The sequence below is a fragment of the Nesoenas mayeri genome (genome assembly GCF_963082525.1).
Source record: "Nesoenas mayeri genome assembly, chromosome: 20".
In the NCBI taxonomy this organism is placed as follows: Eukaryota; Metazoa; Chordata; class Aves; order Columbiformes; family Columbidae; genus Nesoenas; species Nesoenas mayeri.
The window spans coordinates 9,201,518-9,342,394 of record NC_137569.1 but is presented as its reverse complement, the minus strand read 5'-3'; the positions used below and the strand labels follow the sequence as shown (position 1 = coordinate 9,342,394).

The 140,877-nt window shown below is 47.2% G+C and overlaps 4 protein-coding genes across 6 annotated transcripts; all 4 read left to right on the top strand.

The window, feature by feature from the left end:
• Nucleotides 1-1,269: 1,269 nt before the first annotated feature.
• On the top strand, nt 1,270-43,376 carry GTF2IRD1 (GTF2I repeat domain containing 1; the record flags this gene model as incomplete). The annotated part of the gene is made up of 27 exons (XM_080357016.1): nt 1,270-1,392; nt 3,801-3,942; nt 7,221-7,367; nt 11,060-11,243; nt 12,295-12,587; nt 12,998-13,087; nt 13,938-14,021; nt 15,112-15,295; nt 16,436-16,461; nt 18,469-18,589; nt 21,165-21,202; nt 22,218-22,298; nt 24,011-24,100; nt 24,502-24,561; nt 24,997-25,062; nt 26,197-26,380; nt 27,564-27,622; nt 27,806-27,871; nt 28,666-28,749; nt 29,636-29,819; nt 30,581-30,609; nt 35,300-35,347; nt 39,038-39,115; nt 40,861-41,053; nt 41,488-41,525; nt 42,405-42,541; nt 43,302-43,376. The coding sequence occupies 27 exons, from the start codon at nt 1,270-1,272 to the stop codon at nt 43,374-43,376; spliced, it is 2,904 nt and encodes a 967-aa protein (XP_080213142.1).
• Nucleotides 43,377-52,165: 8,789 nt separating this feature from the next.
• On the top strand, nt 52,166-110,416 carry GTF2I (general transcription factor IIi; the record flags this gene model as incomplete). Its single annotated transcript, XM_080357039.1, has 32 exons — nt 52,166-52,275; nt 58,460-58,565; nt 59,819-59,957; nt 68,952-69,086; nt 69,502-69,685; nt 69,850-69,878; nt 71,040-71,088; nt 72,832-72,872; nt 74,112-74,189; nt 80,996-81,058; nt 81,674-81,778; nt 84,808-84,873; nt 87,090-87,273; nt 89,572-89,630; nt 91,578-91,649; nt 91,832-92,015; nt 92,332-92,390; nt 93,405-93,476; nt 94,983-95,166; nt 95,633-95,691; nt 96,958-97,041; nt 97,525-97,620; nt 99,524-99,589; nt 100,524-100,707; nt 101,281-101,333; nt 102,143-102,253; nt 103,034-103,117; nt 105,052-105,235; nt 105,823-105,851; nt 107,213-107,269; nt 108,326-108,364; nt 110,358-110,416. Exons 2-32 carry the CDS (start codon nt 58,467-58,469, stop codon nt 110,414-110,416), a joined length of 2,907 nt encoding a protein of 968 aa, XP_080213165.1. The 5' UTR covers nt 52,166-52,275; nt 58,460-58,466.
• Nucleotides 110,417-116,340: 5,924 nt separating this feature from the next.
• NCF1 (neutrophil cytosolic factor 1) lies at nt 116,341-124,019 on the top strand. The gene is made up of 11 exons (XM_080357330.1): nt 116,341-116,440; nt 116,907-116,987; nt 117,294-117,369; nt 118,307-118,472; nt 118,596-118,651; nt 118,918-119,040; nt 119,572-119,679; nt 120,425-120,542; nt 121,015-121,122; nt 122,707-122,849; nt 123,480-124,019. The coding sequence occupies exons 1-11, from the start codon at nt 116,369-116,371 to the stop codon at nt 123,596-123,598; spliced, it is 1,170 nt and encodes a 389-aa protein (XP_080213456.1). The 5' UTR covers nt 116,341-116,368; the 3' UTR covers nt 123,599-124,019.
• A 1,205-nt stretch (nt 124,020-125,224) lies between these two features.
• RCC1L (RCC1 like) lies at nt 125,225-140,408 on the top strand. 3 transcript variants are annotated; one of them, XM_080357303.1, is made up of 11 exons: nt 125,225-125,351; nt 126,263-126,392; nt 128,459-128,587; nt 129,459-129,525; nt 130,639-130,690; nt 132,311-132,395; nt 133,375-133,556; nt 134,983-135,067; nt 136,114-136,287; nt 137,610-137,695; nt 139,279-140,408. In XM_080357303.1, the coding sequence occupies exons 2-11, from the start codon at nt 126,338-126,340 to the stop codon at nt 139,354-139,356; spliced, it is 993 nt and encodes a 330-aa protein (XP_080213429.1). In that variant the 5' UTR covers nt 125,225-125,351; nt 126,263-126,337; the 3' UTR covers nt 139,357-140,408. The 3 variants fall into 3 exon arrangements, with proteins under 3 accessions (XP_080213429.1, XP_080213431.1, XP_080213430.1); XM_080357305.1 differs by lacking the exon at nt 125,225-125,351 and adding an exon at nt 126,968-127,147 and having other exon boundaries at nt 126,314-126,392; XM_080357304.1 differs by lacking the exons at nt 125,225-125,351; nt 126,263-126,392 and adding an exon at nt 126,440-127,147.
• Nucleotides 140,409-140,877: the final 469 nt, after the last annotated feature.

Genomic DNA, 140,877 nt, shown 5'->3' with positions numbered 1-140,877 from the left:
CAGGACCGTGCGCCTGCTTTCCTGCTTTATATTCCAAGCTGACACATGGTTTGGTTTGGTTTGTGTTTCCCCCAAGATCATCCTGGGGGAGAACATTGTGCCATCAGCTTTGTTTGGGCAGTGGGTGCTGTTAAGAAGCGTCAAGAGCCGGTCTGGAGGTCCTGATGAGAGGGATTTCTGCAATTTGGTTATTGTTGTTTAACAGGGAGTTGTCTCCACCCTTGGCTTGTTTAATGCCCAAATGACAGGGAGGTTTTGTGGAGGTGACCTGTGTGTCCTTGGGCACCTGCAGAGCTGCCAGCCTAGGGACTGGCTTGTTATTTGGGGCCAAAATCCACAATTTCCCTAATTGCATGGGGCAGCCCAGCCCCACTTTGCATGCACATTCCTTCTGCTTGGACACAGGTACAAACCGGGGCAGGTAGCTGAATTTGGGTTTTTGCTGTTGACTTTTAACCCTTGTTTTCAGCAGCTGTGGTTATCAGCTGAGCTGCAAATCAAGTTACACACAGGCGCCTTCATTCATATTCCCCGTCTCCTGCCCGTCTCGCCTTGTTAGAAATTCTTCTCCGGCCTCTTTTATCCGCTCGCGGCTTCGAGCGCATGATTTACGATCCGGTTCGAGTGGCTCCTGAGCATTGCCGGCTAATTTGCCACCCTTTATCCGTGGGATTAAAGCCGGGCGGCGCGACGCTGCCCTGCGGATGGAGGGGCAATAGCTGGGAGGGACGGTGCTGGGGACGGGAAGGTGATGCTGTGTTGGGTCTGGGTGCCCCAGCGCAGGAGCGGGACAGACAATCTGTGCAGGGTGGGCCCTGCCTCAGTTTCCCCTGCAACATCGGCCTCACTGTGGGTCATGTCTGGTGGATGGAGACACGGGCATTGGGCGCAGAGACCTGGCACAGCTGCTGCATGTGTGGCCAGAATCAGGTGGTTTTCCTCCTTTTTTCCCCGTTTTGCAGTGAGGGATGGAGCTCCCAAAGGCAGAGGTGACCTGGCCACTGCTGGGACACGCAGCATCAGACGCAGGGTTTGCTTATGGCTCAGCAGCATCCACAATTATCTGCTTTTAGCAGAGACGGGGAGTATGTGGAGTCAGGCTGGCCCTGGCCTCTCTGTGTGCCTCAGTTTCCCCATCTATCCATGCCGGCGTTGCACCGTAGTCTGTGGCACATGCTGGTGTTGTGCTGCGCTGGTGATGCTCAGCGCCAGCTCTCCATCGGTAACATCAATGCACATACCTTTTTTGTTTTCTATTTCCAGGTGAATATGGCCCTGGCAGGGAAACCTTTAGACGTGACGCTCAGCACCTCCAGAGCTGACCAGTGGAATATGGTTTTTCCCCAGAAAGATGAAATCATCACCAGCTTAGTGTCTGCCTTAGACTCCATGGTAAGAGGCCGGTGGCGTCCCCGTCCCCTCCATCGTGTCACCCCAGGAGCTGCTGGAGAAATAACCCTCTCCTGCCCTGACAGCCGTAAGGATCATAAAGTCGGCCCAAGTTAATCTCAGATGTGTATTGTTTTCCCATTAATATTTATGTTGGTATCAGTTGAATGTAGGGTAGTTGGGATTTTTTTTTGTCTTGATGTTTTACCAATGTTACCGTGAGCTTTTACACAACAGGAGAACAATGGCTTTTATCTCCGAGAACAAAGAAAATAACTTTCATATCTTTTGACGTAGAATTCCCAGTGGAAACCTTGCCTAAGTCAGCCAGGCTTACATAAACAAGATAACTGTCTGGATTAAGTCTTGTGGACCAGAGCTAATCTTATTTTTAACTATGAATGTGATCAAGAAGGGAAAGCGAGTGTGTAGTAACTAATGTGTAATGCAATGCGACGTGCTAAATAGCCCTCCCTTTTTAAAGCCAAGTTGTGTTTAATATATTTATCTTGGATACATCTTTTTCTCTGCACAGGTAGGGATTATTTTCATTAATACTGATTTCCTTCTCTTTGCCCATCACCACCCCACTAAGGAGCAGGTTCCCCGGAGCTGACGCACCCCAAGCAGCTTTGATGATTTATATACGTGCCATCCCATACAGCAAATTGCGTTATCGTAGTTTGGCTCCTTAATGAGTATACATTATTCCGCAGTGCTTGTCAGGTGCTTAAAGCAGGGCCAGGGGGCCAGGCGGTTGCTGAGATTCAGCTTTTAGCCCAGCGCTTCCCCAGTGCCAGGCTCTGCACCCACGGAAGCCTGGCTGCCTGCAGACGTGATAAATAAACCATGGGCCACATGCACATCACCGAGCATGGGTTTGGATTCAGTCTGCATCCAAATCTCGCACCCTCTAGATTTTGTATTTGTTTTTCAAGCGTCAGGCTTTTTGAGCAAAATTCTCCCATCAGTTGCTGGGTTCTTTGAGAAGAGATTTATTAAAAATGTCTATATTGGGGGATGTGATTCAATACCTTCTTCTTGAAGAAGGTGAGCGGGAGGTAAAACGACCCGATATAGAGCTGGCTTTGAGCCCACACAAATCAAGCTGGCAGGGAGCTGAAGGGAGCTCGGGGGGGTTGGTCCATGGTCCCTCCCCAGCATCCTTTGGCCCCTCCGTGGTGCTGGGGACAGGTGACATGTCTAACCAGGGCTGCCAGTGGGAAAATCCCCCTGTTCTACCCATTTAAATTGTGACCTGGGGGTAGCGTCTTCATAGCGTCGGTGCCGTAGCTATGGGAATATGACTCAGGCTGCCGGCACTGCGTAACTATTATAATACAAAAAATAATAATAAAAGCACATATACATGTGTATTATGTAGAGCAGGAAGCGCACGTTACATAAAGTGGATTAATAGAGGAAGTCTTTTCCATCTCTTTCATGTTTTGCATAACTGTACAAGAGGAATCATTCGACTAATCCAGACTTTGACCATATTAGTGTTCTGCGGCTGAAATAAGATTCCCGTGCTCCTTATTTCATTAGAGCTTGTGGAAAAATAGAAGTTGTTGTTGGTTGGGATTTTTTTGTTTGATTGGTTTTTACAGGAATGTTTTCTTTTAAAGTAATGCTATAAAATGTTTACTTTTAGGATAGGAAACATTGAAATGATAGGTAAATAGTTCTTTTTTTCCAGCAAAGCATAGCTCAGCTGGATACCTTTCCGGAGCTGTAAAGTCACCAAAGTGTTTAGGGGATATCATAAAAACAATGAAATTCTGACCCAAACCAGAACATTGCTTTTGATGGAGGGATCTTTTGATGGGAAGGAAAAAAAACACCCCACTGGAAAATCCAGTTGTGGCCCCTCAGTTCCAGCAGGACAGGGAACTGCTGGAGAGAGTCCAGCGCAGCCACCAAGATGCTGAAGGGAGTGGAGCATCTCCCGTGTGAGGAAAGGCTGAGGGAGCTGGGGCTCTGGAGCTGGACAAGAGGACACTGAGGGGGGACTCATTCCTGGGGATCAATATGGAAAGGGGCAGTGTCAGGAGGATGGAGCCAGGCTCTTCTGGTGACAACCAGTGACAGGACAAGGGGCAATGGGTGCAAACTGGAACACAGGAGGTTCCACTTAAATATGAGAAGAAACTTGTTCCTGGTGAGGGTGGCAGAGCCTGGCCCAGGCTGCCCAGGGGGGTTGTGGAGTCTCCTTCTGTGCAGACATTCCAACCCGCCTGGACACCTTCCTGTGTAACCTCATCTGGGTGTTCCCGCTCCATGGGGGGATTGCACTGGATGAGCTTTACAGGTCCCTTCCAACCCCTGACATTCTGGGATTCTGTGTGAATGGCAGGGGGTGCCAAGGGGGGCTGCTCCCGCGGCTGCCCTGACCTGCTGCCTCCCCGCAGTGCTCGGCGCTCTCCAAGCTGAACGCAGAGGTCGCCTGCATTGCCGTGCATGAGGAGAATGCCTTCGTGGTCGGCACCGAGAAGGGACGGGTCTTCCTCAGCGCCCGCAAGGAGCTGCAAGCCGACTTCCAGAAGTTCTGCAGTGAGTATGGAGCGATGGAGAAAGCAGGTGGGAACCGTGGCTGGAGGCACCGTGCACCCTGGCGCTCCACTCCGAAAGCAGCCCCAGGGTGGCACAGGGCTGGGTGGCTGCACGGGCAGTGAGGCTGGTGAGGGGCTGGAGCACAAGTGTGATGGAGCGGCTGAGGGACCTGGGGGGTTCAGCTGGAGAACAGGAGCTGAGGGGAGACCTTCTGATCTCTGAACTGCCTGAAAGGAGCTTGGAGCCAGGGGGGTCGGGCTCTGCTCCCCAGGAACAAGCGCCAGGAGCAGAGGAAACGGCCTCAAGTTGCGCCAGGGGAGGCTGAGGTTGGATGTGGGAACAATTTCTTCCCCAAAGGGCTGTGGGGCATTGGAACAGGCTGCCCAGGGCAGTGCTGGAGTCACCATCCCTGGAGGGTTGGACAGACGGACATGAGGTTCTCAGGACATGGGGCAGTGCGAGGGGTGGGTTATGGTTGACTTGATGATCTTGAGGGTCTTTTCCAACCAAAATGATTCTATGACCCCGTTGGCCGGTCCCCTGGCACTGTTGGTCTGCAGTGCTGATGTGCCGGAGTGCTTTTTGATGACTTTTAGCAAAAGCAGTTTGTTCTAATGATGCCCCAGGAGCAGAGAGGCTTTCTTGGGCCAAAGCTTTTTTCCTGGTTTTGAGAAGACAGGGATGAATTTGAGAGCTGGGAGTGTTGTTTTTGAGGGGCTAACAGTGGTGAAAGGTTGACTTGAGCAAGACCCGTGGTCCCTCCAGTCTCAGATTGGGGTCACCAGATGTTGCAGGGGTGTGTATGACTGGCACAGGGAGGCCAGCACCCAGCCTTCTTTGCCAGCTCTGTGGCCCTGCCAGCTCCCAAAAAATAGCCTGCGAGCTGAGAGGAAAGTGGGAATCGTGCTGCGAGCAGGGACCTGTGTTCCTTATTATAGAACCCTTTGGGTTGAAGGGCCCTTCCCATCTCCCCCAGTGCCCCCCTGCCATGAGCAGGGACATCTTCACCAGCTCAGGCTGCTCAGAGCCCCGTCCAGCCTGGCCTGGGATGTCTCCAGGGATGGTTCAGCCACCACCTCTCTGGCCAACCTGGGCCAGGCTCTCACCACCCTCAGTGTAAAATGAGGCACTGAATGGCATCAGCCCTGGCACGCCAACTGCTGCTTTCCCTGCTCCATGCAGGATCCAGGACGGGCTCTGGCTTTGGTGGTGCCGGGGACCCCAGAGCCAGGGGGACCCCAGAGCCTCTCACACAAGCTGCTCACAGTGGGATGTCAGTGGAGAGAAATGACTCGGCTGTGTGTGCACAAGTTGTGTTGACGGAAATCATATTGGTGCTTAATCCGCTGGAGATCTGGCTCAGGAAGGGCTCGCTGCACTGCAAACATCAGCGCTGTGAAGCTGCCAGGGTCGCTGTCTGCTCAGGCGAGTGAGCGCGCGTGTGCGTGCTGAGCCGGCACGGCTGCGCGGGAGCAGCTCCCTGCCCGGCCCCGCTCTGCCCCTCGTCCTGCCCGCCGCCTCCAGCACACCATGCGCACCCGGGAGAGCCGCTGTCACTTATCGTCTGCTTTGGTGCGTCGTGCTTTGCAGGACAGGAGGCATTTTGGGGATGTTCCTTGCGTTTGCAGGTGGCTCTGCCTCCCCTCCCACTGCCCACAAGGGGCAGGGAGGTGCCCCAGGGTGGCCAACGGGACAGAGCTGCCTCTTATCTACGAAATGCCAACTGTGTCTCCCTAGAGCTCACAATATTTAATGACCTTCTGCAAATGTCACTTTTAGAAATATATATACATATATCCTAGCTGGTGACCTACCACTGTGCTGGGGCAAGGCGTTCGGCTTTAGGTTGCGATTCCCCTCTCCTTCGGTTTCGTTTACACTTTTGCAAAATGAAATGGTCACGTCTGGTTGAAAGCACAAAACGATGGGGTTCAGGCGAAGCGGCTGATGCTGGAGACAAGGTGAAACGTGATAACTCTGTCTTGAATTATAAATGGCCCAGGCTCAACTCTGCTCCATAAAGCTCTTACAACTGGCACGCAGTGGAAAGCATCCCTGGAAGTGCCTCTGATTTATGGGCTAGCTGCCCCCTTCGAAAGGATCGGAAATAATCTAAAGCAGACATCGCTGAGAGATGTAAGAAGCCTCTTATCTCTCTGGGTGTGCAGACCTCGCTTGAACGCGCTCCTTTATCTGCACCTCTGGCTCAGCCTTCCCTGGTGCACAGGGGGAACTTGACAGTGATCAGGATTAATGTCAACGGAGCAGAGTGAGCGCCCGGCCTGGGGGGAGAGTCAGTTGGTGTGGATGTATTTCACCACCATGGTAAAACACCCAAAAAGTTCTCCAGAGCCTGTTTCCATGTGCTGTGGGGGGCATTCAGAGCTTGCCAGGGGTTGCGCAGTGTTGGGTCCCATCCCCTTCCCTGTGGCTGGTTGTGTGGGGACCCTTGGGTGGCTCTTGCCCCCATCCCAGTGATGTCCCAGCCACGGGCTGTTTCCACGGGAGGGATCCACAAGCTCCTCCTTGAGCAGCATCCAGGGCCGATCGCTGGCAGGAGCCTGTCGAGGATGCTGAAGGAATTAGTCCTTCACCACCGAAAATCCCTTGCGAATCGCTTCGGATAGAACGGCAATAATGCGCTTGTAGTGTTTAATTTTCTGTGCGTTTAGAGATGGAAGGAAGTCGTTGCCGAAGATATGCTTTATTTGAGGTTTAATGGGGGAAATTAGCAGGAAATAGCTGGTATTACCAAGCTACGTGACGCTGAAGGGTAAAAAAGCCTCCAAGAAAGGCGGATTTTCTTTTCCTGAGAGATTGGAGGCTAAGCAGATTGAAACCAGAGAAAAGAAATGCGCTGCCCAATTAATCACAACAGTTTTAGTGCAGCTGAGCGGGTAAAACTGGGGAAGGGGGGGCACACGCGGGATGACCAAACCCTGCTCACAGCGGCACTGCTGGCACCGCTGCCGGTACCTTCCCCTGCACACCGGGGCTACCGTGGGCACATCCGAACTGGGGCTGGGGTGAGTGGGAGCTGTGGGGCACCCAGCTGCCTGCCCAAAGGACTTTGCTGATGCCGTGGGGGTAGCGAGGGGCCCGGCACACACAGAACCCCATCTTGCGTGGGGCTTGGGGGGCAGAGATGACTGGCTGAAGTTGGTGTAACACATCTGGTGGGTTCGATCACTTCACAGCCACTTGAAAGTGCATGTGGCGTTGCCCATGAACCCTCTTCTCACCACGGCATCTCCCGTTTTCTCCTCTCCCCACCGCAGGAATCCAGCAGAGGAAGGAGCAGGACGTGGAGGCGCAGAAGAAGGCAAAGGAGTGCGGGCGAAGCGTGCTCAGGGTGTCCCCGGACCAGGGATCAGACGTGTACCTCCTCAGGAAGATGGTAGAGGAAGTGTTTGATGTGCTTTATAGTAAGAACCTTCACGCTTCCATTTGGGGATTTGGATTGCCACTGAGGCTTGCTGAGCTGCCCGGTGCCACCCACGGACGTGGCTTTTGTCCCCAGCGAGGTAGCAAGCGCCTGGCAGGGGCAGGACGTGCTCCTGCATAGGGTTTGTGTTCTGTTGAGATGAGATCCAGCTGCTGCTTCTTCACTTCCCAGTGTCCCAAACTGGGGAAATGATCTCCTTGTGCTGGGGGCAGCATCCTCTGTGCCCCCAGCCAGGGGAAGCCTCTGCCGTGCCCTGAGTGTGATTTTCAAGCACACCGTTGTCCTTGATGTCACGTCTACAACACCTCTTTCACAAGCGCTGTGTCAGGGCTCTGCAGAGACTCTCTCGCCCCTTTCCCTGGCAAGTCTATTTAAAAGGAAAAAAGATGATTTTTCTAGCAGGCGGCCCCGCAGCTTCGACTCCGAGAGACAAGCTGGTGCCGTTCCAGCACATGCATCATCCCCGGCAATAAAGCTTCTGCAATTAAAATGTAGATGACCATATGGCTGTTGATATGTAACCCAGTGGGTTGCAGAGCTCCCTCTGAGCCCAATCTGCAGAGGCTCGAGCCGCAGCATTGCCTGTTTCTCGCTTGGGAGCTCCCTGCTGGAGCCCCCATGGAGTGGCTGGAGGTGACGGTCGTGCTACTGGCTTGTCCCGCGGCAGCAGCTCTGGGGCTGTGTTGGCTTGGGTAGGAAAGCAAGGTCGTGTTGGGAAAACGGGGTGGTGTTTTCCCCTGCGCTGCTCAGCGGGTTGCATTAGCCCAGCATGATGCTTTGGGGGAGTTCGTGCCGTGTGGCTGGACCAGCTGCAGAACTGGGCGTTTCGCTTTCCTGGGTGCAGCTCCACGTCACCATTTGAGATTTGGGGTGAGCTACCCAGTCCTGCTGGGGCTGTGTGGGTCTCCTTGAGCCTGAAGTGCAACTGTTGCCCCTGTTTATGTGCTGGGTTTGGGAACAGGCTCTCCCACCACAGTGGGAAGGGGATAATGGGTTCCCCCACCAACTGCCCCGGGCTTGTGCGCAGTGTTTGCTGTTGCTGGCTGTGGTTCCACTCTCGCCTTGGCAGCACCTGCTTCACAGAAAGGGGAGATGGCAGCCCTTCCTCTGGGGATGCACAGTCACTGAGGTTTTCTGAAACCACATAAAGGATTTGGAGATGATATTCCCATTAGCAGGGGTAATAAAATCCTCTCGCTGCGTCCAAAAGGCTTGACCCAAGCGGGAAGAAAGGGGCAATGCAGAAGAGCCAAGGGAACAGGATGGGGAGGGTGTTTTGTTGCTGGTTGGATCCTGTCTGAGCTGTGGGTCTCATCCTGCTACTGGGAGAACGCCAGGCTCTATGAGCCTCTTAGGAATAGGGGAATTATCCATGTATGACATACCATAAATATATAATTGCATAAGAACGCTTGACCAGGGTGCATCTGCGTGAGGATGTACAGACCAGGTGGCCCACGCCGTGGGATGAGTTTGGTGATGCTCTTCACCTTCTTGTGTGTGTGGACACTCTGGCCGGGTCCCCAGCCCACGGTGGTGACATCATGGCAGTGGCAGGAGGAGGTTGGGCATCCCTGGGCGGTGGTTTTGGCCTGGCATTGGGTGTCGTTCCAGCTTTGGATGGAACTCTGGCTTTGACTTTAATTCTGCCTTTGTGGCATATTCAGTGGGACCAGCTGTTTCCATCCTTGAGCCACTGGATGGGGAAACCCACTGGGCAGATGCTCCCTCCTAGTGGGAAGAGCCTCTCCTGGAGGAAAGGGCAGAAATACCGCAGGAGATAGTGGATGTCCCAGGGTGATTCTGTTTCCAATACCAAGACAAGTATCAGAAATTAGCAGTTATCTTTCTTCTATGTTTCGTGGGTTTTTTTTATCCTTTCAGTTGCCTCCCATCAACAGGGACTGGAAACAAAAAAATCGTAGAAAATACTCAGTCAAAAAGATCGCGTATTCCCTCCAGAGCCGGGTAATCTCCACACCAACAGGATGACTGATTACCGCCAGCTTCTATTAAACAGGCATTAATGATGATTATTGTCTCTCTTTAGCTAAACCGTGAGCCTCTGCACGGCAGCACGGGGCTTGGTGAAGGTCACTTTGGCAGTAACACGTTCCCCATAAAAATACGTTCAGGGAGTTACTGAGCGTTGGGTTGATAAGGAGCCGCCGTGGGCATCGGGAGCTTCTCCTCACCATGAGGAGAGGTGATGGAGGGAGGTAAAAGCTGTGAGAATCGGTGCGTCGGGGCCAGGAAACCGTCAGTACCCTCTGGACTTGCAGAAAGTGGTGGTGCGGTGCAAAGGTTTGGTTTGAAACTTCTGTTATTGGCTTAATTAAAACGTTATCCATCCCGCCTATGAGGAACCTTGATGGTTCATGCAAGTCGCACGTTGTTAGTTATCATAGTTATCACACGTTGCTTCAAAGAACACGTTGAAGAAATCACTTTTAATAAGGACTTGCTGACAGCGCCACAAGATTTCCGGGCTTTCTGTAAGACTTTTTTTTTAAAAGAAGAGAGAAAAAAGAAAAGATTTTAAAGAAAATCAACAGTATAAAATCCCCCAGCTATTTAAAGGTCCCATAATCTGCTCTGCCTGCCCCTCAGCCTGGAGACGAAGGTGCAGACACCTTGCCACGCAGCCAGATGTTCTGCATCTGGACGCCTCTTTGCCAGACAGGTCGCATTCCTGCACGGCTGTTTCTTCTGCTTCGTGCTTTCAGCACCAGGTTTATTGGTCGCAGTGACTTGGGTTGGTTTCCAAAGTAATTTTTCCACAGAGAGCAGCTCAAGGATTTGGGCCATTCCTTGAAACCATTCAGAGTGGGCTGATTTTCCGACAGTGTCTTGTCTGGAGACCATCCCAGGTTCAGGCTTTTTAGCTGGTTTAGAAAAATCTCTGTGTAGCTGCGATTTTTGCTGGTTGTATTTTGCTGCCAGGGAAGGGAAAAGAGTTTGCTCCCAATTCCTGGGGTAGATTTTGGTCTCAGAGGTACAGTGGAGCCAGCCCCATGTGGTGGGGACACAGGGGGACTCTGTGCCCATCATCAAGGGGAGCGGGTGAGATTTCTGGGCTGCTGGAGGAGATGGTGAAGTCAAATGTGTCCATGTTCCTGCTGCCTGCGAATGGTGGGATGGAGGGAGCCTGTTGTTGGTTTGGTTTTTATTCTTGTCTTCCAAAGTGTATCGAGGCTACCTGACAGCACCAGCAATCAAAGTGCTTTACATTCTTCCAGGAGGTAAAATAAGAAAATCAGCTGAAAATAAGACTCCCAAAATATCTCACTAAACATGATAAAAATCAGCGTGAGCCCTTCAGCTCCTCCGTCAGCCCTCGGCTCCCTCCCCGCTTGCCGGTGGCCACATCCCTCGCTGGCACGTGTCTGGGCATCCTGGGGGTGGGCTTGTGCCAAGTGACCCCAACCAAGCGTTTTACTTTGCAACCCAAAAGATGAGGCATCTGCTTATTGGCTTTTGTGAGCTTTATATTAATTAGCGCTTAGAAAGAGCTTGCAAGTCCTTGCGTGCCAAGTGCCGAGGTAGAATGCAGTTATCTTCTCATAATGTCTCCAGCGGGATGTCTTGCTTTGGCGTTTGCTCCTCCAGCCTGGCTCGGCCGCGGTGGGGGTGCGGGGTGTCGGTCGGTGTGTAACTCTGCCCCCTCCCCAGGTGAAGCCGTGGGGAAGAGCAGCGTGGTCCCTTTGCCATACGAGAGGTTCCTGAAGGAGCCGGGCTCACTGGCGGTAGCCGGCTTGCCGGAGGGGATCAGCTTTAAGAAACCCATGGAGTACGATGTGAAGTCCCTGATGGCCATCTTAGAGCACAGCCACAGCATCCGCTTCAGGCTAAAAAGGTAATTCTGGGGTTCCCCGAGGGGGCAGGAGGGCAGTGAGCCCTCGAGATGGTGGCTCCTGTAACGCCAGTGAATGACAAAGATTTTGCATGGAGGAGACAGGAGGGTCTCCCCTGTGTCCCAGCTTCTCCCCTAGACCCAGAAACCTGGATCTCACCATGCCAAACCCAGCCTTGCATGGAGGTTCATTGGTGTCAGATAGCTTGAGACCATTTCAGACTCTTTCCTATAATAATTGCATGTAAACGTGCACATTAACCACATCGTGTCGCCGCCAAAATTTCCACTGCGGCTAGCTAAGTGCTTTCTGGTCTCCAGAGACATTTCCAGTGTAAATGCTGCGAGCTTCTTCCCAGGCTGAAATGGGATTTTAACAGCAAACAAGGAGGGAGGGGAGGCGGGAGACCACGGCGAGGCGACCTCCCCATCTTGGCCACATTTTGGCCAGGGGCTCTGCGGTTTTGGTGCAATTCCTTTGCGTTTGCCCGGCTGGCGGCTCCTCGGATCTGTTCAGAGAAGTGCTGAGCGCTACCAGATACCTGTTCTGAGGGCTCAGTTCTTCTGGAAAATCAGGCTGAGACAGCTAAAAGTAGGACACCCAGAACTGGAGCTGTCTGTGAGCTCATGGCCGCCTGTCTCATGAGAAGCGTGTGGGCTTCCTCGCTCTGAAGCTGATCCCTGGGCTGACGGTCCCTGCTGGACGTGCCGTGGGTCCTGGCGCTGGCACAGGCAGGGCAGTCCGGTGGTTACGGTCACACTAAACACACCGAGCTCGGTGGCTTTGCCCCAGCTAATATAAACGCTTTGAACTACTATAATACCAACCGGTTCCACTTAAAGAAGACAAAAATGGTGCAGGCGCTCGAAGAAGCTGGTGGAGGTTGGGTGATGGCTGTAATTTCTGGAACAAGAGCCTGGCAGTGCAGCGTGTCCCCCAGTCCTGGGCACGGCTGTCCTTGTCCCTCCACATCCTTGCTGGTCCTGGCTTAGCAGAGCCACGGCACCAAAGCAACCTGGTTTTTTCCTCCTTTTCTCCCTCGTTTCCCCTCAGGCCGGCGGACGAGCCCAGCCGAGAGCCGAACCCCAGCGCCGAGCTGACTTGTACCTCCCTCGCCCCCAAGGGCGGCCGGGACTCTGGTGCCAATGGCCCCATGGCCAAACCCTCTGGCCAGGACCCCCCCTCCGCCGTCACCAGCTTCTTATACGGCGTCTCACTGCCGACCCAGATGGCCGTCGACCTAAAGCAAGAGGTGTCCGGGCCGAAGGCGGCCGGCGAGGTGCTGCTGCCCCGGCCGGCGGGAGAGCTGAAGGTGCCTTCCTCACAGGAGTACAGCGACTGCTGTGGTAATAGCCTGGAGTTTGCTCTCAGACGAGGGCCTGGGCAAAGCCCACCCCCCCGGCACTGACAGGGGACAGGCCGGGGTGTTCTGGCGGTCCTTGGATGAAAATTGGTGCAAAGCTTGGCCTGTATGGAGAGGAGCGGATCCCCGGCCATTTTGTGTTGCCCTGGCCCTTCCCCTCCATTTCTGCCCTGACACACCAAGTGCTGCACCCCGAGGCTGGAGGGGCAGCTGGGGGACAGTGGGGACTTGGCCTGGCCAGGACCATGCTGGGTTGTCACAGGTTAGGGGACACAGAGGAGAGCTGATGGGGTCAGTGTCACCGGCAGAGACAGCACCCGGGGGTTGTTCGGGTGCCCAGAGCATCGGTCAGGCTCTCATCAGGCCTTTCTCCTTGTCTCCCCTCTTGTCCAGGACAGAAATCGTCAGTCTCCGGAGGTCCCCTCATCCAGAATGTGCACTCGTCCAAGCGCATCCTCTTCTCCATTGTCCACGACAAGACAGGTCCGTGTCCCATTTTGCTGTTGGAGGTGGCCAGCAGCCACCTCTTGGGGAGAGGTTTCCCCCCAGCCCCATCTCTCTGTGCTCTGCTGTGGGACTTATACCCTTTACTTGCTGCAACATCTCGGTGTCACAGCTCCATCCCCACTCGGGTGTCCCTGCCATCTCCATGATGCTCAGTCCTTAAGCAATGCCAGCCGGCTGGAAAATCCCATCCCCGCTTCGTGCCCGGGGAACCGATGCACGGCTGAGGGTGAGGCCGTTCACCTGAGCTGCAAACAGCAAATACCTGCCAAAACTTGGCGTTATTTCAAAGTAACTGAAACCCACTAACCCCGGCGTGATTCTGCAGTGGTGCCTGGGGGGATCAGCAATGGGGAGGAGACTCTGCCATTTCCCCACCTCCACCCCACCTAAGGGACGTGCAACCTGAAATTCTGACGTGTTTACATCAAAACCCGCGCCTGCCCATGTTAAAAAATATGGGTGGGAAAGCTGGGAAAGAAAAGGAGGTGAAAAAGCTCCTCTGGGAAATGGCCACGCCTTTCAAAGGTTCATTTCAGGTTGAGTTTGCTCTGTCCCGGAGGGTCTTTCATTTCAGGGTTGAGAAGTTTTATGGGGTCATTTGTTAAGAATCTGCTTTGCACATGCAGGGCTGCAGAGGAGGGTGCTTGGGCTGGGGAAGCCGGACCTTATCTGCCAGCCTGGCAAAATCCACTCGGGAAGAGGGAAATCATTATTTTTGAAGCAGCAAAGTCTTGTTCCCGCTTCCCAGTGCTTCGCACCAGAAAAGTGCATCTGCTGTGTATGAACCATATGGAAGTTCCTTATTTCTTATATTTTGTTTTGATAGATAAGTGGGACAGTTTTATAAAAGAAACTGAAGATATCAACACCCTTAGGGAGTGCGTGCAAATTCTGTTTAACAGCAGATATGGTGAGTAGGAGTTAATATCCCATTATGCATCTGCAGCGCTTGTGGTTTGCATATCATTATATAGCAATCATTTTTGTTCCCTAACACAGCAGCAGAAGCCATATGCTAGAGCTCCCTTCTCTTCCTAACACATTTAGCCCAGCAGCTCCCAGTCTCTGAGTGTCTGCTGAAGGTTATGTCAATATTTCCATTTGGAGCCCCCGCCGCCGTCGAGGAATTTATAACTGGGCTGTAAACCAGCCCCGGTTGGAAGCGTGGAACGCCGGGTCGGAGCACCCGGGCACCGCCGGCGCTGGGGGCGAGGGGGATTTAAATTAATATGGCAGGAAAAAAGAAGGTTTTCATTATTGCAGCTGCTTTTTTTTCCGCTCGCACGGCTTGCAGGTGTCGTTGCTGCTCCCCTTGCCACAGGCAGTGCTTTTTGGTTAGTTCCTGGGTGTTTGGGCAGCTGTAAGCTCAGGAAATTGCTTGGGAATGGGCAGATGGGCTGGAGGTTGTCGCCTGAACCATCCTCATCAGGCTGTGCAATCCATGAGTTATAGACGGGCTATAGATACGTGCTACATCACTCGTGAGTTATAGATGGGCTATAGATACGTGTTACATCACTCATGAGTTATAGATGGGTTATAGATATGTGTTACATCACTCATGAATGGGCTATAGATGAGCTCTGTAACTTATAGACTGTAATTCACTGTGCAACTCCTGAATTATATATGGGCTATAGGTGAGCTCTGTAACTTATAATCTATATATGTGCTCTGCTACTCACAAGTTAAATAGCGACCTGCTGTGGTCTCGGGGAGGTTGGGGATGGCACATGGGCCAGCTCGCCCCTGGTTTGAGCAATGCCGGGCATGTCTGGGGGTTTGGAGGACACTGTTAGCTGTGTTTGCGGCTGCCTTGTCTCCACGTTGTCCCATCTCCCATGAGCGAGCTGCTCCCAGGGCTCATCTTGCGGGACAAGCAAAGGAGAATTGGGCAGGAGGCACTCGTTGTCCTTGGGTTGAAGCCTTTACACCTTCATTTTGTCATCTGTAAGAGGAAAAGCCCGTGTTTGAGTGCAAACCATGCATTCACCTTTCAGCTGAAGCCTTGGGGTTAGACCACATGGTCCCTGTCCCGTACCGGAAAATTGCCTGCGACCCCGAGGCGGTGGAGATCATCGGCATCCCGGACAAAATACCCTTCAAAAGACCGTGCACCTACGGCGTCCCCAAGCTCAAGAGGATACTGGAGGAGAGGCACAACATCCATTTTGTCATCAAAAGGTGGGTGGCAAGGGCAACTGCACAGGCTCAAGGGGGCTTGAGGATTTAAGCTCTATTCCCTCCACACTTAGAAGGTTTATTTTGACACCTAACACTCATTTTACCCATTTTTATGGAAAAGAGCTATAATTCTGCGTGCACACCCCCCCACACCCTCTGTTTTCCATCTCTCTCTCCACTTTTTGCGAGGATGTGGCAGGGTTGGCCATACCATGCTCACCCCCAAGCCGCGCCACCCTGTTGTAAGTCCATGCAGGCATTACCAGTGCCATCCTAAGCATTTTGGGTGGTATCGGGACCCCCTGATCACGACACGACTATCTCTAATGGCATTTGGTGTCTGGGAGGAGGAACATCCATATTCACACTGCACGGGGATTCCCCTCCACCTCGTTTTGCAGCACGGCTTATGGGTGTCCCGTATATAGGATGATGAGGATATATCGCCTGCGGGCAGGGCGTTGTGTCTTGATGTCTGTATTTGCACTGGAGCAGGAGGAGCAGACACTTTCCTGGTTATCTCTGCACCGTGCAACCCCTCTTTGCTTCCCTGTCAGGAAAATCTGCTTTATAATATATTTATTTATTCAATCCTCGCCTCTGTAGTGCTCATGTTGTTCCCTTGCTAGAGGTGTGAAACTACAGCACAGTACCTTTGCATAGAAGCTGTGTGTGGCTCTAAAATACAATATGTGGGAGAAAGGTGACATCCCCAAGGGTATGTGTGCCACAGCAGGAGGGTGTAAATACTGCAGCTCTGTGCTGGTGGCATCTGCTTGATGATCTGTGTCGTGAAATGAAGGTCCAGCAACAGCTACTTCGGTCCCATCATCTCTTTTGGTAAAGCCAGCCTGTAGCAGCCTCATTTAATAAGTTAATTAAATGAAGAGAAAGGCTTATAAGCAGATTTAAAGGTGCTTTAGTTAAAGAGCATATGCTGTAAGATTGCTTGGTTGCACAACAGGCTAAAAGGCTTCTTTTTTTCTTTTTGGCTGAAAAATTCTTTCCCTTTTTTTAGGGAATGAATAAAATCACTGTTTTGGCTTGGTTTAATGCTGTTCATTAATAAAACCTAAAATTCAGTCATTAGACGCACCTATTTCTAATCCCCTTTTTTTTGTTGTTGTTGTTTCCTCCTAGGATGTTTGACGAGAGGATTTTTACAGGTACGTTTGATTTATTGCCCACAAAATTGAAAGATTACCCAGAGAAGCAGAATTGAAATAATGTCGCCTGTAAGCAGCAAAAGTGCAGGACACGTGCAATTGCGCTCAGCGACGAGAAGCCTCGGCTGTGCCCTGCACGCAGCTGTGCCGACACCGCCGCTGCCTGCGATCCGTGCAAGCACCGTGCGCCCTTTAAATCATGTTCTGAAGGTTTAAGTGAGAAATCCCCAGTGCGTGAGGCTGGGCTGGCTCCCTGCGCCAGGCTGAGCTGCAGCTCCAGGCAGCACATGGCATATCGCTGTGCTTTCAGGAGGAAGAAGAATCACCGCTGGGTTCCTCGCTGGTAAATTATTCCCTTTTTCTTTTTGGCTGGGAAGCGCTAGTGTCATCCAGCTGCTTTTTTTAAAAGAAAAACTTTATTTTTTTCTCAAGAAAATGATTTTTTAAGCTCTAACTCGCCCCCAAGGGATGGAGCACTGAGCTATTCCTTGGGATACTTGGATTTTGCTTGCGAATCCGCCATGGGTGTGTGGTATGTGGGGGGAGGCATCGCACACGTCAGAACATCAGCCCAAGAGCTGCCAATGGAAGCGCCGTGCTACAAACTCGGGGTTCCACGGCGGGGGTGTGCAGGTGGAAATTAGGGGATGAGGAGGCAAAGCCAGCAGCACTGGGGCTGGTGGCAACTCCCCCTCCCTGCCTGGTCCCTGCAGGGCTACCAGAAGCAAAACACATTAAACCGGGCTTTTTGTGATTCGCATCAGCACATCTGACTGTGCAAAAGCATCTGCTGAGTCAGGAGGTGCCATTTTTGCAAAGACACTATTTTCTGAGTGGAGCTGTATTTTAAGTTGGCGACTGCAAAATATCCCAAAGCTTCCCCATACAGTTTTGCTCACCCTTTAATTAAAATACCCACCACTGCTGGGAAACCTATTTTTTGCTTCTCCCCTGGGTAGCAGCTTCAGGCAGGCTCCGCTGCTGCAAGAACAAGATTTGGTCCATAGAAAGCACAAATTAAAAGGAGTCTTTTGGACTGTCGGTAGATAAATAGTGAGTTTAAGACTCCGTATTGCTGCTGGTCCCATTGCCAGAGCCCTGCCCTTCCTTGCAGGCTGGAGCAGAAAGGAAAAAGGCTTCGTGTTCCCATGGACAAGGTGTATTTTGGAAGGGTGGGGATGTCACGATGGCACTTTGAGACCAGCAAAGGGCCTTTGGCAGCAGCTATTTAGCAAGACACCGACATGGTTTCTGCAGCCTCGCGGTGTAATTTCATTCCCTCCTTCCTCCAGCACTAATTCTTCAGCTTTTCGCTCACCTTCCCTGCCCAGTTTTCATTTCCTACCCCGCCTTCAGATCATTCTTTTCATCTCCAATGCCACTGCTGAGTGTTCGTTCCAGCTCCTTTCAGGTTGCTGAGGAACAGGGAAGGGCGAGGGGAGGTTTTTCATGGTGACAAGATGCTTTTGTCCCCCTCCGTGTGGCTGCAGTGGAGATTTCTCCTGCTGCACGTGGAGCTTGGAGCTGTAGGATGGGGCTGCCTGTGTCCCCGCTGCTCTGGGCTTTGCTGAGCTCCTGTCCTTGGCAGCACATCCCCTCCCTTGGGACAGGGCTGTCCCCGCACTGGGGCTCATTCCTGCAGCACTGGGCCACGGCCCTGGCCACACCTGGATTTCCCAACACATTCCCCACCTCTTGACACCCTGTCCCGGCATCCAGCCCTTTCCAGAGATGCTCTGTCCCTGGCAGGGCTTCCCAGAACACACTTCATTACGCAGAGCTTTAAGCAAGCACCTTGCTATTATTTTAACATGTAAACCCAATTAAATCTGCACCCTTACCTTTGCAAGCAAGTGACTCTTGAAATCCTGTCACCCCACCCTGATATCAGCTCTGGGACTAGCGGGGGGCAAAAATGGAGGTGGAAAAGCTGCATTATTGGCACCTCTGGTTGCTAATTCTGCTTTTTCTCTTCCTTCCAAACCTACCCTGTGCACCTGGCACCAGGAAGCAAATTTACCAAAGATCCAACCAAGCTGGAGCCGTCCAGCCCCCCCGGGGAGATCTCCCCCGAGCCGCACCGCGGGGCCGGGCTGGACCTGGCGGGGACCTCCCAGGCCAACAGCAGGTACGTGACACTCCTGTCCCCCGGCCACCGCAAAGTGGCGTCCCTCCGAGAGTTACTTTGGGGGTGTTAATGTGCACAGCAGGTTATTGCACCAGCTGGGGAGGGTGCAGTGGGTGCAACTCAGTGGCAGCGTTGGGGAGGTGTTATAGGTAACGTGGTTGTAAGGGCGTCATTCTTCTGCCTCCCTAAAAACCCACTGCGATGGTACAGACGGGAGACTGAGCACCCCCATCCTGTTGCAAACCAAAACTGCAAAGTTTGGAATCACTGATTTTGTACAAAACTGATGAAATCGAGGCCGTGCCCAGGCAGGCTGGGATTATCTGCAGGAGCACTGTTAAAGCATGGCCTAAGGATTCGCCCTCAGCCGGCACTGTAACACGACATCCTGCTAATTAAGGATTACTTGTTTATAAAGCTTACAGGGAGACTAATAGTGGATTAACGGATGTTTTAATAAAGGTGGGGTTATAGAGTTCAGCAGGGCAGGAGGCTTTTTATGAGAGTACCTGTTTCAGATACAACCATGTCACGAGCTAGATGGGTTTGCAATTTGCTGGCAGCACCTACAGAGCACATAGCATTGCTTTCCAACCTGTGCTGGGAGATCCAGAAGGGATTTTTCTCTGTGTAGCTCCAGTTTCCTGTATTTTTTGCTTCAGCTGGTCTGAAGCAAGGTAGTTTTTAGCCACAGCATTTACCTTTAAAATCACTTTAAATAAAAGAAGCGGAGCAGCAGTTCATAGCAGTGTAACTGATGCTTGCAGGCAGGTCTGTAACTTGTTCCCATCTGCTCTGTGGCATGTGTTGGGTTCCCTCCCTCCTTGGTTCTTCACGGACATGAGCCCACCACGGATTGAGGTCTCCTGGTTCTCCCAGTGCTGTTTCAGGTTTGTCTCCAGGGATGTGGCTGCTGGGTGTCCTCAAAGCCATGCTCGCCCCAGGACCGTGAACCTGCCCCATAAGCAGCATTAGAACAGGCACCTTGAGAGGGCAGAGACCTCTCAAGCTGCCCAGTTTGAGGGGCTGGCATTTGGCACCCAGCCCTCGAGGTATCTCCAGCTTTAAAGGAGGATTTGGGGGCGGTTTGGTGGTGGAGCGCAGCTCGCTCTGCCTGCTGCAGGGGTGAACTTAAATATTGTGAAACCTCCCAATGCACTGATACCACCTATCTGCAGGGAAAAGCAGGTGGATATTCAAATCCCACTTTTGTTCTTCTGCAAATAAGGTACATCTGTTCCATGGCTGGAGCAGAGCATTTCCATAGCAGTTGGTCTACCCAGGTGAGGGTCCAGTTGAAGGGCAAGGGCAGAGCCAGACAGAAACATAGAAACATTGAATCATAGAACAGTTTGGGTTGGAGGGACCTTCCCAGCTCCCCCAGTGCCGCCCCTGCCATGAGCAGGGACATCTGCACCAGCTCAGGGTGCTCAGAGCCCCGTCCAGCCTGGCCTGGGATGTCTCCAGGGATGGTTCAGCCACCACCTCTCTGGCCAACCTGGGCCAGGCTCTCACCACCCTCAGTGTAACAAATTTCTTCCTCATGCCTGAATTTCCCTCCTTTAGTTTAAAACCATCACCCCTCGTCCTATTGCAACAGGCCCTGCTAAAAAGTCTGTCCCCATCTTTCTACTCCAGGGAGAAATACCAGATGCTGCAAGAAGTAACACACCCCCTGGAGAAGCCCTCCTTCCAAATTTCCTTAGTGAAAGGTTGATTTTGACTCAAATTGAGAGTTAAAACCCTTCCCACAGCTCCTAGCTAATACATACAGGACTTTCTAGACCAGAGATTCTTTTTACCCATACCACATTTAGGAAGAACATCTCAAGAGCACTCCTGGCTTCCTTCACATTGCCTGTAGTTTGTTCTGCTGATGTTGCTGAGTGGATTTAGGCAAGAGAAGTGCTTTTGAGCATCCCCCTTGAGGCAACAGGGATGTGGCGCTGGCTCTGAAGGGTTTTCCTTCCCCCCAAAGGACCAGTGTCGTGGAGGGATGTGTTTTGCAGTGCCTCCCTGGGCCCCTTGCTGCCAAAGAGCTGTGGTTGTTCTTGGTTAAGAAAGAGAGAGACAGAAAGCGATCACGTCCTGAGAAATGCAAAGTAATCTCATTTGGATGCCGAACGCCTTGGGTAAATTCCTGAGCATGCAAAGTTAACTGCAGGCGCGAGTTTGGGATAGCGCCCAGTTTTCAGGGAAGAAAAGCTTTGGGCAGAATAAATATTTATCAAATCAATTGACTTTTTTCCTCTCTCCCTGTTTGCTTTAGCTCCATGAGTAACCACATTGTAATGATGCTTTATGCACTGCTCGCTGCCGCAAAGGGATGGAGTCAACCAGGTCTTGAGCTTAAAACCCCTCTTGCTTTCAGGAGCTCCCCTCTGCGGGCACGTCCGTCGGTCTCTATCAGCAGAGATGACACCAGGGGAGAGGTTGGGAACAGGACCTGAGTTGCAGAAGAACCCGCAGACCGTGGGTTTCTCTTGCAGCCATGGATACCGCGGCACTGTTGAGTTTTTCAGCGTTCCCTTTGGTTGCTCCATGACCACCTCTCACGTCTGCCTTTCCCTTCCAGGTCCGAGAAGTGCAGTGTTTCTGAAAGCTGTGAACCAGGTGAGGAATAATTAATTTTCTCTTGCAAAATAGTGATATTTGTGGGGGGGCGAACGCTAAAGAAAGTTCCTGTGTAGTAACCAGTTACCCATTTGCCCCACGGGACAGTTCTCTCAGGATTTTATCCCCATTCATTAGATACAGAGATGAAGGGTCTTATCCTGTGACCTTTCAGTTGCGTCCCAAAAGTGCATAAATAGAAGTAACGAGACTTAAGCACATGCTTAAATACAACGCTAAGGGAAGTCTTCAGTCTCAGAGTTCCCCTTTCCCAAAAAGCTGCCACAATTGGATCACCCAGAAATCAGCGGTGTTAGTGCTCTGCAAATGAGAAGGAAACCCTTTTCCCCAGTTTTAGGGGCTTAAATCACCACTGAGTAGGTGACGCCATGTAGAGCCTCACTGTAGAGCCTCACTGTCCTGCCTCCCCAGCTGTGACCCAGCCCCTTGCAGTGAGTCAGTCCTGCCCTACATGAGGATATCTGGAGATAAGAGGCAGCTGGGCTGAGCAGCATCCCCCAGGGCAGCCTCTCCATGGGCTGGTGTGGGTTCCCCACCAGCTGGGGTTCAGCTGGTCCTGCCCTGCTGTGATGCAGCTGTGATCAGCCCTCCCAGAGCACAGCTCTGCAGAGGGGCTTGTCTGAAATGCGAGACTGGGAGCATTAAAAATGCCAGAAGTGCCTGTTGGAGATGGCTCCTCCTGGATCCCCAACAACACTTACAGGTAACTCAGTTTAAGTGAGGAAAGCCAGGAAACAAGCACATAACCAGAGCAAGCAACCGGTTTGAGGCCACCAACAGCTCCTGCCAGCCAAGCTGTTTTCAGAGGCTGTGTCCATGGGAGCCCTTCGGGTACCTTGATGCCATGGCCTTGATGCCGCTTGACCAAAGTCTGGTTGCTGCAGGATGCTCAGCCAGCACTGAAGTCACAGCTCCGGTTTCCCTGCCTGCGTTGGGCAGATGTGGCATGGCCCATTCCTCTTGGCAATTGCCTTTTGTTGCATCTCCCCGGTAGGTACCTCAGGAGATCTGGGTGGGATCAGGCAGATCAAAATCGAGCCGGACGAGCTGGACATCATCCAGATCACTGTGCCAGGTAGGCACCGGGGTACCGGCTGGTGCGGTGGCCTCTGTGCAGGCTGGGCTGCTGCCTGACCTCTCAGCATGTTGCTTTGAGAAGAGGATGTTTCACAGCACAGAAGGTCCCCTGTGCCCATGCACTGGTGTTTCTTCTCTGAAGGTTGTTTTAAGGGGCATATCAGGAATCAGTGGATTTCCTGGGGGCAGTACAAGGTGCTTTAGGGCTTGCTCTTGTTTCTGTCTCTCCTGCGTTGCTTTTTGTTGCTGCCTTTCCCTTGAGAAAGTGAGCCTGGTTTACTGTTTCCCCTCATGCTTGGGCTTAGAGGATCCCAGGTATCGAGTGCAGGATGTTTTGGATGAGGTCCTTAGTTTAGAAGAACAGCCTGGTTAGTTATGAGTTTGTAAGAACAGGTTTAATATTAAGTATGTGCTGAAAATGTGTTGGAATTGGTTGTACCAATGCGTTTCTCCACGTTTCTGCCCAGAGAGGTCGGTGGTGATGGAGGTGAGCGGTTGGGTGCTTGAGGGGCAGCTGGGAGAGCTGTTTTCCATTCACCTGACCTGGACAGTGCAGCAAATGGTAGGATGATCCCCAGGGTTTAATGAGTGGATAGTTAGCACTTTGCATTTTCAGTGTGCTTTACAAACATCAATTAATAATCTCATGAGAATGAGGGCAGCAACAGGACTCCCAACATGCCCAAGGGTGAGCGATGCTGCGGACAGCAGTGACACCCAGCCTCACCACACCAGTGTGATCTCTGTCACACCGAAATTATAACAACCCCTTAATACAGTGATATTTGGGGAGTCACTCAAGGATTATCGTAGAATGGACTTAATGTACAGTTAATATAGGGGAAGGAGAAGAACAAGGTATAGTGGTAGATCAAACATTTAATTTTCAACTTGGCAGCTAATGGAGGAGAAGAAAGCTAATATGTGGCGAGCTGGCGGTGTGTGGGAGGAGGAGGAGGAGGTGTTATCGCTTCTCTGGTGCCGGGTAGATCACACTTCAAGGCCAGAGTCCACCTTTTCTTACCTTATTTGAAGATCGAGTTCAATCAGAGGGAGTACAGCTGAGGGCAGGGAGGAGGATTAATAGGCAAGAGGTATTCATCTACAGGGAGAAATTGATGAAATTTGGATTATTTATCCAGTGAGGTGGTTGATTAAGCAGTGACCTGACTGAAGTATTTAAAGTAGCTGAAGGTTTATTTAAAGCTAAATTTGGGTAGTTCTTTGAGGGCACTGGAGAGCCCAGCATTAGGGGAGACAGGTTTAATCATGCATGCAGGTTACATAAGGGAAACCCAACAGGTGTGATTTTGGGGAGGAAGGCAGCATTGCTGGAACGGTTTTCCCTCGGTGGAGTAGCTAAGTCAAGCAGCATTAACTTTTTAAGCCAAAATTGAGTGTCTAGATGGAATTAAGCCAAGTAAATAGTTTTGAACTCTTTTTATTCTTTACCTTCCACGGAGGTGGGGAAGAAGCTTTTGATCTTTTCCCTTGGGCCGAGAGGTCGGGTGTGTTTCGGAGATGAGCTCCGGGTGGTCCCGGGGAGGAAGAAGGCAGCTGTGCCCCCAGAGCAGCTCCTGCTGTGGGGCTGTGTTGTGGGGGAGCCCTTCGCTCAGCCCCTGCTGATGGGCCAGGGCCTTCTGAACCCTGTTTTGGGGACGGTCCCCCCCATCATTGAAACAAAAGCTGCCCATGGGGTTTTGTCCGCAGACCGATCGCCCGGTTCGGATGAGATGCACGACCCAGCACCCACGCACGTGTCCTCGGAGGAGTCGAACTACATCCTAGAAACAGCAGCAGGTACCAGGAATGAAGCATCCAGGAGACTCTGGGGAGGCATGAGAGTTTGTGCGTGTGTCAGAAATGAGTAAATACCATTTATGAGCCGTGAGGATGGAGTTGGGACCTGCTTCCAGAGTCGTGGCCTCAGTCAGGCCAGCTGGGAGCTCTGGCAAACAAACTGGTGGCTTTTTCAGCACTGCTGCTCCTTCCCAGACCTCTTGGATGTAGGCGATGGGTTTATTTTGCCTGTGCAGCTCCTGGCGTGGTGCTGCCAGCCTGAGCCTGCACTGGGACGTGTGCTCAGAGCTTAGGGAGGGGAGGAGGAGCTGGATGACTGCAGGGGACCTGGGGACATCCTGCCCACGTCTGGTCTGGTTTTACTGGTGCTGGCCACCGCTAACCCTCCTCTTCCTCAGCAGGGACAGAGAAGGGGCCCAGCGAGGAGTCACGGCATGAAGAAAAGCAGAGAGAGGGATCAGGTGAGTGTACAATGAGCTTTGCCCATCATTGCAAGTTTTTGGATGCAGATGTATTTCGCGTTGGTTTTTGTGGGCTTCCTATATGATCAGCAAAGCATTCAGCCTCCAAAAAGCCCAGCACAGGAGGTGTTGCCGTGTTCCTGGGCTCTGTCCTCCCTACTGTTGCCTAGATTTACTTTTTCCCCCATTTTGTCCCTCCTTGCTGCCCGCAGAGCTCTGTGGCGGGTGCATGGCTGCCCTTCCTTGCTTAGGGATGAGCTTGGAAGCAGCTGCTCGTGGTTTGGCATCAGTTTGAGAGGTGTGAAGAGCGTGTGGTCGGCTCTGCCGGGGCTCAGGGGCTGCTCGCCTGTGCTGTGTGTTGCTGGCTCCAGAGGCAGCTGGTTTTTCAGAGCATTTCTCTCTTTTTCTTTTCTGTTTGTGTTTTTTTTTTTGCAGATGGCATAGGGGATGTTTTAAGTCATTTGAGAAAACAAGTTGAAATTTTGTTCAACACAAGATACGGTAAGATAGTCGTAAAATTAACACATGTTCATCATGCCAAGTGCTGGCCTCTGCCATGGGGAGCTCCTAATTGCTCACAAATGTCACCTACCATTTCCAAACCAGCAGCTGAGTAAAGGTGCAATCTAATTTGTTCATTTGCTGTCTGCTGGGCTTACAAATGCATTTGAAATCTCCCCGGGCCTTGTTACTGCAGCTCTTCCTCTTCGTTTCCTTGATGCTTTTTCATCTGGCTGCAGCCCAGGAATTGCTGCCATGACCTTCAGCCGTGTAGGCAAGGACCAAAGTGGTTTCCCCCATCACTTGTTTGAAATATCAGAGAGGATTTTCCACCTGAGGTGGTCATGGCGTGGCTCAACAAGGCTGGTGCGACCCTGTGTTGGGGGCTGGCACTCGGCATCCTCTGTTTGCCCCCTTTATAAAGGTTATTTAACCTGGAAAAAATACTAGTGAGGTCATGTGCATTTTGAGAGCTGGCAGAAGGTCTTTGCCAGTGGAAGGACCAGGAGACACAGGGAAGGAGAGCAGGGGAAGGAGAAGGGCTGGGATGCTCTGGGCAGGCTGAGGCGCTGGGGATGCAGCTGGAACGGCCGGCAGAGCGATGGCTCTGTGTGCACCCCGCGCTTTCATAAAGGACTGAGGGTCCTCGCCCACGTTCGTGGGGTTTTGTCCTGGTTTTTCACCTGGCCAAACAGCTCTGCCTGGTGCTGGCTGTTTGGTTGCTTATCAGCAATATTTAGCAAAGCAAAGGGAGCCCTCACTGCGGGTTGCACAGACTGCAGGGTGCCCCAGGCATGCTCCTCGTCCCCTCATCTGGCAGAGGAACATCTATGGAGGGCTGGGCATGGGGTCCCGTGGCTTTGTGGAGAGATGCTTGCAGCCTTTATAGGAAACCCCTTCGACGTGTGCTGCTGCAAGGCAGCCTGTGTTAGCACAGCAAATGCAAAAGCCAGCTCCGGGCAGCAGCCTGGCTCTGTCCCTTGGCTGTTGTCTGCCATCAGGACATCCCACCAGGCACAGAGTGACAACAAACTCTCCAGAAACCTCTCCAAACCCCCACTGATATATTGTGTCACTGCCACTTTGCCCTGACGTGGAGATCCAGCAAGCTAACAAGGTTCGGTCCCCATGCAGCGAAAGCCATAGGAATATCGGAGCCAGTCAAAGTTCCCTACTCCAAGTTCCTGATGTATCCCGAGGACCTGTTTGTCGTGGGCTTGCCGGAGGGCATCCTGCTGCGCCGCCCCAACTGCTTTGGGATTGCCAAGCTGAAGAAGATCCTGCAAGCGAGCAACAACATCCAGTTTGTCATTAAAAGGTAAAGCAGGTGGAGTGGCTGTACCTTGGGGAGGATGTTCCTGCTCAGACGTCTTGCTGCTGTGCAGTGTCCTGGGCAACATCCCCCTCTTGGTCACCTTCAGTACATTTGCTTGATTAGAAGCAACCAAGGGTTGTTGCCTTGTTGGAACCATCCACGAGAGGCAGCAGTGTTGTCATCTCTCCCTCGATGTCTTTTGGGGTTTTACCCCACTTTTGCAAAGACTTGGCCCAAGAGCAGGGAGCACCCAAGGGTGGGTGAGAGGGAGCCGGAGCCTTTAACCTTCAGGGTGCTCAGGCGTGGGGCAAAGAATGTGACCGAGAGGCCTGGAGGGTCTTCTTATGGGAAGCAGCTCTCAACGAGGTCCAGATGTGCACATCTGTGCCTCAGCAGGATGCTGTGGGCACCAGGGAAGGTGCTGTCGTTGCACTGGGGAGCAGGGAGTGTCACAGGGACCTGTGAGAGGCCAGGACTGCTGCGACACAACAGCATTGCCCTGAGAGAGGGAACAGATCCAACAGAGATCAATTTTAAAGTGTCTTTAGGTGTTTTGGGGGGTTTCTCACCCAAATGCTGGCTCAGCCTCCATTGCAGAGGAGAGAGCTGATGCAACCAATGTAGCAGGCAGCTGAAATGGAAAATAGACGTTGGGAGTGCAGACATTTAGTGGCATCACACCAGCACTGTGTGATGCCACTACACTGTTGGGTAGTCCCAGGCCAACCCAACTGCGTTTTGAGGGTTCTCCTGTTCCCCTCCCAGACCCTTTTATCTGTAGTGCAACTGGTAACAAGCCCTGCTATCACCTCACTGTGTGATTTTAGCATTAGACAATTTTGGGAGCCAACTGTATATTTAAAGGAGCTGCGCACAGCTTCTCCCATCCCCAAGAAACATGCAGGATCGCGTGTCCTAAAAGCCTGTAACAGCTGATTTAAGCTGCCCACCCATCACCAGCTTATTCTTATCCCGGGGAGCATCGCATCAGCTCACTAGAGTCTGTTGGCATGAAAATGACTTCCAAAGTTCCCCCGCTGCATTGCGAGAGCTTCACAGTTGCATCGGCCAGACATGGTTGGTGGGTTGTGGCCGTCGGGGCGCTGGCCCAGGGGACACCAGAGCAGCGGGGTGTTGCTGGCCGGGGAACTCACAGGTGTCCCCTCTGCTTCTCGCTGTTTTCCAGACCAGAGCTGCTGGCGGAGGGTGTAAAGGAGCCGGCGTCGGACAGCCCGGCAGCCAAAGGTAGGCTGCGAGACGCCCGGCAGCCGGGCCGTTAAGGACTAGGTAGGAGAGGAGTGAGAGCGTTTTCCTCCAGCACGTCTCTTGCCTTCCCTCCCCACCTCGTTTTTTGGCTGGAAACCCCTTTCTGTGCGTCCCCCTCGGAGGCACCACAAATCCTAACTCCTCTTATGTCCCTTGTCCCAGCCGTCGGCGAGAGGGACTCGAGCGAGGCGCTGCTGGAGGACGCTGTGAAGAGACAGGGCTTCCAAGGTGAGGGCCTGGAGGCATCTCGGAGGGGTTGAGATGGGGTCCTTGGACCATTGTGGGGCTGGTAGAGTAAATAGATGCGGGCAGGGAGCAGTCACAGGGTGTCAGGGCTTGGTAGGAGAGGAGGAGGTGGGTGAGATGACGGGAAGGACAGACATCCAGAAAACAAGATGCGCAGCTGGGGCGGGTAGTCCTGTAGGTCTAAGGAAGAGTCTTGATGCGGTTTGGATGGTGCCCTAATTAACCAGCTTTGCTTATCTTGCCGTCTGACCTTGCGAGCTGTGTAATTAAGTTTGCCTTTTCTGGAGTTTTTTGCGGCCGGGCGGGGTTTGTATAAGCACTGCTCCGCTCCAGCGTGCACGAGCACCCAACACGGTGGCTCCATCGGGGCAAGGAGCAATGGTGAGAAGCCTGTGGGCTGAGGGGCAAGTGCTGCCCTGCTTGAGCATCCTTTTCCTTGGGCCATGGGAGCCCGTGAGAGTTTGCAGAGAGGGACGGAGGCTTTTCAAAGGCTTTGGCTTTTCAGAGAGGCTTTGGAGTGCATTTTATTTTAACGCCAGTAATTATCGCAACTGAATCTTCGATTTCATGCAGCTTTTATTCTTAGCAAACAGGCGGGGAAAAAAAAAACATATTTCTGTTTAGATTATTTTTAAGGACTTTGAATGGCCCACTCCAGAGATTAGCTAATTGCAAGATAAGGACTTTCCTATAATTAGAAAATGGCATTACTTAAAAGTCACAGAGTGCCTTTTAATTTACCAGCAGAAGTCCATAATTGTTTCTTTATTTTACAGAAAATTATGATGCCAGGCTTTCTAGAATAGACATCGCTAACACGCTACGGGAACAAGTCCAGGACCTGTTCAATAAGAAATACGGTGAGAAACCAGGGTGGGAATCAGTTTTATTCCCTCCTTATCTCCTCCTCATTTTTTGCTCCCTGTCTCTCCCCTCTCCTCTGGGTTCCTCCTTGCCAGGTGCTTTCTCGCCTGCCCCCTGAATGGGCAGCACCTCATGGGGACAGGGAGTGAGGGTCTGGGAACTGCTGCTCTTTGCTGCAGGTATTTGCAGTGTAGGTGCTCCTTGGCCACCTTTTGTTTGGTCTTTTAACCCCACTCCATGAGGAAGAATGATGGTAAATTAATCAGCAGAGAATTGCAGAGCTGTGGGAGCACAGGCCGTGGCGGGAGGTTGGGAGACAAGTAGATGCTGTCCCTCCTGTCCCCAGGGCACCTACCTGGTCTCTGCAGGGTGCTCCCACAGCCTGTCTGCCCCAGCGTCTGTTCTCTATCAAGCAAGGCAGGGAAATGCTGTTATCCCCATTTTCTAGGCAGGGGTAACAGTTGTGTGGGTTCCCAGGTACACACAATAGCAATTATTATACTTGCAAGGAAATGTGTAGCCTCGGTCCTGCAGCGCGGCCTCAGAGAGGGAATGTGCCTGTGGAGTCATCTCCAAATAATGTCCTGAAGCGAAGAGCAGCAGCTTTCCATCCCTGCCACTGGGCATCATCCTACAGGACGGTGTCTCTCCTTGGCCCCGCCAGCTCTGCTGCGTGCTTGTGGCTGCCTCGGCACCGCTCCATCGTGGAGACGGCCCAAAAATGTTGGTCCTTGATCTAAAGCTTGACATGGTACCTTGAGCAGCCTCCTCATGCCTCACTGTGCTTTGTTGGGGCTGGGGAGGGAGCCAAAGCCGTGGTAGAAATGGCATCCTTGGCATCCTGCACACTTACTGCTTGCTTACCGCTCGCTTCTCTCCCAGGTGAGGCCTTGGGGATTAAATACCCCGTGCAAGTGCCATACAAGCGGATCAAGAGCAATCCAGGGTCGGTGATTATCGAGGGGCTGCCCCCCGGGATCCCCTTCAGGAAGCCGTGCACCTTTGGCTCGCAGAACCTGGAGAGGATATTGGCCGTGGCTGATAAAATCAAGTTCACCGTGACAAGGTGCGTGGTGAGAGGTGTTGGTCACCCCGCCGGGCAGGAGGGGAGAGGAGCGAGCAACATAGATGCACCCCCAGCTCTGCCAGCCCCATGGAGGCAGGGCTGTGCATACTGTAAATGCCTTCACTCCCAAGACAGCAATTAAGCTGGCAGCTAATGGTTTGCATGAAGGAGGGGACCATAAAATAGAGACTCCCGCTCTTTCCTCCTGTCCACTGCCTGGGAGGTGGTGGGGAAGGCGTCAGTGGGAGAAAATGCAGTGTTTGGTGTGATGGTTGTGTGGGCAGGGAAATCCCAGCCCCTTTTCGAGGAGGCTTGAAATAGGAGAAACATTGCTGGGCTTTTTGCTGGTGTAAGACAGCACTCAGGGTCCCACAGCGCCTGGAGAGCCACCGGGCACCGGCCGGTTGGGCAGGTCCAGTGGGTTTTGCAGCCAAATGGGATGGACACAAGTGGGAGGGGAAAAGCACTTTATCACTGTTTCATTGTAAGGTGGGACAGGGGAAAAAATGGTTTTAAGAGTGGCTTCATCAGCCTCTCGCTGGGCCACACTGTCTGTGTGCTTACTGATGGGACACGCGCTGTCCCGAGCAGGGACCTCGTCCCCACGGAGCTCCTGTGGTCTCGCACGAGTGGTGGCACAGCAAGAGGAGGACAAACTGATCCCTCATCCCCCAGAGCTACAGGGGGATGCTTGGTCCAGGTGTGTTGCCTTCCCAATGGCGTTTCATTTTAAATCTCCTTTTTTCCTTATTTTTTTACAGGCCTTTTCAAGGACTCATCCCCAAACCCGGTAAGAGATTATTTCTTTTTGCCTAAGCGATGCATTGGCCAAGTGTTAGTGGTGGTCAGGCAGTTGCAAGCTGTGGATGGCAAGCAATAATTTTACCAGCTGGAGGAAAGTTGCCCCTGAGGTCACATTTCTGGGCTTGCCGCTTTGGTTTTGTTGTTGTTTGGTGTATTTGCTGACACTCCCCTGACTGAGACATCTGGCCTCAGCGTCACCCATCAGTACTGCTGCTGGTGCCTTGAAACGGTGACACTTCTCAAGAGCTAATCTAGAGCAGGGATCTGTGTTCTGTATTGAAGAAAGAACCCGCTTTCTTAAGCATTTTATTAAGATAAATAGGAGTTGCAATGAGCTGGCAGGTTTGGTGTCGTGGGGATGGGGTGATTAAGCACAGGGCTGCAGCAGCGTGGCAGTGAAAGCCCTTGTTGGCCCATGGGCATGTGGAAACACTGGGGACATGGGAGAGGAGAAGACAGGGTGTCCGGGGCGTGCTCTGTACCCAGCTGCAGAAACAACCATCGCAGAGCCGTGTCCTTCCCCGTGCATCGCTGCGCTTGCTCTGTCCGTCGCTTCCAGGCTGCCCAGAAAAGAGAGCTGCTGTTAGAAATGTGGGTAAAGACCTGTCTTGGTTTTAAATGTCTGTAATTACAACTGTTGGAAGAGCACAGATGGGTGCGAAAACCATTGTCGTCTTTATTGATGGCTTCCCATTTCCTTGGCCAGCCTCCGTGTGGATGGCACAATTTCGGGAAGACAGATATGACAGAGAGGAAAACATTTATATGCCTTTATTGGGAACAGCAAAAAGGTGTTAGACGCCCGAGAGGGTTCTCACAAAAGGCGAGCTGAGAAATTCAGTCCAGGGCATGATCTTTGTGCTGATCTCTGCATCCCTGCATATGGCCCAGCTGAGCTGATGGGGAGTCCCCTGAGACCTCTGCGGACCTTGGATTTAGACTCGTTATCTTTTGGCCCTAAGCAGCAACGTTCCAGCTCACACCAGCTGGGCCTTAAACCAGCCTTGGATAAAATGCAAGTCTTGCAGAATTCTGCTTTTCCATGAAATTAGATGGCTATAACACCAGAGTAAGCCGAGGATGTATCCACTCCTCCAACTGCATCTTGTCTTCCCATTCCTCCGCCGTAATCGGTATAATTACGTTAAGAGACGCTGATCTGACACAAATCGCACCATTAACAAAGGCGCACATCAGAAGGCAAATACTTCAACCTGCCAGCTGGCTGGGAAACACAGCCTGATAAATAGAGATGTAGAGGAAATTGATTTTCCTTTCGATGCACGACATTTCTTTTTCTTCCTTCTCCAGCTGAATGCTCCTAGCACGGGCTGGCCTGTGCCAGCACAAACCCAAAGCCATCTTTTATTCTGTGTATTGTGGTACCCGAGCGGGCTCGGGAGGAGGTCGCAGCATCTCTTCTCCCACGGGGGTTTTAAATAAGAGCAGTCGCAGGTGAGGGGTTTTTCTTACTTGACATCTCAATTTGTTAGAGACTACTTTAGCTAAACCTTCGGAGACAATCTTAGGATTTATAATTATTTTCTGGTAGTCAGACTACCAATAGAATGTCCCCTTGAGAAAAAGCGGTTTGTATTTTGCTCCCCAAAAGTCCCTGTTGACAGCAATTAACCTCTTGTCTGCTTTTCCACCCCATTACACCAAAGTGGATGGTGGCAACATGGTGGTGCATTCACTGCTTTGGCTTTTCATCTGCCTTAAAAAAATTAATGATTTCCAACTGGCCATAGATAATGAAAAATGTAAATTGAAGAGTGTTCTTTTTACCTCAATCTTGTGTAGTAAAGTGAAGAGCAGCAGCAGAAGTGTGTGCTTGGTGTTAAAACAAAGGCAATGAATATCACTTTTATTTCGCAGAGGAGCATTAAAATGAAAGCGATAGTTGCTCCCAAGCAGGGTGGCATTTCAAAGGCATCTAAAAGCTGGAAAGCCCAGGAGATGCCTGTATAAATGTGTGGGGAGTTCTGGTTTTTGTGGATCATTTTGGCCAAAACTTAGATGAAAAGTGCGCCTTCTAAGAGAAAAGGGAAATTTAACATAAGATTTAAAAAAAATCACTTTGAGGTGGTTTTAGTTGTCCTTAGGTTAAATTATGGGGTTTAATTTGCTTTAAACAAGTTGTGCACCTCCTGCGTTGCAAAGAGCATCCTGGATAACTGCAGCATCATGGAGGACAGGCCTCCTTGTCTCTCTACTTGGGGACAACCATTTTTTTAAGTGTGACAGAAACAGCTAAAAGGATTTCAGTATAATCTGGGCACCAAACGTGCTTTTTCTCCAGATTATCGGTAGTTTCTCCGAGATGGTATCTCCCCTCTAATGGGTCGCAGTGTTGGGGGTGAGGATGCCGGCGCAGAGGCAGAGGGGGATGCGTGTGTGCAGGGATGCTGTTTGCAGAAGAAAGTGTTTTTGGTGGAAAATAAGGGTGTTTTTTTGAAAAATAAAGCTGTGGTGTTGCCCAGCACCCCGAGGAGGTTTACAGCCCTTTCCCAAGGTGGGACGATGTCCCTGGGGTCACCGGTGCCTCTGCCCATGTGTTCCCTGCCCCAGGGCTTCCCCCAGCAGCACAACCCTCCTGGCGTCCTGAGATCTTCCTTTTGATTTCCAGTTTCTTTTTTCCCCACTGCTGCTTTCTTCTCTGTGAAAAAAAGACCTTCGAACCCCTTTTTGAAAGCACAATGATCTTTTGCCATTAAAACAGAAACAAGCGAACAGGGGTGAAGCTGCAGCGCTGCAAACATGGCACTTATCCTTTCTTTGCTTCTTTCCTGAGGCACAGAAATACAAAACAGGCTTAATTTGAGCCTTTGAAAAAAAAAAAAATCAAGCATAAGTAATCTAGCACAGACACACACACACAAAATCTTTCTGTATGTTAATTTTTATGTGCTTTGATTGAAAATGTACACCAGCTCCATCTGTCCTATTCCCCAAACTCTCTACCGCCCTGATAGATTATATCCCGTACTCCAATTAATAAAGTAGGGCAGGCAGTGTTCTTTAATTAAAAAACCCACACATCCAGGCATCCTTTTCTTTATATATATATATTTTTTTTTAATCACAAGAGCTCAATCCTCCCCAAGACTTTGAGATGTGCCTTGCATTGGAAACTCCTAGCAAGGAAAAAAGAGGAAAGCGCTTGATGGGATGGTGATGGGAGCTGAGCGCGTCTCGCTCCATCTCCAGGTGGCTTTTTGAGCTCTGTGTCCCTCTCCCTTCACCCCCAGCCCCAGTGTTCAACCCCCATGGAGCAGCCAGGTTATTTTTCATTCTCATTCACTCCCCCCTGGTGGGATGGGGGAGAGAGGTGGAGGGGTAAAAGTGAGTGGAGCATCCCCTTATGAGGAAAGGCTGAGGGAGCTGGGGCTCTGGAGCTGGAGAAGAGGAGACTGAGGGGTGACATCATTAATGTTTACAGATATATAAAGGGTGAGTGTCAGGAGGATGGAGCCAGGCTCTTCTGGGTGACAACCAGTGATAGGACAAGGGGTGCAAACTGGAACACAAGAGGTTCCACTTAAATACAAGAATAAACTTGTTCATGGTGAGAGTGGCAGAGCCTGGCCCAGGCTGCCCAGGGGGGTTGTGGAGTCTCCTTCTGTGCAGACATTCCAACCCGCCTGGACACCTTCCTGTGTAACCTCATCTGGGTGTTCCTGCTCCATGGGGGGATTGCACTGGATGAGCTTTCCAGGGCCCTTCCAACCCCTGACACTCTAGGGTTCTGTGAGAAGGCTCGTGAGTTGAGATAAAGACAGTTTACTAAGCAAAGTAAAAGCCACACGTGCAGTCAAAGCAAAACAAGCGATTCATTCAGCGCTTCCCATGGGTGTTCAGCCATCCCAGGGCTCCATCATGTGCAATGGTGACTTGGGAAGGCAAATGCTATCAGTCCAAATGTCTCCCCGCTTTCTTCTTCTTCCCCCAAAATATATACTGAGCCTAACATCGTATGGTGTGGAATATCCCTTTGGCCAGTCTGGCTCAGCTGTCCCAGCTGTGCCCGCTCCCAACCTTTTGTGCACCCCCACTTTCTCACTGCCAGGCCAGTGTGAGGAGCTGAAAAGTCCTTGACTGCTCAGAAACACCAAAACGTCAGTGTGTTACCAACATCCTTCTACTAAATCCCAACCCCAGCACTATGGCAGCTACTGGGAATAAAATTAACTCTGTCCCAGCTGAAACCAGGACACTCGTAGCCGCAGAACTGACACAATTTCCCTGTTTGTTTTTCACCTGCTTTGACCTCAGGTGTTGTTTTCCTCCCCTGGAACAGCTGGGCAGCGCAACTACTGCTGTGTTGGCATGTGCTGGAAATGCTGCGATTTGTCTGCGCGTCCCTGGGCACACATGGACCTGGAGCTGCTCAGGAGTGCGGTGGAGCTCGAGGGACGCTCGTGGGCTCAAGCGCATCCCAAAACAGGTCCCTGGGCCGGGGAAAAGCCCAGCCTGCCCACCCAGCTCACCCACTGGTTATTTAGCCACTGAAAGCATCTCCGTGCCAAGGGGCCTTGGGACCAGAGGAACTCTGAGCTGCTAGAGCCGGTGTCATCCTGCGTTTTGCTTTTGTTTGTGACCGAGAACCAAGCTGCAGCACTCATGGCTCTCTTCTTCTTTCTCTCTCTTTTTTTTTGTTTTAACTTGCGCTGTAGCCCCTAGACGGATAACGTCATTGGAAAAAGCCTACGCTGCCTTGAATGGTACGTAGCTCAGTTGATGCATCGTAGATGGTAGCAGACAAGAAATGCATTTGCGTTTTAATATGGGAGTGAAAATGTCTTAAACCCCCCAAATTTCAGGTATTTTTTTTTTTCCTCTCTGCTCTGTTTCCCTGTTATACCGAGAACTGAATGATGCAAGTTGTGTTTAACAGTATTTTGTTGTTGTTATTAATCCTCTCTGCATTTCTAAGCACCATTGCTGGCGTCGGTGCCGGTTCTGCTCCAGACACGCCGACCTGCCACGTTATCCTCAGCTCATCCAAGCAATTAATTTGTTAAAAAAGCCCCTTGTTATTCACAAGGAGAGCTTGCACAGATTTGGGTTGGGGTCTTTTTTTGCTTTGCTTTAACACATACTCTGGGCCAGGGTCGGTGTGCAGTCATGTAGGCTCTGGGGGTTGCTAAATGTAATATATACTAATTCACAGGAGTAGAGGAGCTCGCCTACCTGTATCTGCGGCTGGGCATGGCTTATCTCTGACAGATCCAGCCTTAGTCCCATCAGCTGCGATTCTGGCTGTGTGTCTAGATGTTAACTGCCTGCTCCCGCAAGTTTATAGCTCCGCTTTGAGAACATGCATATGTTGAGCTAAATCAAGCTGTGCTTAAACCTGACTTACTGCGGAATGGCCTCAGTAAAGTCAGCAGGTTTATTCCAGGTTTACCCAGGGGTGTAACTGAATTGCACCCACTGAAGCTCCAAGCGGGGAAGAGGGCTGGTATTTATCCTCTTAAGATGATGGGGATTGCCTGGAGAAGGGACCTGAGCCGCTGTCCCATGGGATGTGTTGGGGGGTGGCCATTTTCCCAAGGAAATGGGCTTTAATGTGCTTCACACCGGGTGTTTGGGTAACTGGAGGTTGTGACTCCAAGCGTGATGGCCGATGGCTGGGAGGAGGATGGGCATCGCCTGGAGCACCTTCAATTTGGTTTCGTTGGGTTTTTTTAAAGAAGAATAGGCCTAAACCCCATTTTTAACAACTACTAAATATGACGTGGTGTTTCTAAAAGAAAGGTCGAGCTCTGATAAGTCCTATTGGAAAAGACCAAGTGGTGCTTTAAAAATATGACCACTTGTATGGAAGTGCCTGAGGGGCGCGGGGGTCCTCGCGACAGGCAAGTGGGATTGGGAAAAACATCAATCAATCAAACAGCTGCTTTTTTTAATTAAAAAATAAACAACACAGGCCTGAAGCCAGCAGCATATTATAAACCTGCTTGATAGGAAGGACTCGACACATTGCAGGGGTGCCAGTGGCTTCCTTGAATTGATTATTGCCCAAACCCAAATGATAAAGTCCAAGGTAGCGAGTGATCCCTCTTGCCCAGGGATGGGGGTTGGATCCAGGGAAGCGGTGTTGCTGGCCAGAGCCTCCTCTCTGGCTTCTGTGTTATGCTGCTCAGTTCCAGGTTTTTTATGGTATCTAATCATGTCCTCAGATGGGAATTTGGGATGGCAAAAGAAAACCCCTTGGGATCTTGTTTCTTGCACTGGGGGCACGAGCGAAAGGGAAAGAGCTGCTGCATTTTTCAGTCCCAGAGATTTAAACAAGTGAGAACACTGAGTTTTGGTGTTTCTTTGTCTGCTACCATCTACACATCCATATGGGTGTGTGTATACAGCCCAGAAACTGAGCATTGATGACAAGGAAGTCACAGAGGGAGCCCATAGGGTTTGCCCCCCGCGGCCTCAGGAGCAGCAGAACAAGGCGGGGTCTTGGTTCTAGAAATCAGAGCTCCTTGGCGACGTTTATTTGATTTTCTTCCATTTTATTTATTTTTTTGCTACATCCCTTTCGAGCTGCTTGGTTGCCATTTCTGGATTTGAAGCACAATGTGGCCCTGAGCTTCCTTCAAAGAAACTTTTCCCTTTTTTTTTCCTAGCTATATACAAACAAAACTGTTGTTTTCCAGGTGGAGAAGAGGCTTTTTTTTGAGGCCATACCCTGCAGTAGCAGGGTGCAGAGATTTAGGGTGTCAGGTTCTCTCTCAGCTGCAGGGTGACCCAGGCGTCTGATATCTGGGGATGCTGAGCGCTGGGCTCTGGGGTCCCGTGTAGGGAGGCAGGGATGCACATCACATTGTCAGCTCACACTTAAAACAAGCTGCAAGCCACGTGTTTGCTTAAAACCAAAATAAAATCATGCCATTGCTCAAAATAATCAAAATCATCATAATGTGATTGCTCAATAGCACATTAAACAGCTGCAGACTGAGGACAGAGGGTGCTCGGGTCCCTCATGCGAAGGTTTGCAGGGCTCACCTTGATGCTGTAAATAACCATCCTGGATTTCCACCCTGTGACGTGCCAGCCTGTGAAATGAGCCAGCGTGTGCCCAGGTGCCTAAAAAGGCCACCAGCGTCCTGGCTTGTACCAACACTAGTGTGGCCAGCAGGGCAATGACCATCCCTGTGCTGGGCACTGGGGAGGCCAGAGCTCGAATCCTGGTGTCAGTTTTGGGCCCCTCACACCAAGAAAGGCCTTGAGGTGCTGGAGCGAGTGTAGAGAAGGGAACGGAGCTGGTGAGGGGCTGGAGCACAAGTGTGATGGAGCGGCTGAGGGACCTGGGGGGTTCAGCTGGAGAACAGGAGCTGAGGGGAGACCTTCTGATCTCTGAACTGCCTGAAAGGAGCTTGGAGCCAGGGGGGTCGGGCTCTGCTCCCCAGGAACAAGCGCCAGGAGCAGAGGAAACGGCCTCAAGTTGCACCAGGGGAGGTTGAGGGTGGATGTGGCAACAATTTCTTCCCCAAAGGGCTGTGGGGCATTGGAACAGGCTGCCCAGGGCAGTGCTGGAGTCACCATCCCTGGAGGGTTGGACAGACGGACATGAGGTTCTCAGGGACATGGGTTAGAGGTGGACTTGGCAGTGCTGGGTTAACAGTTGGACTCCATTATCTTAAAGGTCTTTTCCAACCAAATTGATTCTATGATACTAAAATACCTAAACTGGGTGCAGTGAGGCTCGTGGTGACTCGTCTGCAGGGGGGGAACCCTGCACTGCACACCCCAGCTGGCTCAGGGCTGGAGGGGTGACCCTGCCAAGAGGTGGGAAAGAGTTGTTCAGGTGGTGCTTCATACCTACGGGGTGAAAAGGCATCAAACGGGACCGGTACTGACCCCAGTCGTTTTTTCCTGGAGCCCCCTGAGGGTGCTGAATAGCTGGCGGAAATATCTACCGACGTAGGCATGTTGTTTGAAATGAGAGAATGGGGGAGAAACTGTTTGGCACAATGAGGATAATTAAAAAAGCTAGTAAAGCCAAGCTGATTATATGGCATATTATAAAACAATACTGTACTTAGGAGCCCAGCTATAAAAGTGCTATCTCATTCCTTGATACCACTTGTGGGAGCATTCGTGGCACTGAGGGCCTGAGTCTCCGTTGCTTTGCATATTTTGCAGTCATTTACCGCACCACAAAGTGGATGTAAAATGCTCTCAGCCGTGGCAGCGCGTAGCAAATGCAGATTTGGCAGCATTTTATAGCTACTTTGCACGGCTCTAAAAGGCGACACAAGGTGTAAGCGCAGAGCCACCGCCTCTGAGGTGTCCCCACGCCGCGCTGGGGCGGAGGGACAGAGACACTGTCATGTGTAGTGACAGTGCGATGGCTTTTCCAGGGGCTCAGAAACGGGGTATTTTATCCCCTGTCCTTTTTTGCTTTGCAGATGAGGACGATGCCAACAGGCTCGGAGAGAAGGTGATTCTCCGAGAGCAAGTGAAAGAGCTTTTCAATGAAAAATACGGTGAGTCTCCCGTCTGCACGCATCGCCAAGCAGGTTTGTTTTTGCTGACAGCAGCCATAGTTAAAATTAATTCGACTGAAGGCCTCTATTTATAGGCCGAGCGCACGGCAGCCGGCTCAGCGCAGGTTTCATCCCACTGCTTCACGTTACAGCCTGTCCCTGGGGACGTTCCCGTGTCTCGCGCTCGGCAGGTGGGACCGTGACCTTCTTGTTGACAGCTCATCCCCAGCGAGGGGAGGGAGGGTGGAAAAATGCAGCCGAGGAGCAGGATTTTTTCAGTCTGGCATCAACCTTTGATGTGTTTTTTAAGGCGTCCGTGAGCCGTGGTGCGTGCGCTGCTGCTGGCAGCAGCCCCTGCGTGCCGGGTCGGGAGCACGGCTGGAGCCGCAGCCTGATGTGGGGCACGGCTGGGACAAGCTTGCTGGAGCTGCCATGGGAAAGGAGGTCAGGAGGTTGAAGAAGATTTGAAAATGCGGTTTGCAGGCTCCTTGTGCTGCCCAGCAAACCCCTCCTCGCCCCCGTTGCTGGGAAAAGGCACAGCAGGAGTAGCAGCCGGGTGGGGATGCACAGCCCGAGCGGTGTCACCCTCAGCCCTGCGGGTACAGGCTGTTTGGAATGACTCCTGCGAGTGCTGGGCAGTTATCTTTCAACCCGAGAGACTGCAGGGCTGCACAGCAGTGTGGTGTCTTGCCTTTCTGCCCAAAATAATTGCCTGATGGAGAAGGAAAATAGACAAAATGATAGCAAAGCAGTGGGGAATGTCATTCCCCTCCTGTCTCAAGTCTTCCCTTGTCAAGGCTGCTCACCCTTCCTGCAAACCCCATTTATTTGGGGGTGCTGCTCGCAGTGCAGGCTCTGTGCTGATCTGGGGGTGGATTTGCCCCCTTGGACGTGCCAGCGTACAGGTGCAGGTCCCCAAGGAGGCTGGCGCCTGTTCTCTGAGCATCGCCATCCGCCCCAGCTCAGCAGCGCTCACCCTACACGGGAGCTGAGCCCACAGCAGACCCCTGCATTCCCACAGCAGACCCCTGCATTCCCACAGCACATCCCTGCGTTCCCACAGCACATCCCTGCATTCCCACAGCAGACCCCTGCATTCCCACAGCACATCCCTGCGTTCCCACAGCACATCCCTGCATTCCCACAGCAGATCCCTGCATTCCCACAGCACATCCCTGCATTCCCAAGGTCCAGGCATGGTTTGTGGAGCACAAGATGCCAGGTGGGCTCCAGGGACAAACTCCCTGCTAGGAAAGCCAGAAATGTGGCTTGGGGGCCGCTCACACCTTCAGGTTTGGGGGCTGCAGAGATGCGATGTGAGAGCAGGCTCTTACGGTCGGGACCACCATGGAAGGGAGGGATGTTTGCTGCTCCCCACCGTGCAGGAACTAAAAAGGGACCCAGAGAGGTGGGCAGCACGTTTAAATCATGCAGAGGGAAGTACTTCTAATACAGCAAAGAATTAAATTGTGCTGTTTCACTGCCATAGGATATTGTGAGGTCCAAAGGGATAAAGTGATTTAAAAAATGGGCAGCAGCGATGTGATGTGATGATGAGTGATGGATGTGATCTCCACCTCAGTGACCCCCAAATCTTCCAACAGCTGGAGGCAAGAGATGGACAAACGTCTCCCATTTGCCAGAGCAGCTGTGGCTTCTCAAAGTTCTCCTGGGGCTCTTGCTCCTTCAGATCTGGAGCCCTGTGAGGTAAAGCTGGTGCATTGTCCTCTGCTCTACCGTTACAGGAGAGGCTCTGGGCTTGAACCGGCCCGTCATGGTGCCCTATAAACTCATCAGGGACAGTCCTGACGCCGTGGAGGTCACTGGGCTGCCAGATGATATCCCTTTCAGAAACCCCAATACCTACGACATCCATCGGCTGGAGAAGATCCTGAAGGCCAGGGAGAGCATCCGGATGGTGATTATAAACCAGCTCCAGTAAGTTCCCCCAGCTCTGCGACCAGGGAATGTTTCAGTTCGTTAAGTATTGCCCTTGCTTCTCCAGCTATGAGTGGGGTAAGTCACCTCGGGGCCACCAGAGCAGGACCATGTACCCACAGAGGACCCGCTCCATCCCCAACACCCACTGTCCTGCATCACTTGGCCAGGGTTGGGCTCAGGAAGCACCAGCGGGGCCAGTTTATCCCCTTTTCCTTGTGCAGGTTGAGATGCTGATGCTGATGTTGGGAGGGTGCATGGGGGCAGATAGTGGGACAGCTCAGAGACTCAGCTGAGTTATTTCGGGTTCTTTCCCCCTGGGGAGGGGTGGGGAGGCTCCATGTCCCATCCGCACGCAGAGGTGTTGGGGTCTGGGCTGTGTAGGGGAGAAACGATGGGACCTACCAGCTCTGAGCTGCGTGTCTCTTACACAGGCCGTTTGCCGAAATCTGCACTGAGGCCAAACAAACAGGTGAGCGCAGCGCTAATAGCCGTGGATTTCCCTGCCCCGTGGCACAGAGAATATGAGGGCAAAACGGATGGGGGTCGTGGGGACATGTTCAAACCTCCCGCACCCCCAGGGGAGGCTGGGGAGGAGATAGTACCTGGAAAAAGAACAGTCAGGCTCAGTGTCTGTTCAGGAGCTGTTCATCAACTCAGACAATTGCACTTCTGTGAGCTGGGCAGAGACTGGGCTGGTAGAATCAAACTTTCAGTGTTTTTCGGAGGATTTGATTATCCCTTTCCCATTAGCAATTTACTCACTGGTTAAAGCCTTTAATTTGAGCCGTTGTTTAGCAGTTGAGCGTCTAAGGAAACAAGGTTTCTGTGATCACTGGGAATGCATTTCTCTCCCTGTCCCATCATCCCCAATAACTTTCAGCCAGTGTTAATCAAATGTGTCAGAATTGGCAGCCTCAGAGGTAATTAGGATCATATTCGCTTTATGAAAATAGGTGGCTAGGTAGAGAAGGGAGAACTGGCAAGCATGAGCATGCCTGCAACATGATGTAAAAAGAGATGGAGGAACTTCATTTATGTAGGTATATATGGGCATATCATATATATGGGCATATTGTCTTCAGAGCTGGCACCTTGATGGCCCCAAAGCATCCAGCACGGACACAAGTCTGTGTGATGTTGGGCTCTGTAAGTGCTGGAGTTTGGGATTTGCTTATTTTGGGGATTTTCTTTGAGGAAAGCTGGCAGCTCTGTGCTGGGTTGTGGTTGGCCTGTGTCACCAAGGGTGCAGGGGACGCTCAGGGGGAGGCAAGGTCGGAGCGGTGGGACGGGTCCCCACATTTCGGGGCTCCCAGAGCTCAGACACCTCACACCTTCCCTCTCCCTACAGAGAAAGACACCAGCGTCCCCAAACGAAAGCGGAAGAGGATCTCCGAAGGGAACTCGGTATCTTCCTCTTCCTCATCTTCCTCTTCTTCCTCTTCCAATATGGAGTCTACATCATCAACAAATCAGATCTCCCTTGTGGTAAAGCCTTCCAGATATTAGGGGGGTTACTGCCTACCTAGCTTTCTGCTTCAGGACGCTGCTCTGCCCTCCGCGAACCGTCACCACCTCCCTCTGCCTGACAAACGCTGTAAAGTGTGACATAAAGTGGCACAAGCAGGTTTGGCGAAGGAGGGGACGCGGCTTTGGGGCTGCTTTTTCCTGCCGGGCTTGTCTGGGGGGGTTAGAGAGCAAAGCGCCCGCTGCCCCTTGGGGTGCTCCCCCATCAGCCCTCAGGGGATGCTCAGCGCTTGGTGTCAGTGGGAGCCACACGAGACCAGATGGGGCAAATCCCCCACCCCATTGGGTTAAAACGTGGGTGCTGAGGGTGTCTCAGCGCCGTAGCAGGACCTGGGCGTTCCCCCATGGTCTGAACCATTGCTTCAGCTCCATCCCGGAGCGATGCAGAGCTCCAACGTGCATCCCAGCTGTGAAAATAGGAAACAGAAATCAGGCAAGTGCATCCAGCTGCTCTCCCTCAGGGCTTGGCTTCGTTGTGGCTGATACCAAATGCTTTTAAAAAATAAAATTAAAAAAAAAATGCACAAGAGGAACATAAACTTAGAGGGAATTTTGGTCAGGTTTGCAAGCGGTGTTTTGACTTGGGGTTGGTTCTTTTATCTTATTTGGAAAGTGTGAGCAAAAGCCCATGTCAGAATGTGTCAGAGATTTGATGCATGCACAGTTTTGTGTTGTGTCCTAACAGAGACCTTTGCCTTCTTTTTCTCTCCCTCTCTTTCAGCAATGGCCCATGAACATGTACATGTTAGACTATGGTGGTCTAAACGTCCAGATCCCAGGACCTATTAACTATTAGACCTCGATACCGAACAAGAACCTCAAATGAAAGAATAAATAAATAAATGTAATTTATGTAAAAAGTGTATATTCCAATATGTATCAATGCCTTTTAGTTTTTCCAATGATTTTTACACTATATTCCTGCCATCAAGGCCTTTTTAAATAAAAATAAAAAGTGTTGCCTTGCTCTAAAAGTACTTATTTTATTACGTATATTATTGATTAATAGCGTTTATAGGTAAGTGCAGGAGCGCACCCCTGGATGGACCTTGACGTGCTTTGGCTTCTCAATAAAATCCTTAGTGCCACCAGTGCTTGGAACCAGGAGGTTTGACACATTTTAGTGCTTCATTTGCCACTGATGTGTTCAATTTAGATCAAAGGTGTAAAAACTGACTTAGGGAGATGCAGAAGCAATTTCAGTTGCGTGTGTTTAATCAGCTTCCGGATGAGGATAATATTTTCATCTGGTGAAGTTCTTCACTGTTTATGATTTTCTACAGGGCTTTGATGCCTTATGGAGGGAAGCTCTTGCAGTAAGTACAGGCTGATCCGGCTGATGCTCCAGTGGTTCCATAATGCTGGACCAAGAGCTGTGTCAGTGCTGAGAGTGTCTGCGGGAGCCCCTGGGCTCCTCTGTCTGCCCTGGATGGCTTTGCCCTGTATAAGAAGCAACCCAGCTGCAGTTTTGTTTCCTGGCTCTGGACTTGCATTTGCTGTAGAGTTAGATGCAAATGATCACATGAGATAATAAAAGCCCAAACAAACGTAGGAGACGGCACAAAGACAGCAGCTGAAAGGAGGGCAAAGATCTGTATCCGTGACCCCAATTAGAGAGACAGTTTGACATCTGAGCGGCTGGCATCAAAATCTGAAGCCTTTCATGTTTCTGCCTGATGCTCAGACCTGTGGCATCCCCAATTAGGAAACAAAGAAACATGATTCAGAGGTAAAAATACAATTTTCGCTTCCCAAATGTCTGAAAGGAGCTTATTCGCAGATCAAACCCCACTGAGTACGTGTCTCCTAAGAAGGCACACTCATTATATTTTGGCTTTTTTTGCCATTAAAATACAAAGGTCTGATGCCGTAGCACCAAAGGCAGTGGCATGGTTCGGTAATGAGTGGAGATGTTCGAGGCCGTCCCGTGTCTGCAGTCGGTCCCAGCACCTTGCAAATATACCGGGGATAGAGGGGAGGCTGGATGCAGGGCTGGAGCTGTAACTGAACGCAGGCACCGCAGTTAAATTAGGGCACAGGACCTACGCTGGGACTAATGATTTAGTTCAGAAAGCTGAACGCAGGGCTGTAAATGATGGGGGGAATGGAAGCTGAGGATGGAGGCAGCGTAGGGCTGTGACCCTGCTCAGGTCCCTGGCTTGCAAAGCTCTAGGCTCTGGTTTTCTTCCCTAAGCTTCTCAGTCCATGAATCGCAGCCCCGTGTGCCCCCAGCCCCGCTCACCAACAGGCGCCTCCTGCCCTGGCCTGTCTGCTCGGCCGAGGAGCTCCAGCTGTCCGGCACCTCCAGTATCCCCAGGTTTTGAGGCTGCTGGCTTCTGGTAACATGTATTTTGGGGAGGGAACAGCTGTAATTCCTGCTGTAATCTTGGGGAATCCCAGGGCCACAACATCTACTTTTCATTTTCCGTGGCTGAGTGGGAAACAGCTGCCCTCAGTGCCTGCGTTTGCTTGCGACCCAGGAGCACCGACCTTCCCGCTGTGGAAAACAGGCACTTTGTCACCGTTTTCCCTCAACTGTAATTCCCGCAGCTTCCCTAATCTCAATCCTGCAGTCGCAGGGTATTTTTATACCCAGTTTTTGTGTATAACATGATTATCTGCTGAATGGGATCCGCTCCATTACAATTAGACAAGTGAAGATGCAGATCTTAACACTTGAGCCACGTTCCTCATTTATTACTTTTCAAAGACTTTGGTGGGGGTTTTTTGTTGTTTGTGTGTTTACAAATCCAATAACAATCCTCATTAAGAGTTGCAAAACATGAAGCCATTTTGATCCCAGGCAGATGGCAGCTAAATGAAGTTTAATTAAAGAATGAGAGCTTTGATTCACATCATTTTTTAAAAAAATATAGTGCACCGAGATGCTAGGGAACAGCATAAACAGCATCTGGGCTTTTATTCAGAAGCACAAATGCATTTGTGAGGAAACACTTTGCAAGCCCTTTGGAAGCAATCGTGGGTTGTCGACTGCAGCTCCATGGGCTGGTGCGGAGGAACCTTCCCCCGATGGCTCAGCAAGGCCAGGAAACAAGGAATGCACCGAGCGGGAGGCCTGGCTTCCTTCTCTGGGTGCTTATTCTTATTTAAGTGTTCATCTGATGCCAAGTCCCAAGCTGTTTTCCAGCAGTTGTTACACCCCCCGCAGCAACCAGCCCCTTCCAGCAGCACACGGTGCGGGGACAGCCCGGTGGGTGCTTTGCTGCACCAAAATGTCCTGTGGTCCCAGTGAGAAGCGGACACGGGTTTCTGCGCGGGCTCTTTGTCCAGCATTTCATCCATCTGCAAACTGTGTGACCTTCAGCCGTGGTTTTCCTTCCCCCATATAACTTGTGTGTATATATATTAAAAACTCCGCTATAACTTGTATATAACATATAACTGGCACTTTGCCATTTCTTGGATTATTTTCTCCGGTTACTGGCTCTAACGCTGTTTAGTTTAAACTGCTAATCCTATTGATTGGGATTAGCTAATCCAGAGAAAGAAACCTCCCTGATTTGCCTGTGCTGCTGGATGGGAGTAACAGTGGGTGACGCTGGAGGCTCCGGGGTCAATCGAGGGGACAGAGCTGCGGTGCTGTAATTCATGAAGACGATGCTGATGGAATATCCAAGTCTTTTGTTCAATGCATGTATTAAACAGCTGTCTCAGACTCAGATTAACAGGCCTGTGGGGTATAAAGGCAGATTGATGTAGCTGACCCGGCGCAGCCTCATGCAAAGATTAGCGTCTTTTCATGAGTGGGGTTTTTCAAGGGGTGACGTTTAAGTGGAATGAATGTCTATGAGCCATCATTAAAGTTATCTATTAACTTTTTTCCCCGATAACATTATGAAATGGGCACTCCTAGAAGGGAGAGGCCGAATCCCCAGCAAGACCGTTCATCTTAATAACACGGCTTCACGTTTCCTGTGGTAGGGGCTGGGATTTCGCTGCTGCTCGTGAGATTTGGAGACGCGGCACAGACATCGGTGGGTTCGGGAAGGAGGCAGATGGTGGCAGAGAAGACTGATGGGCATATCCCCCAGTAGCAGCTGTGTGGTCACAAGAGGGTAATGAGGCTCCTCGTTAACCCACTCATCAACACCTCCCTGAGAAGCACCTGGGCAGGAGCTTTTTAAGGGCAAAAGGCGGAGGGGAAGGGTGCTGGGATGGTTCATCAAGGGTCCTGGAGGCATCTGTGCTAAAGGATGTTATGGAGAGCATGTGAGCTCACAGGGAGGCTGGATGGTCCCCATCACAACTGCTGTGGCTCCCCCTGCATCCCCGCACAGCTCATGTGGGCAGAAGTGTGCAAGGGGAAGGGATGGATGTGTCTGGGAAGATTGAACTAGAACTATAAACTCAACACAGGTGAGTCCCTAAATTGGCTGTTTGTTTTGTTAGCTTTTTTTTTTACTTTTCTATAAACCCCTTCTTTTTTTTTTTTCAGTTTAATTGACAAATTATTCTGTAACATAAAGCAAAACCATTCCCAAACTCCCTTCTACTAGAAATGTAGGTTGAATAGAAAAGACTGTCTACTTGCAAACAAGAATCTCTTTTCAGTCTTCAGTGCTGTGGGTATTTGTCTCAAACATGTAGCTGCCCAAACTGCTGGTCTGTTCAACAACAGCTGGATCTAAGCAAAGATTTATTGGAGTGGAGCACGGAGGGGAGAAGAAAAACACAAACCACAACAAAATCCCCCCAAACACTCCACTAGATGTTAAGGTATCTCTGGCAAACTCCCAATCTAATTTCATTCTAATAGCAAAAAAAATAAGCATCTTACTGCAGATTTGCTGTGTGTTTCCAAAGTGGCAACTTCTTTTGTGCTACAAATAGATGTGTTTAGGGGTCGCCGTGGCCTATTGTTGGTCCCTGCAATTTTGGATATTGTGTCAAGTTGGGTTTTTTAATTCCTGTTCTTTGGAAAAATAAGTGTTTGCTGTCCCTGTAATCATCTCTTAAAAATAATTTACCATTTCTAAATACTTCCTTCCTCTTTTGAAGAGTTCCAGTACATAAGCCAGTGCAGAACTCCTGCCTGCTCTATAGACCTTCTATTGTCATTAAACCTGGTGGTAATAAAAGGCACTTGGTTTAAGATCATCCCTGTGGGGGAATGTGGAGGGAAAAGCTGAGACATTCTGATAGATCCTTCCTTGCTGGATTTCCCAAAACACCCTTAATTGAGGGCAGAGGAGTAAATGACAGGAGAATGCAGTGCCCATGCCTTTATTAGCCAAATATTTGTGCTGCCCGCGTGTCCACCAGCCTGATCACGTGCACAGTGTTCAAAGGGAAAATACAGGATGTCCTTATTTACTGTTCAACAGAGGAAAAGCTCAGGGGAAGAAAACTCACAGGAATCCAGACAACTGGAGCAAAGGAAAATTGGTAAAGGAGCATGAAATAAGCTTATCTGGAGCTGCATGCCGGAAAAATGTGGATGGCTGTAGTCTCGTTGTGGTCCCTCGTCACTACTGTTCTCTGACACAAAGAGCACGTTGCTGCTCCTGTCCTGCTTTGGGAGATGCAATTAAAATATTATCTGGGAGAAGGAAAAAGAGTATATGCACATATAAAAGAAATAGTGCACAGTGGGGAACAATGAGCTCTGAGGGTCTGGCAGGTTTGCACGCAGCTTCTGGGCGCTGCGGGGTGACCTCTGCCAAAATGGAACAGAAAATAGAATTCTGCATTGTTTTTTTACTGAGAGGTTGGGGTTTCCACCTTCCTCTCCCTCTGCACTTCCAGGATTCATGTAGAGAGGAACCAAACCACTTTGAGAAAGAGATGGCAAGTCACCAAGTAAGTTTAAAAGACAAACAGGCATGTATCAGTCTCAATTTCTTTTCAGAAGAAGGCTATGAGCTTGAAATGGAATTTCTCCTTTTTAATGATGATAAAAATAACCGTCAATTCTCCCGCTTTCTTCCAATGTTTTTAGTTTTACCGTCTGGCTCCTCTGTTTAAGAGAAATGTTTTGCTTGCCTTATAGTCGTGTGAAAATCTTGTTCAATCTGCAGTTGAAGCCCAGCCGGTTAATGAGTAGAGGGCAAAGCGAAGCAATACAAAACACTTTTAAACCAAGGCATTTAGATCAAAGTATTTTGTGCCAGAAAACTTGGCCTGGAATTTTAAATCTAGAAAGAATATCAGGATTAAGTGGTTGGATGTCATATTTAACAGTCAGATCAGGAATCTGCTGCGTATGGAGCTGGATGTCTGTTCTGGAAAGAAGCTGCTTGAATTCCCAGGCTCTGAACTGATGGAGAAATTCTCGCGGTCCATGGTAATAGATAACAGTTGTTAATTACTCTAGCTACTAAAACCATACAAGTTATTTCTAGTCTGAGCACTCATTTACAACACTCAGTGAATGTCTCTGATGGATTTAGAAGCCTTAAGGAACTAATTTTCAGTTAGTCATCTGGTAACCACAATGGGTAAACATTGTTCCACACAAAGCACGGCTCAAGTTAACCCTGACTGCAGTTATAATAACTGGTGTGCTTTATCCAGCTCCACAGCTCGTGTGGCTGGACCAGGTGGTGGACAGGGATGCAGAGAAGGAGGAGGAACCCTATCCTGGAGAAATACCAAATTTCCACTCTTCCACGGACCCACATGGCAGCAAATGAGCCACAGCAATGATGGCCTTACAGGTGGGAAGCAGCTGCCGTGTATGACTTTCAAAATAAATCAGAACGTGATGCTGTGTAACCAAAACTCATCTTTACTGGCACCAGAGCAGTCTGTGTCTGCGAGACATGGGTCTGGATGCAGCCCCTGAATGATGTCCTGGCAATTTCCCACTCAGTAAAACTCCTCCTGCCCTCCAGAAGGATTTCCTTGAGTCATTTTTGGACAGGGTGGACTTGAGACATCTCAACCTGTATGAAATGGCCAGTATGGGTTATGTGTGCAGTGAGGTACAGCTGGAAGATGACAGCATGGAGTGATGCCTTCCACTAAAAATGCCATCTGCCAACAGCCGAGGGAGCTGACTTTTGTTTAGGAAATAGTTGAGGCTACTTAGATTTGGTGTCCCCGTGCTGCAGCCCTTCGCCAGAGGTGACGTGATGCCTTTCCCCACGCAGGATCCATGGAAAGGAGCCACTCAAGCGCTGCAGGGTGAAATCCTCTGGTTTTGGTTAAGGTGGTGATGAAAGTGGGTGGTGTGGGATTTTGTTTGGTTTTTGTCTTGTTTCGGTAGGCTGCTGTCTCCTTTCCCACAGCGTAAATCATGAGAACGGTCACATCCAGCTGAACGCTGGCAAGGAACCACCGAGAGCCACAACATCTTGGATCGCTCAGACTGTTCACTCAGGGGACGCTGGTCGGCATTTGCGGATGGTGTTTGTTTTGCGCAGTCTATAGCCTGGAGAGCAGTGGGGTGGGAACCACCACGGTGCCTCCCGCATGGTCCTTTTCCAGAAGGCACCTTCTGAGTTTTAATCCCAGGTTTGATTTATCTCTATTTATGGCAGCTATGAGGAAGCTGGAAGCTTTCAACTGAGCACGCTTCTGTTTCCTTTACAAATGAGATTTACTTGGAATCATAGTGTTTGGTGGTTACTCTTGACCAACTCTAAACACACTGCTAACATTTCAAAATTGCCATTAACAGTCTTACATAAATCATAAAACCCCTATACACACTACAAACCATGTTGAAATTTATTAAAATAGTTTGATTTGAAAACTAGCTAAACAGCATGGTTGTTTTTGTTTGGAACAAATTTTGAAATGCAGTGTTTCCCTCTGCATGAGAAACTTTCTATCCAGATTTATTGTGCTGAACCTAAATTCAAAGGAAGAGTGATGCCACCTAAACCACTTGCCCGGTTATGTAGGAAACAATTACCTTGCCAATATAATAGACCCAGGCAGGATCTCTCAGCAAAGCATATGTTATTAATGATTTTGCAGGACTGGGTGTTCACCTGAAGGTAGGCACATGGAATAGGGCAAAAAGCCCCTGTTTATATCCCCGCAAATTCCCTCCGCTGGTTGGTACTGCAGGGTTTACAGACCACCTGACCTGCCTCAGTTTACCCATGTCATTCATCTAATTCTAACAACCCCCTACCCCTGTTGATTCATTTAAAATATGGAATCCTGGCTCTTTGGCTACTCCTCCCCCATAGCTTAACTTTTTAAATATAGTAATTGGTTTGCATTCCGGGATTAGTTCGAAGAGACTTTGTTTTACACTAAGGATTCATAGTCTGATGTCCCTCATTCCTCCTTCAATGCCTCCTTCCAGTCATACCCAGGAAAATCGATCCCTTTTATGGGGAGCACCTTTGTTAAAAGTGTAGGAAACAGTTATTTTGCAAATATAATAGGCTCAGGCAGGATCTCTCAGCAAAGCAGGTTTTTTTTAATGATGATATTGCAACACCAGGTGTTCTACATAAAGGCAGGCACACATAATAGGGCAAAAAGCCCCTTCTTATATCCTGCCCCTGTTCTCCGTTGGTTGGTACTGCAGGGTTTACAGACCACCCAACCCTGCCTCAGTTTACATACAATACCCTTCCCCTTATCAATCTATTTAAGATATGGTACTTTGGCTATCCTCCCCCCTAAATTAACTTGTAAATACAGGTATCAGTATGCATACAGGTGTCAGTATATATTCTGGGAAGAGACATTAGGGATTCATAGTCTGATGTCTCTTGGTCCTTCCCCCCTGCTGGGGTCGGGCGCCAGGTCCTCAGTGATGTAGAAACAACAGTTCTTCCTTAAATGTTCCTTACAAAAGTAACAACTTGCAGCAACATGGACGTTATTTTGCTGTAAAGCCCTTTATTGAAGATGACTCAAATGCAGTGGTTCTGATGATGGCAGTGGAGCATCTCCCGTGTGAGGAAAGGCTGAGGGAGCTGGGGCTCTGGAGCTGGACAAGAGGACACTGAGGGGGGACTCATTCATGGGGATCAATATGGAAAGGGGCAGTGTCAGGAGGATGGAGCCAGGCTCTGCTGGTGACAACCAGTGACAGGACAAGGGGCAATGGGTGCAAACTGGAACACAGGAGGTTCCACTTAAATATGAGAAGCAACTTCTTCCCGGTGAGGGTGTCAGAGCCTGGCCCAGGCTGCCCAGGGGGTTGTGGAGTCTCCTTCTGTGCAGACATTCCAACCCGCCTGGACACCTTCCTGTGTAACCTCATCTGGGTGTTCCTGCTCCATGGGGGGATTGCACTGGATGAGCTTTCCAGGGCCCTTCAACGCCCGACATTCTGGGATTGCGGGAGGGTTCTGGGAGCAGCTCTGGGTGTCAAACCCGGATGGTTTCGGGGGAAGGGCCCGGGAGGGCGGGTCGGCACCAGCCCGGGCCCAGCTGAGGGAGCACGGTCCCCCGCCCCGGTCCGGCCGCGGGGCAGGGCGGGAGCCGGAGTCCCGCCCGCCCCTGGGCCCGGCCCGCCTGCCACGGCCGGACTGCGGCTCCCGGCGGCCCCCGCGAGGGACGCGCCTGCGCGGCCGCGGCTCCTGGAACAAAAACCTGCCCCCTCCCCGGAGCGGCGCTGGGATCAGCCCGAGACCGCGAGGGGAGAAGCGGGGCCGGGCTGAGGCCGCGGGGAAAGCGGCTCTCGCCGGCGGGGCTCCCCCGCAGGCCGGCGGCGCCTCCTCGTCTCCAGCCGGCAGGAGCGGTCTGTCCGCGCCCGGAGGCGGGTGAGTGGGAGGGCGGATCGGGCCTCGCCGGTACGGGGGACGGGACCTTTACGCCGCGGGTTCCTGAGGGGAAACCCCCTCGGCCCGGAGGGGCTTTGGAGCCGGGGTGGGGGGGCGTATCCCGGCCGCTCCCCGGGGGTTTGTGCCGCCGCTCGGGTTGGCGGGCCGAGCCCCCCGTGCGCGGCCATGCGGATGAGGGGGCGCCGCGCCCTGCGCCGCCCCCGGGCCCCCGCCGCCGGGAGCAGGGGGCGCCGCCACGGCGCCGTCGCTTCCCATTGGCTGTTGGGGCGGCGCGCACGTGCCGGAGCCTTGTGCGCGGCGGCGGCGATTGGGCGCGGGCGGGAAGGGGCGAGGCGGGGTATGCAAATGAGCCGCTGTGGAGGCGCCCCCGGGGGGCGCTGGTGCGGCCTGTGCCGGGACCTGGCCGGGGGTGCGGGTCCGTGTCCTTCCCAGCGCCGGGAACCCCCGGGGCCCTGGAGAGGGTGAGCGAGTGGGGTTGTGGGCACGGGCTGAGGCCTGAGCCCCTCCTCTGGGACCTGGGTAGGCCCTCATGCCCAGGCAGCGGGGAGGAAGCAAAGGGGGCTGAGGTGAGGAGTGCCAGTGGTGACACAGCGTAAGCGGAATTATTTTTCTTTAATTTTTTTTTCTTATAATCTAGAGGCATTCGTGGTTTTTTTTTTTCCTTCTAAGGCAACTGAACTCTGAATTCAGTTTAGCACTGAAATTTCACCCTGCAGGTGACAAATCTGCGCTCAAGTCATAGAACAGTTTGTGTTGAAGGGTCCTTCCCAGCTCCCCAGTGCCCCCCTGCCATGACAGGGACATCTTCACCAGCTCAGGGTGCTCAGAGCCCCGTCCAGCCTGGCCTGGGATGTCTCCAGGGATGGTTCAGCCACCACCTCTCTGGCCAACCTGGGCCAGGCTCTCACCACCCTCAGGGCAACAATTCCTTCCTCATGTCCAGCCTGAATCTCCCTCCTTTAGTTTGAAACTGTCACCCCTTGTCCTGTTGTAACAGGCTTTGCTGAAAAGTCTGTCCCCATCTTTCTTATCGGCCCCTTTTGGGTCCAGAAATGCTACAATAAGGTCTCCCCAGAGCTTCTCTTCTCCAGCTGAACACCCCAGCTCTCTCAGCCTGTCCCCCAGCAGAGCTGTTCCAGCCTTGGATCGTTTCTGTGTCTCCTCTGGCCCCTCTCCAGCAGCTCCATGTGTGTCCTGTGCTGTCCCCAGAGCTGGACCAGCACTGCAGGGGGTCTCACCAGAGGGGCAGAATCCCCTCCCCGACCTGCTGGTCACACTTCTTTTGACACAGCCCAAGATATGATTGACCTTTAGTTAGTGGCCAAGGGGAGCAGATCACCCAGGGAAGGGCATCAGGGCAGAGACCCCGGACTGCGCTTCTGCAGAGGGGTTGCTTGAGGCAGGAACTCAGCAAAGGTGGGTTTATGTGCAGAAATGCAGACAGCAGCAAAGAACTAACCTATTTATCAGCAAAGAATTGTTACACAAGTTCATCAACCTGATGCTCAAGGGAGGTCGACCTAAAATCCTACACCTGTCTGGATGCATAACATCGCCTGCCTCGCTTGGATTTGTGACAATGTTTTTAGTCATCACAATACTTTGGTAATTAGCTGTTGTGTTTCCAGTTCTTTTATTTGCAGGATTCTCTTGGCAGAGGTTTGGTGTGTAAGTTGCTTGAGAGAAACATTCAGGTGCTGAGTGTTTAGTGAGTGCAGCCATCCCCCTGTAAGCTGGTCGTGTAGCTGAGTTGTTGCCAATGTGTACAAATCTTTGGGTTACTATCTCACTATAAGGAGCAACTTCTACACTACGTTTTTAAACATAGCTGGTATTTGTTTCTGTGTCTAACTGTAACTCTACACTGAAAATATCAAAACCCTATATAACATTAAAAAGCAAACAAACAATGAGGCTTGTGAAGCCATTAGGTAAATTAGACGGTGTAAAAGCTTGTTCCCTATCAGTGGCTACTGGCAGGTCTTTGTCTTCTCCATCAAGACATGAAAATCTTTTCATAGAAGTTTGGTTGAAACTTGTGTTCCTCTGGAAAGACTGTGAATTTGTAATTTTCTGACAAAAAGTTACTGACCCATTCCCAAACTCTTGCTTATGGAATTGACTTATGTTTCTGGTCTCAGATCCTGGGTGGAAAGAGACTTGTAATAGGATTGACACAAGTGCTTTGGTTCAAGGAAGGTCACATGTAATTGGTTTCATGGAAATGGGTGTTCTGGTTTATTTGGTTAAATACAATAATGGGAAGAAGGGAGAGAGATGCAGAGGGAATTGAGTGACTAAATAGAGACTGGTGATTACTCTGAGCTGCGGACACCAGGCACTTCAGGTACTGGCTGTATACTGATTTGATGATGTTTTATCAAGGTGTTAGAACACAGATGGGTGTTTAGCATTGGTTTAGCTCTTTGGGGGAACCCTGGAGGAATTAGAGGGGTTCTGTCTGCCCTTAAATTGGTTTGAGCCTTTTGTTTGCTGTGACCATTGCAGTATGACATAGAAATCCAAAGGATGAGCTCGCACTAGTGAGAACAACCATTTCTCACTCTAGAAGAACTGCCAGCACCAGTTTTGTTATAATTAAATAAATACCAATGGAGTTGAGACTACTTCACTTCTTAAATGTTACCTGTAAGTGCTGATGGGCGCACAGAACTAAAGTAGTTGTTACTTAACATGATAGTCATGTTGACTAAGTAAATATAATTACACTGGTAAAGACAGAAATTATCAAATGGTCAGGACTGCTGGGATTAATATTTCATTGTGTTTACATGGATTCACTGCAATTCACGAGTGCCTGGGTGCTGCAGTAGGACACTGTGTGCTTAAAAACTAAGTGACTTGTTCCCCGAGCCTGTCTGACTTTCATACAGAAATGGATTGTTACACTAATGGTTTCTTAACTACTTCAAACCAGGTAATATATTCATTTTTACGTAACTGCCTATGCGGTATGTTAGATACTGCATTTTAATTTTGTCTAAAATTTGACAATGATATGTTGGTCTATATTGGAATCTTTAGGAATAGTGAAGATCAAATTTAAAGATCTCTTTGCAAACATGAACTTTCAGGCATGAATAAGAGGAATCAGAGGTGCTTTTCAAATAAAAGTTTGTGAGATTGTGTTTTACATTTTTAATGATTCGTAAGAGCAGTGGAGGTCGGTGCCATCTGGAATGGGTAAAAAGTCACCACAAGGTGCAGAGTGTCATGAAAGTACCTTAAAAAAGTGAATTAACTCTTACTGGTTTTTAGAAAGGTGTTGTGGCTTAACCCCAACTGGCAACTCCTCCCTGGTGGGATGGGACAGAGAGAAAACTTGTGGGTTGAGATAAAGGCAGTTTAATAAGTAAAGCAAAAGCCAAGTGCACAAGGAGAGCAAAACGAGGGATTCATTCAGTGCTTCCCATGGGCAGGCGGGTGTTCAGCTGTCCCCAGGACAGCCGGGCTCCATCATGTGTAACGGTGACTTGGGAAGGCAAACAGAATCACTCCAAACATCCCCTCTTCCTTCTTTTTCCCCCAAAATATGTGTTGAATATGATGTCGTATGGTATGGAATATTTGCCCAGTCTGGTTCAGCTGTCCTGGCTGTGCCCCCTCCAGTGTCTTGTGGAAAGTCATTGACTCTGTATAAACGCTGCTTGGCAACAACCACCACAGCAGCGTGTTATCAGCATTCTTCTCATTCTAAACCCAAACCCCAGTGCTATAGCAGCTACTAGGAGGAAAATTAACTCGATCCCAGCCGAAACCAGGATGGGGGGCTTGCAGCTGTGTAATGAACCTGCATCCCTGCCCCAGCAAAGGGCTGTGGGGTCCCTGGAACAGGTGTTTCCCCTCGGAGCTCTGCTTGTTTGGGGCCCTTGTTCTCCTTCCCGACCTTCTGCTCGGCTGCCCTTGGAGAAAATAAACCCTGCAAACAATGAGCACTGCAGTGGGGATTTGAGGCAGCGTGTTGGTTCACGGCGAGATCGCATTTCTGAGCGGTGTGATTCTGCGAATCGTTTTGTTAATGAGAGCAGGACGCGGTGCCCCGGGTAGCGCTGCCGGTGTGTTTTGTTGGGGTGCACCCTTGTGTAAAGCAGTCCGTGCTGTGTCTGGTGGGTTCTGCTGCTGCGAGTTAAATCCCAGCCGTGAGAGCTGGATGGAAATGGCGACGGTGATCGTGTTGGGGTCACCGCGGCTGCGCCGGTGTCGGTGTGAATGGAACCCACCAGAGCCACAGCTGCAGCCCTACTGCCTCGGACTGGGGAGATATTAATATATAGTTTAAGGTTAGGGAGATAAACACGCTTAATTTTTAGCGAGCAAAGGAGTGAGAAGGTTGAGTTGAATTGCGATGTGCGCTTTTCCTGAATCAGCCACCCTGCTGCTTCAGATAAGAGGCTGGAAAAAAAGGCAGTGGAGCTATTTCAGGGAGTATCTGTGGAGCGTAGGGGGCAGAGTCTTCCTGGGACATTAAGGCTTCTTTGGGGCTACTCTGCTGTCCTTGAGAGTTACCTTTATTCATTTTTAGGAGGGGTTAATAGCCTGGGTTCAGTCTTAGCTAAGAGCTGGATGTACATGGTGCTGCTTTCTAGCCGATTAGTCTGGGTTTGTACCTCCAGTTTCTGTCGGTGTCCTGGTTTTGGCTGGGATCGAGTTCATTTTCCTCCTAGTAGCCGCTATAGTTTTGGGTTTAGCATGAGAAGGATGCTGATAACACACTGCTGCAGTGGTTGTTGCCAAGCAGTGTTTATACCAAGTCAAGGACTTTTCAGCCGGGAGGCTGGAGATGCACCAGGAACTGGGGGCAGGTGACCCGGACCGACCGTAGGGATATTCTATGATATTCCATACCATACATCATCATTCTCAGTATATAAACCTGTGGAGTTGGCCGGGGGGTGGCGATCGCTGGGATGGGCTGGGCATCTGTCAGCGGGTGGTGAGTAGCTGCTTTGCGCATCACTTGTTTTGTGTATTATTATTATTATTGTTATTGTTATTATTATTATTCTCTCCTCCTTTGCTATCCTATTAAACAGTCTCACCCTTGAGTTTTTTCGGCTCACGGTGTGGGTGGGTGAGCGATGGACTGTGTAGTGTTCGGTTAAACCACAGTGACGGGGTCCGTGTTGTCACCTTTGCAAGCCGGAGCCACGCTGTGTGTCCGGGTTCCGCAGGAACCCCGAGCTGTCCCATCGAGCTGCTGTGAAATGGTTCATTTGGCTGAGTTATCTTGACTTTCGAGGTGATTTTTCTCAGGATTTGCACATGGAGTTGTAACAGCTGAATCTGCACCAGTTCTCTCCTCCTCCAGGCATGTCGGGTTTTTGCATTAGATATGTGTAAACATAATAAGTTGCAACACTCCAATATAAAAATGTGCTCTTGGCAGCTGCTGAAACTTCACTCTCAATATATTCATTCTTGTATAGATGATTCTGCCAGCAGAAGCAAAAACAACTCTGATCATTACTTATGTACTAAATGAATTGAAAGTCTCCTGAATGGCATACCGAAAATAGGTTTAAATCTCTTTTGTGTCACTGCTTAAATTCAGTTTTTAATTTTAGTACCTTAATTGGGGCTACTCCACTTTGGAGTTAATCCTACAACTGAAAAACATGTGAATGACAATGGCACATCCTGGTTACTGTTACATAGTCTCCGAGGCCATGATTTCGGGGCAGGGTGGTAGTGGTTTGTTGGACCAGATCATGATAATTACAGGAGAGACTGTTGTAATATTTGTATCTTAACTGTGATTTACTATTGCTGTACATTAAGGCCAGTCTGGTTTGCTGTGTTTATGTAGACTGCTGAAGTTCCAAACAGGCTTAGAAAGAAAACTTGTTGTTAATTGGGCAAATCAATTAATATGCATCTTTCTAGGCACAAAGGGCTTGTTGTCTAGACATGGCAGAAGTTTTTAATTGAACGTTTAATTCTAGCTTTGGATGAAACAGCAGGAAGCATGAAAGAATAGAAAAGCGAGCACTTCCCCCTGTTCATTCACCTATTTGCTTGTGTTTGTGGTGGAGTGTGGTGTGGGTTTTCGAATACTATTTTTTGTTTCTTTGTTTGCCTAAGAGAGGTTTTAGGGTTTTTTGCACTGTTGTGCGTATCTGAACAGGTTTATTTCATTTTATAGGAGGAAAATGGCCCAAGCTACCACGCCAGCAGCATCCATCCACGACGAGGACTCCTCTGAAAGCAAAATGGTGGTTACGTTCCTCATGTCAGCGCTGGAGTCCATGGTGAGTACAGGGGTTGGTCACATCAATATCTTCCACTGGGGAGGAGGAGAGGGGTGACGTTCTATCTGTACCTTATTGCACGCTGTCTCTTTGCTTGTGGAAAACCAAGCAAACGCTCTTCTTAACAGTTGTTTCTTGTCGCGATGTGGTTGTTTTAAAGCTCATTTGGTCAAATAAATAAATGGGAAGTATTTCTTGATGGCTCAGGTAGAGCGTGGGTGAAAGGTGAGTGTGTTCTGGTCTTCGTCACCTGTAATACAGAGAGAATTAATGGTCTTGAGGCTTGTGCCTTGTCCTCAGCTACTGCACCCATTCAACAACACTTGTTCAGAAAACACTTTTTTAAGTTGGCACGTCACCTGTTTGACTGTGTGGTGGGGTTTTAGGTTGATAAGTGGACATGCCTATCCTATTTCCTTAAACCTGAGGCACTGTCAAAGATTTGCTTCTTTAATATTGATTTCTTAAATGATCAACAAGAACAAAAGTTTTATTTTTAGCAGTGAAAGTTGGGATGGTTATAAGAGAATTGATTGCAAGCCTTTTTTTCCCGATGGGTATAGTTGGTTCCTGAAGGCTTTGTGTCGCTTTTTCCTCTCATGCTGCAGTTGTTGCTGTCTATAGGTTGCAGCAAAGTCTGATCGTCCGAGTTCCTGGGAGAAACCGATGTTTTGTGAGCACTCACTGATTTTCTGAGGATCTTTGCTCACTCCTTGCACTGCAGGCTCTCTGCTTCACTGCTTTGGCAGGAGTTTCTCCCAGCAGAACCCACGCAGGCAGGTGCAATCCTTCTGCTCGGGAGGGATTCACAGCCGACCGCAGCGACCTGCTGGCACCCACCCCTTTCCGACCAGGACACACGTGTGACAAGTGTGCTGAGAACCAGCAAAGCTCCCGTACATTCCACTGAGTGCCTTACTCCAACTTTCAGTATGATTATCTAGCAGGGAAGCGATAATTTCATGTGGATTGAAGTAATAAATTGGTTTAATTAAAAACAGTGCGATCTCTGAGTCTAGACAAGGCCTTAATTTCTCTAATGCATCTACAATGCTTTTCAGATTCCTGATGAAAAGCGCGCCAGATGTATAAAGTACCCTTTGCCAATGGCTGATGTTATATTGCTCGCAGTACATTCTGAAGGGAGAATGCTGGCAGCCGAAGTAATAACTGTTTTACATCATACCACATAAGTTTCTATTAACTGTACTCTTTGCTGCGGTAATAAACGCTTTATGTTTTGCTTTTTATAGTGTAAAGAACTTGCCAAGTCCAAGGCAGAAGTCGCCTGTATCGCTGTATATGAAACAGATGTGCTTGTAGTTGGAACCGAGAGAGGAAGAGCCTTTGTCAATTCTCGGAAAGATTTTCAGAAGGATTTTGTCAAATTCTGTGAGTTTCAATGTTGTATTTTTGTTTCTCAAGCTGCTTAATGTGTATTACCTAATGCTAATAACTTTGGGGAGCAAAGTTAATAATATCATGGCTACATGTTATCATTACACTGCCTGTGCCAAACCAGCCGTTTAAGAACACAAAAATGGTAGGTAACAGCAGACTTGTTTGGAGTGTTATCTCAGCTGTGGCTGGAAAGGTTCATTTTTTCTTAGATAATGTGACTTATAAGTACAATGAGAAGTATTATACTGTCCACACTCACAACACTTCCTGCATTTCCTAGTGCTCGTTCATTTTTCTTCCTCCTTTTTCCCCTCGTGAAGACACAGAAAGGGTCGTGCTGCTCCTGTCAGCTCAGGCGGTCCTGCTTCTTCAGATCACTTCAGGCCTTATGAAAGCAGATGCATATTCTTTACAATATATTTTTTTTGTCTAGCTTTCTTATATTGCTGTTGTGTAGCAGACAGAAATATGCATCTATGCCATAATGCCTTGAAATTATATCTGCATTACTTTTGTACTCCACATCTAGTGCCTTGTCGAGGGTTTAGATTGTGGGGTGACAATAAAACCGTGGCAGATGTATTGTTCACCTCTTCTTCCCCCCGTCTCCCCCTTTTGCCCCTCCCTCTCTCCCCTTCCACTCAGCACAGGTGATCGGGAGGGAAAGAAGGACAGAGAGAAGAGAGTTGGAAACATTAAAAATGTTTTACTAATGCTACTGATAAGAATAGAGAAAATAACACAAAATATACAAAACCAATCTTGAAAGTCTCAGCAACTGCAGAGCCGGCACCCGAAGTCCTGGACTGGACTCTGCAGCCAACCGGAGCTGGATTCAGTCTGTCACTGGCCTCAGTTCACAGGGATGACTCGCAAGGTCCTCTCCTAATATCGGCCATAAGCAGAAGGGAAAAAAGGGACGAGATCCTTGTGATCTCCCACTTTTATATGAAGTATTCACGTGAATGGAATGTTATACACAGTTGGTCAGTTTCTTGGTCATCTGTTTCTCTTCGCCCCTCTCACCAGATGTCCATCCATGCTTATCAATAACTTCGCATTCCATTGCTATGTTCACCAAAACATGTATCTGGTTCTCCAGGAAAATACAACTAATGTGAAGCTTTAGCTGACAGGGAAATTCACTAAAAGAGAAACTTGTTTTTTTAACAAAACCAAGATAGGCGTGTTTTTTGTTTAATTTCATGCTCATAGTAAAACAGTGGAACGTCTGTGTTTGCAAAACATGATCCACTGAGTACAGGACAGTATTTTTAGGAGTTAGGTTTCAAAGATTCAGTGACTCTTTGGAGGGAGTGTTGATGTGCTCAGTTAGGAAAGTGATCTTGATGGACACTGCTTAACAAACCGCTCCTTTACCTACCCAGGGAAAGGGAGAAAATGCAGGTCAAGAGCAGGGTGTGAGGGAAGAGCCAGTCTGGGGGGAGTTTAAAAGCAATAGCTGTAAAATGTTCTGTCTTCACTATGTTTGTTTGCCTGTCATCATCTGTCTTATGCTGTTTCTTATTGACAAGAGATACACGCACTCTGAATTGCCTTATAGTATGTTTTCCAAACTAGAAGTATTTTGTGAAATGAAATAGTCAAGACTTGCGATTGAGGTTTACAAAGTGTTAATATTCTCCATAGCCTCACCACAGGTGCAATTAGTTCTAATATTGGCAATAATAAAAGCAATGCTAGCCACAAGGCCAGATCTGCAAAGCAACTTAGGTGCCTAAAAATCTAGAGCAAAGCTTCTGAAAGTCTCCATGACATCTGCCTGTAGGTATCTAAATAGCTCTTAACTAAATTCGTCTTGCGCTGTGTTATCTTTGCAGGTGATGGTATCCAAAAAGCATGGTGTAGAAATACATGACTTCAGTATTTTTTTTAACAGAAGCTCAGTGAAGTGTGTACATCATATTGGTATAAATATAAATTTTAAGGTGCTGAAACTCTGTGATTGGCATGTCTTGCTGCTTTCTTTTGTTTTTCAAGTGGATGAAGCTATTTACATGTTTGATCCCAACTGTGTATTGTCTGTGTGCTTTCACTATAAGCAACGCTGAACAGGGTGATACTGCAGGCCTGAGAGCGTCGTGCACAGCCCTGGTGTTCAGGAGATGATAGGTGGGGGTCAAGCTACAGTAGTGTGAATATTTTTATTAACTCTGGGTTAGTTTTAGGCTTGTGCTTAAAAATGTCTTTGATTAAATCTGCTGAAACAGCCCCTGGCACTGTGCTGGTGCGTGTCCTGTGCCACTGGTCTGGACGCAGTCCTTGCGTGGTACTTGGATGCTCCAGTAATTATGTAAATAAAGCATTAATACAGTTGATTTGAACCTTACTGTTGTGATTACCTCTGATTATTTTCTGTATATCTTTCTTATCATGCCGGTAGTAATTCTGGAACAGTATCTACATGGGGTGTTTAGCTTTTTAGCTCTCAAGTGGAGTGTCTCAGATTTGGAATTGAGTACAGGCTTTATCCCCTGACCTGGACAGATGCAGCCTAACGCCTCTTCTGGATTAGTCTAATAACAGAGCTTATTAGTGGGTTTAACTGCCACTGATTGTGTATGTTTGTCTTTGTTATAGTATCTAAAGGGCAATCTTCATCATCATCTTCGTCTCTGATCATGTGCTGTGGTATTATAGTGAAAACACCATTCTCTAACTAGCTGGCATCTTTATATGTTGCTCAGAGGCTAATCCCTTGGCACCAATGCAGCTGGTTTAAAAATACCAGTTCTTTTTGATGGTGATGGGTGATGTGCTAGTGTCGAAACTGATTTCCCACAGTCATTTTCTTTGGCCCTAAACTCTTCTGTGGCCAGCTCAGACTTCTGTGGCTTTTGCTGCTCCTGAAGCCACAGAATATTTTGGAAGAGAAAGGAGTCATTAAATTGTAGACATAAATAGTAAATGAAAGAAAAACAATAGGAGCCAGGTGGAGGATTAATCCTGACAAAACACTTATGGAGGTGCATGTGTGCCATCACTAATCTGTTACCTATTTTAAATGCAAATGGAGGGCCAGATCTCTGATTGTTTTAGCTTTGGTTTTCCAGTACACTTCAAAACGGGCAAACTTTACAGAATGTGTAGCCTGAAAAAAGGGTGTTGGAGTAGTTGCTTATGAAAGCAGTGACTGTCAGGATGCTTCCCTGTTGCCAAGCCAGAGCTGGTTTACACCTCTGTAACTCTCATTCTCTTTTTTCATGCCAGATTTCCTTCCAGCTATTTGGGAACGGCTTCTGTAAAACAACCTCTGCTCATGCTTGTTCTGTTGGAGCATGTGCTGGAACAGGCTCTTCCCAGTTTCTTCTGTTGGGAACTTACTCAGCTGTGGCTCTCAGTTGTGTTTCTGAGTTTTCACCTCCGTTTTTGCAGCAGATGACTTGGAATAACTTGCACTTCTCCAAACGGCAAGACCAGGAGAGCTGGGTGGCTGCTCCTGGCCATGCTGACTGTAACCTGTCACTGTTCCCCAGCCTAATTGTGCTGGCAAACATGATATATTTACTCATACTGTGTCTGTCACTTGGGAGGTAAGACTCTGCATCTCTACTAGGAAAGGGATCCTATGAGTGTTCACTTGTCCGTTTTACGTTACGTGAGCTGGGTTGCATCATGCCTGTTCAGTGATGTGCTAATGCTAACCCAGCCAGCTCTGCCCGGGCTTAATTAGGGAACAGTTTAATAATCCTTTTTGCTTGGGAGGGTTGTGAGCATGGTGACCACTGGCTTCCTCTTGTGTATCTCCTTTCCAGGTCCGCAGCTCTCTGTGCAAGATGTGTTTCTGCATTTGTGCCCAGGCCTCTGTACGACTGCTCAGCCTCAGCACTGTTATTTCTGGGCTCCCCATCTCCCTGGGATGCTACGGAGATGTCTGAAGTGCCCTGACTGCTAAAGCTTATGAGATATCTTTGTTTATGTAATAAAAAGCTTCATATGTTCCTTGTGGAAAGCCAGGCACTGTGCTACATCCACTGACTGCCTGCAGCACTCTGCCTTCCCAGTCTCTTCAAGTATTAACTCTGTTTATTTTGCATCTGTTTCTGCCCCACCCCTAATTTTTTGGGGAGTTTTTCTGTTGTGGTTGTAACTGCTTGATAAATTAGTTGAACTGTGTTCATTCTTGGAATCTCTAAGAGCTTTTTTAAGATCTAAGATTCCATCACTTTCTATTTTGTATTTGCAGAATGTAGCTGTGAGTTACAGCATCTTCCCTTAAAGATTTAATCAGTTTATTCAGAATACGTCACGTGCTTAGAAGTTAGTTTAAAGATAACATTCCTAGCACTCACCAAACAGTTGCATTACAAGTAGTAAAGATAAAATCCAAAGCAATCATCTCCATCTTTCTTACTGTAAGAGCTGCTTTTTTTCCATTGCTGTCTGCACTTGTGCTCGCTTAGATGGCTCAGCTCACAGCCCCCTTCTGCCTGACCTTTTCTAATGCAAATAATGTCATTTTTGAGCTGTCCCATGCTGCATATTTCTCACATATTAATATGTGTTCATTAGCTGAGCTCTCCATTAATAGCCTAGATCTTTGTGAAAGTCGTGGACATAATTCTGCTGTCTTTTAGGGCTGTGATGGCCAGCCTTGGCTAGCTGTGCACTTTTGTTGGTCCCCTTTGTGAGCTCTTTCTCATGGTATTAGGGGTGAATTAATCTGTTTTTCTCAAATTTTATGTTACTGGCAGTTCCCCTTGTTTCTGCAAGTCAGTTTACCCCTTTTTTCCAAGTTCTCAAAATGAAAAGACGAATGCATTTTCAAAATTTGTTTGCATAGTTAGACACAAGTTATTTTTAAGGAGTTTTATAGGGTCACTTTCTCACTTCCTTTGCTTCCACCCCTGCCTGGCTGGCTGCACAGATGTGCCAGGAACAGAGACTCTTGCAGGTCGTGTGCCTGTCCAGGTGCCTTTTTCCAGCCCCTTTAGCCGAGCTCAGAGCTCCGTGCTATTTTTCTGGCTTTATTTCAGATTCATTAACTGGCCTCTTTTACAGCCTAATTGGAGCTATGGTGCTTGGCTTGATTGTCACAAGCCTTTCAGGTTCTGTCTCTGCCCAGCAGTTTCAGGGTATGAGCTAAAAGCTACTTTAAAAAACTCGCTAAGAAAGCCGAGTCCCGTTTCAGTGGAGAACACCCACCTTGTTCCCTCCGAGTCGCAAACCAACAGAGAATTACCGTAGGTGGCTGATCTGTTTGAAATTTGCTGGCTCCTAAATTCTCCCCTGGGTGGTTTGCTTTTCTTGTGGTTTAAGCGATCCTTTGATAATCGTAAAGTGATTTTTCTTTAATTTGAGATTATTGTCTAATTTCCTGAACTGTAACACTGGATGGCCTTAAAAAGCTCACAGGTGAACTGGGTGGATGCGTTATAAAACAAAGCAAAATGCTTTTGGTCACACGCAGTTACCTTCCCTCTTTCATTGCTCCTGGTTATTTTCAGAGGGCAATTTTCCCTAAGCACAAATGATAAAATATATGTGTTGTCGCAAAATAATTGTTGCCCTTAAGTTGCCCCTTGGAGTGTCTGCGCAGGGGTGGCATTTGTACTCTTATAATCGCTATTTGGCTTTCTCTACCTGGGGGGGATTAAAACCCACCTGATTAAAACCCTTCTGGTGTTGTGAGATGCCTTAAGTGCAATGGGACTGGCAGCTCTTCTGTTAGAGGAGCGCTGAGCTCCATCAGCTCCAGATACTCAACGTGCCTCATTTTCTCTTGTTGTTTGCATGGCACCTCACCTTCAGGTCACATTTTTGAGGAAATTCCAGTTAAGTGGATTGTTTCACTGCTTGTCAAGGGTTTTGATTGCGAGGTGACAATAAAACCCTGGCAGTTGTATTGTTAACCTCCTCCTAACCCCCTTCGGCCCCCCTCCCTCCCCACTTCCCACTCAGCACAGGCGATCGGGAGGGAAAGAAGGACAGAGAGAAGAGAGTTGGAAACATTAAAAATGTTTTACTAATGCTACTGATAAGAATAGAGAAAATAATACGAAATATACAAAACCAATCTTGAAAGTCTCAGCAACTGCAGAGCCGGCACCCAAAGTCCTGGACTGGACTCTGCAGCCAACCGGAGCTGGATTCAGTCTGTCACTGGCCTCAGTTCGCAGGGATGACTCGCAAGGTCCTCTCCTAATGTCGGCCATGAGCAAAAGGGAAAAAAGGGATGAGATCCTCGTGATCTCCCACTTTTATATGAAGTATTCACGTGAATGGAATGTTATACACAGTTGGTCAGTTTCTTGGCCACCTGTTTCTTGTCGCCCCTCTCAGCAGATGTCCATCTATGCTTATCAATAACTTCGCATTCCATTGCTATGTTCACCAAAACATGTATCTGGTTCTCCAGGAAAATACAACTAATATGAAGCTTTAGCTGACAGGCAAATTCACTAAAGGAGAAACTTGTTTTTTAACAAAACCAGGACAGTGCTAAAGCTTGATTTTTGTTGTTTGTTATTCTGTGGTGAGATGCAGACAGGGCTGGTTTTGTCTCTCGTCTGCAGCAGATGAGCTCAGCTCCGCAAAGATGCAGCTCTCCTCTTGCCTCCCCATCAGGTGCTCTGAAGACAGACCTATTTCATGACCTATTTTAGTCTGCTGCGTTCAGACCTCGCTTTAGCAGGCTTTCAGAGTGGGTGTTGTATAACACCGCTGAGCGTTTACTCCCTTCATCAATTTATACACATAACAGCATGTATTTAAGGCAGGCGGCTGTACCGTCTGCCCGAACAGAGGTCAGTGCGTAGCCATCTCATTGCTGCCGTGCAACAAGAAAAAATGGCCAAATTTAAATTTGATCCTTTCAAGTATTCTATTTTTTTTTGTTCCATCATAAAAAATTTTGTAAGAGTTGTTTTTTTTCTTTTCTTTTAACTTTAAAACAACCTATTCCTTTTGCAGTGTATCCGTTTTATAAGGATGGTGACAGCTGAGAGATTCCTTTTCCAGCCAAGGCTGGACTGTCAAACCCAGTGTGACCAGGAATTGGACTTGTGGGTCCCTTCCAATCAGGACATTCTGTGATTCTGTGAATAGCCAAAACACCTGGATATACAGAAGAGACGGGACACTCAACCATCTATGGACTCTCAGTAGAAAATGAGGATTTGATTGAGTTGGGTCACTGTAATCCTGCTGAATCCAGAAGACCTTTTGCAAAGTAACTGGACTAATCCACCGGGTCCCTTCCAATCCCTGACATTCTGTGATACTCCCAGCTGTGTAGAATGCAATTCTTTTATCATATAACCATTCTTCGCCCTTCATGAGCCATTTTCCCTGTAAATTCAGCCCCCCGATCCCTCTTGCCCACCAAGTCTTGTTGCACATCCCCTCCCAGACGGAGCCCGAATCCTGCCGGGTGCTCAGGTAATTGTGGTGAGGACTTCGGCAGAGCCTGTTTGTTGTGGAGATGTGTCATCCACATAAAAATAATGTCATAAAAAACACTAAGTGTTTTACTTAAGAAGGAACATTTTTTTGGTCTTTTTGCCTACTTTTCATTTGAATGGGAAGCGAGCGGTGTCATCATCTTGTTTTTGCTTTGCTCGTTATTTTTAGGAAGTGTGGGTACATTTTTGAGAAGCCACTGGCAATAAAGGCGTTTTCAGTGAATCAGGCTCTTGTGTGGGAAAAAAACCCACCCAAAAAGCGACATTGCGTGTAGCTGTAAATGGAACTTGATGTCTTACCCCTGAGTCTGCAGTAACACCCCATCAGCTGTCATTATATACAGGGGCTTAGTTAGAATAATATTCTACTTTAGCGTTTTTTGTGTTATGATTGCAGAGGAAGCAAAAGTTGGAGGCCTGGAGAGCTGAATGTCACGTGGATGTGGGTTTCCAGGGCACAAAGCAGGCGTGGGATCTGTAAAGGAAGGAAAAGATTCTCTTTTAAATGAAGATACAAGTTTAGGATGATAAACGTGTTTTGACTAAAAGCGTTGCTGCTTCAGCTCATTTCGCAACCCATTTGTAATCAGTTGTTCGAATTGCTGTTTGTTTTCTTGTGTTGATGTAGATTACGATCCCAGCAGCACTGGTAATGCAGATCGCAATGTTTCAACCGCGTGTGCTCACGGGCAAGTCGTGACACAGCCAGCGCTCTGATCGGTCCTGTACACACACAACACACGTCTCCCTTCTTCTTTCAAATGCAGAATATCTCTCTTGTGTTCCTCTATTCTTGCTGGTGATTCTCAGTAAAGCTTCGCAAGAACTGAGCCATAGGAAAGGCAGGCTGCCACCTGAAACAATCCCTTCTGTTTGCTTTTTAATATTGGAAGCGTTGTTATCTCCTGACTCCTTTTGCAATGAATTTTGCTCAGAGGCTGGAACAAAAGCGTAGGGCTTTATTCTTCTAGAATTGTGTGTGGCAATGGTTTGTTTGCAGCTCCTCCTATTTGGCGATAAGAGATGTGTACTTAAAATGTCTTTTGAAAGATAAAGGAGCTGGTGTGGCAAAAATCAGGTCCCTTCTCTAAAAAGTTCAGCTTAGCACATACAGCACGAACAAAGCCGGATATAACAGAACTGCTGCATAAGACATCACATATAGCAGCTGCGGGACCCTCCACACAGGCGTTTGATTTTTTCCCTTGGTCCTTTTCATGGCAGTTTTGCATTTTATTTCTATTGTATTATCCCATCCTGAGATTAATAGTGTTTTCTACCTCTTTATGCAGAAGAAAACCTGCTTGGGTGTGTGTCTCAATCCATCGCACTTATACCTCAGATGGTGATATTTACAAAGGTTGTAAGGAGGGTATAATAATCTTGGTATAAATTTAAATTGACTCATTGCTTGTGTGTGTAGATAAGTGCATTTGCTTCTAAGGCAAATCAGTTCTTACAGTTTTCTGTCAGGAATCTCCCTGAGTGTCTATAATCTAAACTGGAGGGAATAGGTACTGGGAGTTTTCATAACCTATTATTTTCTTTTTGTCTTTGCCAGGTGTTACAGAAGAGGAGAGGGCTGCAGAACAGCAGAAAACAAAGACTGGACCACCCGTGAACAGACTGACAGTGGATATTGTGGAACTGGAAGCTCTCAGAAAGTCCGTGGAGGACTTTTTCTGCTTTTGCTATGGTTGGTGCTTTAGAGTTTTCTAAATAGCTGTGCTGGTTTCCTAAGCTTTTATTCCACTTGGGAGTAAAATACTGCATGAGCTTAGCCTTCCAACTATACTGCTGTTAAGGTGATAAGTTTAATTTTAGTAAGTGATTCTGAAACATACACATATATTGGATAGTTTTCTTCTTGATGTGTTTTGTGGGATGTGATTTGAGATCATTGCAGAGCACAGCTCATTTCTAGTTTACTTTCAGGAAAGCCTCTCTATCTTGGTGGGTTCCAGCACACGTTAATGCGACCAGTCTTTGGTTTCCTGGTGGGATTTGCACTTTGCTTTCGCTCCCAGCCTCTCCAAAATAAAACATTTTATGAGGGACTCATCCTTTTGCTAACTTTACCTTAAAGCAATGTCCTTTTATTTTTTTAATAGGTAAAGCTTTAGGGAAGTCAACAGTGGTACCTGTGCCATATGAGAAGATCCAGAGGGACCAGAGCGCGGTGCTGGTGCAGGGTCTGCCCGAAGGACTTACCTTCAAACATCCAGCAAACTACGATGTGTCAACCCTGAAATGGATTTTGGAAAACAAGTCTGGGATCTCATTTATCATCAAAAGGTTATTTTTTCCCTCTTGTGCTGGTCTGTCCAATTAATTTTAATTAAATACATTGCAGCCTGTTGCTGTTAAACAGAAGAGCTCTCTCTTTAATGTTAAACTCCCAAGTAAATAATGATGTCTTTACTAAAGCTGTGGATTTTTCTTCCCCTGTTTCCACACAGGCCTTTCCTAGAGTCGAAGAAACACCTCGGTAAGTTCCTGCTTACTCAGACTAAGCAGAAACAGATCAGAATTTTAGTTTAGATAGCACTACAGGTACAAGATTTATTCAAGTGCATAAAGTGGCAAACGGTGCAGAAATTCCTAGACTGTGAGTTGTTTTGCTTATGAAACTATAACCTTTTCCTTTATGCATTTTGCCAGGAGCTACTAATTAGAGATAAAATTTGTTCTGTTGCATTCTTCAGCCTTTTACTGAATTTAAATTTAATGTGAATTGGATAGTATCCTAGGGAAAGGAGAAGTGAACTGCATTGCATTTTTAAAAGATGCCAAGACTTTACAGTGCTCCGCATTCCAGCACATGGTTGATTTGGGCATTTATAGTTCATTTTAAAAATTAATTTAATCTTCTGAAGTGGTTAGGTGTTGTAGTTCCCATGAAAGCCTCTATAAATTAAAAAATCTAAGCTAGAGTGAGTGTTTTAAAACTCCATAAAGATTCACTTCTGGCTTGGTAGAAAATCCCTTCTCCTGTTCCTTTCACGGGGTCATGTTGCTTTACTTGCAAAATTCGCACATGCGAGGGTTTGTTTTATGAAGAGGATGGGGCAATCTCTATAGGAATGAAGTCAGAAAAGTTCCACTTTCTCAGATGAACCAGCCACAGGTTGGTGCTGGGTTAGTAAAATCAGCAACGTGCTGCCTGTGCCCAGTGAGAAGAGCAGAGTGAGGGAAATTACAGAGATTCTGATAATAATATATTTCTATTGAAAATGCAAGGCAGGTTTTCAGTGTGGTAAACGACACTCTAAAAAAATAAGCTATTTGTGTCTAGCTGTGATTTAGGACTAAGCCAAATCTCTATAACTCTCCCATTTTCTTTTAGCAAAGTTTAAGTGCAAGGTTTGTTTCCCTTTGCTTCCCAAGATTCTCACTTGGCGTCATGAAAGAGAGCAGTGAAAGGCATGGTGTGGTGCACATTTCAAGTAATTTTATATGGCTGTTGCTTTAGAGATTAATAAAGCAGCTTAACAACATCTTTCCCTCAGATCTGTGAATACAGAAAATACACACATACGCTTGTAAAACGTGAACAGGGTTTCACCTCATGAAATCAATGTTACCTTTTCAATTTGTATTTAAGGTAAAAGGCATACAGGAAATTCAAAGTTTGTCTTTTAACTTTCAGGAGTTCATATGACAGATCCTTCACATTCAATTATACCTCCAGGTGGAAGGTGAATCTAAAATAATGTCTTTTTTGTTGTTGTTATTGTCTATGTATTTTCATATACATAATCCTTCCCTAATGTGCTTTTCTGTCCAGCTGACCTTTGGATAACTTTTGCTTGCCTGGGATTATAGAAAGCATAAAGCTAAAGTTTCCATTTCAACCATTATTTATGGGGAAACTGTTACAAATTAAACTTCTGGTTGAAGCGGTAAAGGTCGAGGGCTGCCTTGGTTGCGGTGACCATGAGATGGTGGAGTTCAGGATCTCATGTGGCAGGAGCAGGATAATAAGCAGAATTGCAACCCTGGACTTCAGCAGGGCAAACTTTGGCCTTTTCAGGCAATTGCTGGGAGAAATCCCATGGGCAAGGCTGCTTGAGGGTAAAAGGGCCCAAGATAGCTGGTTAGTGTTCAGGGACTGTTTCTACCGGGCACAAGATCAGAGCATCCCGATGCGTAGGAAGTCAAGGAAGGGAGCCAGGAGACCTGCGTGGTTAAACAGGAACTGCTGGGTATGCTCAAGTGGAAGAGGAGAGTTTATAGATCATGACAGGAGGGGCTGGCCACTTGGGGAGAATATAAGGCTGTTGTCAGAGGGTGTAGGGAGGCAACCAGCAGCGTAGGGGAAAGGGACCTGGGGGTCCTGGTGGACAGCAGGGTGACCATGAGCCAGCACTGGGCCCTTGTGGCCAGGAAGGTGAATGGCATCCTGGGGTGGGTTAGAAGAGGGTGGTCAGTAGATCCAGAGAGGTTCTCCTGCCCCTCTGCTCTGCCCTGGGGAGACCACACCTGGAATATTGTGTCCAGTTCTGGGCCCCTCAGTTCCAGCAGGACAGGGAACTGCTGGAGAGAGTCCAGCGCAGCCACCAAGATGCTGCAGGGAGTGGAGCATCTCCCGTGTGAGGAAAGGCTGAGGGAGCTGGGGCTCTGGAGCTGGACAAGAGGACACTGAGGGGGGACTCATTCCTGGGGATCAATATGGAAAGGGGCAGTGTCAGGAGGATGGAGCCAGGCTCTTCTGGTGACAACCAGTGACAGGACAATGGGTACAAAGTGGAACACAGGAGGTTCCACGTAAATTTGAGAAGAAACTTGTTCCCGGTGAGGGTGGCAGAGCCTGGCCCAGGCTGCCCACGGGGGTTGTGGAGTCTCCTTCTGTGCAGACATTCCAACCCGCCTGGACACCTTCCTGTGTAACCTCATCTGGGTGTTCCTGCTCCATGGGGGGATTGCACTGGATGAGCTTTCCAGGTCCCTTCAACCCCTGACACTCTGGGATTCTGCATGATTCTGTGAATTTCAAAAAATCGTTCTGTTGTTTTTCTTCTTTGAACTTTGAACAGATATGATGTTGCTTCCTTCCCCCTCCTCCATTAAAAAAACCAGCTTGTTTGTTTGTTAGTAAATGAAGTGGCTATATCTGGAATAAATCAAAAATTGCTTAATGTGAAAACAAGCGATCAGTTTTTCCTGCTCCTGAGTTTGCTTCTTATTAAAGGGTAAACACGCTTTGAATATTGTGTATGTCCCAAAAATACAGTGATAGGAGATTCCTGGCAATTCCCTTGAGATAAATCAGATGAACCAATATGGAGGGTTTCACTTTTGTGTTCCTACTTGGAAAAAAAATACTGGGAGATTGATTTTATTTGACAACCTGTAAAGCTCGAGGAACTTTGCAGAAATGTGATATTTGGGTTTGCCAGTGTGTTCTTTTGTCAATGTGCTCGCTTTGTTTATTTTTGTAGTTGTCCTATTAAAGTGAAAACGGAACCCAAAGAGGATTCTGGTAGGTTCCAATTTTTGCTCTTACTTGCAAAGCAACGGCCAATTTCTGTTCAGAAGGCTGAATTTAAGCAAAGATGGGAAAAAACACATGCTTTGTGAGAAGGAAAAGCTGCTTTCCTCAAAATTGTCTGTTTTCAGTTGGAGTTTTTATCAAGTATTGAACCTTAGCCGTATGTTTCCATTTCTAGGAGGAGGAGATTTGTAAAATGTTGTAGACTAAAATGATTTATCTTTGTAAACAGTTTTAAGTGGAGAAGAAGAAAACCCTCAGGTTTTTATTTTGTCCTAGTTCGAGATCACTCGGTGTATTTCTTAACGTTACTAAAATATTGAAAAAGTCGGGATGTCCATTTTCCAGCTAAAATGGAAATAAATAATAAACAGCAAAATGTGTTATTTCTGATTAAAGAAGTGCCCGAGCACGGTAGGACAGCAGGTAGGACACCATTTGGGATTGCAGCAGCGTGTGCTTTGAGGTAAAGAAGTGAATAATCCCATTAAAGCCAGCGAGGGGACGGGTGTGCTTGGAGATAAACCGGTGACTTTCCCTTCTCTTGGGGTGCGCTACATTGCTCAGCGTTCTGTGTAGGAATTCAGGTTTTGTATTTAGTCCCGTTTTGTTCTTTCCTTTGGTTCTTCGTGCTTCACGACTTTAAACCTGCGGTTTGAGAGCCCTTTGTGGTTCACGCTTGACTTGACGTACATGAAGAGTTAACCTGAGTGTTTTGTCCAGTCAGTCCCAGGCTCTTTGCAGTGCTGCTCTCTAGGCATTTTAAGTCATTCTCCTTTTGTTTTGAAACATTTTAGGGAATGCCGTGAAGGCCTATGCAGACTGTATCTGAACTTGGCTGTACAGATGAGCGAGCAGGAATAGGCCTGCAAGTACTATCAGCACAAGTAGTGATAAAACATTTGGCTTTTTGCCTCTTGTAGTGGGCAATAAGGAGGATTTATTCACTTATTTATTTTTTTATTCTTCAGATTGTCTGGTTTCAGGGCGTCTAGTTCGTAGAGAAGCATTTAATCCTGAATCCCTTCTGAGGGTGACCAACCTGCCATGTCAGAAACCAGCAGGTTGCTTTGTTACTAATGGTTAAGCTCAATGATTAAGTGTCTCAGCACCTGAAAAGCTTTTTCTTCTTTTAAATAGAGATGAGCTAGGATCTCGGTGGATGTTTGGGGTTGCTTTTAACAATCTGGTTATTATTAATTTCTATATTCAATTCCTTTGTTTCTACAGGACTTTCTTTGGAAATGGCAACAGTGGTGGTGAAGGAGGAATCAGATGATCCTGACTACTATCAATATACTATTCCAGGTAATGATACCAACTTTCATGTGTGTTTATCTCATGAAAGGGTGAATTGCTTAAGTGTTGTTCTCTCTATGCCTCTCTTTTTGCTTATTTTGGTCATTAAACATGCCATTACTTGGCTCTGTTAGGTTACATTTCCATGCTGGCTATCATTTAAGTTATTCTGAGGAATACCAAAAGAGCTCAAGTGCAACTTCAGCATATACATATGTGTGTGTGGGGGCTGGAGGAGAAATTCATGGGGTCTTTTGAACTGCTTGGGGTTTTTTCTGAGGATCAGGTGTGCAGACTCTGATTCCAGTGATTTCTTTAAACAGGAAATAAACCACAATAACGATGCTGCCCAGAGCGCTGCTTGGATCTCTTCTTTAGTTTAAATTTCAATAACTTTCATAGTGTATCAATCACTTTTCTTGAATGGAATGACCACTGTGTGTCTAAATAGTATCGAAAGGCTTTTGTATATAGACAAAACATAACACCATGTGTGAGGTCCATGACTTGGACTCTGTGCATGTGTTAATGTGTCTCTCAGTTGCCTTGCCTCATCTCTATGTATCCAGTTAATACCGCGTGTCAACCTCAACTAGGAGTGGAAAAAACAAATCGTTCTTTCTGTAGGTTGAAATGAACAGTAACTAAGAAGTTGTGACTATTAATGGCAATGTAAAATAACTAGAACCCTGTATTTATCATTTCAGCCAGTTTGCATTTGTCGTTAGGTTGATTGAGCAATGCAAAGGAACACAGGTGAGCTGTGTGTTCAACAACGAAGTGCAGAACAGCACAGCCTTTCATTTGGTAATATTAGGGATTATCGAGATAACATGTTTAGACACACAGATGCTTGTGAATGTGCTTTACAGCACAGCAAAGTGTTGCCACTTGAGATCAGAATTGGAAAGGTGAATTCTCTAGTGTTAGGATTATCTTTTTTTCATTATTTGTACATTGCCTAGCTGCAGGGGACATGGGGGTTTACAGGCTCGATATAATGTAGTAAAAATAGGTACTTTCTTGGAGACAACCTAATCATGTTCCTTCCAAAGCCAAGCGCTGTCATCTTCTTGCTTTTCAGCCCCTTGCGGCTTTTCATTTCATGCATAAAAACAATGTGAGTATGTAATCCAGTGCCCTTTGAAGAGAGTGTGCATTGAAACTGCTTCCTTACAAAATAGTAACCCATTTTTCTGAGCTGAAAAATCCCATTTATACGATATGCTTCCATGGTGAAGTCCAAGCAACGTGAATTTGGAGGCTGGAATTTCTGTCGGCTTTTACAGAACTCTAAATTTGAATCTTCTGAGTGGTGAAGAGCAATGTGTATCTCATTCAGACAAAACATCATTCAATGAATAACTTCCCTGTTGCCCCCTCCCAGTGTAATCCTCCAACCTTGCATTTAAAATGAGAGACAACTGAGTATATTGGTAGAAGCTATGGAGTCCTGTGGCTTAAAAGAGATTTTACTATTCCAAGTCGTGCCGCCTTCCCTGGAGTGAAGCAGCTTCTTCAAGTTGCTACTGCTCAGATTTGAGCCAAAGGTTGTACAAAGTACAAATTCACAGAATCACAGAATTCCAGAATGTCAGCGGTTGGAGGGCCCTGGAATGCTCATCCAGTGCAATCCCCCCATGGAGCAGGAACACCCAGATGAGGTTACACAGGAAGGTGTCCAGGCAGGTTGGAATGTCTGCACAGAAGGAGACTCCACAACCCCCCTGGGCAGCCTGGGCCAGGCTCTGCCACCCTCACCGGGAACAGGTTTCTTCTCATATTTAAGTGGAACCTCCTGTGTTCCAGTTTGCACCCATTACCCCTTGTCCTGTCCCTGGTTGTCACCAGAAGAGCCTGGCTCCATCCTCCTGACACTGCCCCTTTCCATATTGATCCCCAGGAATGAGTCCCCCCTCAGTGTCCTCTTGTCCAGCTCCAGAGCCCCAGCTCCCTCAGCCTTTCCTCACACGGGAGATGCTCCACTCCCTGCAGCATCTTGGTGGCTGCGCTGGACTCTCTCCAGCAGTTCCCTGTCCTGCTGGAACTGAGGGGCCACAACTGGACACAAATTCAAGAGGAATTTAGGGGTTTGTGTGTGCATGAAGGTGCTGTGCAGAGAAGGAAACCTTAGAAAAGTCCCGTTATCCTGAGGAACGGCACAAGCCTGCGCAAGAATTGCTACAGAATAAAGAAAATTGCTAGGGTCGTGGTGCTTACTAAAATACCCTCCAGCAAAAGCTGGGCTTATCGATTTATGCGAAGAAACAACTTAACTGTTAGAGAGCAGCAATCTGCTTGGGGCTTCCTGGAGAACATGATTTACTGATGACATTTCACGGTTACTGTTGTTCTCTGAGTGTTTCCTCTCACCAGTCTGCACTGCTGACCAGAGCGCTCTGTGCCTCGGTGGCACGCGAAATGCTCCCATTAATCAAACAAGGGGAAAATTACACCTGTAGGTGGATGTTCTTCTAATCTTTTATTATCTGATAGTCGGCTGCAGCATTTGGATGTCACCATGAGTTAATACTGAATTACTAAATTTAGCGATGGTGTAGCAGTACTCAGGAAGAAGACTGAGAAATAGGGACTTTAGCCATCTAAAACTTCATGTGGGTGTTTTGAGAGTATTAGGGGTGATTTTCCATCAGCGGGCACTAGAAGTGCGGCAGTGGGTAGTTTTTTTCCAGTGTCCTGGACAAATGTGAAGGTCAGTGCAGTGTTAAATGCTTTGGGTGACACCAAAGACATCCTGTTCTGGAAGAAAGGTCCAGATTTTGATGGTGGACTCAATAAGGAAAAGAACTGAGCGGAGATCTGCAGGACTGAGTAAAACACACTGGAGCATTTCAGCTATCACAGTTAGTATTTCTGTATATGCTTTATCTATAAGTACCAGTTATTATGGCTCTTCTTAAAACGCTGTTTCTTAGTTTAGTGGTTGGAATGTGGTTTAGTCCTTGTACTCTCAGGTTGAACATATTCCTGTGCTCTGCGAATGATTCTTTTTGCACGGCTGGTGTGGAGGGACCAGCATTTAATCCAGCCCGAGCTCCGCACCAGCTGGGGATGTGCAAGGCCTGCGCCTAAAGCCAAGTAGCACTTCCCGTGTTGTGCACTGTGTTAACACAGCATCTCTGTGCCCATAAATCCTCTGAGCTTCAATATGAGCCTCCCTGCAGACAGGAGAATGTGTCACTGATACATAAATGTATTGGATCGTGACAGACACACGTCTTGGCTTCTTACTAGAAGGCTGCCCACAAGAGCCAGGCTACCTTAAGGGCTTTTCACGGAAAAAAAATGAGTTCAAAACACCACCAATGTCAACAACTCTGAATCAATTAACAGAATAGAATTGAGAGCTCTACTTACTTGTTTTTTCCCAATTTACAAAGACTTTTCTTAATGTATTCCTGCTTATTTTGGGAGACATACCATCTTCAGGGAAGAGCAAGGCTTTTAGAAACAAAACCCACGCAGAACTGAGTAATTCGCTGACAAAGGACCAAACATTTGCTGGCAGAGGTGTGTTATCCTGTGAATTGTGTGGATGCAAGTCTTGAGTTACCATTGACACCTTGAAATTAAAACCGAGAGAACTGGAAGCGGAAGGAAAAGGCTGTAAACAATGTGTCCTGGGAATTGGCTGCTCCGACTTATAAACCACTGACATGTTTTCTGTGTCACTGGTCACCGGGTGGTTGAACAGTGCTGACAGTTTTGGGATTTCAGGAAATGCTAGAGGGAGGCGTTTCAAATATAGGATATTCATCCAAAACCAAATGAGTTTGAAAATGTTCTCTGCCCCAAACGGGAATGTAAACTGTGCTGCTTTTATTCTCACCCTGGAGCATTGAAAGTCATCAGCATCTTTCCATGTGTCTCCAACAACAAAATATGTCTTCTTTGGGGATCTCTCGCAATACTCAAAGTAACATCCATTTTAATGGGGCTAAAACTGTAAAGCTAGCCCGGCAGTACTCTAACAAACATAATGTGACACTCAGCATGGAGATTCTATCTTAAACCAAGAAATTCCAGAGAATATATTGAAGAAAACAAGAAAGCACGATGTTGTGCCTCCTGAAGCACTCGGAGATTACCCTGGTGGTTGCATATTCATGTTGCTGCCATCTGCGGCGTGAAAGAAAGACCCCAAAAAAGTGAGCATCACCGACGGTGCAAATCCAGGAGATGGTAAATCTGATGCTTCTGCCCAGTGGCGCAGATTTGGAGTGTGGTGTCAGGTCATAATCCATTAGGAACCGAGAGATTTGAAGCTGGTGTAAGAAATAGCTGTTACTGGAGGGAATGGCAGCTGCTCCTCGTTTTAAAGGAATTGTTAGAAGGTTGAAAATGACATATTTCTAACAGGCATTTGAGAAGTTTGTGATTTATGGCAATAGCCATGTTTTATGCAGGTTTCACCTCAGTGCAGGATCCCAGTCCAGATCCATGATTTAGGTGCTGGTTGGTACTTATCTGCTCACAAAGGACCAAGTTGTACTTGAAGTGTTGTAGAATCCTACAAATCTTACCGTACTGCAAGGTTTTGCTTCTAATGCCTGTGGTTTTAGTAATTAAATCTCCCACGTTTGTGACTGTCCCTCCTCTGCTATACCTGCTGCAGTAGAATTCAATTCTTACCTCTTGAGTTTTCTTCTTTTTTCATTTTTCTGATTTCCTCCTACTTTGATTTCTAAATGGAACTTTTTTTTGATCTTGTTACCACCATAATTGGTTTTGGCTTCTCTTAGTAATGTGATCTGGGTGTATCTGCCTGTTTTGTGCATGAATGTATGAAAGTGGAGAAGTATCTGCTTTTGTTAATATTTCCTGGTGGTAGAACTTTCAAAATTCTTTTAAATTTAATTTTCTAGGCTTTACTAAATTAAGCTACTGGAATATATAGGTTTACACTTTTTAATTTCTGAAATATTTTTTTGATAGTGTTTTTTCCTCTGTCAAAGCCACAAGTTTCATAAAATAATCTGTGTGGGTCACCTGAAAAAGAAGTGATGGGTTTACTACATGTACGGTGGTTTTCACTGACATTAAAGCTGGGGGAAATCACATTCTGTGATTCTGTGATTGAGTTTGCTGTGCTTAATCCCAAGGGCTGTAAGCCTAGGAAGTGTATTTTTTAACTAAAGAAATCTTTCTTCGAGTTTCAATGCATCCAAGACTTCTCATTTTTCCTTTTTCATTTGTGTCACAGCATATATTTGGCAGGAAGATAATGCAATATAGAGACTATTGTGGGATATGTAGAGAAGGAGACTCCACAACCTGGACCCTTTTGACCAGGAAGGCCAATGGTACCTGGGGTGGGTTAGAAGGGGGTGTCAGTAGGTCAGAGAGGTTCTCCTGCCCCTCTGCTCTGCCCTGGGGAGACCACACCTGAAGGATGGAGCCAGGCTCTTCTCGGTGACAACCAGTGACAGGACAAGGGGCAATGGGTGCAAACTGGAACACAAAAGGTTCCACTTAAATATGAGAAGAACCTTCTTCCCGGTGAGGGTGTCAGAGCCTGGCCCAGGCTGCCCAGGGGGGTTGTGGAGTCTCCTTCTGTGCAGACATTCCAACCCGCCTGGACACCTTCCTGTGTAACCTCATCTGGGTGTTCCTGCTCCATGGGGGATTGCACTGGATGAGCTTTCCAGGTCCCTTCCAGTGCCTGACATTATGGGATTCTGTGTAATTCTGTGAATTTCAAAAAATCGTTCTGTTGTTTTTCTTCTTTGAATTTTCTGATGCTCTCAGTAAAGGTTCCAGGTGATCAGTTGATGTGATGGTTATTTTTATGACCATACTTCATGTTCACATCTGCTAAAAACCATTACCTTATTTTCTTTTGCTGTGCTTTGCATTTTCTGGTTATCTACCCAGCACCCACTCTGAATTAGATTGAAATATCATACCATGTTTTCCGTGAACTAAATGATATATTTGACATAACTTGAATATATAGATAAGGTGTCTCAGTAGATATTGTTGAATCTCTGCTATACGTGACATCATGGGAAGAGCCTTTGAAATGGAGATTCCTTCCAACTTGCTCCCCAAGTGATATTTTACTCCCAGCTTCCAGAGATCGGGAAGAAGATACTCTTCAAAATACACAAGTGCAGCATCACTCTGCCACAGTAATTAAAATATATTCCTTCATGCACTGCTGCTTAGTTTGGAAAAAAAATTCCAATATAATTAGCTTCACTTTATTTTACTTTACTACAGTTAAATGCAAATTACTCTTTCTCCCACTGTGTATTGATAGGGTAATTCTATTTATTACGTTGGTGCAGACTGCCCCAACAAAAGCATTGTGATCATGAATTTCCCTCTCATTTTTCACTGTTGACCTTGCAGCCTGTTACGGAGATCATTATAGTGCAACAACTATGGATCTGTATAAATGGTAAAGAAATACATCATCTGTAGGGGCGCACAGCCTTTGTTTGTATTTCCAATAGTCCTTGATAACAAAGGGGAAAATATTTATGATTGTATTAATCCTGTTAAGCCAAGAATAAGGAATTTCTTACTGTCATTAGCACCAACTCTGTGCTGCTGCACACACAATTTAACAAGTATAATCCCCACCTCCTTACCCTTGTCTACAGAATTGCTTAAAGGCTTATGGTAAAATATCTTTGTTTCTGGTTTTGTATCATGCTGTGAATGCAAAACATTTCAGTGAGCTGGGGAACTTCTTTGACAAGTGTTTGTTTAAATACAAAATCACAGAGTGTTTGGTTAAACATGTTTTCTCTGTCCGTCACTCAGCATTCCTGCTTTTCCCCCTTCAGATCCCTCCCAACGCGCCTCCTCAGAAACCAGTGAGGATCCCGAGGTCGAGGTCACCATCGAAGGTTAGTTCTCCGGTCCATTGATTTCAAGCTGTTGGGTATTTTGATGTCCAAAATCTGGTTTACAATGCCTGCGTTACTTGGCACTGGATAACCAGGATTATGTGCCAGTGTTGGCTGCAGTTTGGATGGTGCCCTGCTTGGTAAACATACCTAGTCCATCAGTTTTACGTTGGTCTGAAACAAGTTTTAGCACTCTGAGTGTTTCAAGATCAAACTTAGGTGCTGTGTTTCAGCAGAGGGACACTTCCAACTAGATAAAAAAATACAATCTGTGCCCGCACAATTTATTTCCTGATTCGTTTTGCTCTTGTGTAGTCATTTTATGATCATGAGAAGCCCGGTTGTGTTTCAGAACACAATATTATTTTCCTTAGGAGATACAGAAGGAGATTTGCTTTTGGCTGTCTTGTGCCTTGTGCTGCTCTCTTGAGCAAATTGCTGATACACGGGCCAGCAGGTTTCTAAAGTTACTCACATAAGTAACTAGTAGCAAAATTTGATGCCCTGATGAAGCACAGCTCAATACTTGCATTAGAGCTTTGGAATTCAAAGCAGTTCCAATGTTACACATGCCTTCTCTGGACTTTACAACAGTGATATTTTTGTTTCTTTAAGATGATGACGATGACTACTCACCCCCTAACAAGAGAGCGAAGAGCACCGAGTCACCTAGTGAAGCTGCCAGTACTGGGAGAAGAAAAGCGAGAGAGTTCAATTTTGGTAAGAAAACATTATTTTGTGTCTGCTCAGTTTTATAAAAAGTTATTAGACGTTTATACACTGCTGGAGTGAGAGGCGCCAATGCAGGTGTTCATTTAAGAGCCCGGGGTTCTTTGTAGATGTATCGCAGCAGTATGACCATCATCGCAGGCTACCTCTGTTTCTCATTATTCAAAGTGACCCTCTAAATAGACACTGAAGTACTTTAATAGAATAAAAATAAGTTTAGATTTTTGTCAGCTGATTTCATGGACAAGATAAGACTGAATTTACTAGTGCGCTGAATTACGGCAAACCCGAGGTCAAGGAGCCTGTCTCTCTTGATACTGCTGTGAACAATGTAGATGGCTGAGGGAGGCATGTTTGAGAAGATAACCAAATGACTGTTGCGCTGAATAGCTTGCTTTGATCCCTCTGGACACACAAAAAGTTGGGTCTTTGTGGCAGTGCTTTTTCATGATACCTGACATGGAGTTCTCACTGCAGAAATACATCTACACCCGGTGGTTGTTCTGGTTAAAGGATTCGTCCCATGTGATTTATTGCAGCCCCATACTTCTCCTTTATTTCTTGTTTTGGTTTGGTTTCTAGATGGATAACCTATGAATCTGTAATTCTATAAGGTTCTGCGGTCAGGAATATGTCCTTTGGCACAGTGTTTGAAATTTTATTAGAGATGCTGGGATGTGAGGTCAATTGAAAAAGCCCCATGGAACCTCTTCTGACATCTGTTTTGTGTGAAATGCTATTTCACGCTAATTTCGGCGAAAAATAACAAAACACTGTAGAGATCTCCCTTTTCAAAAGATTATTAATACTAATAGGGAGTTCCAGATGTAGCATTAGTTTTGGTTGGGTCAGGAGAATATAATGGCAACATTAGTAGAGGAGAAGATTGAGCATTTAATACTGCAGAAGCTTTTGCTAGAATATATTCCCTTAGTAGAAAGGAATATGTAAACTTGACAGGCCAGCAGTGTTTGAAGGGACTAAACAGGGGTTTAATTACACATGAAGAAGAAAGGTATTAAAATATCAGGATGACGAAAGTTTGAGTTGAGCTTGCAGTGTTGAAAGACCAGTTTGAGAACGTGTCGCCACTTAACCTGCTCACTGGTGCTTCTGAGCTGACCTGGTAGATTCTCTCTGGGCTGTTTCCTCTTAACCACCGGCTGTGCAGTTAGAATACAGTGTTTTGCAGCTCATGGTTTACCAAGAGATCTTTATTGCTGGGCTTCCTAAATGGTACTGAGGTTATTGCCCCTCATACCCACTTTTGGGGTTCACCTGCAGAAAGTGCTATTTATCGTGTCTGGTTAAAACACAAAATGAATGTGAGATTTGCAGAAATACATTTCATTTGCTGTAACAAAAGAAGACTGGAAAGGAGGTGCAGGTGCTTGAGAGGGAAATCTGCCTCATCTGATAAGGACTTTCAGTATTTTACATAATGCTGAGATCCAGATGTTTGATAGCTGGAGCTGTAGAGACTTTGTATGTGTCTTGAGTCAGAGATCAGGTACCCCGAGTGACTCGAGAAACGATGTGAATAATGTGCTGGGCTCTTACTTTCGTGGAAACAGGAAAACAAAGTGGAGAACAAAATAATTGGAAGCAGGGGGAGAATGAAAAGTGTCTGGTAAAATAGAAATGGATAATCTTTGAGAAGGGCGACTGGATTTCAAAAATCTTTCTGAGCCAACTATTTAAGGGTAAAAATATCTTTGAAAGGAACTGACACTGTCAGTAAAAATCTCTTCCCACAATGTTTTTTTGCTTTCTTAGAGATTTTATCGAAGGCTCAAAGGCTTCAGGTTGTGTCTTGCAGTTGTGTTGTTGTGCTGGTCTGACTGAAAGTCAGTTGATTTTCTTCGTGCAGTTAGAAACTTTTCTTTTTTGTAGCCAGCACAGTCATTGTTTTGTATTTAGTCTGAGAACAAGAAGATAACACCCCAGGACAGATCTTCAAGTAAGCGAGACAGCGTGTGAAAACACCCTTTTCCCTCTATAAAAGGTCTCACTCTTGCCCACACCCGAAGCGTGCTGTCCTCCTCATATCCGTGAAATTACCTTAAAAAATACAAGCTTAAATGTGGCCAAAGTTGTGTACGCTGGTCTGAAAATGAATATTTAAACCCCTTTCGATACGGAGTCAAAATTCAATCCTCAGTCTTGTGTGATAGAAGAGTTATATTGACAACTGGAAGTGTAATGGCTTGAATGGCCTCATTTTTTGACCCCTGTAGATTCAGGTCTTTGGTGTAAGAAATAAGCTGTAAGTACATCTGCTTGTTAACTCATCCTTACAAGGCCAACCAGCATCTGGTACCATCTACAAAAGAGTTGTGGCACTTTCCGAAAAGCATTGAGATAGTAAATAAAGCTATGAAAACGTGTGCCCTCTGTCACAGGCAGAAAATGAGATGTTAAAATTGTGCTGTTTAATCCAGCTCTCCATGGAGCACACGTTTGGATTTGGATAACTTCTGTGGTGCAGCCGCTACCTTCTTTCACAAGTAGGATTTATGGGGATGTTTTGCAACATCAGGACTTGGAGAAATACTGGATTAAGGTAGAGGATGGCACGATGCCTCCTGACCCACGTACTTGTTGTTTTGGCACAAATCTGTACTTCGTGTAGTTGCTGTAAGCTTTATCAAGCTTCAGTAATTAAGCTTTTCAGCATCTGGATTTAGGTGACTATCAGCAGTACTGAGAGCCGTCAAAGGGAAAGCATTTGTGGAAGTTACTTTAGCTTGGTTTATGTTGTGCTTTTGTTTTTGTTTTGTTGTTTTAACCTTGATTTAATATCTGCAGAAATTCTGGAGTTAATCAGAAACATTCTATCCTTTTTCTTTCTGAATGTATCCATATATTTTAATGTATAGCCCATACCATAGTCCATAGGCACCTGTATGCAGTTGAGCAGTAAAAGCACACTGTGTATTTCCAGGTAGTGGTAACACAGATTTTACAAGAGATTCTCGGTTTTGTTTGTAGTCTGACACGTCCTTCTCTTTTCTTTGCAGAGAAATGGAACGCGCGAATTACAGACTTAAGAAAGCAAGTTGAAGAGCTGTTTGAAATCAAATACGGTATGTGCTACGCTCCTTTCCAAACAATTACCTCTAGTGCTTTGCACTGTAAATCGCAGCCCTTTGGCACGTGTCTTATGGTTGGCTCAGGCTCACACCCAGTACTGACAGCACCAAAGCGTTACGTATTATTAGGAGACTTAAAATAGGGGGAAGTAGCTTTTTTGATGAGCAGAGTAATATCAAAATTGGTGCCTCTGTGTGGCACCTCAGTGTGAAACTTGATTTTCTTTTTCAGTTGTGCTCAGTTTCCTGGAGCTCCAGTGTGCACCCCCATTGAGAGCTGGCCTTTTTTCAGTGATTACACTGTGTCCTTAAGTGAAATAATCTTTTAAAATGGCTCCAGGGAGATGTTACCACTGTTCCTTTCTGATTATGATTGATGTACAGTGAAACAACAATTCCAAGATTCTCCAAGAAGGAGAGAAAAAGAAGCGCGTGTGTTAGACTTGGGGATTTGTCTCCAGATGTTGCATCCAGATGCATTTTGTGTCCACGTATCGCAGACTAAATCAGCGTCAGCATAAGTGTCAGAATAAATGGTGGTGCTCCTCTGCCGTGAGAAGTGGAAGTGCTTTCAGAACGGACCTTGTCATTTGGAGCTATTACACGTTCTGGGTGTGACTGTCATCTGAGATCTGAGCAGCCCACTGAAAGCAACTCACACCAAGTAAAAACAGTTCAAAATCTAATTGCCAGTATTCTAATTGCTCTAGAAAGGAGCACCATTCTTGGTGAATTGCTTTAATTTTGATTTTGGTGTTAGCATGTAGCCAGCCTAAAAATCTCCTGTGGACTCCGAATACGGAGCTATTCCTGACTTGCCACAGCAGGCCGTATGGTATTAAATGATCCCTTTTTTTCCCCATGGATGACAACATTTCATTGACTCATGAAACAGTTCCATACCAGATTCCAGTGCTTTCTATTTGTATGGACATACAGTTTCCCATTTCCCAGAATGAGTTACGGATGTCCAGAATTCCCAGAGTGCTCCAGTTTGGGCCATCTTCTATTTGGCAGTTAAAACCAAGCCTGGTTGAAACAAGGTTCTTCTCACCATTTTCTAAAATGTTGGTATTCGATTCTCATCAGAGAACAAGACTAAGATACACACAGTGTTTTCAAAGCCTCCCTCTTTTGTGATGAGCTTCCAAGTGTTTCAAAGAGTATCTTACCCAAATGCCTTTAAAACCTAAATTGTCTTATTGCCTTTAAGAATTTCTGAGTTAGCCTGTTTGGTATACACCCATGTCTGAACCACAGACCAATTTCATGGTACGTTCAGTTCCTTGAAAAGCTGTTCTGAGTAGTTTTGCTTTCACAAATGCTGCCCCATCACTGGACTCTAATTTGGCCTTAGCTTGGCCTTTCTCTCCTCAAATAATTTTTTGCATCTAATTTCCATAGCAAACCAACAGAATGTACCAAACTGTTTGCAGACCAGTCAGATGGTAATAGAGAATTCTTGTTGCATGGCTTACAAAATTAACATACCCTTGTGAGTATAAAGAAATCACCCCTTTTGGTATTTGCAAACCATGGGGCCACTCTCCAGTATTTGCCAGCCTGATGGGTGTATTGTTAGGATTGCGGTTCTCATAACTTAAAGAAATACATCGAGGTTATTTTCCAGCTGTGCGTGAATCTGTTATTTGCTTTTCATTTGCTTCAAAGATTTCATTAGTAGGGCCATGCTTTTTTTGGATGATGTTAGAAGTATATTGGTTTTTTGTTAGCAATTCCTTGCATTTCTAAAATACCCAAAGCTTTAGGAATTCACTCAAAAGAAGGGATTTGTGTCTCCCCTCCAAGGCATTAGTGACTCTTGTAACCCAATAGTAATAACAAATAATAATAATAATCAGAGCTAATTAAATGTTTGGTCTATAATTAAGTCTAGATAATTTCATCTTTCAAAATGTCTTATTAAACAAAACCAGAATACTGTGAAATTTCACTGTAACAGGTGCTGTCTCTGCTATTAAATGTTTACAGAGTAAAGGGAAAAGAGGAGAATCTGCATATATATGCAGGTCTGCAGCTTGTTTACTGTGAATTAGAGTAATTTAGCTATAAAACAAAAACAAATCCCCACAAATAGGAATGCTTGCGTGTTTAAATGTGCCTGTTCGCTAGTTGGAAAGCTTTCAGGGTGATATCAGAGTAGAACCACAAACTACTCTAATGTTTTCTCTTCTCCTTTTTTCTTGAAGCTCAAGCTATAAAAGCAAAAGGTCCCGTGTCTGTCCCGTACCCGCTCTTCCAGTCCCATGTGGAAGATTTATATGTGGAAGGGCTGCCAGAGGGAATTCCCTTCAGGCGTCCGTCCACGTACGGCATTCCCCGTCTGGAGAGGATACTTCTAGCAAAGGAGCGAATCCGCTTTGTGATTAAAAAGTAAGGAAGTTTGCATTTTTGTCCCTATAGGATTGATTGTTTTTTGCTGCCTCCGCTCTGCTTCATTTTATCCTCAACAACTTCCAAGCTGATTTGTACTGAGCTGTTGTTGTGCAGCACTGATGAGTAGTTTGATGTTCACTCATATAAATTCAGCTTATCAAATCCACAGAGCAGCATGGTGGTGGCTGAGATCAGAACATTTCGATATTATGGCCTTCTTGTCATGGGCAGATCTCTTTGTGCTATTTTAATCTCTGCAGCTATAATACGTGTTGGATCTTTGCTTCTGATTAAGTGCATCTTAGACTTCCCAGGTAATTTTAATGTAATCTGGATGTGACCATGAAATGTTATGGCTCAGGTGAATATGCGTATCAGGCATCAAAAACGTTTCACAGAATCACTCCTGCTTATTCCCCATGCTGCACGCATTGGTGTGCAGGCATTTCAGAGAGCGAGCTGAGCACACTGATCTCACCCCAGGGGTATGGGGGGCCTCCCAGCCTTCATCAGCTCTAGAGTGATGCCCTACTGATACAAGCCCAACTACAACCCCATCCCCCTTCGAGTCTAGTTTAAAGCTCTCCAAATGAGCCCTGCTAATTCCTGTCCCAGCATTCTTTTGCCCCTGCGAGATAAACCTTTCCCACGTATCACTGTTTGGACTGAAACCTTTCCCATGTATCACTGTTTGGACTGGTGTCTTGTAAAACCAGCTCTTATCAAAGAACCCAAAGCCCTGCCTGTAGCACCAGTCCTGTAGCCAGTTGTTTACAGACTGAATTTTTCTATTCCCTCCCATATCATCACCCAAAACTGGAAGGAGGGAAGAGAAAATCACTTGAGCCCCAGACTCTTTTACCATCCGTCCCAAGGCCTTGAAATCTTTTTTCATTCCCATCAGACTGCGGGATGCAGCTTCCTCCCCACCTCTCTGGAAGATCAGCAGTGGGTAGTAGTCCATTGGGTGCACCAGGTTGGGTAGCGTCCTGGTTATGTCCCTGATCTGGGTTCCAGGTAGACTGCACACTTCCCTACAATGAGGGTCAGCTCTGCAGATTGGGCCCTCTGTCCCTCCCAGAAGGGAATTGCCTACGACAGTTACCCTTCTTTCTCATCTGAGGTGGTCTTGAGGCATGTGATCAACTGCCTCTTTCTATGTAACCTCATAGGTGGGCCTTGCACCACATCCTCACCTACCTCCTCTTCAAGATCCAGGGCCTCAAACCTATTACGGAGGGGCACCTGGGGAAGCAAAGCAGGTAGGGAGGGGGATTGCCCACGGCCCCAAACTGGAACCTGCTTCCAGCCCTCGTCATCTTTACTGTCCCCTACCTCTGCCCAACAGCGACAGGGGCTGTGTCAGGTCTTCTCCCTCTGCCAAACAGGGCAAGGGGTTCATCACCTTTTGGGGGGTATCCCCCTGGAGCGTCTCTGAGTGGCACACCAGGCAGTTACCCCACCAGTCGATTTCCTTTTCACACTCCCTGATGGTTCTCAGCATCTCCATCTCCTCCTTAAGCTTTGCAACCATGTAGAGCAGATCTTGCACCTGCTCACAGCTCACACAGGGGGGATGCTGCCATCGTCATCTGGCAGCAGCAGGCTCTGGCACTCCCTGCAGCCAGAAACCTGAACAGCCACGGTTCGGGGCAGACAGTCTGTCTGAGTCGCTACAGTCTTCTTCAGACAAGCTCTCTTTCTGGTCAAGACCATGGTTGGCAACAGTATGAGACAGTGGCAATAGGTGAGAGGGTCTAACTAGCAAAAGTGACAACCTGTGCACCCTAGTGCACGAGTTACCACACCCGCTGCTGCAGCACAGCGTGGGTGCTGCTCACCCGTGTCACAAGCCGACTGCCCCTTCCAGCACCTGGTGAGCAGCGTCCTGGAGGGTTCTTCAAGACGAGGGGCGGGGGTGTGATCGCCCTCGCCGCGGTAACGCCCACTCATGTCAGCTGCTCTCACAAGGGCTGCCGGGAGCTTCCGGGTCTCTAGAGAATGAAAGTGCCCAATTGAGAGAGAAAAAAACCCAAAAAAGGCTTCTCTATACCTCGAAGATTTCGCTTAATCGGGACCTGCCGAGCTGCCTCTGATCAGCTGATCTCAGGAACTGAGAACGTTTCTGTTAGTAGGATTCCAACCAGCTCTTACAATACTTTGATGTTGATGGAATTTAACATTGGGGATCGTGATGCCCCCTGTGGTTTTTATTTTCTAATCAGGTAGCTGTAGGCTGTAAATTCTGGTTTATGAAAGTGTGCGTCACTGAAGTGAGTATCTTCTATCTTTTAGGCATGAGCTTTTGAATTTGACACAAGAAGATGCACCGTTGGACAAACCAGTTGCAGGAGGTAGGTCTTCAAACGTGCGAGTTGTACAAGTACAATACGATCTCCCATTTGTCAGTCTTTTGCTTTTACTAATAACAGATAGCAAATAATTCCACTTGTTTTGAATTTTCTTTAGCTACAAAGTGACAGCTGTTTTCCACTCCAAGCCAGTGGTAGTGACACTATCAACGGATTTAATTCCGCTGGCCAGGAGGAAAAATAATGAGCTAAGTGTTAGTCTGTTGAGATGTAGAGAAAAGGCAGTAGTTTCCATAGCTGATAGAGGGTAGGGAACTGTCTGTCACATGGAATAATTATCTATATATGGTATTTGCCAAAATAAGATTAATTGAAATTAGGTTAATTGAAATGCAATAATGAACATACTGCTTTTAGTGACAGTTATTGTTGCTTCTGACTTGCTTGGATGATGAGACTCCATTTTCATGCAAACAACGTGTTCTCACGCTTCTGCTGTCAGCAATACTTGTCAGCAGATGCTCTTACAGGCTTTGTCTCCATCGAGCACCCATCCAAAGGTAACAAAAATGCCCATGTAAAACCAAGACTACAAGAACAGACTTTTGTTACAATTGCACCCACAAACTCATTTCCTTGCAAGCTGGGAGAAAAAAAGTTTAGTATGGAGGAAAAAAAAAAGAAGTTTTGATATAATTATGCCTTTGGGCATTAGTTGGTAAATTACTTTCCAGGACTCGTGTTTTCTCTTCAGTTGTGTTCTGCTGTCTCTTGGGCTTCAGGGCATTTTTTTCAATTGTCCAATTAAGCCAAGTGTTGAAAGCTTGTAGGCATGAACCAGTGGCAGCAAACAAATTGATTCCAAGCCCAGAATGCTAACTGCCAACCTCAGCCTGGCTGAACTGTGAATTGTAATAATACCAGAGAAATCATTAGTTCAGACAGGGACACAAGCGTTTCAATGCTCGTATCTGCACCACTGCAGCACGATTATGTTGTGTTGTATACTCATAGTCTCCTGTTGTAAAAAGTTCTATCAAAGGCTGTACTTAAAGTGAACATTAAGGATCTAAACTAAGCGAAGAAATTGTGTCAGAAGGATGTCACTTCAGCCTGTGTGTAGGAATTAAACCTTTCCTGCAGTATAAGTTAAGCTAGTGTCTTGAATCTTAATAACCTGCTGTTCCTTTGAGCACCAAATTTGACTACAAAAATAGTAGGTAGATTAATGACTTAACTGTACTCTTATGTGGGTTTTTTAATTAGCCCTTTTCTCTGTTTTTGTCATATTTAATATGGTTATACTCATCATGAAGACAAAGCAGGTACATTACATATCCCGTAAAACCCCTGTAGCTAGGAAAACTCATGTCTCAGTTAGTGTCGAGGAACCATTTGGAGAGTTGGAACTCTCCAGATTATCCCCAGAATAATTCGATATAGTTATTAATCACCTTTTAAAAAGTATTGTCCATGAACAGTGGGAGAAGTGGATGCTGGAAATTCAACAAGAATATACAGCAAAGAGCAAACTGCTGAGCGCACCCATTTGCAACGTCTTGGTTTGGGGTTGTCAGTGCTTAAGTGAAAATTCCTTAAAAGCAAGTTTTCACCCCATACACATACCAAACTCTGCACTGAATATCAAGATCATTTTTTTAGGAAATGAAACTGGCAAAAAATCTAACCCCATCTCCACATGGAATGTATGGATTGGGGACAGATGATGGCAGCATTGCAGTTCTTCCTGCCAGTACACTGCCTGCCATTTGTAGCATGAGCGATGTCACTTGTTCAACGGATTTTCATACAGTTGTATATTCTGTCCTTCTTTTTTTTTAATAATTAATTTTCCCCGTTGCAAGTTGAAGCTTTGCATAGTATTTTCTGGGTTACCTGAAAATGCGGGATAGCTGTGCCTGCTATAAACTGAACAACTGGAAATAATGAGGGAATGTTGGTTTTGTTCTGTGTCCCTCTCACATACAGTGAAAGAGGACTGGTATGCCAGGATCACCAAACTCAGAAAGGTGGTAGATCAACTCTTCTCTAAAAAGTTTGGTGAGTACAGTATTATTTTCTTTCATGGCTTTGTATTTCGTGAAGGTTCCACAGAATCACATGATTGCAACAGCCTGAGGAATTGGGAGCTTAGGTAGCTTTTCATAAAGATGATGACCAAACTGTCGAAAAAAAGTTGATGGCCAAACTGTCCAGTTACTAGATGTGTTTTGTTCTAACAGCCGAGGCCCTGGGGAGCACGGAGCCGAAAGCTGTTCCCTACCAGAAATTTGAGGCCCATCCTACTGAGCTCTACGTCGAAGGGCTGCCAGAGAACATCCCCTTTAGGAGCCCCTCCTGGTATGGAATCCCTCGCCTTGAAAAAATAATTCAAGTGGGCAACAGAATAAAATTTGTCATCAAAAGGTACGTGTTTGATATAATACCCAAACACTTTTTTTTTTCTTTTTAAGAAAGAGGCCAAACAAAGCACCCTTTGTGTAATCAAGCACTTGCTTTCGTTAAGTCACGAAGCGTTTGGTTACTAAATAGGCAGATTAAATATTCTGCATTATAAAGTAGGTATTTGCAATCCAGACAAGTCTTCAAAAATATCTTTGTAGCATGTTCACAGGTGTGAAAGACATAGTCAAAAAACCCAAACTTTTCAATTCATGCCATAATAAGTACTGGTGTTGAATTTATGTCAAGAATGGACAGGTGGTTTGTTTTCTGGTTGCAGGCCAGAGCTGCTCACTCTCCCTTCAGCTGAAGTTATTCAGCCCAAGCCAAACACTCTGGGTAAGAGTCTCCGAGTGGGAATCGTGGCATTTGGTGGGGAAACACGTTTGGGTCAGTGCAGCGTTTGGTGATGGGTGCGCTGACACGCTCTTCATGAGGTCTGAAAAGAATAAATGGGTCGTTGTGAACACGGGTGGCTTTTTGGATCATTTAAAGTAAATTAGTCTCACTCCTTTGCCAGTAAGACTACAACACGTGGATAAGTATAAACACACATGCCAGTGTTAAATACCTGTGAAATCTATCAAATAAGTAGGTGAGATTGCAAAAAAACATGAATGCATTTTGCCTTGGAAATATAAGAAGCTAAAAATTAACAAGATCAGGTGATTTTTTTAGTCAAAAATACAATTTGGAAACAAAAACTTTCCGCATAGCTTCCTTCATGCGTGCTGTCCACAACCCTGAATGGTGTTAGCTCAGTAGTGGTTAATTGTTATTTGTGGTTTATGATGAAAAGTAATGAATTGCGGTGCCGTTTGTCAGAAATGAAGTGCTTTTTATTGCTGCTAGTGTCCTTTGCTTTCTTCTCTACCTAAGCTACAAATCGCCTGCTCTGGCTAACACTCCTGTAATTGGCTTTTATTGACAATAGAGAGCACAACTGGAGATGATTTTTTGATGCTAATCAAAATGTTTAGCAAAGCACTCTTTAAATCCTCATCTTCTGCTCTAAAGAGCGTTATTCTTATGCAGTATGATGAATTAATTCCAATGTCGTAAGAGCCACAAGAGTAATTCCTTCCTACATCTCAAGGCTCTGAAGAGCAAGTTCTCCCACTTGGGCCAATGTTTGAAATGTGTAACTATATATAAATGATCTTCTGTTATGTAGAGGCAATTATGTGTATCATTTAAGCTGCCATTAATAATCATTACTCATGTGTCCTTGTCTACTCAGATGTCATTGTGTTGATAGTTCACAAGTTCTCGTGTTGAAAGAAAAGTGTTTGAATGTACCACTTCATCTAGAACTGGGTAATACTCTGACATATGCACATTTCTGATTTTCAGTGAAAGACGATTGGAATGTCAGGATCACAAAGCTGAGAAGACAAGTAGAAGAGATATTTAATACGAAGTTTGGTAAGTTAAATGTTAAATGAACTGTTTTATAATGCTGCTGCATTTTAAAACTCATCTGTAAAGAGTTCTAAATTTTACTATGCTTCACTTATTTGAACATCAAAGTTGTACTAGGGTAAATATGAAAATCTTGAGTATTCTTACCTGCTTTTTACTGACTCTTTCCTATAAATGACACAAATGACTTTCACACAGAATCACAGAATCGACTGGATTGGAAAAGACCTCAGAGATCATCAAGTCCAGCCCTTGGTCCAACTCCAGTCCACTGACTAGATCACGGCACTAAGTGCCATGTCCAGTCTCAGTTTAAAAACCTCCAGGGCGGTGAGTCCAGCACCTCCCTGGGCAGCCCTTCCAATGCCTGACCACTCTCTCTGCACAGAATTGCTTTCTAATCTCCAGCCTAAATTTCCCCTGGCAGAGTTGAAGCCCATGGCCCCTTGTCCTATTGCTGATGCCTGGGAGAAGAGCCCAATCCCCACCTGGCTAGAACTGCCCTTCAGGTAGTTCTAGAGAGTGCTGAGCTCACCTCTAAGCCTCCTCTTCTCCAGACTAAACAAGCCCAGCTCCCTCAGCCTCTCCCCATAGGGCTTGTGTTCAAGTCCCTTCCCCAGTCTTGTTGCTCTTCTCTGGACCCACTCCAGCACTTCAATCTCTTTCCTGAGCTGAGGGGCCCAGAACTGAACACAATACTCCAGGTGTGGCCTCCCCTATGCACAGCACAGGGGAAGGATCACTGCCCTTGTCCTGCTGACCACGCTATTTCGGATACAGGACAGGATCCCATTGGCCTTCTTGGCCACCTGGGCACACTGTTGGCTCATGTTGAGCTTCCTGTCAATGAGTCCCCCATGTCCCTTTCTGCCTGACTGCTCTGCAGCCACTCTGTGCCCAGCCTGGAGCTGCAGGGGGTTGTTGTGGCCAAAGCGCAGCACCCGGCACTTGGCCTTGTTGAACTTCATCCCACTGGAATCAGCCCATTTTTCCAGTCTATCCAGATCCCTCTGCAGAGCCTCCTGCCTTCCAGCAGCTCCACACTCCCTCCCAACTTGCTGTCCTCAGCAAATTTGCTGATGATGGTCTCAATCCCCTCATCTAAATCATCAATAAAGATGTTAAACAGGACTGGACCCAACAGTGACCCCTGGGGGACACCACTAGTGACTGGCTGCCAGCTAGATGCAGCCCCATTCATCCTAGGTCATAGTTTTTCCAGTTGTGTGACAAGAAATGTTATGTGCACAAAAAGCTTTTCGATTAAAAAAGTTCTCAGAAGAAAATACTTGGCACTGCAGGCTTAGATGTTTTTTTAACAACATGGACCAAGTCCCTGTTTGCAGTTATTCTACAGAAAATAACAGAAAATCTATTTTAATATTTCTCTTGGGGTTTTTTTGTTATATCTGAGTAGCAGAGCTTCTGTACGCCGAGGTCCTTAGAATCACTTGAGATCACATAGCCCCCATTTGAGTGTGTAAACTATCGTTCTTTCTCTGTTTTCAGCCCAAGCTCTGGGGCTCTCAGAGGCGGTGAAGGTTCCCTATCCTGTATTTGAATCAAACCCCGAGTACCTGAGCGTCGAAGGTTTGCCCGAAGGAATCCCCTTCCGTAGTCCCACCTGGTTTGGAATTCCACGCCTTGAAAGGATTGTCCGTGGGAGCGGCAAAATCAAATTTGTTGTTAAAAAGTATGTTTGTAATTCAGTTCTTTTTTTTTACTCCTGATTTTGAAGTTATTTGATTTTCTTCCCTGCAGCTTTAGGCTTTAAATGCTACCTAAATTCGCTTCTCGTGAAACAGAATATTTTGCTCATATGTTTTACCTCATAAAAGGATATACCTTCCTTATTTAACTTGTATAGATGTATCAATTGCATGTTCCATGCACCAGGGATCTATGGGAAAAAATGGCCTTGTACCTAGAGAAATGAACCCAAAAGGAGATTGTAGAGTAGAAAATGTAGCTTTATGTTTTCTACCTTTTTGTGGTTATAGTAGATGAAGAGTCATCTCTGCTTCTAGCAAAGCTTTATTATAGAGAGCTGATGTTATGTAAATTGGAACTCAACTGAATTCCAAGTAATTTGTGACATTTTGCGGTATTATTTTTCTCGCGTGTGTGATTGATTGGATCATGTTCTGTTCAACTTTTAGGCCTGAGCTTGTCACTTCCTATTTGCCTCCAGGGCTGGCCAGTAAAATAAACACTAGAGGTAAACCATTAATTATTATTTGCTGCCATCAAGTCATAAATATTTACTTTCTGCTTCCTTAGCAGACTGAGAGATTGTTGTGGTTAAAAAAAAAAAACAGGTGTTGCAAACAAAAGACATTATTTAATATGATCTAGCATAGAGTGTCAGTCACTTCTCCCAGCTTGGTGTCACCAGCAAACTTGCTGACAGTCACTCTATTCCCTCGTCCAAATCACTGATGAATATATTGAATAATACCGGCCCCAGCACTGCCCCTGAGGCACTGCACTGGATCCAGGCCTCAACTGGACTGTGCCCCATTGACCACGACTCTCTGGCTTCTTCTCTTCAGCCAGTTCGCAGTCACCTCACTACCCAATCATCCAAACTGCACTCCCTCAGTTCAGCTGTGAGGATGCTGTGGGAGACTGTCAGTGCCTCACTCAAGTCAAGATAGACCGCATCCACCACTCTGCCATCATCCATCCATCTTATTATGTCCTCATAAAGTCAATGAGGTTGGTCAAGCACGACTTCCCCTTGGTGAAGCCATGTTGACTGCCCCTAATGACCCTCTTATCCCTGATACGCCTTGAGATGGCACCAAGGAGAAGTCGTTCCATCAGTTTCACAGGGATGGAGGTGAGGCTGACCGGTCTATAGCTACCCGGATCCTCCTTCCTGCCCTTTTTGAAGACTGGAGTGACATTTGCTTTCCTCCAGTCCTCAGGCACCTCTCCCATTTCCCAAGACTTGGCAAAGATGATGGAGAGCGGTCCAGCCAGCCCCCTCAGTACCCGCGGGTGCATCCCATCTGGACCCATGGATTTATGGATGTCCAGATTGCCTAACTGCTCCCTAACCCAGTCCTCATCAACCCAGGCAAACTCCTCATTGTCCTGCCTTCCTCTGGGGCCTCAGCGGTACGGGGCTCCTCAGGACAGCTCCGGCAGAGTAGACAGAGACAAAGAAGGCGTTCAGTAACTCTGCCTTCTCTGTATCTTCTGTCACCAGGGCACCCACCTCAAGTCTTCTGTTCTGAATTAATGGAGTGAAAATCTAGGTGTGATACCTGCCTTTTTCAAGAGCACTAAACCTACTTTTTAAGGCTGTGAGCATCACTGTATTGTTCAAATTTTACAATGCAGACTGTACTTAGTACAGACACAAGGGATTCTTTGGTCTGTTGGAACTTTCAGAATGCAGCTGCTTTTCCATTAGCTGTGCAGGATATACAACGATAAAGCGTTTGTGCTTTACATCTTTTATTGTGTTGACTTCCAGCAATGAGTCCAAAGAGATCGAAAAGGTCACGAAGTCCTCCAGGGAATTCAAAGGTTCCAGAGATTGAAGTTACTGTTGAAGAAGGTATGGAAGGAATATCATTAAATATTCTTCTAATGTTCTATTCTTCTGATGTTTTCTGTTCTTCTCAGTTTTTGTAGCCCATAATTAACTTATACATGCACCTCATGTAGCAAACTCAGTTTCATTTCGGGGATTTAGATAAACTTTTGTATAGAAACGGTTTTATTTTTTGTTTCTGTATACCAGTGGATTCTGTGCAGGTGATGATTATGTAGAATGTTGGAGTTTAACAGTTTCCTTGGGCCTTTGTTTCCAAGCAGAGATGTGGAAGCTGATGCAGTCCTGAGCAGAGACACGACAGCTGTGATCAGTAGTATCAAATGCTCAAATAAAACCCTAGAATTAGTTCTTAAGGGTTTTTTTGAATTCTATTCTTGATTCAGAATCTAAGTTCTCTCCAGTAATCAAGTTTGATGCGTTGTTCTTTTCATATGATGGCTTGCTGCTGCTGTCTGCACGTATATATCTAATGTCTTTTTACAGGTCCTAACAAACCACAAACACCAGATGTTCGAACTAATTCGCAAACCAATGGGTCCAATACGACTTACAAGCCCCGAGGAAAAGAATTCTCTTTTGGTAAGTGTTGTGGGAATTAGCACACATGCATTCTGTTAATGTTGGTACCGAAAATGCTAGTGATTACATATCAGAGATATTTTGAATTTGTGTTTTATTTTACAGTTAGTGAGTGACTGAAGTTCTTGTTTTCATGTACACTCGGTTCTTCATCATGTAGGATAAGTTGCATTGGAGAAATTCTGGGTGAGAATACTCTAAAATGCAGCACAGGTCCATTAGATCTTATTCACTTGGGTTCAGAATCAGTCCCTTTAGACCTTTGCGGCTCTGTTGTTAATATTCCACAGTGCTGAGGTGCCCTTGCCTGTTGCACGGTGCCACCACGGTGCAGAAACCCAGCTGAGATTGGATATTGTGCATTAGCTTAATAAAAGCTCCACACGCTTGAGATATCAAGCATCGCTGTGGGGAAATATCCAAGTGGTGTGCAAGACCTAGGAAGGATTTGAATACTGGGACCAGTACTATTCGATATATTCATCAACGACTTGGATGAGGGAATAGAGTGACTGTCAGCCAGTTTGCTGGTGACACCAAGCTGGGAGCAGTGGCTGACACTGGAAGCTGTGCTGCCATGAGAGACCTGGACAGGCTGGAGAGCTGGGCAGGAAAAATTTAATGAAATAGAACAGGGGCAAGTGTAGCATGTTGCATCTGGACAGGAGCAACCCCAGGTTCCAGTAGAAGTTGAGGAATGAGCTCTTGGAAAGCAGTGTAGGGGAAAGGGCCCAGTCCTGCAATGCTCTCTGCAAGTGGGCTTAACTGAGTTGTAATGAGGCTACTTATGGCCCAGCTGGGTCCTCGTGGCCAGGAAGCCAATGGTACCTGGGGTGGGTTAGAAAGGGGTGGTCAGTAGGTCAGAGAGGTTCTCCTGCCCCTCTGCTCTGCCCTGGGGAGACCACACCTGGAATCTTGTGTCCAGTTGTGGCCCCTCAGTTCCAGCAGGACAGGGAACTGCTGGAGAGAGTCCAGCGCAGCCACCAAGATGCTGAAGGGAGTGGAGCATCTCCCGTGTGAGGAAAAGCTGAGGGAGCTGGGGCTCTGGAGCTGGACAAGAGGACACTGAGGGGGGACTCATTCCTGGGGATCAATATGGAAAGGGGCAGTGTCAGGAGGATGGAGCCAGGCTCTTCTGGTGACAACCAGTGACAGGACAAGGGGCAATGGGTGCAAACTGGAACACAGGAAGTTCCACTTAAATTTGAGAAGAAACTTCTTGATGGTGAGGGTGTCAGAGCCTGGCCCAGGCTGCCCATTGGGGTTGTGGAGTCTCCTTCTGTGCAGACATTCCAACCCGCCTGGACACCTTCCTGTGTAACCTCATCTGGGTGTTCCTGCTCCATGGGGGGATTGCACTGGATGAGCTTTCCAGGTCCCTTCAACCCCTGACATTCTGTGAATTAACATGAGTGAGCTGTGATCTGCTGGAGCTGATTTTACAAGATCACCATTATAGACCTCTCCAGTTCTGGGAAACAGTAAAGGAAAAGCCAGGCCAGACTGGAAGCTGTGCAGTTGTGTTTCAGGGCTGTGTCATGGAACATATGAAGAACTTTCTGCCACTATTTTGGATGCTGGTTCAGATGAGTAAATTTTATGCTGCCTGATACCATAAATTTCGATCACGCTTGGATTAATTTAGTTTTTAATTGCCCTTGCTGTGTGTAGTAGCAGTGTCTTTCAAAGCTTTAGGAAAATGAGGATTGACGTGGATGTAAGTTCAGATTGCAGCAGGAGGTTTCAGTGCTGTCTGCAGAATGAAAGCCATTTTTGCTCATTTTACTGCCATAGTAAGTCAGTTACCAAGCATAAGAGTTTATTAAACTTTTATTAAAATATTCTTCAAGGCCTGATCGACTGTGTGAGTATTGATTTAATTCTTCCAATTTCCTCCTGGCAGAGGCGTGGAATGCCAAAATTACTGACTTAAAGCAGAAAGTTGAAAACCTTTTTAATGAAAAATGTGGTAAGTTTATTGATTCTTTTTCACGGAGATGTCTTTCTTATGAACATGCAGTTAGATGCATGAGAGATACGTTCATGCATTTATTCCAAGGTCCTGCAGTCCCTGTGTACTCCAGGCAATTTCTCATTTGCATTCATTCTCACATAGATTGCTTCCAATTCTGTGTCACATTTCCACTAGTTATTTTTATTTGGGTGTGGAAATGGAGACGTTGTGGTTGGATTACTGCTTCTTTAATGACCCAGAGACACAGTGACTCCACATCCTGGCACATCTTTTTGAGCTTTCTTCACTCCTATGAGTGGGACTTTGTGTGACATCAGTCTCTGCGTGACTCAGCGTATGGATGGGATCTGCAGAGACATGCTCCATCGTATCCCAGCGCTTCTTCTAGCGCAGGCGGTTTGGAAGCTGATGAATTTGGAAATACTGACTTATCACTGTGTTTTTTGGAACACGAGCGCTGATCTCACCTGCCCTTGGTGCTGTTCTCTAGCAGAGACAGAACGTGTTCCTGTGTAACCTCATCTGGGTGTTCCTGCTCCATGGAGGGATTGCACTGGATGAGCTTTCCAGGGCCCTTCAAACCCCTGACATCCTGTGATTCTGTGTTGCCTGTAAGAAAGCGGAGTACAAATGGGACAGTCTGGTGTGCAGACCACGCCAGTGGCATGAACTGGCTGCAGATTATTCATTTTCAACTGCAAATTATGATCAGATTTAGTGTAACAGGATGAGTTCTGTTTGAGACTGTTATTTCATTTTCTTCCAGCTTACTCATAACTGCAACCACAAAAACGCAAAGCCTGCTGGTTCTGCTTAATCTACTATGCATGTGCCCACTGCAACATACCATTTATACCTGAGGTTTTCCTTTCTGGATACACAGCAGTTATCTGGCTGGTGGCTCATTTGCTCTGTTGTTGCATTTCAGGGGAAGCGCTGGGGTTGACTAAACCAGTGAAGGTGCCGTTTGCGTTGTTTGAAGCCTTCCCAGAGGCTTTCTATGTGGAAGGGCTACCTGAGGGGGTGCCGTTCCGCCGCCCCTCCACTTTTGGAATTCCAAGGCTGGAGAAGATCCTGAGAAACAAATCTAAGATAAAATTCATTATTAAAAAGTAAGACTGCCGTGCATCTTTGATAATCTATTCTATGAGAATTGAAACGTAGACCAAAAAATGAAATTGTGTTGCCGAGTTGCTAAATTACTAATTAGAGTACACACTGGAGTATTTTTAGTAAATGACGAAATGGTCAGAAAGCTCTTGTAGAGGTGGAGCAAGATACAGTAATCTGTTCTGAAAGAGCCTCACAGCCTGTTTTGGGAGGAAGAGCAAGTCCAGATTTCTTAACCCATTTCAGTTATCACACCACTGGTTTAGTTTGTAGTGCATGGAATGCTTATGGGTTACTCACGAAACTTGCTGGCAGCGTACTAAGAGCTGAGAACTGAAGATTGGTATATTGGGGAATGTAAGGATTTATTTTTCTTGTCTAGAACAGGTTTAGATACCCATGTGCAAGTGTAGAAACAGTGGCAAGAGAAGTCGTAGAGCCGCTCCGCCATTGCATTCTTGGCTGGCTGTTTGGCTGAGAGGATAGAACTTGGTCCTTGGCTTTAATAAATTAATATCAGAATGTTGATGAATGTAATGTTATTATTGTACATGATATGCTCGATCTGTTTGCAGGCCCGAGATGTTGGAGGCAGCTGTTAAGGAAAGTTCTGCTGTAAGCCCCCAAAGTGAGTTTTTCGCTTACCATTCTAGGATTAAATACAAATCAGGAGAGCTGTGTGATGCTAAAGAATTCCTGAAAGACTCATTCTACGTTGTGGCTGGTTGGTTTGTTTTTGAGATGGGAAAAACACCTACCAGTTACAGTTTAAATTATGCTTTAGCAAGGGAGTACGCCTCTAATATACTCTAATACCTTCTATCAAAATGTGACAGGTAATGTGTGATTCACAGAAGTAATTCACGTCTAGAGATTAATTATTTGCTCCTAATACGCAGGTCATGTATTAAGAAATGACAAGCACTTCAGAGTCAGGAGTGCTGATAGAAGAACTGCGTCAGGTCATGGATGAAATGTTTTGAGTTGTATTATTATGTGTAAACTCTGCACAACTCGGCTGAGTTGCTTGAACTGTGCTGGTTTGTGCCACTGGACAGTGTGGCTCACTAATATAACTAAGGGATTTCTTTGGTAATGATCAGTTACTGAATTAACTGCAAGTGCTATGATTTTTCTGATAATAAGAATACCAAAACACATGCTCCATATACTCTTTTTTTACCCCCCCTTAATAATGTTATAAACTTCTTAGAAAACCAGCTAGGTAAAGATGAGCGTTACTTTTAATCTAGCTCTTCCCTTGGGTTGCAAAGAGACAGTAACATGTACCTTCAGTATGCCCTGCTTTGAAATGGAACTAGGTCTGCTTTCAAAACTTGTAAACATCTGTTATTTTGCAGTATTTTCTTTATATATGATATTCAAGATTTTTGTTTCTCTACGTATGTTTTTAAAATTTAGTTCTTTTACTTTTAGGGAAAAATAATTCATCCAATATAGGAAATACAGCAAGCACCACAACAAACACAGCGGTGAACACAGCTGCAGGTGTTGAAGATCTTAACATCATTCAGGTGACTATCCCAGGTGTGTACACTGTCTGGTTTCACATCATCATTTTGTGCTTATATTCCTCATGACACTTGTTTAGCCTGAAGCCTTTTGCTGCGGTCAAGCTGGTTCACTGAAATTGCAAATACAGTCAACAAAGAGCATAATTTAGTATTCTGTTTGTGCTGAGATGTCAAGTATTTTCTAACACTCATGAATATCTGTGCAATGACATCTCTAGAATATTCTTGGTCCGGCCCCCTAGTTAAGAAGTATCCACATTTTTCCCTTTTTTCTTATGTAATAAATTAAATACTGAATTTCCGATTTCTTCTCAACTTCAAGAGATAAATACTCCATCTGAGTTGAATAACCAAGCACACTGAACTGCTCTGTCCCAGAGCTAATTAGTACTTTCTCAGGCATTTATTACATTCATTAGAAACTGTGAGGAGCATTGCATGCTGTGGCCGTCTGTTGAACGGTCACTTTGCTTTTAGCTTTCCCCACCATTATATATACTGTAAGAAAATAAAATATAATCTGTGGGTTTAGATTAAGTTTGAAAAATCATCTCTAGGCAGTAAAGCTAATGTTGTTTGTGCAAATATTTTGAAGCTTCTCGTGGATTTCTTAAGAACCATCTGTTTTTACATATTTCTACAATTCTGCATTACTGCTAAAACCAGGAGCAAAGGCAGCACCTGTTTTGAAGCACTTGGGTGTAGCTGCTTTGAGTAAACATGCAGAGATAAATGAGTTTCGGGGAAGAAAATAATTGCTTAATTCTGATGTTATTCTAACAATTCCTTCCAGATGACGAAAGTGAGAGGCTGTCAAAAGTAGAAAAGGCAAGACAACTGAGAGAGCAAGTAAATGACCTTTTTAGCCGGAAATTTGGTAATTGCTTCTTACTCTCAATTTTTACATAGGTGTGAATGCAGTTAAGGTTGTTCATATTGAATTCACGGAAACATCACGGTGAATGATGTATATGGTTGTTAAAACGAACAAATATGTATGTGATCGTTAAAACAAACAGCTAAACTGAGGGAGTGGGGTCTGGATGAGCGAGTAGTGAGGTGACTGTGAACTGGCTGAAGGGAAGAAGCCAGAGAGTCGTGGTCAATGGGGCAGAGTCCAGTTGAGGCCTCTATCTAGTGCAGTGCCTCAGGGGGCAGTGCTGGGGCCGGTATTATTTGATATATTCATCAATGATTTGGACGAGGGAATAGAGTGACTATCAGCAAGTTTGCTGATGACACCAAGCTGGGAGGAGTGGCTGATACTGGAAGCTGTGCTGCCATCAGAGACCTGGGCAGGCTGGAGAGCTGGGCAGGGAAAAATTTAATGGAATATAACAAGGGCAAGTGTAGAGTCTTGTATCTGGGCATGAACAACCCCAGATTCCAGTATAAGTTGGGGAATGACCTATTAGAGAGCAGCGTTGGGGAAAGGGACCTGGGGGTCCTGGGGACAGCAGGGTGACCATGAGCCAGCACTGGGCCCTCATGGCCAGGAAGCCAATGGTACCTGGGGTGGGTTAGAAGGGGGTGGTCAGTAGGTCAGAGAGGTTCTCCTGCCCCTCTGCTCTGCCCTGGGGAGACCACACCTGGAATATTGTGTCCAGTTGTGGCCCCTCAGTTCCAGCAGGACAGGGAACTGCTGGAGAGAGTCCAGCGCAGCCACCAAGATGCTGAAGGGAGTGGAGCATCTCCCGTGTGAGGAAAGGCTGAGGGAGCTGGGGCTCTGGAGCTGGACAAGAGGACACTGAGGGGGGACCTCATTAATGTTTACAGATATATCTAAAGGGTGAGTGTCAGGAGGATGGAGCCAGGCTCTTCTGGTGACAACCAGTGACAGGACAAGGGGTGGTGGGTTCAAACTGGAACACAGGAGGTTCCACATAAATTTGAGAAGAAACTTGTTCCCGGTGAGGGTGGCAGAGCCTGGCCCAGGCTGCCCAGGGGGTTGTGGAGTCTCCTTCTGTGCAGACATTCCAACCCGCCTGGACACCTTCCTGTGTAACCTCATCTGGGTGTTCCTGCTCCATGGGGGGATTGCACTGGAGGAGCTTTCCAGGTCCCTTCCAACCCCTGACATTCTGGGATTCTGTGAAATATGAGGATTGTTTATGGATGTTGTGCTTTGACTTTAAAAAGAGTCTTTTGTAAGTGATGCAGTCTGGTGTTTTAAACAAGAAATCCTAAGAATATAGGTTGCTTTATGTTCTTCCCTGCCCCTCCTGTTTTTTTCTGTGCAAACATGGATGAAATATTTACTTTATTGGCAATCCGTGATTCTTAGGGCTTCATAATCCTGACCTCTTAATAGTAGTGTTATAAGGTCATTTTAAAAGTGTAACTTAACTTTTTTGCTGTGTATAGGTCTCTTTTCTCTTTTTACTTTTTATTTGCATTGTACAGCAATAATGACCTGAATTTCTTTATCTGAAATACCTTCATTAGTGCTGTGTTGAGTTGCTTTTCATGGCATTGCAGGAGACGTTTTTTTTTCTTCAGTTAGCTGTTTCCTTAGATATCCTCTTCTTCTATAGCTTTTATTCGGTAAAAACAGAATCTGGGTTCTTCATATGATGAGCTGTCAGAGTTGGAGTTGTAGCTAATGCTCTCATAGTAAGGTTCATGAGTGTAATTCAGAACATCTATTTCTAACACTGTAATTGTTTCATTGTCCAGTGAATTTCCATAGTTTCAGACCAGATAGAAAGCTTGGCTTCGCTTTTAGTTTCTTAAACATCTGAGGACTTTTTTTTTCTTCAACATAATCATAAATATGCAGACTTGAAAATAAACATGAGCTCTCTCGATTAGGTGAAGCCATTGGTATGAATTTTCCTGTGAAAGTCCCGTACAGGAAGATCACAGTGAACCCCGGCTGTGTGGTGGTGGACGGGATGCCGCCCGGCGTGGTGTTTAAAGCTCCCAGTTACCTGGAAATCAGCTCCATGAGGAAAATTTTGGAATCAGCAGAGTTCATCAAATTTACTGTCATTCGGTATGTGATTGCCAATGATCAGATGGTACGGGTGTTGCGAGGACAACTCTGTAGCTTGGAGAAGTTGAGATTTGAAGGAATAGAAGTTGCAGTGCGTCTTTAAATAGTGGAAGATGTTGGCTCTTTTGGATAGCAATATATCAGGACAAATGAAGCCGAAATGTTCGTAGTGTGAATGAAGATGGTAAGATTGAAGGACATGTCCATTCTATCTTTCTCAGAAGTCTGAAAGCGTCAGTTTAGAGAGAGAGAAATTTCTTAAATATCTTAATCACCAAGTGTTCTGACTGAAAGGACCCTTGCTTGATATGTTTTGTTTAATTGGGCTCTGAAGAAGAGGTGACTCCCTTGTTAATTAGTGCTGAGCAAGGGAAGGATTTAGATCTTTCTGTGTATGTTGCTTTTCAAAACGCTGGTGAACAAACCACGGTGCCCAAGAGCTGCTATGACAGTTCCTTTGTTTTGTTTGACTTTTTGTTTGTATTTTAGCACAACCTCTTGTTACAAAACACTGGGGAGGTTGCCTTGGGAGGGAGACCCCATGCAGTACGTTTTAGAATCAGTAATTTTTCTTCTTGTTTTTACAGACCATTTCCAGGACTTGTGATTAACAATCGTAAGTATTTATGAGACACTGATGGCATATTTATTTTTGTAACTTACTTTCTACATTTTGGCTTAGTGGCAGAGGCATTGCCGTGGTTAAGGTCTATATATAACTCTTGTCTGTGTCTCTCTCATTAAGATTTCCTGACCAAACATGCATGTGCAATTAACTTGAGAGCAAGGTGGTAAATTTACAGAACAGTATAATATTAGCATTAACTTTGATATGAAAATGCAAGACACTGATTTTGTATTTTTCAGCTGCAAAGTCCCAAAGAGATTTAGGACCCAGACTGAGCAGCAGCCTTACATGGGAGTGCCTACGTTTTGGGTTCTAATCAACCCATTGCAGTAGCAGTTAATAAGCAAGAACTTTCCAGTAGCTGCACAACTGCGTTCCAGTGAAAAATTCTGCATTCTGCTGAAACTGGAACAATTTAGAGAGGCAGAGTGTAATTACCTGACGTGCTGTGGCCAATTTGGCCACATTAACGAATTGTTGTCGGGGCGGGGGGAAAGGTCTTAGTATTTTCAGTTGCCTAAGATAATGATGACCTGATTTTTTAGATCTTATTTAAGGGAGAAAACAAACCGCAAAATACTGTCATTACAGTGTCCCTTGTGTCATGTTCCTTCTTAGCCAATGTCAGATTAGAAATTCAGAGGCCAAATAGAATCTCCTGTTGTTAATTTGGCCTTAGCGACTCAGCGTTCGTTCATTTGCATCCAGCCACAGGGAGGCCTGTGAACTGTTCTCAGTGTTCTCAGGAGGGTTTTACAGCCAGTAACTCGCGCTGACCTGCTCAGCTGTCCTAGGGAAAGATCCCTCTGTAACAGGGGACCTTCCAGGCAGATAGGTGCGTAATAGCATTTCTAGAGGACTGAATAAGAAAGGAAGGGATCTATTAAACTGTTGTCTATCCAGCGTAGCTGTCAGCGTGTGTTTGGTGTGAGATCATATGCTGAGTAATAACAACATCCGATCATCTTCCATCACTGGAGGAGATGATTGGTCATTCAACACGTGGGGTTTGTGCATTATCCATATCCATTAATTAAGATCATAATGATCTGATATTGATAAATACTGGAGTGAATGATTGAAAGGCTCTAAGTCTGCTGCTCATAGGTATGATGCCTTATTCTTCTGAACATGTGGGAACTTAAAAGGAACTTTTTGGTGCTTGCAGGCAAGACAGGGAATGTTTTTCGTGTAACAAAAAATGCTGAACTGCAGCTCAATCACAAGTGTTAGTAACCTGTTCATGCGACAAGTTTCAGGATTTGCAGATTCGACAAGTAAGATTGCCCTTGTGTTGCATGTGGACCGTTTTCATTGTGAAGTTAAACAGTGATCATGTCTCATCTTAGAGCTGATGGAAAAAGCTGAAGCAGAAGCAGCACCCCCAGCAGCACCAGTCCTACCAGGTGACGCAGAGCGGGACGCGTGTCCTTGCAGGACGGGGAGGGAGCGGAGTTCTCCATCTTATTGGCAGATGATATTAGTAATCATGTCCCGGGTCTGTGCTGCCCATCATGAGCCGTTTTATTTTGACAGATGGTGTGCGACGGGGACTTTTATAGCTATTAAATATTAATAAATTAATAGAAAGAGCCATCGCATACCTCAGGCTCTGTCACTGGCGTGTTCCTTGATTTGATTTTTGCAGCTGATGAGTGAGCTGAAAAGAAGGATTAGTAAGGGCAATATATAAAGGCAATTCAATATCCATTTACTGATGCCTGCTTAACTCCAAGTGTGTGTCTGTGCCAGATAGATGTTCAGCCAAGTTCAGTTTGCCTGTGTAATGTGTCAGGACCTAGATGGGGTCTTGCTGGTATTTCTGCCCACTGCAGAGCTCTGAAACCCCTGCTAGACTGTGTCTAGAGTGCACAGACATCACCACGCTTAGTCTGAATGAAGAACTTAGCTTTATGCTATGAATAGCTGAAGTAAATGTAGTTGAGCAACTTCCTTGTGACCCAATATAGTTAAAAAAATGTGTATCCCAAGTTGGCGTAGTGGGGGAAATAGTTTAGCAATTGACTGAATAAGCTGTTACTCAAAGAAACTGGGAAACTAAATGAAAACGTTCAATAAACACTTTAAGAATAAGGGACACTTGTATGGTGGAAATAACTATAAAGGAAACTACAGGCTCCTCCATTTACCTTTGGAGGTGGCAGGAGGGAGGAAAACAGCTGCTGATGGTCAGTGAACATGCTGAATTCTGTCTGTCCTTGACCCACCCGCAGTGTTAAAAAGGTTAAATGGCTTTTCCAGCACCTGTCAGTCTGTAATTTATTTTGCTGCAGACTCTATATACACATGTTTATTGCAGACAAATATACTTGAGTCTGATCATAAGAGAAAAAAATGAAGCTTTTTTTAGGGAAAACAATTTCCCTTGTTTGTCTATGGTACTTATATGATATTGTTGAAACTATATTCGTATTCATTTGGCTATATTTGTTTCATTTAAGATCCAGCTGAACCAAGCCGAATAGAAGTATCTGTAGGAGGTGAGTGTTTGTCTTCAACAAATATTTTTAAGTCATTTTGAAGAAAATGGCATGGTTTTTTTTAAAGGAGGCAGGTCAATCAAAATGAAACAAAAGGGCTTTTATTGGTTCTCAGGACACTTTTTCATCTGTATTAATGTCATGCAGCATCATGTAAAAACTGCGCTGCAGCAAAATTTATTATTCAATTAATTCTACAGGGGAAGTTTGTGAACTCTTGTTGTTGATTGGTAAGTCATGACTATACCCTTTTTCCCCGAAAAAAAGACCTACCCCAAAAATAAGTCCTAGCATGACTTTTCAGGATTTTTGAGGATGCTTGAAATATAAACCCTACTCCAAAAATAAGCCCTCATTACAGTTCATAACAAGTCAATTTAAATAGTGTCCAGGCAGCTAGCTATACATGTAAAAACTAAGATTAATTGGCAGTAGAATGCGGCAGGACAGATAGACCCTTCCCCAGAAGAAAAACAGACACCCCCAAAACAATTGTGGGGTCTTTTAAGTGTGGTTCTTTTGGGGATGTCTGCTTTTCCTGGGGAAGGGTCTATCGACCATTTACTACATACAGTGCCATATGTAGACAGATGAACAAGAAATATACCGTACTGGTATTTTGACCCCCAGACAACACGAGCGCAAAGAGAAAGAGCTATTCCGTCGAGTACAAGAAAGGAATCGTGGAGGACTCCCAGGGCAAAAATCTGACTGCTTTCTGCAAAGAGAAGATGCTGGATATCCGAATGGTCCGAAAATGGCGAGCGGAGTACAATAACCTCAGTCAACAGGCGTATGAGGGCAACGCTGAGAAGCGCAAGTGTGGGTCGGGTCGGCAGCCGTTGTTTCCCGAGCTGGAAGATGTGATCTGTGAATGGGTCGCAGACAGGAGAGCAAAGGCTTTGGTTGTGCGCAGGGCTGATATCCAAGAATTTGCCCTCGCGGTGGCGCCGCAGTTGGAAATCTCCCCAGGAGAATTCAAAGCGTCGCAACACTGGCTGGATGGCTTCCTGCAGCGGTGCGAACTGTCTCCAAGAAGGTGGGCCAAGGGCTCTAAAGGAAATAGAGTCACAAATTCACGATGGAATTCAGGCTTTGGAGAGTTACGGTGATGTTCCAGAAGATGGTGACGTGACTGTATTTGAATAAATGTTGATTTCTTTTTTGTTCGTGAATATCGGTAAATGTAGATTGTTGTACATGGAAAAAGGAAATAGCGTCACAAGAAATTCATGATGGAATTCAGGGTTTGGAGAGTTGTGATGGTGTTCCAGAATGTGATGACATGATTATATTTGAATAAATGTTATTTTTTTGTTCAAGAATAAGTGTAGATTGTTGTTCATGGGAAAATAAGACATCCCCTGAAAATAAGCCCTGATGCATCTTCTGGAGCAAAAATTAATATAAGACCCTGTCTTATTTTCGGGGAAATAGGGTAGGCTTTGAGTGATTGATCATGTCCTGAGTGATGCATCTAGTTATTCAGTGCAGTGGTTTCCACAATTTATGCTAATGAATTATTGCCATAATTGGGGAATTTGAAAGCCTTATTGGCCTGAATATACTGGGAGGGTATACTGGGGAGGGGAGTATTGTTGTTCTTCCAAAACTTAAGGTCACAGTTATTGAAAGCTGAAACATCAAATGCCTTTATAATGCCAAAACCATGTGGGATCACTCAAGTTGTTAGATGATGGAGGAGAGACAGTTGTTCATGAATACCCTTGTGTGAAGGAAATCTAGATATGGGCCTTCAAAGTGGTGGTTTGGAAGAAACATGCTTTTGAATTTATCATCTCAAACCGGATTCACACGCCGTTACCAGAGGAATGATCTTGAGAAAAGGCATGCAGTTGCTAAAGAACTCAAAATCACTTGAGAATTAGGCTGGAAGGTGTAAAATCATATGGTGAAATGGCTTGGCCTTGTAGTGGTGAATTACCCTAGTCCTGGACCCTTTTTTCTTCATTCATTACTACTTTTTCAACAGGTATCACAGAAACAGAAGAAATTTCTCAAATAAAGCAAGAACCGGGCACGACGTGGTAGGACCTGATCAATACTGGGTAAAAGAATTTAGTATTTCTTTAAGTCAACACCTGTCAAGGAATAATGGTTTTGTATTTTAGGGGGGTGAGGAGAGGGCTGAGATCCATGACTGAATGCCAGCAGGTGCCAGTCCTTTACTTGTGAATTATTTTATTTGTCTTGTTTCTCACTTATAAAATGTAGGATGTTTTCACTACTTTATCCAGATGCAACGTAAATCACATTGTGTTCAAATTGGTCAGGCAGTGAGTCTTGGGAAAATGTGGCCTCTAAGGAAAAGCGGGTGATGGTAATTACATACCTCGGAGGCAGAGTAAATGAAAGCCTAGGGAATTAGTGTTTGTGAAGAGCTCTGACATGGCTGTGTGAAAGAGAATTGCTATTCTTGGTAAACCCTGTGTATTTCCAAATTGTAATTGGGCAGGAAAGCTCTTCACTATGGCTGCAATATTGTCTAAGCTCAGGACGCTTGGTATTAACTGTGATGACAAACCAACTTGAAAGTTGATTTAATTTAAAAGTTCATTTAAATTTGTTTTTCCAGTAACTTCTATGAAAAGCTTTGTTCCATTTCCAATGCAACAATGTCCAGATTTTTCTCTTATACTATTTTTAACTTTGCTCATTCCTAACAATGACATTTTGCTGGAGGCGGAGAGCAGTGCTAGTGATGCTGTGGTGTCACTACATGCTGACCCACTGGGCTGTGAGTCTGTGCGCTTCAGCCACAGAAAAGGGCCATGTTCAGCAATCACAGCTCTGTAATACTTTTTCCCATTTCAGTTTTTTGATAATGCCCCAAACCAAGTCTTTTCCTTATTCCGTGGTGTTTGATACTTCAGTCATTTGCCTGACATAAAGTCAGGTGCATTTGTTTAGTCCCCTCGAGCTGTAACCTGTGTAGGTTTAGTAAGAAAAGGACATTGTGTTCGTCCCAGAGAAGAAAATGCGTGTGGACTGTTCCTGTTCATAGATGAGCGTTCGGCACAACGCAGCTCAGGTTCATTTCTGCCAGCCTGAGCAGCCAAGAGCGGCGCCGTGGTTTGGATTTTCAAATATTTTAGGCCATACCAAAGCAAATATTGGATTTAAATTCTTACAGCGAGCCCTCAAGCACGCATTTAATCTCATAGTTCTTGAGAGCAATATTCAGCTTCTGCGTGCTCTCTGAACCCAGGCCTAAAGAACTCAAAGTTCTGTTTTGAAACGCAAACTACTCGTATTTGTAATAAGATACAGAGCTGCGATGAAACTAACTCCTTTTTGTAATTTTTCTTTCTAGTCAGAAGTATCCAGTTCTGAGAAGAGCCCGCCGGGACTGTCTTGAGCTGTGTAATATAACTGTATAAGAGAAGTACCTTCTATACAAACCGGTTTTGTACTTTTAGATAGAAATGTCTACTTTTTCAGCAGTTCTGTGAATTGACTTTAAGAAGGACTAGAGATGTGAAGATGTCCCTACTCATGGCAGGGTGGATGACCTTTGGAGGTCCCTTCCAACCCGAACTATTCTGTGGTTTGGAATAGCTCGTTTTCCTTTGGAATATATTATAAGGACTAAATTTGCTGCAACAGTGCTGGGGAGATGACAGGGGCTAAAATCAGCAAAGACTTCACAGAGGCTGTCTGCATCTCCCAAGCTGAATTCCACCCCACCTGAATGCATCTCAGCTTTTGCAATGAAGAAAAATTCCTGCAAGTAGTTCAGTTTGTTAGTTTTACTTTGGGGAAAAGAAAACAAACAAACAAACATTAAGTTTTGGTTCGTACGCCTTTAATGGACAATAGTATCTGTATATTTGAACTAATTTTTCCTATGGTATCTATCACAATTCATATGTTTTTCATAAATAAAAGATAAACTGGTTCACTTGACCGTCAGTACGCATTAATGAGATGGACTGTGAAATGGCCAGTATTTCAGCATGTGGATTAGGAACCAATTTAAAATAAACCCTGTTATAGTCTGTTCCATTTAACTCAAAGTAGTAAGTGCATGTTTTATCAGAATATCAGATGGTTTAGATACGATGGGTCTGGTCTCGCAGAACTGGCGTGGAGCTGTGTGAGAGCTGTTTGGAGCTGTGGCAGATGCTCTTCTGGTCATCCAGAACTAGTTATGGAAACGTACGCTACAAGCTGCTCCAAGTCTCACTATGTCAAAAGATAAGTTTCTTATAGTCCTGGTTACACCCCACATCATATTAAAAACTCATGTATACATTTTTTTTTTAAGTTTCACAAACCGTAAGGGATGTAAAGTTCTGGTTCAATGATAATCTCTAGAGAGAACATGCAGATTATTATCAAGGTTTCTCTTTTATTGGCATGAGTTTGGGATGACTGCATTATGCACAAATGGTAAATCTTATTCCCTGATTAAGAAATAAAGACCTTTCTGGTGGTTTTCATGACTGTCCATGCAGCATATTTTACAAGTCAAGTTCTAGCAGTAATTCTGTAGGCAGGTAGAACATGCTGTAGCATATTCATTCCAGCAAAGGAACTTAAGTTCCAGTTGTGCCTTTCAGACGGCAACGCAGCTCCGGGTGGGTGAGATCGTTGTATCTGCAAGGAAAATTTTGAAGCCTTAAATTCAACTGGGTGGAATGTCTGTTCCCAGGGAGCCACCTGAAATTCAGCAGCCGAATTCAGAGCTCATTCTGGAGGCAAGGGCGCGCTGTAGGACGTGTGCTCGCGTCCTCACGACTGCTCTGTGCAGATCTAGCAGCTCCCACTTCAACGTTCAGACTGTTGCTGTCAGTAGGAGCAGGGTTAGTTGTGCACCGAGGCTTTTGGAAAGCGCTGATCCCAGCTGTACCTTCCAGCTCCGGAGTGGAACCAGTGATCTGCAGCACAAACAGCCCCAGTCTCAGTCCCATGGGCACTTACCTGTGGGTACTGTCCCGAATTACAAACACCAAGGTATTTCAGTGCTGATTACTTTAATCGACACGCTCCGTTAATTCACCTTCCATAAACAGGTTGTTATCGGAGCAACGGCCAGTCTCGCGATTGCTGCTAGAAATGTGTAGAATGGGGAAATGAGTTATTGCAGCTTTCCCCGGGTTTTCAGCTGCTTTCCGTTTCCCCTTTTGCAAAAGCAGAAGGATGGTCCATCCCTCCTTCACAGCTATCTTGGGGGACACTTTTTGCATAGCTGCCTGCTATAAATTGCTGCTGGAGTCATTAGGGCTCACTCCAAATGAGGGTGAGACATCCTAGCGAAAGAACTGTGGAATAATTGCAGGCTGCTGCCTTGTCAGGTGTGTAACAGCGGAGTGTGGACACCCTGCGACTTCGCATGCAGGAGCTGGGGAAAGAAAAATGAAGTGAAAACCGCTGCAGTGGTGTTACTGGAAGGACTGGGAGCTGGTGGTGGTGTCTGTCCCGCCGCTGGGCTTGCAGTAATGCTGGTGGGTGCGCCCGAGTTCAACACTGAGGTTCCTTTTTGGTGTCAGATGTTTTTGAGTTGTGTTCAATAGAAAAAAAATAGACCGACAAAATAATTGCGCCAATATTTATACCTTCTAAATATAAATTTTATATTAAAGATTATATATAGTCCTAACAGGTAGACTTTTATGATGTTGACCATGTATGAAAATCTCATTTCCAAACTACTAATACATGAGATGTTGTCACTCTTGGGGTATTGAGTGATAACGCCCTAACAACCCTTGGCTGTACTAATAAATAAATAAACTTGAAACAACTTACCAGAGCTCCGAATACTCTTTGTTCCAGCAGAGAAGCTTCGTGGCGATGAAGCAGCAAACAATGTTTATTCCGCAGGCGTTAGTGAACTTTCCAAAGCCTGCCCTGCGCCTTGGGCCGGTTCCTTTCTGTGCAACAGGAGTTTCGGATCCAAGCAGTGCAGGACCCGGGGGTTCCGCGGGGTGTCCCTCGGGTACCGCACCCCGATGGTCCCGCAGCGCCGGCCGCCTGAGCTCAGATGGGCTCCACCATCTCTGGCATCTGCCTGCTCGCCACTGGTTTTCCACATACAAAACTTAAACCCTTTCTCCTTCATTTCTGACAGACCACTAAGGGCAGACTTGGGCTTTTGTCATGTCAGGACATACTGTGCTGTTCACACACAGCAATTTGGCATCAGTGAAGTAAGCAAGGCCTCCTGTGGCTCTAGATTGAATTAAGCTTTATTTTAAACTACCAAAAAAATTTAAAAATCACATTTTGAACAAAATGAGGGTGTCCTTCCTTTCCTCAGCTTTCAATTGGTAGGAGGTTTTGGTACTAGTTTTGGGTGGAGCACTGCAGAAAAGAGAATAGTCCCTTTGCCTAAGAGGCTGAACCTCCAGTGCTTTGTCTTCAATAACCTTGATTGGCATCTGTCCCCTGATGTCCTGTATCTACTGTTGGCGCTCCAGCGCAGCTCTGGTACCAGCTCTCTGTCCAGAGGCCGGTGCAAGTTCATTTCTCCAAGATCAGGTCCTGCAGCCACACACCAGCCTTGTCCAGAACATGAATCAGCTCAACTCCATGAACTCAGCGCGTCCGTCTGATGGGTCATCACTCCTCCAAGAATTTTCTTCTAAAATCATCCTTGATGCCCAGTGACCATGGGACGCTTGGTGGAAACGCCAACGTTGTGTCACAGAGTTCCAGGCTCTGTCTCACTGCGAACAAACCCATCGCCAGCACTGAGATCTGCAAGCTCCGCTTCATTGCTCACATCGCACCATGAGGAAACAGGAAGAAACATGAATGAAGCGGTTGCCAGCGATGCGCTGTCTGTAAAGCAGTTCTAAATGTAGTACAAAGAATTTGCGATTATGAAATTAGCTTTCGTGACAAAGTTGGTGGTGGTTCTGCATAAGAAGCAGTGATCTGGCTATTAGCCGAGCACAAGCTGAACAGCCCCAGAGGTATTTTTTTTAATATTACCAGTTGTGTAATTTTGCCTTGTGTGCAGGGAAGTCCCCGTGTTAAAATAATTCGAAACCAAATTTAAATGCCAGTGTTTCTGATCTCAGCACCTGAAAGCACCATACTTGTGAAAGCTATAGTTAGTATTTGGTTTTTTTTAATGCAGACAGAGCAAGCCTTTTTCTTTACAGCTCGTGAGGGCAGCAGGGCTGCTCCCAGCTCTGTGTGCCCTCAGGAGCCACCAAGGGTGCCCTTGCTTGGGGACAGACGTGCTCCTGGGTGCACCTTTGCCTGCGAGCAGCGCAGGATGGATCCGCGCAGCCCTCACCTCCCTTCTGGCCTTTCTGCTCAAAGCTGGGGGCTGATGAGGACGCTGGTGCCATTTCAGAGGGGATTTCTGGGGACCCTCGTGTTCTGGGTGTCCCCGTGCCCAGGTGAGGGCTGGCTCAGGTCCTTGGGGGCTGCTTGAGGGTGGCAGACTCTGGAGAAGCTGCAGGAGACTGAAAGGAAATGGTGATGTGAGGGCAGGAGCTCTTGGCCCATCCTGTGCACCCCCACCTGCCCTGGGAGCGCAGGATGGTCTCCCAGCCGTGCGGAGGGTGGCATTGCCATCCCTGGGCTCTGGGGGAGTGTTGTGTGCTTCATTCAGCCCACCCAGCTCTGTGCCAAAGTGTAAAGACTCTGGTCACCATTGCCAAGGGACTTGTCTGTCCTTGACCCTCTGGAAAGCGGGCGCTGCAGCACCCTGTGCCGTCAGGGAACAGCATCAGCGCTCAGAGGGACCACTTGGCCATCGGGGCAGCCAACCTGGCCCTGGACCTTCTCTGTTATCTGATCCCAGGGGTGTCCCCAAGGCCTCCTCTGCAGCCACGGAGCTGCTGGAGGGGCCAGGCTGGAGACTCCCCATGGGAAACACCTACTCAATACAAACCACAGCGGGTAAACAATTACGGGTGCGATTGCAGCGGGACTTCCTCTTCCCCGGGGCTTTAACGGCGAAGCGGAGCCTGCGAAGGCAGAGGGGAGCTGGGGCCAGGGAGCCGGGCAGGAGCAGAGGCAGCGATGGGGGATGTCTTCATCCGGCACATCGAGCTGCTGGGCTATGAGAAGAGGTTTTTCCCCAGCCAGCACTATGTGAGTACGCAGCGACCTTCCGGCAAGCTGAGCAGCCAGGGCTGGTTGGGGTAAAAAGGCTGGCCAGCAAATTTCTTTAGATAAACGTGATCTGGGGCTCAAGTGCATCCTTTTTTTGGGGGAGTCATGGCTGCTGGCATGAGCCAGAGGCTAAAAGATACTGGATACACAAGATTTTGGGCAGGTCTTTTGCAAGCCGTTGGTTACTTTGCAGGCTTGGAAAGGGCTTTTCTCTCTTTGATTCCCACCCGTCTGCATGTTTCTGTCCCCTCTCTCCCTGCTGAGCTTCCCTAATGCCCACCTTGCTCGATGCCTGAGCCGAGCTGCTCCCACTAGAATGATGGAAGAAGAACATGCAATTTATCTGAAATTGAACCATGGACGGGGTTCCGAAAGGCTTTGGTCACAGTGGGGTGCGGGGCCCCTCTCACCGGCAGACCTGCAGCACCTCTGCTTTGCCCCTCAGGTCTACATGTTCCTGGTGAAGTGGAATGACCTCTCTGAAAAGCTCATCTACCGCCGGTTTACCGAGATATACGAGTTCCACGTGAGTCATGCCGGGGTGGGCAATGGCCCCAGACTGCTGCACTGCAAGCATGGGGTGGGGGAAAATAAAAGGAGGGCAAATTCAAGGTGAAATTGCCCCAAAACAAATCTGACTCAAAAGATGCTCCCGTGTCCCAGTGCTTCGGTTTCCTTTGTCTCTTGAAACGGGGAGCTGTTGTCTCTGCGCTCCCTCGGCTGGTTTCTGGGGTTGAGCTGCAGGGTTCAGCCGGCACAGGGCGGTGGGAAGGGGCGTGGGTGTCACTGGGGTCCCCCGGTGCCGGTCTCACAGCCTGGCTCTGCTCCGCAGAAAGCGCTGAAGGAGATGTTTCCTATCGAATCCGGGGACATCAACATGGAGAACCGGATCATCCCGCACTTGCCAGGTGAGGGGCAGGTGCTGGGGCTGAAATAGAAACTGCAGCTGGTTGGGAAATTCCCCTGCGGGCCGAGCTCTGCGGGCCAACTCCCACGCAGGAGCTCGCTGCGATTTCTGTTCCTGCTCGCCAGGCTTGGAATCAAAACCCTAGAAAGGTCTGAGCAGCAGTGGGGGTTCTCCCAACACTTGCCAACGCTGCAGACCCCATCCTTGCTCCCCAAAAGCTGGGCACCCCAGGGACACGAGCTGCAGCATTGGCTGTGACCAGTGGCCGGTGCAGAGGGTCTGGCTTTGGGGAGCCTGAGCTGAGCTCAGCTAAGCCCTTCCTCAGTGACACCATCACTGGGACTGGTTTCAGTGCCCTTGCAGCAACACAGAGAATTCTAAGAGGAAGTGATGCAATATGTCTTCCATTATAGGGAAAGAAACGATGCAAAGAGCAGGCAGTTTGTCCCCAAGCAAAGTGTAGGTCAGCAAGATTCCCCCTTTTATTTAATTTCCTGTTTTGAGGAAGGCGGGAAGGCTCATGAGGAATAGCTGTGGGTTGTGGCTGACGCCTCTCGAGGAGGAATAAACCTGCACGGTGCTGCAGAGCGGGCGCCGAGGGCTGCGGGTCCAGTCCGGCTGCACCGCGCTCTGCTCCGCGCTGCCCATGGCCTCCCCGGCCGAGCCTTCAAAAGGAGGAACCCACAGCTTCAGCACTTCTGCAAAGCAGCTGTGGCCCTGGGAACAGCTTCTCCCCCTTTTTTTTGGCACCATGCGTGGCCCCCACGCATGAGCAGAGCAGTGAGGGGGAGGCTGGACCAGGATCACCCTATGGACACCATGCAGCACCCTTGGGCCAAACCCACTCTTTTTCAGGACAGAAATAATTATTCAGAGCAGTCTGATTGCGAAATTTGTAAAAACCGGGTGGTCTGCCTGCTTTGTCCCCTCTCCCCCAGCCCCAAAGTGGTTTGACGGGCAGCGCTCGACGCAGAACAGGCAGGGCACGCTGTCCGAGTACTGCTATGCGCTGGTCAACCTGCCCCACAAGATCTCCCGGTGCCTGCATGTGGTCGACTTCTTCAAGGTCCGTCCCGATGACATGAACCCCGTCACAGACAGCCAGTGAGTCCCCCCGTCTGCCACTTCTTTTGGGGAAATCCTGCACTGGCAGCATCTGCGGGGAGCAGATGGCAGCTGGTGGTGAGGGGCTGCGACATCGAGCTGCCTTTGCTCTGAACCCTCTAGGATCAAGAAGCCCGAGGTCTTCCTCCTGCCGAAGGATGCCAAGAAAAACCCCAGCGGTAAGAGGCCTTGAGGGGTATGAGCAGCTGCCTCTGTGGCCGAGAACATGGGGCAAGAACCAGCCCTTCCTGAGCCAGAGCTGCATCTGGGAGGAAATCACATCCTGGGGACAATGAGTCCATGTCCTGGGATCTGGCTGGTTTAGGTCCAGAAGATGCTGGGAGAGTGCTTTGGGCTGTCCTGGGTTGCTTTTGGCCTGCCTGAAATAGAGTATTTCTGTGCCAGGGGGCTGGGAAAGGGAACATGTCTCACTTCTGCCCCGCAGACATCACGGGCCCCATCGTCCTGCAGACGTACCGAGCCATCGCCGACTACGAGAAGAGCTCCACGTCTGAGATGGCTCTGAAAGCCGGCGACATGGTGGATGTCGTGGAGAAGATGGAGAGCGGTATGTGTCCATCTCTCCAGAGAGTCCCCAAGGGCCAGACCCCTCCTGGCCACCATTTCAGCATGAGGACTGTGCTTGCAGCTCACATCTAAATGCAGCATGCGAGTTAATGTGGGTGCATGTGTCAAAAGGGAGGTGGTTCTGTCAGGGTCTCCTGATGGAGAGGAGAAGCTCAGAGCAAATGCAACTGGCAGCACTGAACCTCTTGGCACTTCCCACCCCCTTGGGACACATATCATATTCACATGGAGCCACATGACAGTCAGTTTTGGCCAGTGTGGGGCAATCCTAGAAAACCCTGCAATCTCCTCGCATGCCTCAGCCGGTGAGGTTTCCTGCCCAGGAGGGAACTGGATGAACTGGCCAGGCTCCATGGTAGCACCATGTAAACAGAGACCGGCCCCAGCACCATCCAGGCCACAGGGATCGCTGTGCCCACCCTGGCTGGGACAGACCTGGTGGCCCCATGGTGCTCCCACAACACCCTCTGCTCTTGCTACAGCTGCTTTTTTTGGGGTTTTTTTTTGGCAGGGTGGTGGTTTTGCCAGTTGAAGAATAAACGGGGCTGGGTGCCAGCTGCCTATCTGGAGCCCATGGATGGTCCTGATGAATCTGAAGAGCAGGAGCCCAACTATGCAGGTAAAATGCTGGGGTGAGCAGGGTGTGCACCAAAGCACATTTGGGCAGCCCCCACTGCAGCAGGGCCACTGGGCACAAAGATGTTGCTGTAGGAGCTGCCAGGAGAGATAAATCTCATGGTTTAGTGCTTCAGCATCAACCTCAGGAGCTTCCCATGACCTGCAACTCTAAATTAAACCCTGCTTGGCTGATCACAGATGCACATCTTCGTCCAGTGTCCGTCCTAAGCTAGATGGGTGCAAGCTGAGTTTGCTGGGTTAGCAAAGGAGCTCGGTGCAGCATCCGAACCGAGACGCAGGCTTTCCAAGCACTTGGCTTCTGCACTTTCCTTATCAGCGCCCTGCATCATCCTGCTGTGACAGCGGCGCCTTATCACACAGAGCAGAGGGAGGATCCTGCAGACTCTTGCCGCTTGCTCTCTGAGTTTTGTCTTCATGGTTTTCGAAACACTGCAACAGGCTCTATTAGCACAACACTTTCTTCTTCCTCATTTAATCGCCCGAATTATAAACATGCTCTTCAGCAGAAACGGGTGTGCCCCTGCTGCCTGCATTCACCAGCTTTCTGCTGGAGAGGGGCTGGGATGAGCCACAGGCACCCACACGGCTGGGGGCATTTTGAACCCAAACCTGAAGTACTCTGGGTTGTGCCTAAAACGTAGTGTAGATGTTCTGGTGCCTCCTCTCAGGGGCTGGAGAGGCTGAGCCCATCCTGGCTGGTAGCACACAGCCTGTTTCCTCTGCAGGTGAGCAGTACATTGTCCAGAAAAGCTACACAGCCGTGGAGGAGGACGAGCTGACCCTGCAGGAGGGTGACACCATTGAAGTCATCCACAAGCTCCTTGATGGCTGGTGGGTCGTCAGGTGAGAGATGCTGTGAACAAACCAGGCAAGCGGGATTCAGGCGGAGGGAAGGGATGGACCAGCGGTTCTGTGCCCTGGGGCTGTGAAACCCACGGACCATTTGGTTCCGGGCTGCTTCAAGTAGCCTGTGGCTTTGCCAGATGTTAAACGTTGCAGTTGGGGGCTTCAGAAATAGCCAAGGAGGAGGCAGGTGGAAAATAAAGTATCTGTTATTTTCCTTTAAGTATTCTGTCACATTTTGCTTTGCAAAACCTCAGCATTCATCCCAGCCCTGGCCTGCCCCACAAACTCACGAGTTTCCAAGGGGAACCTCAGCTGCATTTGTGCTCTGGAGAGTCACAGACTGGACACGATGTGCAAATCTTGGGGATCCTCCTACCCCACCTGTGCCCCGGCGAGCGGGGACACGGGCTGGGAGGTGCTGGTCGCAGAGCCAACACCGCAGGTGACATCACTTTGTGCTGCACTGCAGGAAGGACGAAACCACCGGTTACTACCCCTCCATGTACCTGCAGAAATCCGGGGATGCAAACACCGCTGTGAAGAGCGAGCTGAGGAACCGGGGCGCTCCTCCACGAAGGTAGAAGCAGCCCTGGCGGGGGGCAGGAGGACTAAAGCTTTTCTTCGAAGGGGGTGAAATGAAACCAGACGGTGGTTTGTGGTGTCCCTCGCTCGCCCTGGCAATGAGGAACTGCCCAGGAGAGACGTGAGCAGGGCAGAGAGAGACCAGGAGGCAGATCCTGAAGGGCTGCCGCAAAGACAGCTCTGTGCTCCCCGATTTCCATGGGCCAAGAGGCACCCCAGCATCACTGACGTGGGGCTGCACGGTCCTTGCCCCAGCAGGGCCTCCAGCCCGGTGCATTTCTCCTCGTCCTTCTGCAAAGTTTCTTTTCTGGGCTAATCTCGTTTAATTTTCAAATTGGCCTTTTTCTTATTTCCTAAGTGCATCCACTGAGTCTTTGAGAAGCGAGGGGAGATTTGAGTAATCAGAGCTGCTAAATGGCCTAATCTGATGGGAGGATTTGAGCTAATGGAAGGGATTTTATATTTATTAAAAAGATAGAAAGCAAAAATAACTCATTAATTACGATGGAAAGAAGACTGCTAGGAAAGGCAGAGCTTGCTGCTATCTGTTTTTGCCTACAAGAAAACACAGCAGCCTTGCTACAAAACCTCACAAAATCCAGCTCTGCTGGAGCACAAATTGAGTGTGAAACAGTGTAAAATGTCCCAAATCCACCTATTTGAGCGCAGTGATGCGTCCTGATAACCCTTGGGCGAGGTGAGGTGGCCTGTGTCAAGGACAGTGATTGCCCCGCCATGGTGAATGCTGTCCCTAGGCTGAGCTCTGCTGCAAAGCTGGAGACCTGTCCTTGTGGGCAAGAGCTTTATTTGGGGTGGACAGGGGCTCCGAGCAGGGAGGTGGAGGCAGGTGGGCACAGCAAGGGGTATTCATTGCCTTGCAAGAGCAGGGGGACGATGCCATGCGGGGATGTCAGGAGCCACCTCGCCCATGGCAATAAAGACACAGTGGTAGCATCTGTCTGCCTGCCTGGGGACATCCCCGACGCGGGGAGTTCCCCTGAGGCTGCACACACAGCCTCGGGCTGCTCCGCTTTCACTTCTCTCAGTAGTTTCTGTGCTGTGGGTTCAACGTGGCACATGCAGGTGCAGGCTGGCACGTACCCCGCACGCCCTGCCCTGATCCTCGGGTGTTGGAGAGCCCCGCCAAACCCCACAGCAGGGATCGAACATTGCAGCCAGCATAGAGGCTGCATGTCCATCCATCCGAGAGCTATAGATCACTTCCAGGGCATCTCAAACTCTGTCGAACAAACCTCATCCTTTCAGCTTTCTGCCCAATCTGCCTCACCACCCCCATGGTTACATTCCAGGCTTGTTCTCAGCTTCACCTTTCAGTATTTGCTTCCAAAGCGCTGCTCCAGCCGCCTCCTGATGTGCTGTACATCGCGTCTCACCTCCGGCTGCTTTCGAGAGCTGGCGTTCACCCTCTGCCTTCTGCCAGGCAAAACCAAAAAAGCAGATTTTGGGGTTTGGGTGAGGAAGAGGAGGAAGTGCGGCATGGAAACCCTCAGTGAGAAAAGTGCACGGTGTGAGAGCTGCTGGCCTGGGAACTGAAAGATTTATTTCTAACCTGCTGCAGATCCACCATCCGGAATGCGAAGAGCATCCACAAGCAGAGCCGGAAGCAGATCAGCCAGGAGATCTACAGGAGGAACAGCAAGAAGTACATCCAGAGCCAGAGGAACATGAGGGGAAATTTCCAGAACAAGGCCAACGTCATCCGTAAGTCTCAGGGGGATGCGGCTGAAGTCCTGCAGGCACGGCCTGTGCTCTGCAGTGCTGGTTGCTGGAGCAGGACAGCATATGGAGGTCACACCGTGCCTGTCCATCCTCCTGTGGCAAAAACTTGTGCAGGGAGATGTTTCTTTCCAATGAGGTTTCTCACCTCTGCTTATAGGACTGATGGAGAAGGAGCAGAATATAGTGCTGGTGGGAGGTCAGCCCACGTTTGGGGCTTGTGCTTTCCTCTGTGCACCTGACCTCACCTGTGCTGCTGTTACCGTCATTATCGTGTACGTTAGCTGTCAGCAAAGCACCTACAGGGAGGTGGTGCATAAAGGAGGAGGCTGCTATTGAGGCGGATGCTTTAGATCCGATAGTCCCCATATGGGATCCATGACCGTCCCAAGAGACAGCAGCTCCTTGCACAGACCTGGAACTGGGCTCCTCCTTAGCAGGGCTCCCAGCCGGGAGCTAGTGGGCTTACACCAGCACCCCGACCCCCGGGAAGGCCTTCATACGTGGCTGAGACAGGAGGTTTGGTGGTCATAACATAGGAAGCTTTGAACGTTCACATGAAGGTGCTGGGCAGCGAACAGCTCTGATCCATCTGTACATTTGCTTTATCTGCAGCTGAGAAAAATGAGCAAGAGGAGAACAAGCCCAAAGCTCAACCTGCTGTTCCTCCCCGACCCAGCAAAGATCTCATCCTGAACCGCTGTACTGAGAGCACCCGGAGGAAGATCCTGTGAGGTCTCAGCCCCGCACCATGGGGCCGACGTTTCATCTCCACCAGCTCCTGCACGGCTGGGGCTCAGAGCGGACCAGGGGATCCCCGTGGCCACTGGCCGGACCAGCTCAGCCCAGGGCCCGTCTTCACCTACCGGCACGGCAAGCCCGAGCTGTCCTAATGATGCCACGAGGAGGGTTTTGCACATTTATAGGTATAATTATTCTGCTGCCAAACTGTATAAAATTCCAAATACACTCTAGAAAGTGTTCGGTATTGCTTTAGTATTATCTTGCTATTGTAAATGAGCTCTTTTGAGAAGTAATGATAACCCTTGTATTTCCTACGAAGTGAAGAAGTGGAGTACATTAATCTGTCCCGATCTAGTTAGACTCAATGATCCTGTGGGTCCCTTCCAACTTGAGATATTCTACGATTCTATGGTTGTGACCCAGGCCCTCCACTGGCTCCTGGGGGGCTGAGGCCTCCACAGCCACTGGGTCCCCTTTATCCCCTATCTGTATTTTGAATGGTTTTCTGTTTTTCACCAATAAAGGAGAGACACTTTATAGATGTATTTCAACATCTGTATGGATGTTCGGTCAATGCAGACACCGCATGGCCGCAGGAAAGGCGTTTTTCCCCTGCATGTCCGGCGGGGGTTGGGGAAAGGGTGTCTTTTGAAAGATGCCGGTGGGGACGAAATTTGGTTGTGGGGGGATGAACCACGGCAGGTTCCTCCTGCAGGGCGGCCGCTTCGCTCCCTCTGGTGGAAAGCGAGGGCTGGGATGTGGGGTGCGGTGTTTGCTGGGGTGGGGTGGGAGCAATGTGGGGTGAGCAGCTAGATTTTGGGTCTAGGAATGGGTTTGAGTTTGGATTTGGGTCTGAATTTGGATCTAGTTCTGAGTATGTGACTATATTTGGGTCTGGATTGGGTTCTGTGTTCGTGTCTAGGAATAGGCTGGGTTTGGATCTGGGTCTGGATCTGTGTTTAGTTCTGGGTGTGTGACTACATTTGGGCCTGGGTCTGCTTTTAGGTCTGCTTTGTGGTCTAGGAATAGGTTTGGATTTGGGTCTGAATCTGGGTCTAGTTCTATGTGACTACTGGTCTGGGTTGGGGTCTGTGTTTGGGTCCAGTTCTGTGTCTAGGACTAGGTTTGGGGTTGGATTTGGGTCTGACCCTGGCACTGGGTCTGGTTCTGGTTTTGGACTTGGCTCTGGGTCTAGGTTTAGATTTAGATCTGGGTTTGGGTCAGCGTGTGCGGTGGACCCCACCAACTGCGCGGGGCGGCGTAGCCCCTTTAAGACACGACCCTCACGTCGCACGTCACCGGGACACCGCGGCTGGGCGCGTGCGCGCAGGGGGCGGGAGGCCGGCAAGATGGCGGCGGCGGCCTGAGGGGCAGCGGGGGGCGGGAGCGATGTGGGGGGCGCTGGGGGGAGCCCTGGGGGGAACCCTGAGGGGAACCCTGAGGGGAACCCTGGGGAGAACCCTCGGGGGAACCCTCGGGGGAGCGCGGCCGCCGCCCGCCCTGCGCAGGGGCCTGGCCAAGGCGGCGCGGCCGCGGAACGTCCGCCAGCTGCGGGAGGCCGAGGAGGCCGCCCCCGTCTTCCAGTACGCGGGGAAGGCGGCCAAGCGCAAGGACCGCGTCTTCGTGTGGGGCTTCAGCTACTCGGGCGCCCTGGGCGTCCCCAGCTTCGTGCGGCCGGACGCGGGCTGGAAGAAGCCGCGGCGGATCCAGTCCACGCCGTACCGGCTGGAGACGGCGGAGAAGGTGCGGGGGCGATTGCCACGCGGTTCGGGTTTTGTGGTTTGTGGGGTTCGGTTCGGTTTGGTTTTGTGCGTGTTTTGTCATTGTCTTGTTTTGGTTGTAGTTTTGGTTTTGTGTTTTATTGGCGTGGAGCTGTTCATCAGGGTGATTTTTGATATAACAGCAGTAGCAGGCGGGAAAAAAAGTACTCGTATAATTATCAGAGCCATAGGAGAGCAAGAGCGTAAACACCATTATAGAGCAATAAGGCCTCATTTTCAGTGGCTTTCGAGGCCGTTTTTACCTTGACCAAGTTGAAACCTTGTGTTAAAAATCATGTTATTCTTTTGCCTATGTGTTTGAAGCATCATAGAATCATTTTGGTTGGAAGAGACCCTTAAGATCATGAGTCCAACTGTAACTTAAATGTAGCGCTAAACCATGTCTGCAGCTGTTCAGCCCGTCCGGGGGTGGTGATTCCCCATTGCCCTGGGCAGCCTGTTCCAATGCCCGGCAGCCCTTTCTGTGCTGTCCAGTTTAACAAATGTCAGAGCTTTAATACGGCTTTTTTTTTTGGCAAAATGGCTACAACAGGAGAAGGTTATTCTCTTAGTATCTCTTTGTGTTTGGCTTTTCTTAACCGGCTGCTGCTGCAGGTCAGCAGATGGGTCTTCCTGTTGTGTTTGAATGGCTGCAAAATAGTGCAAAAATAAAGATGTATGCACACAAACTCAAAACTCTAAGTCAGGAACGCTGGACTGAAGTTTACACCATTGTGTGTGTTTCTGGTCATTTTTGCAAAGACCATACGTGCCATGAATTTGGGCCATATTTGGGTATAGCTTAAAGAAGCATGAGTGATGGTGATTCTTGTTTTTCTAGGCCATTATTTATAACTTCACGGTGTGCTTTTTTTTTTTGGTGTGTTTTCAAAGATCTCCTCTGCTGCCTGCGGGTACGGATTCACGCTGCTCTCCTCTTCCACCACGGACATCATCAAGGTGTGGGGCATGGGGCTGAACAAGGATTCCCAGCTCGGCTTCCAGAGGAGCAGGAGAGATCACAGTAAGGATTGGGGTGTTTTAAAGACTTACAGGGTGAAGTTTCCCTTACTGGGAAACTTTGCATTAGAAGGCGTGGAAAACATCTAGGAGGTGTTGCTGCAGATGGCAGGACTGTGCTTATTCTATTTTATTTTTTTAAAGAGCTCTGTTTTTGGAACTTAGCTTGTTTTTTTGTGTGCTTTGTAGTCAATCAGGATATACATCTGTTCTTTGCACTGCACTGGATGTAACTGAAATCTAAGTAACTATCTGTTCTGCAAAAGTGCATGTGTTTTGGTTAAGGCGTTGCTGTGACTCTCCATAGTTTGATACTAGACAATGTAGCAAACTAGTTAATAAAATTATTCTGTCAAGGTGGTTTGCTTGCTTCTGTTGCCTTTGCATCTATAAACTAATTTGCTTTCCCACAGAGATCATGTTATACAGTCAGTGATTTTTTTTTTTTCTTTTTGTAAAACTGCAGTTTTTTTAAAATTTTACTACCAAATTACATTTTGAAGGAAAAACACATTGATTCAGTCATTCTCTTGCATACCAGGCTCTCAAACCTGTTCTTGTTTTCCATCTGACCTGCAGGTTATTTTTGCCAGAGAATCCAGAAATAGGTTGAATGGTCACGCAGTTCAAGCCCCTTCTAAGTCGGGGACCGTTCAGTGCTTGGTAGGATCTGTAGGAAGAGCAGCGCAGACCATCGGGATTGCTACTGCTCCGTATTTAACTTCCCACAGACAAGCTTCCCGTTGGATGTGCTGCTCGGTACTCAGTTCTGTAACCTCACTTTGGCACCTGCGAGTTCTCACGCTGTGTCCCTGTAGATGGCTCGTTTCCAGGGCAGTCTGCAACCTTCTCTCTTTCAGGTGGTCGTATTTCATGCTCTGACTTCAACTGTTCCTGAACTAGACTACTAATACCTTACTCTCGCCTTCCTCTGCCTTAGCCACTTCATTGCCTCTTTTTTTCCAGAATCCCTCAGATATCAGTGATGTTTCCCGCAGATCCCGGTAGCCTCTGTTGCTCTGCTGGAAAGAACAGAGAGAGGGGAAAAGGTTTTTTGCTTTGTGACTTCCACATCTTTAGACGGATACAGACTTTGCTGTCTTTCAGTTCCTGCTGTATTGCATGGCAGCTCCTGCCATTGTAAACAGCCAGTTGTGATGCCCATCCTCGCGTAAAGTAGTGTCTGACTGGAAAAGGGAAAAAAGAGTGTGCGGACGTTTTATTTTATTTTATTTTTTTAATTGAAAGCAGTGAGAACTAGTTAAAGCACTGCTCCATGTGAGCGGAATACTGCTTTGGGTCCTCTGGGATTTGATTTCACTTGTTAGAGTGGCTTTCTTTGATATCAAAGCTTTTTATCTCCCCTTAACCTTTTCTCTAGTACTGATTTATGTTTTGCTGTTCTTTTTTTTTTCCCTTTTTTTCCCCAGCTGACCGTAACTGATTACATATTCTTCAAGTTACTAAATCTTCTTTTTCTAGTACAGCCTGTCATTTTCTCTTGTAAAACTTAGATCTCTTATCCCCTATGGAGCCAGGCTAGCTAATGTTTTCTTGCATTCCTTTTTTTCTGAAAGGGCCTTTAATCTACCCTTTTTTAAATATGAAGCCCTGAGATTTTTTTGTTCAGCTTTCGTGCTGTCTTTTTGTGGTTTGATGCTGGTGATTGTACCTTGCTTGGAATATCCCCACTTGCAGAGACTGCTTACTTGGTGCTTGTCGTTAAGCTCTCCAGTAATCCAGCTCGGTTCACCAAAGTGGTTGAACATATGGCTGAAAGCTTCTGTTTCTCAGGTCTGGCCACCTCAAGCCTTAATAACGTTCAGATTCTAAGTATGGACGATTTTTGATTAGGCAGTGATTATTGGTTTCAGTCATCCCTATAGTTTTTAACTTCCGCCTCCCGCTAATAAATCCCGGTCACCATTTTACTCTGGTTAGTATCATGGCTTTCTACAGTGTATCTGCTTTTGGAAAAAAATATGAGTGTAAGTACAACAGGATTGACAAATATATTATGAATTTGCCTTGTGGAAGCTACCGACTTTTGGAATTTTTCTCTTCCTTAAGCTAAAGGCTATGAATACGTCTTGGAACCATCTCCAATTCCATTACCACTGGAGAAGCCGCAGCAGACTCGAGTCTTGCAAGTGTCCTGTGGGAGAGCCCATTCCCTGGTCCTGACAGACAGCGAAGGAGGTACAGTGTCGCTTGTGCTGGTGACAGGGGACACCTCACTGCTTCCATTAAAAGCTCTGGAAAATACTGTCTTCTGTCCTGCAAAGCTAGACCCTGGTGAGCTGTCCGTGCTGTAAATGTGGTGCAGGTGGTTGTTGGCCTTGCTGCGGTTGCTCCCTGGAGTTGTGAGCTGATAACTGTGCGTTGAGCTCTGCTTAGGTTCAGCTGTAACTGTGTTGGAAGTTTTTTCGCTACAAGTGTTGCAAAATACTGTTTGCTTATCTAGCCCCAGGCCTCATTTAAGCATAGCCGATTTGTCTTGTTCAGTCTGATGTGGTTTGGAATACAGTTTTGGATGGCTATGCCAATACTCCTGTGTTACTTTCCCCTGGAAGACCCAGAGTGCTACATTTATAAAAGCGATTAATTAGTAGGCCTTTATACGGAAGATTCTGTTCGTGAATTGGCTCTGCACATCTCTGAGAATTCTCTTGTGCAGTGGCTTCCGTGCTGTGCTGAGCGATCCAGTGCTGCTTATCAGCGGGTGAGCTGCTTGGTTGGTTGATTTAAGGCTCCTGTGGGAGCGCTGATCTATTTCTGCGTCTCCTTGGCAACGGCAGCGTGAACCAGGCAATTACTGACAAACAGCCAGTGGGCTCCAGGTACCGCTACTGGGCCTGCAACAATATCACCGGGATGTTGTTGATGAAAAACGGGTTCAGTCCCTTGAATTGAGGTGGACTTGGTTTGAAGGAGCCTTATGCCAATTTTTACAGTGCTGTGTTCCAGCTTTCATACTGAGGACCATGTGAAAGTATTTTGTGTACTTGAAAAGAGGCTGTCAGGGGATTGGACAGTAATAAAACTAGTGCATTTTATCGTTATTTTTCAGTTTTCACCATGGGGAACAATTCTTATGGACAGTGTGGCCGTAAGGTTGTTGAAGATGAAACTTACAGGTGAGAATCCAAAGATCCTGAACTTCCTTAACGTTAAAAACAAAATTGCATGAAAATAACCTGGGGGTGGGAAAAATCTGGTAGCATAAGGTACCATTTAAGATTAAGGAGCTTGAGAACGTTGCAGGCGTCATATAACCGGCCTGTCTTTAAACCCAGGCTGGGCACAAGCTCTCTTGTGACCGCATTCACAAAAGACAGAATGATGTCAGCAGGTGGCACTTTTCACAAGGCAGAGTGAGAATATCCGACCTTCATAAATAGCCTGAGGTAATTGGTGTTAGCAGTCGCTCTTTTTCCCTTCAGCCTGTCAGAGTGCAGGTGCTATTTCTGAGGGTGTTAGAAATGCCATTTAACGATAAAAGAGGCATCCTTTTGACAAATCTCTTTGCTGTATCTGCCTTTGAATCCATAGTGCTTTTCCTTTACAGGGGTTTTGTGGGCCACACCAAGGCATTTTCTCAAAATGCCCTGTAAAATAGCTATGGAAGTGGATAGTGGGAATATGTTGACAGTTACTGGTTCCTTGGCAGGGTGTAGAAGAGATCTTGCTGATTGTTCTCTGTGATCCACAAGCCTTGGCCTGTACAGCTTAAGAAAATAGCTGTGATTTACCCTGCTTTTTTGCCTTGATACTGAAAGTTAGTATTGTAGCTGGATTGTTCAGGATTCCTCTTTTTGTAAAAGAATGAAATGGATGTTAACACTACTCTGTTTGTGCTCTGGGATTTAAATCTGGTTAATCGCTAGTTAAGTGCAGTGTTTATGTAGGTGCTGCAGTATTATCGAGTGTCTGTGCTCACTCCAGACTAGGGAACGTGTCTGAGGGCTGCTCCCACCCCCAATTCCCATGAGAGGTTATATTTTAAAACTGATAGCTCTGAACTACTTAAATAAGAGAACGCAAAATTACTTTCCTTCTTTGCACAGTAATTTTACACTGGATCTGTGCTATTTGTCTGTATTAAAGAATATGTGAAATAATCTCTCTTCATGTAAAAACAAAGAGGCTCTCAGTAAAGCCAGGCTTTACCTTCGCATTTTCCAGTTGCAGTCCTCTGAAATCCTCTGTGTTGCCTTTTCTCTTCTCGGTGGTTGGTTGCTGGTCTCCAGTGAAAGCCATCTAATTCATCAGCTGAAGGACTTTGACAGCAGAGTTGTCCAGGTAAGAGGACCTTATTTATTGAATTCTGAAGGTGCTTTGAAAACTAGCTGAATAAGTGAGCCCAGAGGCTGGTAATCAGTGGCACGAAGACTAGTGGAATGCCAGTAACTAATGGGGTATCCCAGGGATCAATACTGGGTCCGATGATCTTCAGTAATGAAAACTGAGACACAGGAGGTTCTCGATGAGCATCAGGAAATGTTTTTTTACTGTGACTGAGCACGGGTACAGGTTGCCCAGAGAGGTTATGGAGTCTCCATCCATGGAGATATTCCAGAAACATCTGGACATGGTCCTGGACAACCTGCTGTAGGTGGCCCTGCTTGAGCATGGGGGTTAGACCAGGTGGCCTTCAGAGGTCCCTTCTAACCTCAACCAGTCTGTGATTTTGAAGTAGTTGAAGCTCTTTGAAATGATAAGGTGATCTACTATATGGTTGCTTATATAAAGCACAAGGTGGCATTTTGCTCCGTGCCTCTGCAGAGTGGAGCAGTTGCAACTGGCAGTGCAGGGTCTGACCTTCCTGAAGAGTTTGTTGGGAATGTCAATGCAGTGTTTGCTTGCTCAACTTCTAGGTAACACCTGCGGCAGGGAGGTTGTTCTGAAATGTCATCTCTTCCTGTCCTGGTTCCTCATTCTTCTTCCCCTTTGGCACTTTTGTACCACTTGAACTGTTTTATTTTGAATTTTGTCTTCCCCATTTCCAAAGTGAGCTGTGAGACTGTCTTCTTAGGTGAGCGAGCATTTCCCTAGGGCCAAGTTTGTAGGAGAGCAATGGACTGCAGAGCTGCAGAATTTCCAGACACAGGAGCAGCTCACTGGCCTGTGCCACTGGAACAGTGCTCTGGGCAAACATTGCTCCTGTTCCATGCAGCATCCTAGAAAGCAAAGGTCATTCGTGTAGGTCCACGTGATGAGAATGTGCTGTGGTACATTCTAATGATGTTTTAAATTAGGCTTGTAAGCTTCTGTTTGGATTTTTATGATTTTATTTTTTTCAAGGGGCTTGAATAATTAGTACCTGTTTGTATTTTGAGGGCAGCACTTATGTGCTTAATATTCTTGGTAATCACTCTCTTAACTGTTGGATCCCTTTAATCTTTGGCTAATTTTTAATGTCTGCTTTTGAAGATCTTGGCTTTAATTCACGCCAAGCCTGTGACAGACAGGATTGCTAGTTCAACATCAATGTCAGTTTGAGAACAGATGTGTTCCTAGAGTGCTCGCATGGCAAGGAATCAGTAGCAGTTTGGAGCTGGCATTGAGAGCCATGCAGTAGCACTCTGGAAAGGGAGATCTCTTATTGACTCTTCGCTGGTTTATTGTGTTGTACTCCTGAACTGAGCTTTGTGTTAACTAGGCCTTGTTGTGGATCTCAGAGCACATCAACTGCAGAATCACTTTCCACAAGAAAATGCTGCTGTTTTCTGTGCTGCATCGTGCTGTTCTTGGCCTGCCCTGCCTGTAGAGCCATTCGATCTAGAGAAAAAGGTCAAAATCTGAGCAGATGGGCTCTGTTAGAGGTTCATTGCTCAGTTTGTCTGCCAAGTAATGCTTCATTGAATCGATTCTGAACACGTGGCCATTCCTGACCGACTCTGACCTTCTGTTTGTGTGCAGGTTGTGTGCGGGCAGGACCACAGCCTGTTTAGAACCAAGAAAGGTGCGGTCTATGCGTGTGGCTGGGGAGCTGATGGACAAACAGGTAGGAGCTCAGCTCAGCTTGTGTTTCAGTGAGCAAGCTGTCCTGATTCAGAGATTGTGGCATATATTTGTCATGCATATGTGGACGTAAAGGGGCTGGTATATTTCCAGCTGTGTGCAGATGTTCCCAATACTCTTGTGTAACCAAACTGAGACAAACTAGTTCATTTTTAGAGGAGCTTTAGGGTGCCTTGCTGGTGATCCAAGCATGCAGTCTGACAAGAATGTGTCTGCTTGTGGAGGGATGTGGAAATGGCATGGGAAGGTTAGCTCCCTCATTCTGTGCAGACTTTGCCTTACCAATTCTCATTTTGGGGTCTGTTTTACTTCTTCCTTCTTTTGAACCAACAAAGGTTGTTGGCTGGTACCACGCTCTTATCATGGGATCTTTCGCCAGGCCATTTTTCTGGTTGCTTCTCCTGTCAGAGAGCTTCAGTCCTTCCTGCTGTTCCATCCTGCTGCTCCTGAAGCTGGGTTCTGCCCGTGGTTCTCTTGGGTGGACATACTGTAGCACATCTTGTTTGTCATCTCCATTCAGGCCTCTTGTCCAGATAGCTGTTTGTCCTGCGACGTGTTTGCTTCCCAGCCTCTTGCTGCTTCATCCGCTGTTGTATAACCTGATGGCCGTGCGCTGTTGCTCGTGGCTGTCCTTGCAGGACGCAGCTAGTTTGTGAATCTTCACCTCCGTCGGGATATCTGCCTAGCTTGGTTGATGCTCTCTCAAACACTTCGGTCCACGCAGATGAGAGATGAGGATGTGGACAGTTTTCCGGATGTGATTGTATAAAGTTGTTTCATACTCTAAAGACATAGCTTTGACCAGTAGAACTGGTGCGTGACTGCTTGTTGAAGCTAATAGTTAAGAGATTTCTTTTGGAGGAAGTGTGATTGGGTTATAACATGACAAAATGTTCCTATGTAGGTGTTGAAAGTTTGTCTGGAAAAAATTCTTTGTCATCTCTTTGCTTTTTTCCTTTCAGGTCTTGGACACTACAACATCACCAGTGTTCCTACTAAGCTACGTGGTGACATCGCTGGAGTGAACATTATCCAGGTCTCTTCCTATGGGGACTGTTGTCTGGCTGTTTCAGATGAAGGAGACGTCTTTGGCTGGGGAAATTCAGAATACTTGCAGTTGGCATCTGTGACAGAAACCACTCAGGTCAGTGAGCCTGGGGGTGTGTTTTTACATGTTTCAGTTCAGCTGCTGCACACAGAGTTAAAAATCACACACTTTTCCCTGCTCAGGGTTCTTTTGACAGCAGCATAAATCAATTTAACACCACTGGCAGGCTGGTTTTACTTCTGTTTACAAACCGCATCTCTCTGAAACTGTTGTACAGCTTTAGGGCAGGATGTGTCCCAAGACTTGTCGCCTCACCCTAGTTTGTGTCATTTGTTATAAAGGAGGAGTCCACCCTCTTCTCTCCTTTCCCCATCCCATGGACTTTCCACCAAATTGAGATCCAGCTTGAGTGCTTGTGCTGGACAGGAATTAGTTTTTTGGCTGGCTAGCTAGAATTTTGAGCCGTGCTGCTTTGAGCGTGATGTCAGTCCAGGTAAGCCTTGAAAGTCCCTTCCACTCAACCCTTTTGTTGGTGAATTTTTCACCAACGACCTTAGTAGGTTTATAACTGAATCCTTAACAAGTTCCCGTGTTTCACAGATAGAAGTTTTTTGGAGCAAACTTGCATAGTGGAAAAATGTAGCACTGACTTGACACTAAGCATTGTAGTACTGAGGTCATTAGGCAGGTGGTGTCTTCTTACAGTTAGTGTAGGAAATTGAGTTAGGGAATTAATTAATACTCAAGCTATTCTTGACAGAAGGCTGAGAGTGGACAGTTGCTGTAGTAAAATACGTACGTGTGTTATTCGCACCTCTCCTGATGCATCCTCAATGTAGGGCTAATTACTGAGACCCGTAAGGCCTGAAGACAATGACCAGGCTAAATAGTGCAGTAGTTTCCTGGCTGGGTGCTTGGTGGAGGTCAGAGGGGTCTGAAACAGACGAATGGCAAGTTAGCGAGAGTTTTAGGTACAATATAGATAAAGTCCAAATTGTGGATGTTGTCTGTGAAATCTGAGATCACTGTTTACATGTGTCAAGCCATGTAGGTTCCTGTTGTGTTAAAATGTACAAAATAAGAGTGATTCTCCTTCAAGTGATTTTTCCCTAGTGTGTTAAAAATGCCACTGTATTACCATGTAAAATGCCACCAATTTTAGTGATTTTGTCCACTGTGAAGACTTGCAAATGTGCTCAGCTATTGACATTTCCATTGTGTCTGACTTGGAGAGCCAGGGATATAAGCGGACCTTAAGCATTCCCAGCTCTGTGCCATGCACGTAGGCTTTCCAGTGGGTAACTTTTTCCACTTTGTCTGCACTCTCAGCCTTAATGAATTTCACATAGTTTTTTTAACCTTTGGACTTACATTCATTCTGTTATTCAGGCAATAAAGGTTGACTCTATCAGGAGTTGAGTGTATGTGAGCTCTAACCAGAACTAAAGAACAAGGTAAAAGTGTACCTCTAGTTTGCAGTTTATTACCTTATCTCTAACGATTCTCTTGCAACCTCATACAGGTGAATGTTCCCAGACATTTGCCGTTCAAGATTGGGAAGATAAAGGAGGCTGCGTGTGGAGGGACTGGCAATGTCGTGCTAACAGGTGAGTTTGCTTTTACAGTCGTCGTCTTGTGCAAAGCTGTGCAGCAGGTAGATTGGAACATTGTGGAGAAGACATCTTATTCAGTGGAAACAGAGAAGTACTGTCTGTTAGGAGGAAAGCTGGAAGACTGGGAAACCTGTGATTTAGGAATGTACTAGGGGAGTTATTTTCAGTAGCCACAGAGCTTCCAGTATGTGCTGCTGTGGGCGCTCACGCAAACTAGAACAAGAGCGTGGTCGCTGCTTGTTCTTCAGATCCCTTGTTTGCTCATCACTGCATGTGTGGTCTGTAGTGAAGATGGATATAGGAAGTAGAGCAACACTTGAGAGATAGAAGAGCCCTTCAGTTTTACTGTAAATCTGACATGTAAATAAATATTGAAAAACTGGGGTGAAGAGTAGAGAGTTCTGAGAACAGTGAAACTCTGCAGCAGGCTTCTTATTGAGTGCTGCTTTGGATTGGCAGTGGCCAGGGGAGCATAGCTTCAAAGTCACTGAGAAACGGAGAGGAGTGTACTACCTTTGTGAAGGATCATCTCGAGGAAGACCTTTATATATATGATGCGGTTGTGATAACAAGACTTTGGAGCTTCTGGGGCGAAGGGAGCAGAGCGAGCAGACACTGCACCTTACTGTGTTATGCTGTCTGACTGCTGCCTTTCCCAGGCAGCCAGGTAAGGCAGGATGCCAGGCAGAGCAGCCAGTTGCTGCTCTTTTGGCCGTGCCTCAAAGGAAAAAGCGGCAATAATAAACACTCAACCTCTGTCCCATCAGTCATTAAGCTGAGGTATTTAATCTAGCCAGTACTATGCTGACATTATTTCCCCATGAAAGTTTTGCCTGTGAAACCTGATCTACTTGCACAGCTTAGGAAAAAATTAAGGCATTTGGATGGGAATGCATTGTTTGCTAATTTATATAATCAAAAGGTGCTAGACTGCTCTGGGAGAAAGGAAAACGTCCCTTTGGATTTGATTAACTCTTGGTCATGGCATGCATTGCACAAGCACAGGCTTTCTTACAGAATGTGTTCTCATTGTAATGCAGAAGAAGGAAATGTTTTTGTCTGGGGATATGGAATTCTTGGGAAAGGACCAAACCTAATAGAGACAGCAGTGCCAGAGATGATCCCACCCAGTCTTTTTGGCTGGTCGGACTTCAATCCGGACATCCGTGTTGCTCACGTTCGCTGTGGACTCAGCCATTTTGCAGCACTCACAAGTAAGTTGCTAGTCCTGCTCTTGTGGGGATGTTACGCTGGCAGGTTACTGGTAGTTAGAAGGAAAAAAAGCCCTCCCGTCTTTATTTAAACTTAAAGCAGACTGGAACGCAACAGGAGGGGCGGGCAGCACATTTGCAGGTGTCAGCGTGGTTTTTACCATAGGTGCTTTTGTGATAAAGCTTATTACAATGCGAACATAAGGCTATTACATACCTGTCCTTTCTAGAAGTAATTTATGCTTTAATTAAGGATGTGTTATTCTTCTCAAGCAAACAAAAAATTTCAGACAGGAAACCCAGGAAGGTTTTTTCATTTCCTTGTACAGAATGACAGTCAGTTGCACTTTAGAAGCAGCAGGAATTCGTGTGATAAATGGACAAAACTGGGAGTCTAAATCAGAGGTAGATGTCAGGGTTTCTTGGCTCTTCTGGCCCATTCAGTTAGGAATCTGAGGTGAGAGGACCTGCACATTTAACATGCACAGGGTACAATACAAGGTATGTACCCCATGTACTTGATACCAGCCTTTAAAGAAGTTTTGAATGTGAAGGTCATTTAAAAATGGGCAGCAGAGGGCAGCAGCACAAACTCATGTGCTTGGTAGAGAAAACTCACCGTGCACTGGTGAAAAGTGCCAAGTGCTTGGTCCTTGGTGGGGAAGCAGCGTGCGTGACATGAGTATTCAGGAAGCGTTAGAAACTGTGTTCCCATTAAATCTTAATTATAGAGCGTTTTGGTTGCCTCTGCTGTGGGGCTGATCTGAATGCTTTTGAGATCTACATGTTTTGCTGAGGAGCTTAAAACTTTCCAGCTCTGTTGCACACAAGTGTTTTTCTTTTCCCCAGTTGCTGTTAGGTCACTTTTGTCACGCAGCTGAATAACCAGTCCCTGGGTGCTGACTCGGGGCAGATTTCACCGCCATGCTTACCCCGTTTGCTGTGCTGGTAGCTGATGTGGATCAGCTCTAATTGTCTAACTTCCAGCACAAATGATTCAGTTCACCACAAATGATCCCCTGGAATCTCTTCTGCTGCATTCTTTCTTCAAAGAATATTCCAAAGCAAGAGCTGCAAGAGGGGGAAGCAAAGGCTTGTGCCCAGAACTTGATGCTTGCCCTGCTCATTAGGCATCATTTTCCCCAAGCACAAGTACATTTATTGTACTTGGGGCTAAACCCGATGGCTTTCATGCTGCAAGTATAACCCTTTATACTCCCAGAAGAACTGAAGCCACACTTGCCAGCATCACAAATAGAATTCTTCCTTTTTAATGTCTCTGCCCTATTTTTTATTCTTTTTATTTATTTTTTTTTCCTGTCTAGACAGAGGGGAGCTGTTTGTATGGGGCAAGAATCTAAGAGGATGCCTGGGAACTGGAAGAATGGAAGACCAGTACTTCCCATGGAGGGTAAGGATGGTAGTATTAAGGCCATGAGTATGTTCTTTAGCTGGTCTTTGTTATCCTGAGTTTAAGAAACATCATGTGCTGCATGGTTTTGTTGAGTAATTTTGAAAGAGTGGAAGCCTAAGATGACTGTAGAACTGGTTCATTTTCCAGAGATCCTTGCCTAGCCTGCTTAGGGATGGAGATACTCAGTAAATTTGAGTCTTCTGGTTCTGCTGTTTCAGTATAGATTTCACATTCCAAAGGAAAATCCGATGCTGTGCCATCACTTCTGAGTGGTTCTTCACTTGCTCTTGTCCACAGTCTTCTACCTGCTTCCCCTTACTGACCCTTCCCCTTCTAACCTGCACTTCGCTTTTGTACATGCTGCAAAGAGAACCACCGGTATTGGTCACCTGTGACCCAAAAGACTTGCTTTGCACATCTGAATGACATGAATGTTTTAGTCCTGGTGATCAGACTATGGTGGCAGCAGGTCCACACCACAGTGAGCTGCCCTCCCCTGCTGCTCTTCCGACCCAAGCAGCTCTGGTGGTGGGTCGCCGTGTGGTTCAACAGGGGATCCTTAGCCACGAATTGGTTTTATAACTGTTTTCACAACACTTCCAGTTCCACACCCTTCTCTCGGGTGGCTCTGAGAGCCAGACTCTGTGGGTGTAGAAGAGTCTTTGGCTCTGGAGTTCAGTACTCAGCCCAACAGATGTTCCTGCTCTTCTTGAAAGCCAAGTAGGAGAGGAGGGAGGCAATCAGTTGGACCACCCACATCCACCCATGTGTGGATGTGTTTCTTCAGCATGCTTTCTTTAGAAAATGAACAAAAAAACCAAAACCAACTCTGGAGCATTTGCTTAAAATCTCACTGTGGCTGAGTGGAGCTTCTGGATTCGCCAAGCGTGGCATGTCCAGGTTTCCCTGTGTGGACACAGAGGGTTGTGCTCCCTCAAACAGCCAACGCCTGACACTGCTACAGCCATATGCCAAAACAAGGGCCGCTACCAGGGTACTTATCTGTCACCTCCTGTCCTAGAACCAGCCCTCTCTCTTAGCTGTAAGGAAAAACTGGTGTTTACAGCCTCTGCTTTCCTTGTGTTTGAAGTCAACTGTAAGTGGAAGAGCTGTAACTACAGTCATGAGCAAGCAGGGTCTGCTGAGCATTGAAGTAGAACCTGCTTTAGGCTGAGTTGAGCTTTTGCCTCCTTCCAGCCCCTGCTGATGAGAGAAGAGGCAAATCCTTGTGATGCTTGGGCAGATCCTCCTGCTGTGTGGATTACTCTCTGCTCCGTCATGCTCTTTCTGCTGCTGAACAGACGGGCTGGGGCTACAGCCTCCTTGCTGTCTGCTAGTGAGACCTCTCTCCCTGTCCTTCCCAAGGCTGACATGCTTCTGCGGAGGGAGAAGTGGAATATTTCACAGCTCAGGGCACACGCATGTCTGGTGCTGAATCTTGCTTTCTCTGGGTTTTCAAGATGGCACTTGCATAGGTACATGTCCCTGTGAAACCAACTGGCATGTTAAGCAGAAGGAGGATGAGAAATAGGAAGTATCAGGTACTTGAGAAGTAATCCACTCTTGTGTGTCTGCTGCAGGTGACGGTACCTGGCGAGGTGGTGGATGTTGCGTGTGGAGTGGATCATATGGTGAGCATGGTTAAGTCTTTCATCTAGGCATGTTGCTGGGCCTCAGCACTGCGCTAAGAAGATGGGGGACTTGGTGACGAGCTTCTTGGAAAGGAAGACTCATTCCGTGAAGCCAAGCAAGAAGTGACTGCGAGCAGAGGCAGCCACAGCAGTGCGTGTTGTCATGTCCGTGTTGTTGAAACGCTCCAGCCTGCCTGCAGGAAAGATCTGCGTTTCCCTGAGGAGACTGGAAATGAGGGGAGAGCTCTGGTTGGTTCATGGCGATCTCCCAAAGCCTCCGAGGCTCAGCCCACAGCTGCTGATTCCCTTGTCCAAGTATGAAGAGCAGATCCCTCAGGGAAAACTGGCACGAGGTGAAATTTGTAGCACATTTATGGATGCTTTCCCTGTCACCAGCTCCTGCGTGTCAGTGTTGGGCTGAGCCAAACCATTTCTCAAGGGAAAGGGGTTTTTAATAACTATGTTTTATGTGGAAGAGAAGTCATGCTGGCTGCTGGAGTCCAGCACGGCTGTCCTGGGTGTCCCCTGCCAGCTGCACCCTGCCCAGGCTGCTGTCCCCACAGAAGCTGGTCACGCAGCCGCTGTGCTCTCCACCCAGGCCATGGCGGCTTTTTGCGTGGACTCTGAACACCCAAGGAACATGTTTGTTACACTGGAAAGGTGAGAACTCATCTGCAGGGGGAAAGGACTGTTAACTAAGCACAGGAAGATAAATCACAGGCTGTCTGTGCTGCCGTTGCTGTGCAAGGAGACTGATAGTGGCAGTAGCCAGTGGAGCCCGTTCGTGGGGTCAGCTGGAACGAGGCTCCTCCTGGCTCCAGCAGGGTCGGTGCTTGCGCAGCGGACACGAGCAGCGCTTGCTGCTCATCGGGTACTTGTGTCTTCATGCGCTGATCACAAACAGCGGCCTTAGATTATTTTTTGGGTGTCCCTGTGCTCTCTGTCTTCAGGTGTGTGGTGGCTCTTAGTTGCAAAGAGCCCTCTTAAATAAGCCAGGTTTTTTGGTAGTGCCTAGGGGAAAGAGTCTTTAATGGGCAAAATCCAAGCTAATATATTTTTAATAAAGTTATTATAAAGTCTTTATCAGGAGTGATGGAAATATTCTTGAGTTTGGTGTCACCCATGAGCTGCTCTGTCTTGCACTCTGCATTCAAACACAAGCATTTTGGTTCACAGTGCTGTGACAGGGGAACCTGTTCTGCCAGCTGAGACCCCTCCACACCTGCAGAACTGAGACTTTCTAGGCAGGCACCGTATCCACAAACCACCACGGCCTTGCATTTTGCCTCCATGAACTGGAATTCTGTATCAGATCTGTTGCGTAATTGCTGAAACTCAGGGGGTAAACTCTGCCTTGATTAAATGACTCTTGAAGGGCTTTGCATAAAATATAGGAAAGGTGAAACAGAGTACACAGAAATAAAGAGTGTGTGAGTTATTGATGTGACTGTGTATTGCTGTGGTGGGTTGAGGCAGAACAAGCAGAAAGCTGCCGTTAAATTGTGGCAGACTTTCACTGCTGTGAATTCCCACTAATTTAGCTTTAAT

What these genes read in the sequence shown, in the direction of transcription:
- NCF1 (XM_080357330.1), top strand. Translation starts at nt 116,369, where the DNA reads ATGGGGGATGTCTTCATCCGGCACATCGAGCTGCTGGGCTATGAGAAG. An exon ending in GATCATCCCGCACTTGCCAG is followed by an intron (nt 117,370 to 118,306) that starts GTGAGGGGCAGG and finishes CCTCTCCCCCAG; the next exon opens with CCCCAAAGTGGTTTGACGGG. An exon ending in CGGGGCGCTCCTCCACGAAG is followed by an intron (nt 121,123 to 122,706) that starts GTAGAAGCAGCC and finishes AACCTGCTGCAG; the next exon opens with ATCCACCATCCGGAATGCGA.
- RCC1L (XM_080357303.1), top strand. Translation starts at nt 126,338, where the DNA reads ATGGGGCTGAACAAGGATTCCCAGCTCGGCTTCCAGAGGAGCAGGAGA. An exon ending in TTGACAGCAGAGTTGTCCAG is followed by an intron (nt 130,691 to 132,310) that starts GTAAGAGGACCT and finishes GTTTGTGTGCAG; the next exon opens with GTTGTGTGCGGGCAGGACCA. An exon ending in ACCAGTACTTCCCATGGAGG is followed by an intron (nt 137,696 to 139,278) that starts GTAAGGATGGTA and finishes TGTCTGCTGCAG; the next exon opens with GTGACGGTACCTGGCGAGGT.